At 41.1% G+C, this 144,179-nt stretch overlaps 1 protein-coding gene across 3 annotated transcripts; it reads right to left on the bottom strand.

The window, feature by feature from the left end:
- Positions 1-59,297: 59,297 nt before the first annotated feature.
- Positions 59,298-116,587, bottom strand: CHL1 (cell adhesion molecule L1 like). 3 transcript variants are annotated; one of them, XM_086755408.1, is made up of 26 exons: positions 116,457-116,587; positions 114,493-114,598; positions 112,756-112,946; positions 105,720-105,842; positions 104,460-104,630; positions 102,156-102,203; positions 100,097-100,217; positions 96,814-96,998; positions 91,006-91,137; positions 90,249-90,386; positions 89,475-89,586; positions 88,826-88,992; positions 87,180-87,345; positions 85,878-86,002; positions 83,034-83,135; positions 82,631-82,828; positions 81,712-81,782; positions 79,044-79,266; positions 76,778-76,893; positions 76,406-76,610; positions 76,054-76,176; positions 74,602-74,781; positions 67,777-67,938; positions 66,948-67,079; positions 66,028-66,100; positions 59,298-64,158 (listed from the first exon to the last, which is right to left on the bottom strand). In XM_086755408.1, exons 1-26 carry the CDS (start codon positions 116,545-116,547, stop codon positions 63,942-63,944), a joined length of 3,678 nt encoding a protein of 1,225 aa, XP_086611534.1. In that variant the 5' UTR covers positions 116,548-116,587; the 3' UTR covers positions 59,298-63,941. The 3 variants fall into 3 exon arrangements, with proteins under 3 accessions (XP_086611534.1, XP_086611536.1, XP_086611535.1); XM_086755410.1 differs by lacking the exon at positions 67,777-67,938; XM_086755409.1 differs by lacking the exon at positions 102,156-102,203.
- Positions 116,588-144,179: the final 27,592 nt, after the last annotated feature.

The raw sequence follows: 144,179 nt of genomic DNA, 5'->3' as shown, positions 1-144,179 counted from the left end.
GCATAGAACCTGCCACCTGTTCACCCAGGATACAATTGAATCCAGCACTGGGGAATTTTGGGTAACTAGTGAGTCAAAGGCTGGGTTAATCATACCACAGAGGGCTAAGAAGAGCGTACTGGTATCATGTGGATAGTTTCAAAGGGTGGGTGAGCATATGTGAGACAGAGCAAGGATGGGCTTTTAGTTGGTGATGGTAAAATGAGGTTGTTTTGGAGCAGTGTGCGGTTGAGGGAGATAGGCATTTATCCCAAATGATGGATTATACTAAAACTAGTCTTTACCTCTGTATATGAGCACAGGCAAAAAGCAAGATTTAATGCTCCACACTGAGCGTGGCCATGGTGACAACAGGTTAAAGCACCCCCCTAGGAAAAAAAAAAAAATCTCCTTTCCACCTCTACTCCATTGAGTTTGTGAAGACTTTATAGCAGTTAAATTTGTGCAAGTTGAGTAAGTTCAAAAGAAACACCAAGCAGTCATCCCTGATGGTGAAGTGGTGCCCTGTTGCAGGAATTCAACCCTCCTCAAGCAGAGCACAGAGCTCAACCTCAGCCTCCCACTTCCCAGGTCAGTGATGCAATTAACGGCTTTCTAGGTGGGAAAGACACAAGGGGCTGTGTTTTGCATGAAGTCCAGGTTGGATCCTTCAGGCATCACAGCTGGGGAATGCCTGCTCTGACACAAGCTGAACTGCATAGCCAGCACAGCAGCCAACAACAACAGGGCTTGGTGGCATCTGAGTTGAGGTTTTGAGGACATTCATTTAAACATTTGCATAAAAAAATAAGTTACAGAGACTGAAATACTCTAGTGGGTCTAGCCTATGCACTTAAAAAGTATGAAAATTTAGCTTTTTGATCATGCAAGTAATGTACGATAAGAAACAATCCAACATAAACTACTGATAGGAAGTCTGACTACGTTAATACAGTTATTATCTAAGTCGTGCTGCAAGTTACAGATGAATATTTCCCACAACCCATTTATTGTTAATGAACATCCAAGCTAGCAAATTAAAATAAACTCATTTTATCATTCAGATTTAATGATTTCCTGCTGGGCCTTTTTAATGTTCAGAACTGGCCTTCTTGAAATACTTAGTTCATCAGCAATTTGCCGTCAGTCTTTCATTTCTTCTCCACTGAAGGTTACTCTGAAATTTTCACCTTTTCCCTTCAGTTGTTTAAAGACAACCACTGCCAACGTGAACAACTTTTACTTCTCCTTGAGCTCGGAGTTCATAACGCTGTTTGAACATCGAAAGCCCTTGAGTACTGAAATAAGGCGAACATTCAGCTCAAGGAATTTCAAATCCAGGTGAAGTGAACTTGCTGATTAGCTCTGTGAATGAAATGAGTATTTTAGTAGAGTGCCAGGATGACAGCAAATGAAAATCTGTCCTAAAATATAGTAAAACCTGCAGGAAATACAAGGTGCCTGCTGAGAAACCAGCTTTCTCCTTAGCTATTATGTTTAATCTTTTTGACTCTTGCCTAGTTCTTCTGGGGTAGAGGGAGCATGGATACAGACTTCACAGTGCTGTCATCGCCACTGAAATGCTGGTATTAATCTAGATTTGTATGCTGTGTGACTGTTGGCAATAAGGACAGTTAACCTTCCAATATCACTTTCCCTTCAAGGACAGTGAAGAGCATTGGAAACATTAAGCTCTGAGGTTGGTAATTTGCTAATGAGAAAACTGATTCAAGAGAAATTAGGACCTTAATCTCTCATCCATTGAAGCCAATAGAAATCATATTGTGATTTCCTTGAGCAGACTGTGTGTGGCTTGTAAAATGTCGCAGAAGAAATCACTGAAAAATTAGACCAAAAGTCTAATAACTTTTTGCTGGTTCAGTAGAAGAATAACTGCCCTTATCCTGTGCCTGAATCCATTACATCTGATACTCTTTTCCTTAATACAGTTTAGAAATATTCCAGCAAATTTAGATTTGCTAAGATTACATTTTCATACCACCACCAGCTCTGTGCTGCAGCAGAGACGTGGGACAACTGATAAATTTGGAGCGCTGCTGTTTTTCCCTTCAGGCCTAACGTCATGGGTCTCCTCCCTGAGACCTGTGCTGGAGCCTTCAATGGTAGTGGAGGATGAAGCTCCAAACAGATTCTGGAAGCAAAAAATCTCTTGAGAAAGTTTCCTACAGAAGAAGCACAAGCCAGTCCTACGGAGCTGAAGAACCAAACTTTTTGTATCCTATTTGCAGGCTCACAGTTATTTTTAACTGAAAGCCATACCTCATTTCATAGAAATGCAATTTTTCAAATTCTTTGAAGCGGCTAAACTTTAACAAAAAAGCTGCTCTGTATTGCTGAGACCTTTCATTGAATTAAAGCATCCGGTTTTCAGAGGGACATGATGACATTGAAGGCGTCACAATTAAATTCTTCAAACTTGTTATTTTAGAGGTAGTATTCTCCCAGGACCTGACTCAACACACTCTGTACTCAGTAGGAATCTTTGTGCCTCGGGGCTCCCTTGATGTTTTGCAAGATCCTCTATCTCTGGTAATACTTCAAGCAGTTTATTACAAAATTCCATAATGCATTACGCATTGCTTGTGTGGCTAGAAAGCTTTATATCAATACTCTAGATAAATGCCGGCACTGCTATCATAATACTCTTCAACAGAGGTAAGAAATATAGAGCCGTATTTACAAATTTGATCCATTCAGGGCCTAGGGCTGTAGTAACTTAGATATAGGGGTGTTTATGCACAAAATCACTGGAGCATACATGATTATTTATCAAGATGGCCAGTGTATAGCGCTAGTATTATGCATTAGCACCTACTTGATATAACAGGAATAAACACCTCATGAAAGAACACAAAGGACACTGGAAAGGTATATCACAAGCACAGTTTTATAATGAACCCATGGAATATTTGTGTTGTACATGCCACATAAAATATGTGAGAGCGAGCCAAGTAAAGATCTCCCAAAACTAGGTAAGCAGGATTCTTTTATAATGGTGATATAACTGAAAGAACCTTCCTGGGCTTTTATGAACCTTATGTTTTCTGTTGGTGTTCCTTCAACTTACATATCAGTTAAAGGTCATTCCACAGCACGACTGAAATAATAGGTGTATTTTCATGATATGCAGAGCAGACTTAAATATTTGCATGAACCTGGGCTTGGCAAACTGTCGTGTGCAGTGGGTGCCAAATGTATTATTCTACTGTGTCATATAAAGGATTATTTCAGATGTTTGAAGTAATGCATATAGTTAAAGGTTATGGTAGAATAATGTTAAAGAAATTCATTGTTTCTGGGCCTGATGGTAATATGAATGATAAAAAGGTGATGACTATTATAGCCTTGAAGCATTACGGTCATTTTGCTATGATAATAGTCCTAAGATTTGGTTATAGCCGTAATATGTTACCCGAAAGTTAAAATCAAATGCTCAGGTCTGTTGGCACATAATGATTACTTATTGTCTAGAGTGTAATTTCTGAAAGGAAATGAGATTTGATCTTGAGGATAAATCCTGGTTTCTTTTATGTTTTCCCTTTTTCTCTTTTTTTTTTTTTTTTTTTTTTTTTAGGAAGAGCTAAACATTGAGTTTGTATTTCAGAGGAAGAATCAATCTAGGATCATTTCCAGCTTGAAATATCCCAAGATAAAGATCTATCTTGCTCCATGCTTTTATCACTTTTTTGTACCGAATTATTATGGACTACAGGTCGGTAATGTTTCTGGTGCCAGAAGCAATACACCAAAGCTGTCAAGTGACTGAGAGCTTCAAACTGGACCCTCCAGATTGTTTTGGTTTTACTTTAGAGATACTTTAACCAAGCACATGCAAAGGAGCAGCCCACAGAAACTGGTCCTGGCTCTTGACCTCGCCTGGGGGGTTACAGCACTGTCTGTCTGAAGGGCAGAGGCTCTAAGATGACTTTTCTCAAAGCCAATTCCAGCCTTCGACTTCCCTACAGAAGCAGATAGCTGGAGAATGAAGTCATTAATGAATTTGCTCCTTCCCCACCACACCAGGCAGTTGTTCCAGCTCTGTTTCAAACAGTGCCCATTATTACAATTTTAGCATTTCTTAATCCTTAGGGCTTGTTTCATCCATAATTTCTAGGACTCTCAAATTAAAAACTCACTGTCCGTGGTCACCACTACCAATGCAAACTGAAAGATGCAATCTTACCCATAACCAGGTCACATATCAGAAGAAAGTCTAATAGTAATTTTACTTGTGTATAATAAATACACAATAAAATTTAGTAGTAGACAGTAGAAGAGCTGGGAAAGTAAAGGCCTTTCTTTTCTATTTCTGATTCTACCTCTGCAGAGAAATGCACACACACACAACAACAACAACAAAAGACAAGAAAAAAGTTGGAAAAGGATGAGCATAATGTTCCAGCTAAAGCCACGCTGGTTCCAGACAAGCTGAAAAAGAAATGAAATGGTGTCACAACAATAACAATGCAGAATAGAAATTCAGTATTTTTCTGTAGTTTGTGCTCTGCTTTACTTTAGAGGATTAGGAAATATTTGATTAAAAAGAGAGTAGTCTTCACAGGATACATTATTCATTTCAGATTTCACTTTTGTAGCTCAGGATCATCAAATACATTTCTTACCCCAGAATCTGTCTGATGTGTCTGTATTTCTGGAGCTTCATACAGGTGACTGGAAATCAAAAATTCAGGGGAGATACTGCAGTTAAGTATTAAACCTGACAGCTTTTATGTGTCTGGTACAATAATTGATTTCATGTTATGCTAACCTACTCTGTGGGTTAAAGCAGTGAGGAGAGTTCTATTTCATAGAGTAGTCACTGAATTATTATTTTTAAGATTTTTAAAAGCACTGAGGCAATTTATGTTTCTATTTTCTTTTTTAAACATTTATATAGATGAAGAATACAATGAATACTTGCACAGGCAAGAAGACAAATTCAGCCCTGAAATGTAAAATATTAAAAATCTAGTAAAATATTAAAAATAAGTTAACTTCTTGAAGGGAGGGGTTATATGTTTATTTTCTCTTTCTTTGTTCTGGTCCATTTATGACATGCTTGTGGCAGTGTCAACAGTCTGAGAAATTTCTGACATTTCAGAGTTTAAAGGCAAACAAACTAACACTCTTTTAAGCAATATGGTACCAAAAATTCATTGGCATAATGTCACTGCAGACAAATTTTGGATTCACCCACTTTCTTCTTGATCAGAAAGGTTCCAGAGAGGAACCCATACTTCTCCAATGTCCTTGGTAGAAGGAGTTTTTTTACAGAATCACAGAATGGTTTGGGTAGGAAGGGACCTGTAAAGCCCATCTAGTCCAACCCCCCTGCAAGGAGCAGGCACATCTCCAACTAGATCAGGTTGCTCAGAGCCCCGTCCAACCTCACCTTGAATGTTTTCAGGGATGGAGCATCCACCACCTCTCCAGGCAACCTGTACCAGTGTTCCAGTGCTTCACCACCTTCATCGTAAGGTTTTTTTTTTTTTTCCTTATGTCTAGTCTAAATCTATCCTCTTTTAGTTAAAAAACATTACCCCTTGTCCTCAGAATGGAGTAAACAGTTTGTTTACCCAAATCAATCTTTATTTCAAAATACTTTTTTTTTTTTTTTTAGGCACATATATTAATATAAGTAACAGTATTGTTGCACACACAGTTGTTCAGCTTTCCCTTCCAGAGTATGTAGCCCTTTCGCTCTGCTTCAGATTCATCTCAACCAGTCAGCAGAGCAATTTAAATGTGAGTTTCTTACTTTTCAGGAAGCTCCCTAAACTGAAAAATAAGATGGTCCAGGTTGAACTGCCTTCAGTCTGCCCAGGTATTACTGTGTCGCGTAAGTACACATCATACCTGGAAAGGAGAGGCTGCTTCTGTGGGCGGCTGCTCCCAGCACCTGATTCACATCCCAGTCTCACTTAACAGCCATACATGTTATGCCAAGTGGAAAACCATTAACTTCACAATTAATTCAGGAAAAAAAAATGTCTTTTTACCTACTGTTACAGGTAGTTGCTATGACCCAGTGCCTGTTAAAGTAACAAAATTTCTACTTCAGTAAGGAACAAATCAGGCTCTGTGGTCAGAGACCACCTCTTTTTCAAAGTAGTTTTCACTGTGTATTTATGGTGAGAAACGAGTGTCACTTCTTTGGCACATTAGGACCGCTGAGCTGAAGAAAATGGGTATAACTTTTCTTTTAATTCTATAATCTTATTATCCTAGCTCCAATAAAAACTGATAATGAAATCTGAGGATATTGAGAACTTGGATTTTTTCCATTAAGTTTAACTTGATATTTTTTTTCAAGCAATGTGGTACTTACTATAGTCCAACTCTTTTTAAGACCATCCAGGGAAACATAAACCCTTGCAGCAAGCCATTTTCTGTCAAAATTACATCTGACCTGCATATTTTTGCAATTTTCTGACGCATTATACAGTCAGATCAGGTTGTTCCTTGACCAGTTGCTCACCCCTATCAATTGCATTAGCATTTAACCTGTCAGTTTAAATTACAAAGGTAACAAAGGTTTAGGAAGGTTACAATAGAGCCAATCTCACATCGAAGTGCAGAAGAATAATCTTAAATCATCCTTCAATGCGAGTGTTATTTTTTCTCCTGACACACATATACTCACCTTCTAGAAGCATCACTAGGTCTGGGCAACTTTTTATGGTGAAGGCTGCATGAGATCAGCAGAGAACACGAAATAAGAGCAGTACTGGCAATAAGATGAGCATGTATATTTTATTTGAATTTAGATTGCATCTCCTGTATCTTTACTCATTTTCTCTTCTATTCTCTATCCTTTTTCAGTGCTAAATTTCCTCTTTTTCTCTCTCTGGAGATTCTGTTCTTCTCTGTGTCTGATTAGTAAATTAGGTCCTATTCTATAGTCTTTTAAATCATTAATCCTTTAGACTTGAAGATACCATGTCTACGAGAGGGACAACCCAGCCTCCCTTAGAACCATCCATCATTCTGTGCTGTGCAGTTACAATTCTACTACATCAGTTTTGGTTTTTTGGGTGGTGTATTAATAAAATACCAACATATGATGCCAGCATGCAAAGACAAAAATCTGTTGCCTTTTAAACAAATGCTTGGAAAAAAATCTAGAAATCATATTCATTTTGTCTCGGAACTTTCATATTTCTAGATTTATTTTACAACACATGAATGAATGGCATCCTACCACTGGTCCTGTAGGGATGTACAGATGTATAAGGAAGATCTGCAAAATGCCTCCCTCAGAGCTGCAGCTCCAGCCCTGCATGAACCCCAGCACATCAGGAGAGAGTGGGAAACCACATTCCAGCTTCCTCGTAGGGAAAGGGTCAGCACAGCGCGTCTGTGAACAATGATGTCCGAATTCCAACTGCAGGTGGCCTGAACACAAAATATGACATCATTCCTACCACATCTACCTGTACCAACTTCTCTGTGCCCCTCCCAGCACCAACACGATGCCTTTATAGCCTTTTGCAAAGCTAAGTCAACACATGATGAGCCAAAAATGCCACTGACTGAAGCATTAGGAAAGAAAAAACAAATCACCAAACACAAAAGCAAAATCCTGATTCTGTTAACCTCTAAATGCCATTATATTTTCTACATATTTTCTTCCCTTTCTTACTAAAGGTGAAACAAAGGGCTTCTGCCAATTATATTCATATGCACAAAGCTCACATCAAAGCTTGCCTTCATGGAAACTCTATCATGATGATAGTAAAGAAGCACCGTTAAAGGTAAAGCCAGCTTGTGGCTGTTACCAAGTTCAGGAAACAGAGCTGAATATTTCTTTTAATATATGTAGATACCTTTAAAATATTGTTTTCAGTGTGTCCAGAGTGCATGTTAAAAAGGCTCTAAAAATAGCAACACCTGCCTGTGCATTAAGTTTAAGCAATAGAGAAATGCTAAAAATAATGATGCTGGAAAAATAGTTTAGGCATATATCTTTGCACGCTTACACAAACACCAACTTTACCACATGCAGCTGTGCCGCATTAGCTGCGCCATGATGGATGTTGTTTAATAAGCAGAGTGGAGGCTGACTCATGCTTGGCTCAAGCACGTTCGCTGCTGGAATTGGGATGTGCTGGTTTCGTCTCCCCAGATGGGAAGCGGCTGCTCTGCCCCTCGTGTAGAAAAGGGCTGAGGTAGGGTTTGCTTGCTAGACTCTGGGCACTTGAGTGCTATAATTATCTATATGTGCAGATATATTTAAATAACTGATGGAAGATTGTCCTGAGAATCTATTGAATATCCAAACAGGAAATACAACTCCATACCTGTCAATACGAATTTCCACTGGGTCTTTGGAGCCATATAGATGTCAAAAAAGACAGTCTTTACAGGGACAAGGCTGATCCAGACCTTATTGATGTAACCCACAATATTGGTGCTCTTGAGGAAAGACAGGTAGATTACTCTGTGGTTGCATGCCAGGTTTTATTAAAGAGTGCACTGGGAATTGTCGAACTTCTGAGACTGCTGTGACTTCTGTGTGCTCAGAAGGCTCTTGTGGCCTTTTCCCAGCAACTCATATTCTGTTTTCAGTACATATGGAATAATGTTAAAGAAAGAAACAAAAGGTGAAGTGATTTTCATCTTCAGTGCAACATTCACTGCTCTGCTACACAGCTGCGGATTTTCCTATTCCTTGCACAGAGACGGAGCTTGGATTTAGATTTTTGGCCCTATCACATCTTCAGTTTGGAATAAGACAAATCTCAAACCTATCATCTTAGCTGGTCAGCTGAGACTATTTCTCCAGAGGGGATTCCTCCACCAGACTCATTCTTCGCTGGCGGGGGAGAAGGGCCCCTACAGCTGAGGTGGGGGGAGCTGGATGGAGCTGGTGAGCTGCTTCCCTCAAAGAGCATGCAGATATCAGAACAGATATTCCAGTGCAAAATGCTTCAAGGAAAAAACAGATTTTGTCTGAGGGTTCTGCTTTATAATTCCACCTCCCTTGCAATAAGTTTCTTCAGTGGATACATTTGAGTATCCTTTTCATTTTTGAAGAGTAGAACACTAAAACCATATGAAGTGAACGGGCTCCAGATTAATTTTTTTGTTGCTTCTCTGTAATTTCCTCTTTTCTCAAAATAAGCAGTTCATTGTGGAACAGACTATCCAGTGCCCTCAAGTGTTCTCAGGAACACAAGAGAGTCATAAAGTTCAAGCAGGGAGGCAAAAATATGAACAAATAACAGAGATCCACAGTCTTTCCATCAGCACTAGTATTCATCTCCCTGCAGACAAAACTAAAGTTAACTAAACTTTGACCCTAATCTTTACATTCCTAAGAAAAATAAAATAAAATAATAACTGACAAAAAACAAATACAAAAGTATTTAAAAGCTGTGATGTGATATATTTTGACTGTGTAAATATTACTGCTTTGAACAAACAAGAACTGCTGCCCCCAATCAGGAAACTCTTAAGAAAGAACGAAATACTTCTCTTATCTCAGATAATATCCTGGGATATTCCAAAGGAAAAAAAAAAAGCATTTAAATACAGGATATGCTCTGTAAAAATAACTCCTCAAGACTTCATAATATACTTCATAACTTCTTGAGTGAGGCGAGCACTAGTGAACCACAGTTCATTTTCAGCTTTTTTAAATGTCTCCAGCAAATACATGCAGAAACGCTCCCATATCTGCTTTTGTAATTCTAGGTTAAACTACTGTTTCTAATATTATATATTCATAAATAAAATCCTAAATTGTTTAGTTTCTTGTGGCGTAAACCCAAATACAGCCCTTAGTCCTACCAAAAATAAACGTTAACACCATTTGGTATGTTTTTCCAATGAACATTTATACCGCTGCAGGTGTCAGAGACTCTTCTCAATGGAAAAAAAACCAACCTTATTCAGGTTTTATTGATATAACTCACGATATTACTGCTCTTGTACAAAACAAGGTCACACTGAAGTTATATGTCAGACTTCATTAAAGCGCCTATTGGGAATCATCAGCTTGCGATGCTCGCTGACCCGAGCACCTTGCAGTTCATGAACATTAGCAAGGCTTTCTCACGGCACACGTTCACACCATTTACATAGCCGTAATCAATACTGGTAAGAAAATGAACCAAAAGTTACCTGACTCTTATTATCATTGCAATATTGCAAACCTGATGATGCTGTCAACTGTGGATATAACTTGCACCACCACTTCATAGTTTCAAGTCTTTCTTCTGCTTGATTCACAGCAAGAATTTGAAAATAAATCTTTCTTACCTTTTCCAGAAAAACGATCCCATTTGGAGGATGCTATCTTTTAAGCAGAAACCATCACGGACCAGAGAGCTAGTCTTTGAAACTTCTAGCAAAGCTGAGAAATTTGCATTAAAAAAAAAAGATTTTGTTTCAACTACACCCCCTCCGTTCCCCCAGAAAGCTTCAGAAAGATAGAAAAGAAAAAAAGGGTTCTCAGTTTCCTCTATCTCCTCTTCTAGATGTATTCTCAATATAAATGAAATTAGGTCATGTATTCGCTATGGTACACATGCACTATTTATGGTCTGCAATCAAACTGCCGGCTGTGGAGTTCAGTGCCACTACCTATCATGAAGTCAAGCTCTGAGGCTAAACAACTTAATATCTTTACATTTTGTATCCACCATATATTCATGCTTTGGAGAGGAACCGCCTCAGCTGAAGGCTCCAATGTAATTTGATTGGAGTGCTGACCTTCCTTTGAAGTATTACTAGTATTTGTCACTGCTATATTCGTGATAGCAGATGAGATTTCCCAGTCCTTGTTGCCTGCATTATCAAATTGCTTAACTTAAATATTTAAATGGAAAATGGCTTTGCATTTTTACTGACATACAGAGTAAGTCAAGCACTGGGGCTTTGTCGTACAGCAGAGGGAAATACTTATGAAGCTGATGACTCACTGAGAGTCCTTGTGTGGTCTTGGTGTGTTAACGTACAATGGGAGAATCCCAACCAGATACTGCACTGAATCCCCATTTGAAAACAGGGAGAGAAAGAGAGATCATTCTCACTTATCACCTGGAGAGCTAGAGGGCTGAGGAACTCCACTGGACCAAAACCCCGTCCTAGTTTTCTCCATGTATTTCACATCACACATTTTTACACCCATGGCATTACTTTTTTGTGGGTTTGGGGATTTTTTGGTTGGTTGGTTGGGTTTTTCTCCCAATGGGTACACTTGATAACTACCAGGAATACCAAGAAGGTAAGGAAAATAATGAACATTATGCTTAATCACAGTGAGACTATCAGAATCCAGTAACTAGATGAGTGTTTCCCATGCTTGCCTCTTAATCCTAAAACTAATGTAATCTGATTATTTTCCTAATACTGCTTGAAACCTGAGCTTCCTGTAGGCTTTAGAGAGCCTCCCTCATACTAAAGATCACTGGGAGCTGGTAAATTTCTTTAGATGCCTCTAAAGAGTCCAACTGTAAAATTAGATAAAAATATTAAATATTTTTAAAGTGATTTGGGATGTCTCTTTTGACAGGTGCCTATCAAGTAATCCAAAAAGTTTCCAACCCTTATCCCCCCTCAAAAAAAAACTGTGGCAAAGAAAATTTTGTTTAAAAAACATGGACACAATCATGTTTGATCAATATTTTTAAAAGTAATCATGTTTCAGAACATTCAGAAAACCACAACTCACGTAACAGAGACACATTGCTTGCTGTATACAAAATAAAGAAGCTTCAAATTAACACATATTTTCATGGCTTTAAGTGATTAGGTGAATTTTATACCTATTAAATTAACCAATACAAAACACTATGTGAACCACCTTAATTCAATTCCAATCTGGTTTTATTTGCTTTGGGAAATGTACAAGTGGAAACTCAATCAAGGGAAAACACCTCTGCTACTCCAATATATGTCTGCAGCTGACGGCTTTCACAAACATAAGTAACTGGGGAGGGGGATTTAAATAAATAAAACTCTGTATTTAGACAAAGACACTGACTTTTCTGTTAATATCTCTCAGGAAAACAATAACAAGATTGGGGATACAGAACTGATCAATATTCCCCTCAAAGTAGACTGGTTAAGTCCACTAATTGAACTAAAATGTTTGAAGATTAGAATCTCCATAGCAAAGCAGATGTTTTGTACTCACCAGCCTCCTAAGGTGGGATATTTCCATTCACTGTATTGGCCTCTGTTAGAGACCGAAATTCCTGGGAGGGTCATGCCCAGCACAAATGAGAGGCCTCACCAGCTTATCATCTGTCCAGGTATTTGCAAAGCACAAATTTCACTTTCAAACATCTTTACCCTTAGGAGCTGTAGCTCAAACCAATAGCTTCTGGCACACATTCCCAATGTTCGAGGTCACAGTAATCCTCATTTCAGTAATGATCTTGCAGTCCTCAAGATCTGCTGTGCTGTGTTTGCAATATAAGGAAGGAAGTGGGCAGAGATCACAGAAGTGCATGTGTGCGTGCAAGTTTGTGCATTGCCTCATCATTTACCATTCAGCAGATTCCTGTTTATTAGAGACAATTGCCTCAAACAACAACAATTAGCCACAACACTGTCTTGTCACATGCTGTCAAATATTTCTTTATTGCCTCATGCCAAGTCTGTTTGTGTATTATCAATCCAACAACTGCTCCAGAAACATGAGGAAGGGTCTTTGCAAAAAGCTCTCTCCAAGCAGGGTGTTTGGACGAGCGTACAAGGCATGTGCTTGGCATGAACCTTGCAAGCTGGCTTGGAGGTGGATGGAGGAGCTAAGCAGCTACCCCATCACCTTCAACTAAATAGCAGGTTGCACGGCTTCCAGTTGTGCGTCGGGATTTCAAAACAGGCTGTCCAGAGGATGCTGATGTCACAGCGACACCAGGGAGGGTCTCTGTGGGCTGCAGAAGCGATTGCACATCCCAGAAAATGTCACGTGTCCAGCTCCAGAAAGCCAAGAGGACATGATGCTGAATACGACCTGGAGCATCCCAAAAGCCTACTGACTGTATGTTTTCTTTTTATAGAAAATATATTTACAAAAAATAAGTAAGCATCAGAAATACCATGCCGTACAATCTGTACTAAAAATACCCCTCTTATTTGCATCAGAAGAAATGTTTACATTATCAACTACAAAGAGGTTATAGGAAACTCTTGGCTTTCTTGTCGGCAGACAAAGCTTAGAAATAATATTTTGCTGAGCTAAATGTCTTTTGTATTTGCTTTAAAAACAGTTGCTACTTTGTATTTTAACTATGACCTTTCCATCTGTTGGTTCAAGGATATCAGCTGACCATGAAGTTCAAAGTAAAATAATTCCCAACAAACACTCCATTTTATTTTTTCTAAAAGACAGCTTTAGCTTTTGGTTCCTAGTCAATACAAAGAATTACTATGATTCTTAAGTTTTGCTGAAGAAAAATGAATAATGTATTTTCCCCGAACTTTAAGTCTCTTTCTATCTATCTCTGCATTACTGCAAATACTCAGTCCAACCTAAATCAGTGTGCCTCTCAGTCTAACCTAAATGCAATCACTCTGTTAACAACACAGGCTTTAGAATCATCATAAGCACAAAATTCTTCAATGATTTTCCTGTGGAGTGTAACAGTAATGTAAAAGGAAAAACAGTAGCTCAGATTACTCAGTGTATCATTAACATCATGGCTTTACTGAGGAATGTAATGGCACTACCACAATGAGGTGCTGACATACACGTCACAGTAACACCATCATACCTGCTGCATGTACAAAGTGCAACTTCTAGTAGCAGCCATGTGGAGTACTGGAGTTTTCTTTTTTGCTATAATCTATCATAAAGACAGAGCAGAGACATGATAACAGGTTTCAAGTGCTTAAAAGGTAATGGTAAAGTTGAAGGAAAGACCAACTTCTTTTTGGCCATGGGGAGTTAGGAAATAAATATTGCAAGGGAGGTTCAAGAGAGCCTGGCTGCAGTGCCAGCTCAGACCATGGCAGCTCCATCACTGGCATCTAAGAAAAGGGTGGACAAACGGGCATAAAAAAATGTTGCAAATGTGTCTGACCCTGGCCTGGAGTAGAGGACTGGTGAGGTGTGCCAACCTTACTCTCTGTGACTCACGGATAGGACAAGATCCTAGCTACAACTAGAAAAATGTCTTATAATTCTGAACCAAGTTTTTCTCCCCAGTACCTGTCCAATAGCCCCAGGCAGAGAGGGCAGCATGGGGCAGGGGCAGCTGGGATGCCCACAGACTTGGGTGTTCACCCCTGCAGAAGAGGATGAGGTTATAGATTTGCTGAGGCAACATCTTGTAAGACCTCTTTGTGTTGTTTATCAACAAACACCTAGCTGTAGATCTTTAAGAAGTGTTCAGATACCTCTAGGTTCTATACATGTTTTAGAGGAACATAAAAACCCAACTACACTTACAGAACATCACCCTTAAAAATATTCCCCTTCGTCTGGCAGACCTAGGGCTCTGCAGTACTTGATGGCATTGATTTCTGCGTAACCTTAGAGAGCAGATGCTTTACTCTCTTGTGGAAGGTAAACTACAAAGAAACTAAGGAAAAACAGAAAAACTTGTAAGAAGAGGCAGAAAAGGGAAAGCAATAACTTCCACGAAGGTGAAACTGTTCTGCTGATTCCAGTTCTCTCAGGCAGACCTGAAGTCGATGAGACACATGTTGGCATCTTAATGTTTAGTTTTTCTTTCTTCCCTTTTCTTTAGCATACAATGAAGGAAAGTGTTTCCTCTCCTGCCTTAGATTTATCCATCAGACAACAGATCAGTAAAGCTGGTTGAAAAAAGAATGTTTCCAAAGCAATAGAAATTCATGAAGTATCTATATTTTTGCTTGATAAATTATTTCTTCATTTCTAGGTTTATACAAAGCACATGTATTTTCACGCACTATTGAACAGAGAAATACTGCGAATTTCCATAGAAAGCTGCTATTAGGTTACTTTTCTTTTACTGAAGAAGTTATTTGCTGTGTCTTTTCAAAGCGTGGTAAAAAGCCTTGCTATCCTTCCTGCATCCTATCGAGTGCAATGCAAATTATTTTTTTTTTAAAGTTATTAATTGAGACAGTTTCAGATTTTACTTAAATTCAATTTTTTTTTTTCTTCAAACTATGCTGTATTTTCAAACTAACTTGACAGGATCCTGTGATATTACAGTAACACAAATCTCAAGCAAAGTCATTATTAGAAATGGATCAATATCAGTTTATCACAAAAATGTGATGTTCAATAGGACTGAGGCAAAGAGGAGAAGCTTACGAAGATCCCAGCAAAGCTAAGTAGGACCTCGGGTGGGCTGGCAGATGCTAAGGAAGAGCTGCAAGGCAAGCAGGACCCCAAGCTTGACTCCATGGCACAGGGTGATGGAAGCCAGGTTCTCTCAGGAAAGCAGAAGACACCAAGAAGGAAGAAAAAAGGCTGTTACTGCCTTCTAGATTTAGATTCTGATTTTGCCCCCAAGTTTCCCAAGTTTTCTATAAGTAGGGGTGGGGAGGATAGCAGCAACCTGGCAGCGTGGCAAAGCCGCTCCCTGCAGAACATGGATTGTGTTTCTTTGTCCCACAAGTTTTCAACAGTTTGCAGAGAAATTGCATACGAGACATGGTGTAAATCTGTGATCTCACATTTCCACCCACCAACACCCTCCCCCTTTTTTTTGTCAGGTCGGTCAAATTAATTGGTTTCAACTTATTTTTAAGTAGAAGTTCATTAAAATTTTGAAAAATTGCCATCACCAGAAAAGCACAATCTTCTGTTAACAGTGTCAACTCGCTATTGCACTGACTTCTTTTTCTTCTTAATTGGATATGCAGAATCAAACTCTGCTTAGCAAACAGTTTTGATTTTGGCAAATCAGCATTTTTTTTTTCCAGTAGGAAAAAATTGTCAAGAAATTCCCAACCATCTCAAATAATTTCCCTGTTGTGGTGGTAGCTTAATAAAGTTGTAGTCTGTTTAAAACTACGTTCTTGTATCAAGGGACAATCAGTCACCGCTTGTACTGAATAAACTAGGAGATAATACTACAGGAATCGATCCAGCTCTGTAGAGATTTGAAAGATATGCATATATTGGAGAAAGCAGTAAATAAAAATAAAGCCTCACTGGAATTTAAGTATCTAATGGGTGAGTTTGTACTTGTGTGCATGTATAAATAACTTAGTCGAAGGAAAGGGAAAACTGTAAACTTAGCAAGTATTGAGTAATATACAAAAAATAAGGCAAATGTCATCAAGTTTTACACTGTTATTCTAATTCTGCATTAATTTACATGAAGGTCCTTGCTGATTGGATGCATAAAATTTCTGGATCTCCACTCCATCAAGAAAAAAAAAAAAAATCAATTTGGGGATGTTACAGACTAAACCAACATTTTCCCATTATATTACCAGTGTTTGTTGCAGACACCAAGCTCCACCACTCATACAGGTAATTTTGTGTTTCCAAAAGTAACAGGGGTCATGACTGGTACTGCAAGTATGCAAAAAGTATTAGGAATAATATTGTCTCAATATTGAGCTGATACTATTAGTGGTTACATTTTAAAAGGACTTCTTGAACAACTCAAAATTAACATTTCTTCAGTCTCCCTAAATTATCAAGCACTATGAAAATAGACAAGGTCACTGTTTTATCTGCAATAAAGTCAAAGGAATTGCTGGAGATACGGCAAGAATATTACACATATAATTACCACTGTGGTAATTTATTCAATAAAGCTCTCATTTAATTACAGGAACCTATTACACTGAGCAATGCTCTAAGCGTGATTTATATCTCAGACGTAAATATTCAAAGCAGCTTCTCGCTGATCTCCATCTGCATTTCACTCCAGAATGCCAATACAAGAGGAAGGCGCACAGGTCGGTCACAGCACTGTTGGATAATGCATGCCCAGGGATTTATCGGCAGAAAACAGGTGGCCCAAGCAGCGTGGTATGAAACCGTGCCGTGCACCTTCATGAGTTGAACCAGGGCTCGCAACTGGGACAGCACCTTACAATCAGCAGTGATTGTCTTGGCAACATTTGGTGTCACCTCTTGGAAGGATGACTGATGCTTCCTTGCTCTTCAGGAGAGTGGCCCTCAGCCACCAGTTGCAGAGACAGGCCGGTGGTGAGCAGTGACATATGATCTCCGTTATGTCCTCTTTCTATACTATGCTCACCAACAAACACTGAGAGAGTTGAAATGGTGTAAATTTGTCAGTAAGCCTGTCCTCTTTCTGGATCCATCAAGAGGCTGTGCATCTGAGATAATAAAGTACGAATCCATACTGGTTTGCACTACCTTAGAAATATATTTTTTTCATAATGTGAAAAAATAAACATTCTTTATACTTACAAATAAGTTGCTTCTTATTGGTATGGCATTGCACACCTGTACATGCACCGTGCTTACAGCTGTCCACCTGCCTGACTGCTCCTCTTCCTCTGCCCTTGGGTTATCCAAAAGCCGATGGAGACTTTGCAAAGATTTTCAGCCCCAGAGCTTTTAAGGGAAGAGATATTTGGAGCTGTAATAAGTCACTGCCCCTGCATGATCTGTGCCATTTTAATACCAACAGCATGGCAAATCACTATTACTTCTTTTCCTCCACAGATCTCAGAACTTTCACAAAAACCCATAGAATGAAGCAGTTTCTATTTGAACACAACACATTTTTCAAGATCCATTTATCTGAAAACGCTCACTTATCACAAATTTAAGCAACAACAAATACCTCAAACACAGTCAAAGCCAGCCGTGTCAAGCCTGACAGAAGTTGATGGCACTCATAAAAGGCACAGCTTTCTAAAGAGACATCTTTCTCCTGGAAAGTGTTAGCCAATTGATAATACAGGTAATATTCAGCACTCAACATCTACGCTGATATATAAAACTGCTGTCAAAGCTGCTGTCTTTATTGACATCGTCATGAACACTTTGCTCCCAAGGTAAAGACATTATTGTCAGAAGTAGCTGAAAACATTATATAAGATTTTTCTCAGTTTAACTATGTAAAAGTCAGCTGTTAGAAATTCTTCAGAAGTCCTTAGCATCAGAAAAAGCCTGAAAGAACCCAGTTGACAACAGCATGTTTCACTTAAAATCTTCAAAGAGCATTTTAACTGGAAGAAAGCAGTGTGTTGGTGTGACCAGTCACTCCAGGCGTGGGCAAACGTGGCTGGCCAGCACAGAGCTGACCAGGGCTCGGGCAAACTTAGGGAAACCCAACTGATGAGGAAACTACTCAACAACTGGTGTTCAAGAGGCTGAAAGAAGGTCGGTCCAGTCACATATGGCCCCTTGCAAAGCTCTGGAAGCATGTATTGTCATCGCAGACACTCTGTGTCCGTGAGAGATAGGCATCCTTGGAGGAGCAAAGCGTAAATCCTGTTGTGCCCATTGCTGCGTTCTCCTTCACCATATGCTGAAAAGAATAGGCTAAACAAAAGGAATTAAGTATTGCCTCCCTCAAGGCTGACTTTATTTAACCTTGCTATGGTTTGACAGATAAAACAAGTCACTGAACACCAAATCTACAAAGAGTTTTCAACAATTTGCCACCTAGTGAAATCAAACCGCAGAGACTTTTTGCTCAGGGGTGAGCTCATGCCTCACTCAGTCCCATTGCAGCCTCAGCCCTTTCTAACAACCCCCCTGTCCTGTTCAGGGGCTTGGAGATGAGCACGTGCCAGCACTGTCTCCCCGCTTTCCCACCCCCATGACATTTTATCCCACTCAGCTCTTACCTCTAATGTAATTTGACTGAGATGGAGAAACCTCACGCTCTCTAGAGATTGATTCTCCCCAAGCACAGCACATAAATGAATATTTTACAAGTCATATAAATGCAGCCTTTTCCATTTTTCTTTTCCTGTTCTGCTGTATGAAGGCTGATGCCAGTACCGATTCACGGCACTAAGATCCCATCTCAGGGGTAGGCAGAGATCCCCAGCATTCCAGCTGAGCCCCTCACCAACCTCCCCCTTTGGAGGATGCCCTCATAAGCTCCAAAACCGACCTATGCTGCTGTTTAGTATGTAACTTTTGATGTCACTTTAACTCCCACTCAGCTGTAACAGCTGATTACTAAAAATGTGTGGTTGCTTATTTGTTCTAGAAAAATCTTTCAGAGGTCCTGTGCATCAGTGGTCTGCAGTGACCTCTTTGGTGGTGAAAAACAATCTGCACCAAAACTACTGATGTGTGAAACCTCCTTTAATAAGAAAACACTCTTTACATGTGGTTACATTCCTTAGCACCCAGTGGTCAATAGCTAATACGATGTGCCTTAAATGTGGCTATAGGGAAATAACACGTGACACGTCAGGATCCCACTGCAACAGCCCCACACTTTTGACTTCAAAGGCAATAGAAGAGGAATTTTGAGATCAAAGACTCCCAGCACAATTACGGTTTTTGAAGTTTGCAAGCCATAGAAATTGGAGGCACTTTAGTTCATTCGCTCTTGTAGTTTTCTGAACTCTGAATACTTTGAGTCACTGCTCAAAGTTTTGATGCAAACTAATGTTTTGATGCACAAGGATCTGAAGATGCCAGGGAATTCCAGATCAAGCCGCTCTGAGAGCAAGGGCTCTCTTCAGCTTTCCCTTGATTGTGTGGATAGTTTGCAAGGTTTGGAAAACAAACCAAAACCCCAAACCTCTGCTATATGTTCTGATGAAAAGTAAGCTCTGCTGCTTGGGGCAAACACCATCTTTTCAAATAGACATATACAGAAGGCTGTATTTTTGGATGAAGCATACATAAGTGTAAAAAGTTTTTTCTACATTTCATTGCACCTTCATTTGTGCACCCTCCAATAGAAATAACAGCAGCACATCAATTAAAACTCTGGATTCCCTTGCTCACTGCTACCCTGACATTTTAGATTCTTCTTGCAGTTTTATTCCCTTGGTACCTGGTTTATGGATGCACGTAACCATTTGCTCATTGCCAGCATTGGCCGAGCAACACCTTTCCATCCATCAATGCATGGGATACAAGAATAGGTCCAATGTCACTCTTAAAACCTTAACCAAGGAACACTTCCAGTCCAACATTTGTTTACAATCAACAGATCAAACAGAAATACTAAGTCAGATACTCAGAAACAGACGATCTCCCAATGCACTGTGACAGATACACAGTTGCCTGTATCCTGGTACATATATTTCTCAAATCTCTTTATCCTTTTCTGTATTTAAGTGTTCTTTTCCTCTTGCTTATCTACTCGCTTTTATCGATATTGGTTACCTTACTTCCTTCCATGAAAATCACTCAGATTGCTACATGATGAATCATTTCAAATAGGCAATTGTGCTTACTGTGAAATTCAGTATTTTTGTTGGAAAGTATTTTTAACGTCTTGCTTGACAGTCATTTGTAACCAAACTCTAAAGCACAACGAATGCCCAGTCCCTTTTCCCAGCTCTTGAATGAAACAGCAGACACTGTTTAAGGCTCACCCACGGCACAGGCCAGATCGTACACCCCATAATTGCTCAATTACCATGACAACATGTCCATGCCTAATATTCCAAACTAACTATAAAACATCAGTGGCAAACATTTTAATCAGCCTTGCAATCCATACTGTTTAATGACCTAAAGTCATATCAGGCAGTGCTGCGAGTAAAACCTGGCCAAGTCAAATTCCACTTGAAAAAGCAAAATATGGGCAAACACCACAGCTAGCCAGAGCATCAGCCCTTCGAAGCCAGCCCATGTGGGAGAAACTCTGTTGTGCTGGAATTTCCAGAGACTATGAAACAGAAAAGCTGTCAGCACTCTTTGTGCATGGCGATTCCCGAAAGTCGCATTACATTACGTGCTTAAATGTTCAGCTTGGGAACTGAATTGCTTATCCTTTATGAGAGATAATCTTTGAATGTAGCAGTGCACTATGTTAACCCCATTTGTCCAGAAGTCTGCCCTGGGCAGGTAAAGTGATTATAAATCTCAGCAATACTCTATATATCTGGGAGGCTAAAGTAGAGTAACAGCCTCCTCCTGCACTACAGTCCTTGTAAAACAGGGTATATATAGCAATAAATCTGTTTATTTTTGTTATGGTTCTTCCATTACTCTCTGACTGCTTCTGTTTTCTCTTTGAAAGCACTAGATTGTACCATTCTCTGTCTGTTCTCAGCATCATAAAATGAAATTCACCTCATTGATCAGAAGATGACCTCTATCCAGTGCCTCTTAGATTAGAGATAACAGCAGGCTGCTGTCTAACCAAGAAATAATTTCTTTAGCTCCTCTTTATAATGATTGCCTCCTAACAGATCACTTAAAAACTGGAACGGAAAACAAATGAGAATATCTTCTCTCAGTGTTTGTATTTTGCCTTACCAACAAACACACACACAGACACTGCAGCGCACACAATTCATTTTTTCTGCAGAGGATGAAGAAAATATTTAGCTGTGGATAGACGAGCTGAAGAAAAGGGTAAAAATGGATTGACAGAAAACCTACTTTTTGCCTAAAAGACTTCATGCTTTCAAACAGGAAGAATGGTAAATGTACATTCATGTGAAACTTAAACTGTGTACTCAGGAACAGGTTTTTAAATATCAGCATTAAAGATCACGTTAGAATATATTATCACATTCTGCACTGTAGCATGTGTTACATATTTATAACAAGGCAAGCATGAAAGACTAATCATACGCTATGAATAGTGCCATGTTTTTACAGCGAGATGTGCAAAGCATTCCCCCAGACATTCACTTCTGCTGGGGGCAGGAAAAGGGAGAGGCTCCTCCACCACCCAGCTGCTCAGCATCCGCTGCGGGATGGTCCCACTTGGAGGGTGTTAATTGTACGGTGACATTTGTCTGAAAATAGGCATAAATGAATGTATTATTCCAGCTATTTCAGGCCTGTAGCTGAGCTGCAGGAGAGGTTGGCAGCAAATGTTGCACTTTGTTCCCAGGGCCCTGGCCCCTCTGCCTTGGCTAAGTGACGGGGTCTCCTGAGGGCTTGTCAGCCTCTCAGCTTCAGTCTTACCACCCTTCACTTCACCGTATTGAAGAATGTGCTCTTTAGGAATCAAATGAACTTTTCTTGTTCTTTTCTCCCAACAAAACTTTGAGTGCCTCAGACACTGGAATAGGTTTTTGACAGGTGACCTTATTTTATCAAGTAATATGTCGTCAAAGCAATATAAATCTGATAGTGTATTACATGAGGACAGATGAAATACTACATGGATATATCATCCAAGTAATGCTGGTTTTATGATCTATTTGCCCTAAAATGGGCTACCTGGCAGAAGCCCTTTCTAGTGCACCAGGCTTTTCTTGTTTTATTTAAGGAGAGGGATCTTTTAAAAGATGGAGAATAGCAAGAAAATGTGTTTCTTTCTGCGGTTTATACCACCGCTCCCTTTCACGTGGTCAACAAAAGCTGTTATTGAAGTAATTTGTGAGGCAAATAGTGCATTTGGAATTCTCTGTAAGGGTGGAAAGGCAGCATTCAGCCTCTGTGGAAAGATGCCCTCAGTCTCGGACATCTATATGCAGATTGCGCTGCAAGAAATTTAGAATGAGATCATAAGACTGAGCACAAAAAGAAATACTGATAGTTCTGCAAGAAGGGGATGTGTTCAACAGGATACAGGATCAACTACAACAGAGTTTGCCCATAAAGCACATCTGACCCTGTAGATGAAGGACAGCCTTTAAAAACTTCAATAACATATTTACCATGTTAGTAAATATTAGCATTTATTTTGTACTTCACTGCCCAGTTACAATTTCTAAACAAAATGTAACATGCCCAGGTCTCAGAACTCAGAGCTTATTCCCAGGAGAAATGAGAAGCTACCTGCTCAAGGTCAGCCTCAATCACAGAGCCATGGAATAAAGAAAGTCTGAGCATCCCCTAGCTAGGAAAATATCAGCTGGGAATAATCTCTGTTTTGTCAAGAAAAAAAAAAAATCCTTGGGATAGGAGTGTCCTTTGCTCTGGGGTTGCACTGGGACTGAGATTCTGCTGTAGACTTGTTCCATGACATCATACTGGAATAAGACAGTTCCAGTACTGGAATAAAACTTGTTCTGCACAAAGTTTTCTGCATTTTCTAATGTATCACTGAGTTTCCCTGTGTCCTCTTTTTTAAAAAAAGGGAGGAGGTGTTTTGGTTAGTAACACCCTTCAGGTGTGAGGAACCCAAATTCTCTGATGGTCAAAGTCGGTTTGAGATGGTTAGTTCCTAAGGCACGCAACACATTGCAGTGCAGAGCCTGCCATTGTTTCAAACAATTTCATCTGTTCTTTGATTTTCAAAACTCCCAAAAACACACAGCTAAGTTGACAGATACATTTGCTATGTAATATTGGCTCTGCAATGCTAATATTGGCTGTTGCCTGACATTTTATATAACAACATTTATATAACCAAAGTTCCTGTGATTTCTAAGTTATCTCATGCATCACAAAATTTAAAACCAGCTATTCAATTTTCTTCACTTATCAACTTAAAGCTTATGATGAATCAAGTAACATCAGAGAAGATACATCATGCCTCTGTTTATTTAGTTTACATCCCTGCAGTTGATGTACCTCATGCAGGAATTGACCTTTGGAAGAACTATAGCAGCACACTATTTTTGCAGCGGTAAAATTGATGGAAATTGATGATGCCTGAAAAACACACAATTATACTGTCTTGATTAAAAATGGAGCACATTTCAATGAACTTTTTCCCTTCTTCGCATGATTATGATACACAAGTACTAACATTAATGGTATTTTTTTTATATAATGAACCATAAAATTACAGTTGGCAGTCAAGAGCACTCTAGCAGATAAGTAAGGCAATTTTCCTCATCATTTTTCCCTTTGTTGTCAATCTTGTTGCATTGCCCATTGCCTTTTCAATGAGCTGTAATGTGAATATTCGAGATCTTGCTTTTCCCTGGTGTATATATCCCAGTTGAAATAATTCAGTTTCATGCCACCCATTTTAATAGGTTTTATTAAGTAAACTTAATATTTTTAGGTTTTCCACTAGTACAAGAATTTGCCTGCACATTGACAAAAAGAATAACGGCATTTAAATTGTACAGGTTTCATGCAGATCAGCAAACGTGCTTATTGAGCTTGCTATGCAAACATGCTTAAAAGTTTGGGTTTGATTTTGCACTAATACTGCCTGTCTGTACAGGAGGTTTTTATGAAGTTTAGACATGTTTGAATACTTACCCACGTAAGTATGACAATCCAATTAACTATCAGTTTAGACTGAACCCGTTTACAAGAAACATACTGTACAGCTATTAGCTCTCATATTACAGCGTTTTAGGAAGCATTTGCTTCATGCTATTTCAAATTGACCGGAAATTTACAACTCGATATAAATTACAGTTACTGTAGTACGAGAGATGAGGAAAACATCACCTGGCCTCATCCATGTCTTACACAGAATAAAATGGCAATGCAGATTAATATGTTATGCGGTTTGGAGTTAGGGAATAAAAAAAAAAGTGACGCTCTCTTGAGAGGAATTATCATTCTCACCTCCCACTCCATGTAAACAAGCAGCTACCGGATAATCACAGCTTAATCCTGCTTCAGCAGGAGGATGAAGTCTGGGCTCCACTGGAGACAAAAATTTGGTGAGTGTGACCTCCTCCACAGTTGCAGTGCTGTGTGAGAGAGATCCTTCTCTAAAGAAGTTTGAAAAGTTTATTTTTCCATCTTCTCAGCTGTAGGATTTGTCACAAAGCTTAGCAGCCAGGGAAGGAGATTATCTAGATAGCTCAAACTTGATAAAGATCAACACTTTATTATCATAGTGAGTGCAGAGTCATGAGAAACTCATCTTCTGGACATGCCATCTGAAACTCAGGCTGATTTTATGTTGTGGAAAACAGCCAATTGCTTCCTGATTCTGACTCAAATCTCTCCTGATCATCTTACTAACCTGCCTTTATTATTTGCCAAGGACAGATTTTTTTTTTTTTCTTTATCTGAACAAGATGTTTGTGGGTTTTTATGTGGCATCTAGCAATCCCTAAGAATAGCAACAGCACAAACAAAAACACGTTACGCTCTGTTCATAAATGAGAGCCACGATTACAAAAGGCTGCCCAAAAGTAGCAAGCAGTAACTCCTTACAGTTCATTGCTCAGCCCCTCTGCCAAGAAAAAGATCCTGGCTCTGTTCTGAAAGTTGTTCCTGGCTTCACACTAATTCCAGAAAAAGCTTATCATCTCATAGTTTTACTTTTTCCCCACAGACTATGAAGTAAACAGTATTAGTCACTGCCACTGAAGACAAGCAAAATCAACAGCTGTGACTTGGGTATTGGGTAACGCTACTGAAATCCTCACATTCCCAGAATCGTTGTAGCTCATTTCATGACATTTTCTTGAAGAAGACTAGGAATTTGCAAGACTGCAGGCCAAGAGGTTTTTTTTTAAAGAATTTTAAAAGTTCAAGTATTCAATCAAAAGTAATTGTTCTATTTTTGTAACTTTCAGCCAGTAAAGATAAGTTATCATTACCTCTGTTACATTTTGCCTTATCAGCCAAAACTAAGAGATGAAGGACCATAAAGTTAAACAATCTATGGAGTAGTAGTTCAAGTTAAAGGAGGTGACCCTTATTTTCATTCTGGATGTCTGCCACTCTATGAAACAATGCTTATACTAGGAGAATAAAAGGCCTCCTAAGACCTCCTGCATGGCTGAATTAAGTTTCTTACAACAAGCAACCTAATTAAATTTAGGGCTACTTTCTGTGGTATTTCAACATATTAAGTTCTCATTGACTTCAGTAGAAGTGTTGTCCAGTTAAAGGCTGTGTTACTTAAAACTACTTTATTGAGCTCTACTTGAATAGCCACACATAACTCCAGGAGCTCACAAAGATCTCTACAGTCACAGGATAGAAAAAGCAAGAACCAGCTAACTAAAACATTCTAAAGAACTGAAAAGAAAAACAATCTGTAAACTGAAAATGAGACATCAGGATTTAACAGCATAGATTTGAGTCTTACGTGCTGTATTTTCAGTGATGCAGCTGTGATTTACCCATTAAACCCAGAGCATCTGGCAGCCAGGCAGCTGCACTTGGGTCCTGTGATGAGTAAAGGGTTTCACAGACCTCCCTCTCCTCCAAGAGCTCCTCTTCATTCAGTGGCTGAGCCGACCCCGCTGATAAATCTCCCTGATGGGATGAGTTTAGCCTCCTCTCTCCCACCACTTGCAATCAGCACCTTTGTTTTTATGTTCCCTCGGTAGCTGATTCCCAAATGCTTTGGGTTTGCACAATCTACCCAAGATCTTCTCTTTGAGCAGTAATACTTTTAAAGAGATCTGTTGTGGCTTAGCCCTACTCGGCAGCTAAAATACCACATGGTTGCTTACTCACTCCCCTACTTACCCCAACACACAGTGCGATGGGAAGGAGAATCAGGAGAAAAATAAAAGTCAAATTTGTGGTTTGAGATAAAAACAGTTTAACAGAACAACAAAGGAAGAGAAAACAGAGAGGAGTGGAAATAAAGGAAAAACAATAACAGAACATACTAAAGCACATAATTTACCATACAACAGCTCACCATGAATCCTGACATCCAGCTCCCTCCCAAGCAGCCAAACCCACCCCTCAGCACCATCCCCACTTTATAGACCCAGCTGCCCTCACGTGGGATGGAGCAGCCCCGGGGCTCATTTGGGTAAGCTGGCCCAGCTGTGGGCTAATTAGTAACCTATCCCAGCTGTGTACCCAGCCATAGGGGCCACCATCTCCAGCTCCTCTCCCAGCTTAGGTGAGAGTTAACTCTGTCCTAGCCAGAATCAGGACAAGGTCCAACATTTGTGCAAAGTTTGCAAGAAACTGTTGTGAAGAAGTGAGGCCAGCTTCCCGCTGAAAAGAAGCTGATGTGACCATGCTGGCTGCCTCTCCAGGTGGCTTTGAAACAGTGGTTAGTTTTATCCAATTTAAAGCGAACATGAGATCAACTTCCAGCCCTCATGGAAGTACTTACATGCTAGCATTAGCTGCAAACTTGCAAGACTTGTTCCTCAGATTTCAGCTCCAACAACTGCAATCCTTTCCTAAAACAAAGCTTAAATATAAAGTTAACCGAAGCCAATTTTTAGAAGAAACCGTTGGTATACCCAATACAGACTGGTTCTGATCACTAAGTAGCAAGAACTCACTGCCTGTATTTTGAGCATAGGCTGGTCCATTGTGTAAAAGCTGTTATTAAGCCAGACAAAGTCTATAAAATAAATCAGAGTTAAGACGAATAGCAATTAAATTATCTTACAAGCTGTGAGCGATGAAATGTGTTTCTAATATAGAACACAAGTTAGTGAATAAGGCTCCAATGTGAAAAACAAAACACTGTATGTCAGCTTTTGATACATGTCCATATATCTTCCACATAATCAGCGGTGGCTGATCCTGGCTCAGAAAGCTCAGAAAAAAAAAAAGCCCACAGCTCAGAAATGAAGGGTGTCAGGTTTGCAATGAGCTAATGTGGCAGAAGGTCAAAGTTGACAAATCAGCACCAGCCTAATGCCTTGAATATGTCCACTGCAGCATTAGTCTACGAAAGACAAATGAAGAAACTGTCAGCCAGCTCTAGTTTAAACAATGGAACAATTTAAAGTGGAGGAAATCATAATCTGAAGCAATTTGTTTCATACTGTACAATCATGATAAGGAAAATCTCAATTTTTCTCTATCAAATTGGGGTGTAAATAGGAGTTTGAACCAAAAATCTTTCATCAGAAAAAAGTCACATTTCAAGGTATCCTTGAGGATAAGAGCCAAGCTTTAACCTCCGTGGCACAGCAGTTACGAGAAAACAATTTGGCTTGGTTGTGTAGCAGTAAATAAAATGCTGCCAGTTGTATTGTTCATTTGGAGGTAGACAAGAGCAGGTAGACAAACTATGAATTCAAGAGATGTGGTGCTCAGCAGCAAGTCAGAGGAGCATTCTGAAAAAAAATGTTAATGTTAATGTACATTACCTGATGAGGTAAATTGCGTTTGCAATTTATTTCTAGAAGAAGATGGCCATTTAGCTCCTGAGGGAGCCGAATCAGAGTACTCTCCTCTTTTGGTCTCCAAGGTAATGTATCAAAAGGAGCACACAAGAATTATTATTTCTCAGTCTTACTAATGTTGTGTCTGCTCTTCTGTGAAAGACATCATAGGGGTCTTCACCATGAGCAACACGAGTAGAATGGCAGAGGGAAGACCATGAAAAAAGAAATCTGAACAAATCAGTTGTAATGTGTATGTTCCACTACATAAAAATGGTGATAAACCCAGAAAGTGAAAGAAATTGAAACTTAAAATTCTCACTGATCTACTCTGTAACTTCACACCTCCGTTATAGATTTTATTTCAGCCCTTTCATGAGTCTCTGATCTTACGATTTTCTCTCCCATTTTCCAGATTTTAATGAGTCTATCACGACATTTGTATAGCACTGAAGAGAAGGTTATGCAAAGTCTGAAGTAAATTCAAATTGATTTTGAGTACAAGGCACTTTAACTTAGTATGCATCTCCTTCTATTCAAAATGGCTTGAAAGCCTCACGCTTCCAATCTCACATTGGTTATATTTAAATGAAACAAGTTCTTATTATTCTGTGTGGTTAATAATTCAAGGCTCAATCCTGTTCCCATTAATGCTGATGGGAGCTATTTGCTATTGACTCCAAAGGGAAGAGGTGTGAATGCAATATGTATATCGTCAGATTCACTCCATTAGACGGCTGTAGCTTTCGGAAAATCCAAAGATTTCAGAGAGCTGATAGTTTGCAGAGATCTTACTATCAGGAAAACTGAAGAACACACCAATGAATTACAATTTTGTGGATATAGTTTTCTCAAAAAGAATTATTCCTCTTACGATACTTAGTCCTGGTGACAGTGAAGAAACAATCCGTTGTGTGTATTGGAGACATGAATAGTTCATCAGTGGTGATGCCTTCGTGCAATGTTGCTATTGCTTCTTTTGGATATCCAGCTCAGGTCTTGTCCTTCTGGTACTCTAATACTAATCTTGAATGTACTGGTTTTTATTGGGTGGATTCCCTAGGATAGCACCTATGCGCCCACAGTACAGATAGTCGGCTGTTGAAGTCATCCCAGTCCTTTCCATCCAGCTGGGTTTTTCTGGGATCGCTTTCCTTGGAGAAAGGGCTGCTCTGGAGTTGTCTCTGCTGATGCCAAAATGGCAGCTCAACAACAGAGTGACCACAGACAGTGGCAGACAGTGAAACACTTGCATTCTCCACTGATTTTCCATACTTCCGTAAGCCATTATGGTCCGTTGTTCTTGTAGTTGTCCTTTTTAAAAATAATAATCCAAACTGGACCATAACAGCCTCCTGGGTGTTACAATTTTAAAATAGTTAAAATACTTTAAATAATAACACAGTCGTCATAGAATCCTTTTTACTACATATTTGTTATTTTTACAGCTCGTGTAAAGGTTCTGGAGAGTGTATAAGCAATCTTAGTAAGACTGTAGACTTGGAAGATAACAAAATCTGAAGCAAGAATATTTTATATTTCTTTTTAGTATTAATTTCTTTTCAGCTTCCACTGTACATTTGAGAATGGCAAAAACAGTCCCTGAAAATCCTTTAAATGATTATCAATGTTTATGGTATGGTTGTATTCAGTAGTACTAGTGAAATCTATGAAATTACTTACATGTTTGATGAGATGCATATAATTACACCATATCTTGGCTTGGGGGAGCCCAGGTATAACGGAGAGAAGCACTGCAGGCAATTTTAAAACACTTGAGAAGGAACTTCCTATCCCCAGCTCACAAAGACCACTCATCCTTAGGCTCTGACCCTTATTGACTAACTGGCAGGTTTTCAGGAGCAATATCCATGCAGATTTTATAATTAATTATGTTTTCCTACAATTCTTCAAGGAAGTTGCACAAAGGGAGAAAAAATCAGTAACAAAATAGTATGATCTGAAGCAAAAAAAAAAAAAATAAAAGAAAGCAAAATAAAAGGAGGAAGATAAAGGAGACTCCTCTAAAATTAGTCTGTTTTTTTAAGACGTGTCTCACAAAAATATTTTTAGGCTGTAGTGGTGTAAACCAACCAACACTATTGACAGAACGATGACAGGCTATTGACTCAGGTGGAGAAGGATCCAGCCCTTGTGCATCACATCTCTCACTGGAATTTGAGCCCTTGAAGGCTACTGAGAATGGATTCTATAAAACTAAACCTAAAAAGTGTATTATTTCTCAGAGGACACAATTGTAACAAGCTGTTCCTGATGGCAAAAATCCAATTATTGTAGTAAAGGTTGTGCTCAGTTATTTCTCACTTCACGTCCAAGTAAATTGTAATATGAGGTGCACGGGAACCCTGCTACTCTACCTTTACTGATACATAAGATACACTCTATCTTTTTCCAGTTGTTAGTAAGACAACAGAGGGAAAAACTGAAGGGTAACGTCATAAAGTACTCGCCAAGAGTGTGATATATAGATTTTTTTGTATTTCTCAAGAACTGTGAAGAAAGTTTAGTATAGATTGGATTAAATATATATTTTTCTTTGGTGTCAGAAATAAAGTTATCTTCATCTCTATTGAATTTTTCTTCTTCTCAGATTGTAGCGTATGTTAAAGTAGTACAAGTGCTTTTTCTATTTGCTTGGCAGAGGAGAAGAAAAAACTCTACTCAAAACTAAAGGCTAAAGCAATTATTCCTAGCAGTATCTTTGCTTTCTGTGAAATGGCAGTTCGGCTTGCGAGGAAAGCTAACTTATTTTTTAAGGAAACCAAGAGCAGTAAGAATGAAGGCCTTGGTGAATTTTCTGCACTGGTCATTGCAAATGATCGACGCCATACTCCTCCCCCTGAGCTCATGGCAGCGTAGTCCCAGAGCAAAAACCTCTTCAGGCTGCCCAAGGAAGTGGTGGAGTCACCATCCCTGGAGGTGTTCAAAGAATGTGTAGACATGGCACTCCAGGACATGGTTTATTGGACAGGGTGGTGTTGGGTTGATGATCTTGAAGGTCTCTTCCAACATTTTCTTTCTTTTCTAGATTTCCTTCCAGGTCATAATAAGGTATGGAAGAAGGGCACTTCAAACAATGCTCGATTGGCCTTGCTTTCCTTCCCATCTGGTCCTTCCACTGGGATGTCCTCCAGCCCCTGAGACACCTAGTTCTCTCCTCTTTGGATCATGGGTAAAGTTACGTATTTAATTTGCTGCAGCTGCCAGGCTCAATCATACAAAACTGTTTCTCTTTGCTGTGAATAAGCTAAAAGACAGCTGAAAATCAGGGATTTTTCTGGGCAGCACGCTTTGCCTGACCTCACTTGAGATGACCTAATGCAGTTTATGAAATTCTTTTTAGGTATTTACTAAACAAGATTAAATCAAACAAATAAAACAGAAAGCCTCCACAGAATAAGTCTGACCTGTTACATCCCAGATTGAACTGAGACCAAATTCTGCTTCACATTCACAGCTAAAAATAAGGTTTCTCTATCAAATGGGCACTGCTAGGCAGGGTGCAAAATATAATTAAGCACAAAATCCAGCCTTCCTCGTATCAATGAGATAAAGCAGCACACAGTGAGGAAAAGGACAGCAGAACTGGGCCCAAAACTTAAATTTAAACCAGTTTACTTTAAAAAGATATTTGAAAGAATGACCGTGCAATATGAATACTGTACTTTAAAAAGTGCTTAGCGCTCACAAAGGTGCACTAACCCTCAGTTGGGAAGATGCTACATCCATATTTGAAAATAACATCTACTGGATGGATCAGTTTGAACACAACAGGTGGGCAGCTGCCTTCTGTTGAGATAGCACTAATTTGGTATTGTTCTGTTGAAGCTGACTACAGAGTTGGGTAGATGAATCCTTAATTGATCATTTTTTTGCTGACTCCTAACAGGACGAGATGTATTTAGACAGGAATTGCCCAAAACAAATACTAAACATGCTGCTTTTAGGATACATTGGAGGGGAGGGGGTAACCCCTTTCCAGGCATTCAAGAGATGTGCTCATTTTAATTGTTATATGACAGTAACTAGGAAACAGAAAGAAGAGCTGTCTTAGTGGTTCCACTTAAGTGTCTCCATTCGGGTTTAATTTTGAGTTTTCATTCCAAATAGTGAAGACTGAGATCCCTCTTCTGTTTTGGGCCATGATGTTCAGTAAACACCTGAATTGTACCTTCAGCAATAGTTGTTTGGGTTTTTTTTTCACTCAAAACTCTTCTAAAAACAGCGAGCGTGCCAAATTTCAGAAAATTCTGCGGGATATAATTATGTTTGCTATAATGGTTTTAGTAAGACCAACACATAAAAGGCAATAGAAATCCAATTTGTAAGAAACCAACACTTCTGAGACTAACATTACAAAACTGCCCTTTGCTCAACCTGAAATGTTTTTAATAACACTGTGACACTCAAGACATGCTTCAATCAAACTGATATTTACTTATTGACCCCAATCTTGTCACACAGGTCGGAGCTACCAAGGGTTATTTGCCAGACACAAGACAGGGCCTTGCCCACTGGCTACTGTCAGAGTCCTTACGTCTGTTTTCATTTATCTTAGCAAAAATCTCCCCAAGTAAAAGCTGCAAGGCTTGACTCTCAAAGTTTAGAAAAGGTTCATTTCTCAAATTAAAATTTTATAGGACCCTGTCTGTCAGAGCAATTTCCAGACACGCCAGCCTTCGTCACTCCTGTTGACACTGGATTGCCTACAACCCCACCTGCAGCCGCCATGATCCCTCAGAACCGCTCCGGAGGTTTGTCCTGCCTGAGGAGCTGGGGAAACACCATCGCAGGCAGTTATGGCCCTGTTCACCACCTCCTTCACCCCAACACAATGGTGCCAGCCTTTTCCTTTTGATCTCGTTCAGTTTACAGGGGTGTTTTATACGGCCAGGTTTATGATTGCCGTTTCTGCCACGTCTCAGTCATGACTGCATTTAGCCAACAACAGATGTAAACCAATTCTTAAATATGGTTGTGAATGCATAGGTTAAAAATACTGTAATCCTGAAGGAAGGCCTATTTTGGAGGAAAATAAAACCCTCAAAGGAAGCAGACAAGTTTATCTGGAAGCAAACTATGATAAATAAAATTATTCCTGTGGAATATTCCAATAATCTCTTTTTAATACTTAGACTGCTTTAAATAGTATGCAGATTAAATTTGATACAGATGAAATTGCAGCCTCTATTTATTTGTATTCATACATACAGCAGCAACATAAAAACCTCCGGAGTTTGTGGAGGAGTCTGCTGCAAATAACCGTATCTACAGCGGTGGTGTAAAACGTACCAGTGTAATATACTGGAGAAAGCTGTCACTTGTTTGGCAATTAACACTGATATAGGAGGGAAAAGGAATGAGAGGATATTAACAGATTAATCTTGAGTCCTTTTAGTCTGCGCTGAAGTAAAATGACAATCGAGTTTACCCCGACTCCCGTTAAATCAGTGCCCTCTGCTGATCGCTGCCTGGATTAAAATGGCCGTGCCCCAGCAAAACAGACACAACCACCCCAAATAGAGTCCAAGTCTCTGTCAGGAAGAAACCATATATGGATTTAACCCTCAACACCATTTTTCTAAGTGAAGCTCCACACAACAGGGAAATTTAGCAAAAACAACATATACTGACAATACTGTCTAGAAATAAAAAAATCTCTACATATCTTAATTCCTGTCGTTCAGGCCAGAAATAAAAACTCCTCTGCTTGCTGCCTTGCTGCTAAACTTTGTCTTTTTCTCCTTTTTGATCAACTGAAACACTTTTAATGTATTACAAACAAAAAATGGTTGAGAGTTTCATAGTGCAGCTGCATATTGAGATAAATTGTCTCACTTTGCAACAGCCCTGTTAGTTTAAAAAGCTGAAAGGTGGCTACAAGAAAGCAGAGCAGTTACAAAAAGACAAAAAAATCCAATAGTGCGCTGGGAAACTTGACAGCAGTCTAAGTTTAAATGCCTGGAGGAAGGAACACATTGTTCCATGAAGAATAGAAAGAAATGCACATAGCAATTTTTGGAGTCTATTGATACTATTTATATTTAATTCTTTCTTTTTAACTTGAACCTTCAGCTTATATGCACCAATAGGATTCAGCCAAATTTGAAAAAAAGGACCAACAACTTTTTCTTCTGGGAGTCTTTTTCCCAGAGAAATGTTGTAGGCTGCTGTACTGATATATAACCTCAGCTCTGGTGTTCGCTATTGATATTTTTCACAGAAATTAAAATAGAAAAACATTTTGGTAATGGTTCTGCTACCACATATTCCCTGCATGAGTACATGGCTCTGTGCACGTGTGCTGTCTTCTCCAACAGCCAGTGAATTTGCGCGCTGATGTTGTTTCGATGGGCGTATCTTCTCCTCTGGTACATCACTTTGTTCAGCAACTTCACGAAGCTGCACAGCACATCGCTCCCCGATACCAGTAATGTATTCCAGTGGTCAAAGTGAAGTCCATTCGATATTGCCTGCTGAATATCCGTGGCTATCCCCAGAGGTACTTCATCTCAAAACAGACCTAGAAGACAGAGAAGGTCAGCATTGGTGTTATTCACGGACATTCCCACTCCCTAGCTCACCACTCCCGTGCAGTGTTTTTCGCACTGTTCTTCTTTCTGCGCTTTGAAGAAGCGTTGCACACATTACAACAGGGCGTTGAATCTGCTCAGGAAGCAATCAGAAAAAAATCACTAACCATTAGAGTGAGGAGTGGAAATGAATAGTTGACAACTTCTTTATCTATTTGTAATCATTCTAAATAGAGTGGAAACACGCAGAAAGGATGCTAGGATGCTGCAGACAAGGATTCTTCTCAGCGTGTGATTGTAAACCATGTATGCAGCCCTTGACCCACCTGGAGCATCTCACCCCAGCATCAACGCTACAATGACAGCTCGCAAAAACACAGCTGAACGGACAAAGGTCTGGGAACAGTAGGAGATTTTGTGCTTCTGGAAGCAACTGGAACCCCTACGCTGGGGCTCTGTGCCCTGGTTTGTCACAGGCAGGTAGGGACACCAGTACAGGACCACAGCCTGGAACCGAGCCACCGGTTCCCAGGTAACACCTCCAGAGCAGATGTTGGGAAATCTCAGGAAAACACAGGAAATAACCTCTTACCGTGCTCTTTTGTAGGACACGCTATTTTTTTTTCCTGCACTTCCATGCTAATTGAGCTCCTGGAGGTGCCACTTCCTCACAAAGCTTTCTCCTTCCCTCAGTGAAATGTCGGTATTAGTGCTGATTCAGTGGCACCAATGTCTGCAAGCATCACCTCCAGGAGCTAACATTTAAGCACAACGGTATTGCTGGCAAGATACCACTTGGCAGAAACAGAGTGAAAAGTTTGGCAACTATGGGCCAACATGGGTAGCAGATGTTTTTAATGCCAGCTTCTCTCTAATTGTAAGGCAGCAACAACAGCACAGCATGAAAGGAGAATACCATAAATCTCCAACGTAGGGATGAGTCCATGAGCACATAAATTCTGCCACTTGTTAGCAGAATTTGCTGACAGTCTCCATGCTCCACTTAAAAATGCATGGTGTGCAGTCCCATTTGGCTCCCTAATAATAGACACAGGGAGCTCAGGCTGGGCTTGCAGACACAGGTTGCCATGACACAGTTCCCCGCGCCATGAAAATTGCAGGGGCCAATTTCGGAGTACACAGATGAATCTCGCATACGGCGAAGCCTTGGTGCCAGGCATCTTTGCTCAGCAGCGGAGGATTAGCACATACAATCACGGCTTCTCCACTTCTGAGGATGTACCAGCAGGAACAGGCTTTTCCCCTCACTTGGAGCACCCAGCGCTTCCACAAGCTACAAGGGTTGAGTTGTTGGAAAAGTGTTGACCCTACAAACGTAATTTTGGCTTTATGCCCTTCACTTCCTCAATGTAGTCATCTGCCACCTACTTTCCACTACCACACTGTAAAAACACAAGTTTTTTTTGTGTGAAGGGAGCTGGGCTGGACCTCACAGAGGGCTCGTTTGGCTCCCATAGGACCAGCAGTGGCTGAGTCAGCAGGCACTGCTGTCTGCTGTTGCCCCAGGGTGCTAAACCTGCTGTGATGTGCTCTCACAGGGTTTGGAGACGATTTCTACAGATTTTTCTACAGAGAAAACCCATTTGATATTATTCCTCATCATCAAGACTGAGGTACCAGTCCTGCACATTTTTTTTCCTGGCTGGAGACATTAGTGATGCGACTACTCCCTGGAAGAGGGATGTCCAGGATCACATCCCTGCTCCTTGTCCAATCTCACCATGTTCCTTCCACTAAACAATAAGGGTTAAACCACAAACATAAAATCGTGGTTTGGAGCTGACCTGGAAAGCAAAGTTCATGAAACATTCATTCACTGCTCTGACATCTGGAGGGAGATGCTTCACTTAGGTCATGAATTTTTCTGTTTGGATCCAGGCTGATTGCTCATGCTGCCATACTCCACCCTCTCTTCCCCTGCACCTTCTAGCCCACAACTAGTTTTCAAACAGAGGACATTGAACCTTAAGAAGGCTTGGAAAGTAGGTTGTTTCTCTTTCATTTTAAGCAGCAGGAAGCAAGACCATTCACAAGAAGATAAAATGTAAGAAATAAATGTTCGGAGAGTGAGAAGCTAATACAGATGGAAGAAAATCTTGTATATTTATAAGTGTAAAATGAGAATTTGTCCTCTTGAACCTTGCAGTCAGAGGAATCTGAACTGAATTAATCAATCACCAGACTATTGAGAGAAAAAAAAAAAATTACTTGTTGGCAAGCAGCTTGCAAAGGATGTAGATGGAGAGCTAGACACACCAGTCTGCTTTCTCTAAACAATTAAGGACAGACTCAGCTAACTTTAATCCATACAGCAACATCCTAATCAATACAGCTAAGCTGAGTTTATCAGGCTAAAGATATTGTTTGTTAAACTTTTATTGTCCTTCGTTATAAAACCAGAGACTATGAACTTGACATGTTGTGGTCAATGTCATTCCGAGAAGTTTGCTCTCCCTTCTTCAGCAGGCAATGCACTTCTCAGCCCCCATAAACGTTATCAGAAAATTGGAAGGGCATTTGCAAAGGAAGGGGTGAAAACTGCCAAAGAAGTCAAAACGCATACACTTCTCCCTATTATAGTACTTCCCAAGACAGAATCCCCTGAAGGAAGAGACTGTGTGAAAATGGGAGCTGCTTCTCTCTGACAGAGAACGGATTGACAGATTCCGTACTTATTTTTTAAAAATGCCTGACTAAGCAGCATTAGTCACACATCATCCGTATTTCTCTTCATAAATGAGAGTGCATGAAGCTATAGAGTCTCCAGAGAAAGCAATTACAATATTAATTTCAACTTAAATGACAACTAGGAAAAGGAAAAAAAAAATCAGCTAGCTTAAGGAGTTCAGTTGTCTTAGATCCCAGTTATGAAAACTACTTCACAGACACTGAAAACCACCGATCACCAATACAATCTTTAAACGAGCTCCCTGGAAGGCACTACGAAGAGCAATATCTGTGTAGGAAGACATTTCAGCTGTAATGAATGTGCAAGTCTTCAAGTCTGTCAAGCCGCAAGTTTGACCATGAAATAGACTGGATCCCCAAGGTGAGGGAACCAGACGCACACGCGCACACAGACAGGCTGTTGGTCCAGCCAGCTTTATTGGCATCTTTGCACTGAAATTCAAGGAGTTAGACTTTATGACTTAGTCTATGGGCTATGATCCGTCCAATGCAACTGGGTGTTGCTCAAAGCCTCACTGAAGCCCAAAGTGGCTCCTGCCTTGAAGATTTCATAGACTCATAGAAATCTTGGTTGGAGGGGACCACAAGAGATTGTAGTTTCCCCACTCAAAGTGGAGCTCTTCCTGTTGGATCAAGTCAGCTGTGTCTTTTTCCCAGCTAAATCTTTAATATCTCCAAGGATGGAGATTGTGCAGCTCCCTGGGCAGTGGGCTCCGGCACTGCCAGAGGAAAATGCAGGAGAAAGTGCTTTCCATCCTTTCTTAAATGCCTGACTTGAAAAAAATCTTGTAACTCACTCCAGCTTTCAAATGATGTAGAAGGCAAAGTCACAGTGTGAAAGTCAACGTACCCCTAGGTGCTCTGGCTGTCTCCTCATCTTTACTCACCGCTGACAAGGTCAGACTCATAACCTTGACACTCAGCTCAAGTGTATTGTGTCACCACACCAATGAGAGCCTTTGCTCTAATTTAGATTTGAGCCAAATTCCTCTGCTGAAATGGCTTGAAATGACAACAACATAATGATTGTCTAGTTAATTCACTTAATAATGAGAAACAATTATATAACAAGAACATTTCCCTTGTGAGTTGTTTTCCTTCTCAACAAACAGTCCTGTTGGAAACATGATGGTCTCCCATCCTCACAGCAACACAACATATTTTATCCCAATTGTACAGCTGCCAAATACACACTGAAATGTGTTCCTGTAAACACAAACGAGATTGATGTGATGTTGTATTCTAAGTACATTGGCTGATTCTTGACTTGGGCTTTGTTTTTATTGTTTTTGGCAAAATGTTGCCCATTAAAAACTGTAATAATTCTAAATTAACAACAAATTAAAAAGTGGAAATGGTTCTTTTGAAAAGATTTCAAGGGACTTCCCATTTCAACCCTGCCTCTTAGATCACCACAGCCCTTTTAAAAGTTGTCTTCTAAAAGAAAAACAATTAAAGAAAAAATACCTTCCACTTTAATAAGCTTCACTAGCTTCTAAACATCCATCATTTGTCATGGAACTCACTCTTTCTTCAGAGGACTGTGAACACCTGTGTGCCTCTGTCTGATGCGCTAAACAATGCCTTGTTTAACAAAACGTCTGGGATGTCATGCAGCTGGGAGTCTTTCAGAGTGACAGAATTCTGCAGGAGCTGTGTGAGATTTTCTGTTGGCTTGGAAAATGAGTGGAAGTGCTGCTTTGTTCTCCGTCTTTATCATACAGTGTCACCCAAATTAAGATACAAATATAAGGACCCAAACAGGAGTTGTATCCTATTTCTTGAACTTCTGCCCGTGCCTTCACATCCAAGAGATTCAAGTTTCTGACCCCAATTAAGCAGCTTCGGCTCTGTACTTCAACCTACAAAACAAACAGGTAGAAGGGACTACCATATGTTTTGGTTTTCAGTTCATTAAATCCTTGATTGTGCAAAACCTTTTAAGAGATATTACCCCATAAATTTCATACAAAGCTATATTTTGTGTTATTTGGAAGAATCTTATTAAACACTTTCTCCAAAGAAATATCCCAACCTTTTGAGAATCAGCATGACACTTAAATGAATTATTCATGCAAGGCGCCGCAAGATGGGCAAGTTTCCTGCCAAGACTCGCACAGTGAGGGGTGTTATAAAACTGAAATTGGAATGTGGAGAGAACTGATGGAAAAGATTTCAAAGATCATCTTGAAAAAAAAATCTTGCACAACTTCAGACCTTTAAACTTGCCGCTTCACAGTAGAGAGCCTTCTAGATGTCCCACTTCACATCCACTCCCAAATTCTTCAGTTTTAAAATGTGCTCCCAAACAGATACATGCTTTTAAACGAAGCCACTGAGTGATCTAAATGCAATTTGTGAGAACCACTGACAGATAATTCGTTCCAGTGATTCTTAAGTGAGTCTTCCTCTCAGGAAACTGGTAAGACTTCCCTTGCCATCTTCACGAAAGTGCTGCCCGCTGACACCACAGAGCTCTTCCTAAATTACGTAGGACAAACCAAGAGTTGCCCTGTGCATACAGAAAAACCTGAGAATCAATCAGGCCTAAGAAACAAATTTGCATAATTTCTGAAAATGTGTCGAGCCTAACTCAAAAGCTGACATCCGGCAACAACCAAAGGAAAATTAAGAGTTCAGAAATGTAAGTCATGGCGTTTTTTACCTATATTTGCAGGTTTAGATGCTGATGAAAATGAATAAGTCTTACTTTGTCCCCCCGCAAATGCACTCTACTGAATAACTAATGAAATTCACATTTTAAATAATACAACAGACACGAGAAGGGACTGCTATCATTAATGCAGAGCAACTTGGTACCACCAAACATTGTTTTGGTGGCATTTGCACGAGGAAAAAAATGCCCTGTAAGCAGAGAGGGTTGACATGAGTGACTGCTGAGCACATTTTAATAATTAATTCCACAAATAAGCGGAAGTCTATTTTAATTTCACCTTAGACAGCATTGCTCTCAGTGAAGTAAATTGCAAGCCTTCTTCTGTTACTATACCCAAGACTGACACTTTGGAAACATTACAAAAGCAGCAGGGATGTAATGAAAAATATATACAGTGCTGAGACTTCTGAGCTATCCAAAGTGCTCTTTAAGATCCTGCAGATAATCTTTAGGGAATAATGCAAACAGCTCTGTTGTATAACGTTACATTAAATGACTGTACATCATGCTGTGATTGAAAAGTCAGGACCAAAAATGCTGATCAGTTTGATTGGACATGGATTCAGTTCCAGCTCTTTAAAAGGCCTGTAAAGAACAGCTTAGTAAAGAAAAATAAAATGACTAAAACCACCAAAGTGATCATGTTTGCATGTTTCAAACTGAAACATAGTAGAATTACTTATTTGTGAAGGAACTGCTGAGAAGATTGGGAAAAAAACCAAAGTATTTGGAAACATCTTTTCCCAAACTAAGCTAAAAAGCTGTTTTGTCCTGTATTTTGACTTCTCAAAAGTTTCTATAGAGCACTTTTACATCAGCAGCCCCATGGATAATGCCACGAGACTACTTTGCAATGTCCTAATACAGATCCATATTTTGGCCAAGAAGAATTTCATGTATACAGAGCAGATGAGGTGGATACCTTTGACAAGGCAATGTTCCTATGTTTTCTCGACTGCCTCCCAAAAAAATAAGGGTTTGAAAGTGACTCACAATTTGCAAACATAGGCCTTCTTAAAATTTTTAAGTGGCATGATTTTTGTCCCACTCCTTTCTTCCAAAGGGAGTGGATTTTGTCTCAAGAAATTGTGTTTCTCTGACCTCACACGTGACTTTCCCACAGCGAGGAATCTGTTCTCCCTGGGGCTACGCCCGCATCTGGGGGAGCAACTTCTTCACCTTACACTTTACCAGAGGAAGTCCTGCTTCCAGAGCAGAGGGAATACACTTTTGGAAGAAAGTTAAGACTTCTCATCAGTATTAGGTCTCTTAACATATTTCTCTGGTACCTGAAAATTCATGGCCCTATTCCAGTTTCAAAAGAAGAATCTATGGATGCAGTATCTATCATGTATGCTTTCTCTTATAAGAAAAAAATACATTTCCTTACGATTTCTTTGCATTTTGAGCAAAAAGATCTTAGAAACAGTATAGCCCCAGAGACTGACTTACTGTATTGCATCAGCTACACATTCTATTCCTGCTACTCTGAAATGCTGCGATTTAAAATTATATTCAGATTGTACTGGGGACCCACATACTTTTCCTGAGATAAGACCTTTGGGATTTTTTCCAAGATCAAGTCACGTAAGAAGAAGAGATTATGAACACGTGTTACAGAGTTGTTCCAGCCTAAAATACATTCTGCAAATACATCTTAAGGTTCTGTAAATAAGGTTACTATACATAATCCCACAGGTACCAGTATTATATGTACATAATAAAGCTTAAGATCTTATTCAATTTTCAGGTATTTTATGAGGAGAGATACAGCCAGATTCTCAAGGGCCAAGTATTTAATTCAAAGGCAAGGAGATATTCTCATACTCTGAATAGACATAGCAGTTAGTTTGTACAGCATTTCATAAAAGTGTAATTTGCAGACTTCAGGAGAAAAAGGAATGCTTTGAGGAACACAGGGAATATTTATGTAGCTACACAAATTACTTGGTTGATTGGGATTGTCTTTTCAGAATTATTTTAGAAAATTAAATTACTCCTTACAATATAACTTTTGCCGTTATTATCATCTCTTGCACTTAAAGATATTAAATCCTTGTCTTGAAATTTGGCTCATGAACATGCAATTCTGACCAAAGCACTTCATCTTCCTAGCCCGTTAATTCATCACAGTAACTAGCCAAATTGCACCGCACACAAGGTTGAGAATTGGCTCCGCAATCTCAGCACAACATAGCAAACACAACCACAGAGCGAGCACATCCTCATTTTCTTCCAGTGACAACATCATCTCTGCTTAAATATGCATTTTTAGATCTCAAGTAACATATAGCAAAGAGCAGATGAATCAGGTTATCTGGAAAATGAAGCACTTTTCACATTTTCAAGCCAAATGTGAAAATAAACTTAGATTATTAGTGTGAAAGAAACAGTTTTTTCTCATGCTTAGTCAAAATTGTCCTGGCAAGTAGTTTCATACCTTCTCTGCTCTATTTCCCTGAATGAGTTGTCTCTCAGAAGAGCATGAAACATGTAATACTGAAGATTATATTGGTGGAAAACTTCAATCAGATATCAGTAAACTATCAGATTCAAAAGCTGATCACCCAGGTGTGCCGAAGGGCTCTAGGTCTTGAGTGTTAATATGCTCACTAATAATAAAGTTAATGACAGCCATTGCTTCAGACAGTAAGATATGCCTATCACAGTTATATCTTATCTGTCTTTAATACATTTAGTCAATAAACAATGATGCTGAACATACCTGAGCAAACATACCTAATTTTTTTACCCTGAAAGCTAATCAAAATACTCCTGTTGGCATACTTCAGCTTAACTATTGAAAACAAGTAACTGGTATTTCTTCCTTGTCTGATATTTGTGGGTACTAAGTCCGTATTAAGATAACTGCTGAGCCTTGTAATGACATCTCTATATCACGAAAAAAAAAGAGTTATTCTGAAAAATGGTATTAACTTAAAGACATTTTCTCTGCACTAGATATTTTAGAAGACTGAGGATAACCCAAAAAGGTTTGGATCAGCTTCAAACGTCTCATGACCCAGGAGACAAGAATGCAGAGTATGTCCAACCACATAGGTGCACAGGTATTGAAGACAACCCACACACACACACCTCTGCCTCCCTGGTCAGGCAGGAGGGGGGTCTCCACAAAATGTCCACCCTTTTCATGGGAGCACAGATGGAGAATCTGCCCCCAGATGTCCCAGGCTGTAAAGTTTCTCTTAATGCACAGGTGAAACAAAGCTACGCATACTCAAAAATCAGGCTGTGTCATTATTTTTCCTGTGCAACAGTAGTCATGAGATGCTTGAGAGCACAATCCAGATAAGCCACTGGACAGTAAACCAAAAAACTAAACATGCATCTACACATGATACCTCTCATCGCAGTTACGTTGGCCACAAATAGGTATTGTACAACAGAGACGTCCCAACTGGAAATTTCCTGTAGTATTCAAAGCTACAGAACATGAAATGACCCCATCAATTGATAATGACTGAAGCATGAATATAAAATAATTACCACCTTCAAGGGAAAAATGGAACGACAAAAATACTAACTAGCAGAGAATAAAATATAAGGAATATATTAACGTTAAATGAGAGACATAGCTAGAGCCTTTGAATCTGAGCTGCACACCCGCTGTGTGTGCTTTGATCACCAGCACAGTGCTCACCAGGAAATGTCACCTGCACAAGGAACAAGAGATGAAGGTGATACTGACCTTGCACAACTCATCCAGAGTCCAAGTCCAGATCCCGGGGCTGGGACTCTTCTCTTTGCTCTCCTCTTCTTAATGCCAAGTATGTTTCTTGGCTTGTTTTTCACTGAAGGAAACCACAAACTTCATCAATTTAGCACAACAGAGAAGACCCACAGCTCATCCTAGCAAGGAGCAGAGGACCCCATGGTACATGCTGATGGAGGCTGGTACACTACCAACCCGCTGCTCCATTCTCATTACCCTAATCTTTCATTTATAGTAAAAATATCATGGTTTCAGAGGCCACAACACAGAGATGCTGCAGGGGTTCTCTTTGACTGACACTCCTTTAAAAATCATTTACTGATGGTCAATACATTCTATCAAGTAATCTGTTTTATTTGTTTCTCTTAGCTTTAGTTCCTCATAATCTTAAGAAAAGGAATAAATGAGGTTTAAAAAAAAGGAACAAATTATGTTGTGTGATCAAAATTTCATATGAAATTTCTGATAATTTGCTCCCGAGTGATTCAAGCAGGAACCAGAACTCCTAAATGAAATTACAGCTCCATGTGATTCATAGCCATTTGCCAATTAATGTATGTTAGCATTAACACCAATGAAAAACAGCCTGACAACACTGAAAATACGTGCATATTACAATAATGAAGGCTTCATTAGAAACCCTATAAAAAGTGTCTTCCATATGTTTCACAAAAATTGCGTGTTAGCTGCTCATTGATTTTGCTCAATTATGGAAAGCATATTTGCAAACATAAAATGTACTCTTTAACTATTTTAATCTTTTTAGGACTTGGAAGCTGAGGACAATGTGTCATCTGATCCGAGAACAAATTTTTGTCCACAATAACTCAAATTAACTACTATTTGTCAAAATTGTGTCAATAAATAATAGTCTGAACATTGCTACTCTCACTGGACAACACTGCAGTTGTGAAGACACTACCTTTTGTCAGTAGTTTCTTTAGTTATAAAAACAAAGAACCGCTTATTAAAATAATCAAACCAACAAACCACCAAACCACTGTTAGACAAAATAATGCTTATATTTTTATTTTAAACACTCATAATACACAGGACATTATGAAAATCATTAAATTAAGATCTGTAGAAAGAGTGAGTACTCAAAAATAAAAAGGTTTTTGTTAATTGTTCTGGGTTTAAAGTGATGCTTATCCTACTAGTTATATTCCATTGAGTTAGATTCTGTCGATGGAAAGTTAACTTCTACATATGGCATGGTTCCACCCAAATCAATAGAATTCCATTTGCTTGCTAGAGGAACATTGATAATCAGGCTCATCAGCTCCAAGTGAGAAGAAATTGATCTGCCAGTCATGAGGAAGAGCCAAACCAGACTACCAAATACATGGTGATTCTAGTAGCCATCCACAAAGATATTTCGTACATGAAGCTATCCAGTATGTATTTTAATAATCTTACAAATACTACCAATAAACAGACAAAGCTTCAAAGAGTTACTTCCCTAAAGAAAGAGGAAAACAATGGAATTCTGAGGAAAGGGAAAGAGAAAGTCAAAGGAAAGTCTGTGAAAGCGAATTTCTGGAAACAAATACAATCTAGAGGCTGCAGCAAAATGTAACCTCAGCACAGCAGGGGCGAGACGAATGGGTTGTCAAAGCCGTTAGGAGCCATTCATACTTTCCGAACAGCCGTGTAGCAGCATGATTGTCTGCCGCACGGAGGGACTTCAGCCTCCTGAAGTGTTTTTAACTAGTAGCTAGGTCTAGGAAACAAATAATGGCCTATTTTGCGAGAACTATCAATATTAAGTTTTACCTTCCTAGGAATTAAATGAAAGGTAAAAAGCTGTACCTGGGGCACAATGGTAAAAAGGAGAGAGGAATTGTACTACAAAAACTGAAACCTGGAATTTTCCCCTAGTGAACGATTTGATGGACTTCAAACTCTTTCAAAAATACAGGATCTTTATTTAAATTCCAAACCAAAATGTCATTTAAACCCTCCAACCGCAACTCTTCACTTAAAAAAAAAAAAGTCAAACAATACTTAAATATGTATAGATTCTTAACAGGGAATTTGTCAAAAAGCATATTTACTCCCACAACACCATTTTATTTCTCCTTCTCCTTAGCTCCTGATGGAAAATCAGGGTAGTAGTACTCAAGATGAGCTACCCGCTCTGGAATCTCCAGAAGCCCTTCCAAACTAAGTTCCTCTAGGACTCTAGGATTTTTATAATTTTTTATTTTTTCCCATAATGACATAGGCTTTTTTTTTTTAGCATACATCACTTACAAACCCAATATGAATGTACAAATTGTATTGATAATGTATAATCCAAGCTATTTCCAAAAATAAAACAGTATTCTAATACAGAAGATCCAACAAATAACTAAAGAGGAAACCAGGGCAGGTACTGTTGCTAATTTTGTCAATTAATTAAGAGGTGAAAGGAAGTTAGAAAAGAATCTGGACAGCACAAGATTTCAGCAAAGATCATGAGTTTCTGAAGAAAATTTTTAAAATGCTTTATCTGGAAAATATTTTTAGATTTTGCAGAGTCCACAGACACCTGTGCTGATCCTGACCTCCAGGAGAGGTGCTAAAAATAGGCTTCAATTTAGATTTACACTGCACCTTCAAAAAAAAAAAAATTGCCTTGTAGCCTGCATGGCTACTTAGACAGCTATAAATAATAGAGCAGCTTATGTAGGAATCGTCTCTGGGCTCAGTGGTCAAACACATTTTGGCAACCTGAAGGGTCGATTATCAATTTTACATTTTATTGCAGATGTCCGTATCTCATTCCTCCAGGGTGGCTGCTCCAGCTCTGGAGTCCCTGCTGAAGGCTGTGGCCACAGAGACATCCCGCCGTGCCCCCAGTCCGCTCTGCACGTCCGCAAAGTCAACAGCAAAACTCTTCTGACCCACAATGGCCACTAGCAGCAATCCTGAACACCACGCAAAGCCTGCTGGGTAGGAAGACCAACTCAAGTCTCTTCCAGTTCAAAGGCCACCAACAACGATTGGACAAATCAACATTACTGTAAAGAAATCAAGGGGTGGAAATTTGCCACAGTCCTAATTCATCCAGTCAGTAGTTAACGAGCACTGCACACATCATTTGTAGCCTGAGCTTTCTGGCTTTGAGCTGCAGCCGCTACGTTTTCTGGCAGTGTTATCCCAGCACGGATCATTAGAGACTGATCGGGGAAGTCCTTCCCCTTCTCTCTGTGGCTTAAACAAACTTGGTTTTATATGGCTGGACAGCAAAGTCTTTAATCATTCTGGTGACTTTTCCCTCAACTCCCTCTGAGTTTCCAAGTGGCTTCACGAATTGTGGACACCAAAACAGGACAGAAGCTTTGCCGTGTGGAGTTCTCCCATGACAGAGAGAAAGGGAGAGCTTCTCACCAGACCTACTCAGTATTCTCCTGTTGTACGCTGCTTCTCAGGATAAAATCTCCCATCCTGCAAGTATCAGCTGCACTCATTATTCTTAGATATATGACCTTACATTCGGTGGTATGAAACACATATTGATTGAATGCTCATCTGACAGGCTTGTAATTACTCAGGTCATCCCATTTACCCTTTTTAAATAATGGCAGAGCACGAGCTTTCTTCCAGCCTACTGAAACTTCCCTAGTGATCCAGTACTTATTAAAAATAAACATTAATGATCCAAAGAGTAACTCAGACAGCTCTTAAAAATGTTAGGTGCCAGTTACTCAGACTTACTGATTTAACAGAGCTCAATGATCGTAGCTGCTGTTTAACTGCCTTTTAATCACTGCTGGGACATAAATTATTCCCTCCTGTGAGGCAGCAGCATCGTCATCTTCCCTCCCCGCCAGGGAGAGGACCAACGCACTGACAATGCCATCTCCATCTGCAAATGGACTTGAGCAACTTGTTAAACTTCTTTCCACTCCTGTCATATTCAAAGGACGTTATGAAATAGGTTTAAACTTGCTGGCCATACATTTTCCCATTCTCTTTTTCTTGTCAATCTTACCGTGTTCAACTCCTCATTTGTATTCTCTGCTATATGGTCCTAACTGCCCTGCTCACCATTTGTTAGAGAGTATTTTGCCAGGGGCGAGGAGGGGGGAGGAATTAGAATTTTATTGTTTTCATCTTTAAGAAATTGGATCTTTTGGAGAATAGTAAATAAATTATCGAGACTTTTTTCCTATTAGCACATACGAGACGTAATCAAACCATGCTTCCCTGCACCAAGCAACCACTAACTTCTCATTCAATGACCAATTACTCTTTTGCTATCGAGATGGGATCTCATACAGAGCTCCCTTCTGTCAGATGCAATGCATCTGGAGTTTGGGAAATGTCAACCACAGTTTTTACAGAACACCAAGGGCAATCTCATAACCTCTTGAGACCTTCTCCATTGGCTTCTCAGAGGAAAGGATCCTGCCATACTGCAGTTCTGCTCCTCCCGTAAGCCATCCTCCTCCTACCCTGCAAACACATATCATGAAACAGAGAGTGATAAAGATCCTGTGGGATTTGTTTTCCTATCAGACATGACCGAGTGCCCCATCTTGTATTTTAGCTGTTAGAAAACTGAACTTGGACACTGATGGCTCATTTGTATTAATTGCCTGTGACTGACAAGTGTAGTGCACTCTGGTCTAAGTGCCATTTCCCTGTGGCTTCTGCCTGCTTGCTTCTTCCAAAAAAGCAGAAACAGCCACTAATTGTTATATTCAATACTCTGTTTCCTGTAAGCAATACCAATTTAATTAAATTTATATTGTTTTAGGTGACCAGCAATAACTCCTTTCATCTGTTTATAAAGGTCACTGGAACTGATAAATCTCCATTTCATTGCTGACATCTTCATTTTAAGTGCTCCCTCAATCCCCTACTGACTTTATATATATATAATTTTTTTTTTTTAGGCTGATTTTACCCTTCCCACTTAGCTATTCATGCTGTCCTAGCTGAAGCTGGTTAAAACAAAGGTCGTCTTCCAGAGGAGGCAGGACAGCAATCCGTAAAACCCAAACCCTCATTTTGTGCTATCACTGCCAGAGTATTTTCCCTCACGCTTAGAGCAGGAAGGGTCTTTGAGAAGAAAATCCAGACATTTTTCTTCTTTCACACCTTTAAATTCTCTAAACTCATTCACAGGTGAAACCAGAGGCTGCAACATCATTACCCTCAAGAGAGATCCTCATCATCACCGTGGTGGGTATCTGAAGCCTGCTGAGACAGACGCTGCTGGTGATGCCCCAGCACTGCAAAGGCACTGCAGCATTCTCCAAAGCACAAACAAACAGCGAAACATCCCGCTACTTTAAGCACAAAATCAGAGAGGATTGACCCATGGGTGGCTGCTCCCGCCCACACCTCTGAGAGCCCTCTGGCTCAGCTCCTCCAGCCCCATGGTTAAAACTCACCCTGATCCCATGCTCTTTTCCCAGGGCAGCCCTTCTGCTGCAATTCAGAAACTTGAAAACCTGAATAAAGTAGCTGAAAAAAACCCCCTCTCCTCTTTTGTATCTTCTCAGTATCTCTCTGTTAGGTTAGCCTAGCTCTCTGCCGAAGCCCAGAGGAAAAGCCCAAACACTTTGTCCTTCTCCCAGGCTCTGATTCCCTTCTGAACCTGCCTTTTCTTTGGGTTGGCAGGAGAGTTCCCACAGCCTTCATGTCCTCCAGTTAGTTCTCAAAGTGGGGTTACGCTAATGCGGGCGAGGTTACTGCTTCCAGCCACAACCGCTTCAAAGCGGTGGAGGTTGTCTTTGAAGGCTTGGAAGGAATAAAAATAAGACAAGATTTTTCAACTGCATGAGCATGAAGGAGGGAGGAAGGAACAAGCCGCCAGGGCTGAGCGTCACAGGTCCATCCTCAGAAGTCAGTTGGTGTTCGCCGTGCTGTCAGATGGCTCCAGTGCAGATACTGGGCAGTAAGAGAGCAGCTTAGCCTCTCTGAAAGAGCAGAGAACCACTTTGAAGGTGCCACATGCTACGGATGCTCATTGCCCTGCTCCTTCCCATCTCACCATGGGCTACCTTCGCTGCACAGCGCTCCTGGTGAAGACAGCAGCAGCCAATGGGGACTTCAAAAACTGGTTCTCTTGCAATTAACGGGAATAAAATTTTCTTGGGTTGTTTTGACTTATTTTTCTTAAGATTATGTTTTATGGTTTGTTTTTTTTTTTTTCCTTCTGAGAAAAAATAGTAGTGGCAGCATTTCTTACAAATCACTTTTGTCCAAATTTTTGAGTATGATAGTTAACAAAAAAGAAGTGTAAACATTAGCGTTTGTAAGCGTATTGAGTATGAAGGCAGTCTGACTGGACTTCTGTCTTCAGAGAGAAGGGGGCAAGGAAGAGAAAAATATTTTCTGAAGAAACAATAGTAAACTTAAGGAAAAAAAATCCCAATAAACACACGCTCTTGAGCTGAGAGATATACAATCTGACAATGAAAGTGCAGCTCAAATTAAGTATATTGCAGACATTCCTTTAGAGTTTGTGCCATGTCTAATTCACCTTGGAATTGAAGTCATCACGTTCTACTTTTCATGAGACGTGTTAAGAAAAATAAAGGAAGTTCGGGTCCCTACGAAAATAGGCAAATCTTTAGCACAATGGTAAATTACTTCTAATTAATTGCAAGGGAGTCATAATATAAATGACATGGAGCTGTCAAGTAAAATTCATCTAAACAGCTCTAAAAAAATCTCACAGGGAAACTTCCTTCTGCAAAATACAGTTACAAGGAAGTGGGTCAACTGTCTAAATCTAAATGTAAATTTGTCAGTATACCATGACTAAATGAAACTGCGAGGAAATCTCAGTTTAAAACTGTGACTTGATTCGCCTTTGATGCGGGCAGCACACTTGCAAGATTTGCATGAGAAGCAGACTGCTTCAGTGTAAGAACTTCTTAACAGGAAGCGGAAACACGATTTCAGACCCAGCTGCAGAAATCTGACATCCTCACATCTCGATCGACCTGACTTCAGACCAGCAGATGGGAATTTGATTTGCAGTGCTTAGTCCTCCTGCAGCCTTACCTGCTAGCCAGACCCCGAGGTATGGCTGTAACACAAAAAAAACCACGAAGGAAGATAGACTTTTTTTTAATTTTTTTTTTTCCCCTCCTTTTAATTGCCTTGGTCTTGTTGCAGCTCTGCTCATACCCGACCTCCGTCGGAGCATCCCTCAGGCTGTTCTCACTGCTACCTGCCGCAGGAGGACCGCAAAGGTAAAGCGCAACTGGGGCTCTGGCCACTTTCTTCTCATCAGCCCATACCTGTAGCAGGGAAATTGCCTTCAGAGTCCCACATTAGCTGTGAAGATACATTTGATATGGAGTTGAAGCTGAGCAGACTGATTATACCACTGCTGCCGTGTGTGTTAAGTCAGAGACAGAGCACAAAGCAGCCAAAAGGCAAATCTGGCCCAGATTCTCCTCTTTCCCTCTGGGGAGAATTCAATAAAGGATTGATTAATGCTTGAATTCTCATCAAGAATTAATAAGTTCCTGATGTTGTGAAAATGAATAGTCTCAGAGAAGCAGCTAAGCTTGTTGTTTTGTACAGTGGAAAAAAAAAATATATGTATTTGGCAATTCTGATGCAATGGCTAAGTTAGAGAGGGGGAATTCTGAATTCCCTGCCTGTTTATGCTTTTTTAATAAGGTGATGAACGGATTGACTGAAAGCCAGTTCTCAAAGACTAATTGGAAGAGACTGTGCTCCACTGCTGTTTTCTCAAGCTTAGGTACAATGGGTACGATGCGTTGCCTCCTTACAATGGTGTCAGGAGAGATCTGGGCACATCCCTTCACAGCCTTGTAGGAGCCAGGTCCCAGCAAACAGGGACCACTCCAGCTCAGGATGCCTTTCGAATGTTTAAATCTTGTGCCTCTCTGGAGCTTTTGGCATTTTACCCCTAGGCAAGAGCAGCAACTAATGCTGAAATAAGACTAGAGGATGTTTTTTTGCTATGGGATGGATTTAATTAAAGCATCCCATTCTTCCTGCCCACTTGCACTGGTTGGAGCACCCGTTCGGAACAGGATCCTCCAGCCTCAGGTAGGTCAGGTCTCCATGTCCTCACTCCCAAGCCACTGCTGGAGGCCCAGTCCCACCAGCACAGGTACACCGGAGAAAGGTATATACCATTGTCCATCTGCCTTCAGTATCCAGAAAGGTCTGCCCTGGTCATACCCGCAGAAGCAAAGCCATGAGGAGAGGAGCAAACTGCTGGAAACCCTTCCCCCAGCTCATGCACGAGATGCTTCGCGTTGTTGAGAGCTTTGGGGTACGCACACCCAGGGAAGGAGCTGCAGTGAGATGGTAAAATTTAGTGTTAAAATAAATCTGTTCCTATGTACCCACTGATGTCAGGCACTTGTGGGTTAGGCAGCAGCTCAGCACGGGACTTAGCTGCTCCGAAGGTCTCGTCTTAAATCCTTGAGCAGCTAAAGTTTAAAGAATAAAAAAAAAAAATAAAAATAAAAAAAGAGGTGCTGAAATACAGTTAAAGCTCAAGAACTGGAGGCAAGAGAGTTAGAGCACGCATTATTGAGGTGCAGGGAAGACTGGCTTTCAGCACAGGATGGAGAAGACACAAGGAAATAATAATCTCAGGTGATTTCTTACAATCACTCTGTCCTCAAATCCTTCCAGAAGACACAGCCAAGGAGGTTATAAAAGTTATTATCTGAAGAGACACAGGAACAAGCAATATCCCTGGTGCAATCACCATTTGTAATTATCTCGAAGCATTTCCTGGAAGAGCCATCACGCATGTTGCAGCGTCTGCCTATTTCCCCGGTGTAACCACAGCAACACTTGCTTTTCTGCTCCGGCTGGCAAAGAACAGAAGGGATTTGGGATAACAGCAGGGAGCGGAAACGCCAGGTGAATACTGCAGAATACGAGATGCCGGGCTGCATTTGTTTATATTTAGCAATCGCTTGCTTTTATGAAGAAAAAGTTATCAAGCGGTGATCATCTGGAGTTAAAAAGCCAAGCGTGACTTTTGTCCGCATCACCAGCAGATGTTGGGATCTGCAGAAGATGCCTGCGTGACAGATAGCTGTGCTCCACTGCTCTCGCTACCCGCCCAGAGGGACGGGGATTGCCAAATGTAACCCAGGGATGCCTCCCAAAGATGGTTAAAATTAAGGTAGAACTGACAAAAATATCACTGTAAGGAAATAATTTAATTTTAAAAGTCTATATGAAGTATCTGTTACATATAGGGGAAGGGTTTTTAATTTTCTTTTACTGCCTACTGTTCAGGGTGGAAGCCTAAAAACCATTTTCTACTTTATTTCATTCATTTTCTTCCACTGGTGCGTGAACATTCATTCCCATACACACAACAAAAGCTTTAAAATATATTCCTAGAGAAACTGATGGAATATGCAGAATTTCCATGGGAAAAACGTGCAAGGGGAAAACAACAACAACAACAGAGTGCTAATGCTGAGGAAAGGAGCGTGGGGAAGGAAGAGAAGGGTAGGTTTAAGAGCACTAGAGTATTTTTGTTGCTTCCTCCATGATAAGATCAGGTCCAATACTGATTTAATTCCACCTCAAATCTCCTTGCCCTTTCAGCTGCCTATCAAGCATGGCTTTGTCCAAAATCCATCTTTACACATGCAGCTTAAAACAAAGTCAGTGATTAACTCGGCTGGAAAGTCTAAGCTGGACTTGCGTGGTGTTTGCATGGACTCTTCACCTGGACACGAGTTTTATCCTCCTCATCCTTATTCTTTTCTCCCTCCTCCTCTCCCAGCTACAAAACAAGCACTGCCACACAAGACAGCACGCTCCCTGGTCAGGAAATCAAAAAAGAACTTTTCCTTCTTTATAAAAATGGAATTAATAAATCACAAGAGAGAAACAACCACACTTATTTTTGACCCTTGTTGACATGCATTTTCTTTCATTTACACAAGCAAAATCAGACCAGAAACTCTCGCTTAAGTCCATGGCACTACTCTTGTTTTACAAAGATAAAAAATAAAGCTGCCCACGTTTCTCCAACTCCATGAGGTTGTGGATGTCAAAAACAAGATATTTCTTTTCTTCCCCTCCCCCAAACGAAGCACCGGTCGTTTTGTGTGGAAAGCCTGACTTACATAACGATCCTAGAAAATACAGGTTCTTCAAGGAAGGAAACCAAAAGCCTGCTCAGAGCAGGGCCCCAGCCCCAATGGGAACAGCTGGGTTGGGGAGTGCTGGGGATGTAGCAGCTCAACCACACTGCTCAGAAATGGCCAATGTGCTGTCTTCTGTCAGAAAAAAAGCCATGGGCTATGCCAGTGCTGTAAAACCCAGTCCCTTGCCGAAGAAATGTGTCAGCAAAGATTGAAACTAAGAAGAAGCACAAACCCGATCAATACTTTCTCATCAGAAACATCATCAATGCATCTGCTTAAAATAAGACGCAGCAAGAGCCAATAGAAAGTGATAAAGATAAATATTTAGCAACGTTCTTGGCACTTTCTTCAACTGGCTGGATATCTAAAATATCTTTAAAAAAATAAAAAAGAGGAAGAGACACATGATACTTTAAGACTAATTGAACCAATAATCAAAGGCTGTCTCTAATTCCTGGACTAGGAGGTCAATTACTGAAATAAATTTGACAGTAGATAGATGTTAACAGTCTGCAATTACCATTTAAATACTTGAGAATTATGGCAAGAATTAGTCTGTATTTTCTGTTGCAGCAAAATCCATCAATTTTTCGTAGTCATTATCTTGATTATAAGAAGAAACGGATTCAGCTATGTCTTGTCAAACTGACAGAAACCTGGAAATACAATGGGCACTGATCACAGGCTGATGAAATGCGGCGGCTGAGTTTAAAGTTTCCTTTCCTTAAGTGGAAAGTTAAATTGCAGATGTGAGAAAATTTTAATGCTCAGAACATGCAGCAAGGAGAGGTGGAGACAAATTTAAACTCATAAATAACAGGACTGAGAAATGCATATTTTTATGAGGTTTGCCAAAATTAGTCAAAACACGAGATGCTCCTTCAGACATTTAAACTCTCAGTTTTGAAAGTCAGAGTCACAATCCTGCACATTTAAAGAATTACTGTGCTATTCCACCCCCCACAAACTTTTGAACCTTTTGGTTCATGAGTTCATGCTTTCAGAGGTCCACAAGTTTGGCATGTAGGGGTTTGGTTGGTTTTTTTGGTAACTATCTTTTTTTTAAAAAAAAAAAAAATCTGAAATGTAATATTCTCAATAAATCATAAACTGAGCTTGATGACCTTTTTTTTCCCTGCAGTAGACTGTTTCAATAGGGGAAAAAAATACAATCTGAAAACAGAACAGTTAAGTTCTCTCAGTTATTTATAATTCTGAACTGTTGGTACTCCAGGAGCTGGGAGGTTCAGAGAAGTCAGACCAGGTAAACACACAGAGACTCTGCTGCCCTGAGAGAACGAACAAATACCCACACAGGAGAGCAGCAGCACTGCTGAGCCCAGAACTAACCGCATGCAGAAAAAGCCAGAAAAATGTGGAAAACACAGCAGCTAAGAGGCATTGTGACATCAAGCATGACATCACTAAGAATTATCTCATCTGCATACGTGGAGTTGTTGAAAAAAAATTTATTAACTTAATGGCCTCTCAGTTCCATGCTGAGTTTGGAAAAAAAAAAAAAAGTACTTTTTTTTTTTAAAGTTATAAATAATTAAGCAGAACTCCTGCTCCATTGGAAGTTGCTACTCCACTGTCAGTCTAAACAGCTCAGTATTTTTTTTGTATGCATGTTTTGTATAAATTGCCACTTAAAAGAAAATAAATGCTCACAATGATGACTGCCTGAAGCCAGAAAGGATAACATCTCTCTTGCATGGTAAGCCTACTTTTATTAGGAATTGCATTTCTGCTTTTAATTGTTTAATATATAATCATAAAAAGAGCTCACTTGAAAACATAAGTAATCTCCATTGCCGTGTGTCCAGCCATCTGCAGAAGCTCACAGGAGTGTGACACCAGTCATTCCCAGGTTGAATCCTGCACCAGGACCAGGCAAAAGTGGTTTTGAACAAACTGTTGTGTCCTCAGCTAAATACTCAGCATCAGCCCTCTGCTTCCCAACAAGAATCACATTTCCCTGGGGCGCCGGTCCGAGTGCTCCCCAGGTTCATGTGCCCCACGTCAGGGATGCAGCACAGCTTACGCCCCCTTGGAGTCTTCATTTCCAAGGAAAAGAGAATTTGTTACATGAAATCTTAAAACTTGCTGATTAATTGCATCTTCCTTTCCTTTTTTTTTTTTTTTAACTTAGACTCAATACACCAAAACATTAAAAAAAAAAAAGTCTGAAACAGTTCAGGTGTTTTCATTGATGGCACTTTTGTAATCCTGAGCGCATCCGTAAGCGGGACACATCTTCTCCCCTGAAGAGCTAGGGGAGGTTACAGGCAGTGGGAAAAAAATGCACTGTGAGGAAGGATGACCACCACCACCAGTATGGCACTAATGCAAACAGGATGGAAGTTGTCCAAGCCCAGGGAATCAATATAGCCAAATCCTGAGAGAGAGTCAGAAGGAAAAAAAGAGAAAAAAAAACCACAAGAAAACCCACTTTTGTGCAGGTGAGGCAGCTGTAGTGCCTCAAGGATAACAACAGACTGGTTTAAGAAGAAACCCAGAAGACCAGCCACATCACCCAGTGAGGAGAAAGGGGAGACCCCACAGCATCACTGTAGACCAGCCCCACTGCAGCAAAGCACTTTGGCAGGGATCGCACCCCCATAAGTCCCCCCAGCAATGTCTCCTGACCTGCCCACATTGCTCTTTAGGGTAAAAGCAGTAACAGACCCATCTTCCCAGTGCTCTCACTTGGGTGTCTGGCTTCCTGCAGCTCCAGCTCCAGTTCCAGTTCCATTCCCACAAACAGTTGGGAGATGTGGCCTCACCTCCCAGTTCTGCTCTGGTGCAGCGAGCTGTGACGCCACTTGCAGCACTTGCTCATCCATCAAGAGGCAATGGGAAAACTTCACAGCATTAAAAGTGACTGCATCCCAGATCAGAAGGAGAGGCTACTTATTTGTTACCTGGATAATTAGTAAAGAAGCACCAGCTGTGTGTCATTTCCTTCAGGAGGAGCAATTGAAAACGAGTCAGGAATGTAACCTCCAGCTCACGTAAGCAGAGGCTGCGGTTCCCTCCTCGCCCTGTGCCAGCCCCAGCCGCCCATCGCTGTGCGCCCTCCCACTCCTCCTCACACCCACTGCTGCTCCCCTCTACCCCAGGTGAAGAGCAGCAATCAAAGCCACCCGTTTCCAGAGGTTTCAGTCAATAACACTGCAAACATGGTGATAAAAGCACAGCAATGCAAAACTGTGGAACTCCAAACCACCACCATTTTATCGAAGTTAAAAACAAAACAAAACAAAACAAAACAAACAAACCATACTGCTGCATGTATTCTGTTTGGAAACGTTCCTATTCTGATGTCCCAAGCAAACGGGGAAGTTCATCCTGCGACCCCCAGCCTCAACTGGATGTACAGAATAGCAGCAGAAATATTTTTTTTTTTTCCTTAAACACAAAGAGCCTTGCAGTCCTGCCTATAGAGATGCCCTGTAAAAGGAAGCAGAGCAGGAATTGCCAGCTGGGCACTACCCAGCCAGGCAGTGGGGCAGGGTTTTTTTTACAGAAATACCTGTGTCTACAGGCAGTGATGGGGTGGGAGAGCTCTTCTGCGCAGATTTAGCCACATCAAACACGGATGTGGCCTCAGTGATGCCATCAGGGCCTCGAGCATGGCAAAAACAATGCACAGCTCTTGGTAAATAAGGCTCATAAATCTGCAAAGCTTGCATATTTCCAAGGAGGGAGACTGCTGGAATTTCCTACTGGGTGACTGGCTGCACCCTCTGCTTTTTAACAGAGGGTAAAAGTCCCAAAGCGATGACATTTCATTGTAATATTAAAGAATAGAATGAAATGTGTGAACATTAGAAATAGCATTCTGCCCCCAAAATAGTGCCAATGTTGCCAGCTTGGTATTAAAAGCAAAATATCAAATGAAAGTATACTGGTCCCAGACTTTCTCCTTAAACTTTTGCTCAGGGCTTTGTTGGCGGCGTGTCAGCAGAGGTTGTGGGATGCGGCGAGCTGGGAGCGGCAGCCTGTGCACCTGACAGCGGCAGCAGCATCTTTATTCTCACTCCAGTGAAGCACATGATTGTAAGACTTTCTCCTCTCCATTACCTTATTGAGAAAAGTGTAAATCTCATTATTCCAGAATATGAATAATAATAATAAAAACTTGGAATGTCCTTGGTGCCTTCCTGAAAGGTGAACGCTAGTTAGCACAGTCCTACTTGTTTCTGCATTTGCCCTGAATGTATTCAAGAATTTTGCAAGTGAAGAATGCATTTGAAAAGTCCTGTAACCTTCCTGCTAAAGTAAAGCAGCTGAAAAAATCAGGAAATAAAATGTACAGGAGCATTTCTTTCCCTGAGTGAAATATTCTTACAATAGCGCAGAAAACACACCAGGGTTGGTAGCCAGGGTCTCTGCGTGAGCTCACACTTGAGCACTACCTAGATCTTTCAAATTTCTGTTAAATACCTTTTTTTTATTAAAAAAAAACAAACAAACAAAAAAGATTTTGCAGCAATATCAGCTGCCATGGATTTGCCTGCTGACTTTTAACGAGTGCTCAGTAGCAGCAGTTTTGCCGTTCGGGGTGTGCCTGTGCACACGGCCCAGGTCCTGCCGCGTTGACCTTCCTCCATGGACAGGCAGAGCAGAATTAAAGAAATCACATAACGCTGGATATTAGGCAGAAAGGGGGAAACGGGGTACTCATTTTAACACTCTAACAAAAGAACTAAGATATTTTGGTCCTTTTCTATTTTCCTTGGCAAGCAAAGCCCATTTGTTATATTTCTAAATAACGAATACGTATAGATGTCAGACTTTTAGCATAAGTGGAGCTTTCCCTAACTAAGGGATAAGAAGAAAAGAATGGGCATTACTGGGTTTCTAGGTGCTTGGATATTTATAAAATTGCCATTAGTCTGGTGATCTTTAATGAAAAGGAGCAGAAATGCACCCTGCTCCTCTTTATAGCTGTATTCTCCCACGTATAACCAGATCAGCTCCTTTCACCTCTCCTCGTGCCTGGTATGTTGAGCTTTTGTCTTCCATTTCATGGCCAAGTGTATTTTAATAGTGGATAATGTTATTTTTGCAGGTATTTGACATTCCACTTCTCTTAAAGCTCTGTGTGCTTGGGAGTTATGTGATGTTAACCGGCACAATGGGAGTGTATAAAGCATGCTGTAGACGCTAACGTTCTATAGGATGATAGTTTGATCCAGGAGATGGTCATACCATGAAATAAATTAGGCATTTGAATTCAGGGTGTTTGCTGTTCGACTCGATCCCTGCTTCGGTGTAGATCACATCTGGCCAGTTGTTTGTCGGCAGCGTCCGACAGCCCAAGTGAAAACCAAGGGCGGCTTGACCATGGTGTGGGGCTAAGAAAACCCACCACCAACCACGAGCTAGAGAGGGCTATGAATGAGGATTAAAACAGATTCTCAACAAAGAAACGGTACCAGGAGGGAAAAAAAAAACAAACAAATCAAACCAAAAGAAAAACTTGCCCATCACAGCTAAGGCTGTTGAAGTTTACATCAAGTCAAATTTTTATTAGCAAAGTTGTATTTCATGTAAAATGAAAATATCCTTTAAAACCATACGTGCACATATGCAGGATACAAACAGCAACTACAGTACAACACGTTTCTCTAAACTTTCGTAAAAGCACACTAACATTGAGCCCGAAAAGTAACATTGTAACGGTGACACCACATTTGCTTTGATCTTTTCTCATGAAATTACAAAGTATCTTGTTTAAAGTAATAACAATAATAAAAAAACCGAAACAGACAATGTGCTTTGGCTCAAACCCACCGAACTGGTTCCTGCCTGAAACCCAAACAAATCAGTGCAGATCACTTGAGACTTTTACACAACAGATACGAAGCTGCGATGTAAACATGTACGGGTACTCCAACACGGTTTCTGTGCCTTACTGTGAAATACTAAACATCAACGGATACGCAGCTGAGGGCTTGATCCATCGCCAAGGAAAGGAAATTCTCTTGCCATGAAGAATTTCCTTTCTTTATAGCCATTCTTACAGGTATGTAAAATAATCTAGGTTTACCACTCATCTGTAAAATAACAACCGTAAAAAATTATCATGAGATTTCCTTTCAGGAGTGCGCAAGGACCAGTGAATGTTATTCTAACTTTAGTTTACAAAACTGCATGTGTAATAACATTAAAAAAACCCACCTTTTTACATAGAAAGATTGTGCTAGTATTTCTTTTAATCTCAAAAATAGTATTAGCCTGAAAACTGTTATTTAAAACCTCTCATGCCTTGGATCTGACCCATTCAGTCAATGGAAGCAGATATCAGAAAAATATTACACTCATTAAAATTTGTGTAATAAGAACACAACAGAACAAATATCATAAATCATTAAATGGTATGCTAATTAGATCCATTTAAAACTTGAGTTACAAGGGTTTTTTAATTCATTATACATACACACACATTTTTATCCAGAGGGAAAAGTCGTTTTCTGATTTGGTTCCTAACGCTGCTTTTCCTAAAGATCCAGCCCCAGAAGGGCTTTGATACCCGGTCCCATACCGTTATCCTTGCTGAAAAGCAAAGTCAAGCACAAGAGAGGATTTACTGAGACTGGGTCCTCAGATTTTGCCAGAAAATGAAGCTGGGGCCATTCGTACAAGTTTGTGATTGTGCAGCTACATTATATATATATATATTTTTTTTTTTTTAAACAAAATCTTAGATCTGAGATTGGATGAAACTGCATCCCGAGTCGGCTGAGATATCAAATCTGAAAGTGTCATTTCTCCTCTGACACTCGTACTGCTGGCAAAATGTAAAGGTGTATCGTAACCAAATGCAACCGAACGCAACCGAACTAACAGCCATGGCATGGGCAATCAGTAACTCCCATCCAGCACGGTCCGCACACTCACACAGCCGGCCCTGACTCCCTCATCCCAGCAGGCAGGCAGAAATTCCCTGCTAGGGAGTAATTAATGAAATCACCACAGATTGCCATCAACTAATTTTAATAAACACTCCTAGCCATATTAAAAAAAAAAAAAAAAAAAAAAAAAGCATTGGATTTAATGTCCTGTTTCAGAACTGCAGTAGAGTTGGTGATACTTTTTATTCAGCCCACATGGTCACCCTTCCTCTCACCTGTAACAGACTGCCCTAGGAAAAGCCACAGCCCAATGACAAAAAAAAAAATCTCCTCAGGAAAAGCTAAGCTTGCTCTGCCAGTTTAATTTTGAAAGCAAATCTCTAAAAAAAATGTTAATGACTGCACTTTCTAAGGCACACTGGATGAATGGTACTCTTGCAAAAGAAAATAAAACCCCAACGGGCAAAAAAAAAAAAAGGAAAATAAATGATTGGGAAAGAGAAAAAAGCTCAGGTGAGTGAGATTCCCTGGGAGTTTTAGCCATTTGGTTGGTATTTATGGGGCATATTCCTCAAAAGTCAGCATGCAGTGACAAAATTCCATTGCACATCTTTTTGTCACTGCATGATTTTTAGGCCCTGAGGCATTATGAAACACTAACATTAAGATTTAAGGATCTGAATTAAAATTTTAATAGAAAAAGCACTCATACCTGCACAGACGAGCAGCACATCACAAGAATGCCATAAACATCTCTGAGCAGCAACAGAGCAAGTGATAGCACAGGGGATTTATATCCATTATTTGATAATTTGACACTTGCTAATATGATTTGAAATTTGTGTCTGTTTAACATAGGCACTTTCTGGGACAACGCGTAGCTCTGCGGGCCCAGCCACCGCCCTTCCCCACCCACCTCACAGGGAGGCAAGCGAGGCTTTGGGGGAGCCCACCCCAATTTTGTTCCTGTTTCAAAGACCCTTGATCATGCTCTGATGCGGATGATTCCCAAGGGAAACACATTAAAAACATCCCAAAGTTTGCAACAAAGTTTATCACAAGCCTAATCAGTTCTTAGAATTTATCTGGTTTGGGCCACGCCAGACAAGAGTCAGCAGACAAAGATCCTGGTGGGAAATGTCTCTGTTGATGAGACGGCAATTTTCATATTTCTCGAATTCCACACTCCCTTCTATCTACAATGGAGATTTTTTTTTTTCAAATTAAAATGGCTTTGAACTTCTCCAGCATTTGTATTGAGTGAAATACAAAAAATATAACTTTATAAACAATAAAAAGTGAAAGACTTGGTCAAGCCCTTCACACCTGGGGGTCACTGACATGGATCAGGGTGATTTTTGGCTCAGGGCAGATTCCCACTCATCCTTTTAGACTCACACACACAACATCGCGGGGAGTTTTGGGCTGGCTGTTCCAAACCTCTGGTGTTTCTAAGGGAGTTTACTTTTCCCAAACAGAGGCTAGCTGAAAGGCCTTAACATGCTAAAATTAAAAAAAAAAACAAAACAAAAAAAAACAAAAACCAACCTAACAATAAATCAGATACTCAGAAGGATCAAGCACCAAAGGCCACTTAGAGCTTCCAGAAATCAATGGGCTCTGGGGAGGAGCCCAGGCGTGAGGGGAGCCCCGTACAAACCACGTACACGGTTTCTGCCAGTTACAACCTGCATTTCTGTGGGCAACTAACGGGTCTTAATTGTAGGCATTACTGGAAACTCATAAACATGTGAGCAATCCTTGCTTCCTCTCTTTCTTCCAGTGAAGTAATGGAGACCATGAAGGAGCCATTGGGGATATTTGCCTCATTACTATCATGATGCAAAATGGCTTTTAGGATCAATTCCTCCTGCAATAACTATTTTTAAAATATTGTCATTGAGGTGACAGTCATTTGTAAGTGCAAGAAAAAATGAAGCCATATTGATACTCTACTCAAATAAGCATATCCAAAAATGCAAATGCTTTTAAAGAAATCCAGGAGATTCCAATAAAAAAAGACAAAAAAAATGTGCTGTACAGCTTTGCTGAGTTAGCGTTGGAGAGGCAAAGAAAAGCAGCAGATTTACACCAGCGCTCAGTAAACAAAATATAACGGAAACTGTACCATAATATTTTTCTCTTTGCTTTCACTTTTGTTTATTCAACAATGAACAGCTAGAAAATAAATGATCTCTCGAAAGTCAGGTATAGGTCTATTTTACGTGATGCTAGAAAGATGTGAGATTTATACGACTGGTATACACAGAACTCCTTCTGAAAACTACTTTTGCTGGTCCAAACTGATACTGAGAAGCAATTCTATTCATTCCTACACAGCGATACAGACTCATGCTAGCAACGTCTCGTTTCAAAATAAAACAAGGCTGATTTTCACTTGTGTCAATATTAATATCATATGTACAACGTCTCCATGAAATGTATGCTAGCGCACAAATATACAGATATGAGACAGACAACAAGCATTTTGCTTCGCAATGCAGCTTGCAGAGACTCGGGAAAACAAATGGAAATATTTTCTAGTGATGGTGGATGGGAACCCTGTCTGCCTTGCCACAGGAAAGATACTGCAGCTTAACTTATTTAAGGAAATAGTGCCAGCTACTGGACAGAGGATTCATCCACAGGGCCAGAGCTTTGTCTTTTAAAAGAATTTTACCGTACTGGTAATTGCAGTCAGCTGTAACCACTAAAATATTTTTCAGGTATCATGAGCAAAGGAGTTTATTTCTTTATGAAAAATTACACAATATCTAGAATACATTTCTCCAGTATTTTAAATTATCGCTTTTCTCAGTAGGATGCATCGTGTCACTGCGCAGAGCAACCTGTTGGTTTCGTTGGGTTTTCTTGTTGCGTTACAACATCTATAATGCTGTAGAGGTTTCTCCACGGTGCATGAGGAAATACTACGTATAAATGTATGTACAAAGTGACACAGCCACACAAGGGAAAAAAATACTGTACAGAGAAACATATTCCAAACTTAAAGGTAGCAGTTAACTGAGAAACGGAGAAATTCCGTTTTGGTGAGACTGAGTAAGATATTTTGTATAGTAAAGAATTATTTGTTGTTTTAATTAGAAGAAAACACCTGGAAACCAGGATGGAAAAATCATCTTGTAGTGGCAGTGACTTATTTTTATATTACCTGGATGTCAGGTTCCTGACTGGTTCAATTGGCAACCTGCTTCCAATCACATGTGGTAGCTGTGGAGCACTAATCAAGATAAATACGACAATTAAACACCAATCATTCTTGCAAATATTTCAGGCGTGGAGAGGAAAGGTTGCCGTAGAACTCCCAGTGCTTTCCACTGATCCTTTTTCCTTAGATCCAGAATAAGCTCCAATAAATGAACCATCTTCATTGAACATCCCATGCTCCCCTTCTCCATAATCTACCAGACTATCAGCACTTTCGGTGGCTTTAATGTCCCCGTTAATTGACTGGAGGCTGCCTTTCAGCGGCTTTTCATCGCTGTCACTACAAAAACAAAGAAATGCCTTTCCAAAAATCTATCTTTTAATTGCAAGCATGGAAACTGCTTTTATTGGGAAAGAAAGCAGCAGGAGGGAAGAGCAAGGGAAATGTTTCTACATGGGTTGTACATCAAAAATGATCTGACCACGTGAGTCCTTCTTGGTCCAGTGCACCTCAGACAGGTCATCTACACCAACCTGAATTCCCTATATATATGATTTTGTGATTATTACAACAATGGAATTGGTTAAAAAAAAAAAAAAAAAAAAAGAAAAATCAATGAAAACTACAGGTGTTTTGTTTTTTCCCCTTTTTGCCTTGGGCAGACAGGAGAATGGACAGAAAGTAAAGGGGAAAGAAAAGTCAATGCTGGAAAGGATTTGAGGGACCTGTTCCAGCGATTGGTGCTGGTGTCAAGTCTTTGGTACCTTACAGAAAGAGACATTTTCATTTTAAGAAATAGTGGGCAATATTCAGAGCCTATTTATTTGATTTCTCTTTTAAGGTGAGTGGATGAATTGATGAAAAGTTGTTGGCTCAGGCCTCAGCTGTAGGTTTGTAAGCAATTGTTTGATTTTAGATGAATAACAAAAGGGCTTTTTTTCACTTTTTTCATTTCTTCTGCTGTTTTCTTACTGAAACTGATAGAGTTTCTCTCTGCTAAAGGGGAGGAACAGGGAAAAACAAAAGCAGATTCAGTGAATCAGTGTCTGTATCTGCTCATGTGCAGTCTGTGTTCACTGGCAATTTCATGAAGGAGGACAGACCCACCATTAAAATTCAGGAAAAAGAGGAAATTCCATTGGCCATTCCTTCTAACAGTACAGAACAAGAACTAAAGCAGCATGGCTTCTCTTGACTTAACAGGACATTTGGGGGGGATTTGGAATATAGATTAAAAGTTTACAAAAAAAAAAACCCAACAAATTAAGCTTCTGAACTATGTTTGTAATTACTCAACTATGCCCTTGGCTAATGTCAATTCAGTGTCAAAGCTTTGCTAATGTCATCTAAGGAAGGACAGCAAAACACACCTGAGCTTTACCTCTTCAGCATATAATCAGTAATGCATATAATCAATGCAGTAAAAATATTTGCTACTTTTCTGTACATGGAATCTCTATTTATATAAAAAAAAAAAAAAGACAAGTTTGGAGTTTGAGGGGAAAGGAGGGGGTCAAAATTATTAACCTCAGGACTTTCTTACCTTTCTAAATATTTGTCCCATTAGAAAGCATTAAAATTTAAATAAAGATGAAATTATGCAGAAAAAAAAAAACTAGTCCAGTACAAATAATGTAGTATATATAAGTAGGATTTCAACAGAAATTATCTCTTTTTTCTTCACACCATGGTTACATAATATTGTAAGCTTTAGTTATTTTAAAGCAGCCAAAGTAACTATTTCAGTTCTCCAACAAAAACTTCTGTAGTGAAGGGCTGCTGGGGGGTTCTTTTTGCCATCTCTTACTGTATTTCAAAGTTTTATTTTCTTCCACAAATTTAACATTTCCCATATTAGACGATTTGGGCCTGACTAGGTTTCAGAAACCCACTAAAGACATAAATGTCTTTCTTTAAACTTCAATGGACATTACAGTAGGAACACAAATTATCATATATATTTACATTATTCATACAATGCTAATTAAAAACAAAAAAACCAAACAAGTGAAAAATAACCAGTGACATATCGACATTTACTTATATCCCAACTTGGATGGATTTAAGTATACTAGATAAACCTTTGTTTTCCTACTATTATCCACTGCTGTGAAGTTTCCTTTGAAAATGAAAAAGAGCGTTAATTGCACCCGGAAACAAACAAAACCTCAGCAAACACAAATGCTCGTTAAAGCAAGTCCTATTTACCTATATTCCCCAAAGATTTCATCTTTTATTGATTGAGCTTCAGGATCTGGATGCAAATCTTCTTTTTCTTTCACTGTACAAATAAAATAAAGCACAAATCTGTATGCCATGTTCTGCCGTGGACTTTTCTTTTTGCAGGTGCAACGGGGAAACTGCCTGTCATCACCTACAGCCTAACCTGGAAGGCAGCAGCTCGCACTGCATGTCTGGCTGGACACAACCAGCACACTTCCACCAAGGATCCGGTGCCATTCCCTAATTTTTAAGAAACCTAGCAAGAGTTTATAGAATCACAGAAGGGTTTCAGTGGGAAGGGACCTTCAAAGGCCAACCAGTCCAACCCCCCTGCAAGGAGCAGGGACATCTCCAACCAGATCAGGTTGCTCAGAGCCCCATCCAACCTGGCCTGGAATGTTTCCAGGGATGGGGCATCCACCACCAATCTGAGCAATCAGATTTATACTTAAACATTCATACTTAAATCCTTACTCCTTGCTTTGAAAAATTACAGAATTACCTTTGGCAAAACATTCTACTGTTAAGCGGTTTGGCTACTCGTGGAATTACATCAGTTCGCACGTCAACTATGGAAAGTAGAAAATGAGGAGGCAGCCATGCCAACAGAGGCTCAGGGGTGCAGCTGGTGAAGGACCTTGGCTCTATGGGTGGATTTAACTGGAAGACTCAATGAGCACTACCAAAGGCCTTAGCAAGATTTCTGGCCAGCAAACAGCACTATCTCACCCAGGGGGCACAGTTTCACTTACATTCATTAGAACCCATTCTGCGGATATTTATCAAAAGCTACAAATCCTAATTGGATATTTCTGCTTGCGGCTCTGCAGCCTCCAGAGATAAAAGTCTGAAGGATGCTTGTTATTAACATCTGAACATAACGAAAGGACAATAAATCCATTTACCTGAATATTTTCCTCCTTTATTTCTTCTGACAAAGCAAATAGTTAGCAGCAGCAGGGTGAGCAAAGCGATGGCACACATCAGCCCAATAAACCAACCCTGGGTGGAAATTCCATCATAAATGCCAGCATAGGCTTTGTGAAACAGGAGAGGAGTTTAAAAAAAAAAAAAAAAAAAAAAAGAAAAGATAAAATTAATCAGAGGAAAAGGACATCACCCTGCTATAACATGAATATATAAAGTTTTCCTTAGTGAATTTTAATTGAATCACATTATCACTAATTATTGTGTTCAGCTTAAAGAAATGCAAGACAGAAATGTGTCCAGAAATGACATTTTTAGACTTAAGGGGCATGTGCAGTCTACAAGGCACAATACAGACATTTTGGAAAGGTAATTCTGAAAGAGTAGTTGACTCAAAGGATTAATGCCAACTAGGAAAGCTGAGCAGAGAATTGTTAAGCCTCTCATGCAAAAGCAGTTTTGCGAAAGAAATAGAGTTAAACAGTGCACCTGATACATGCAGCCCGCCAGAGTGGCACGCTCCGCACAGATTATATCACAGCACTACCCTTTCAAAAATCACACAGGAGGGAAAACTCTTCTGCAAAGATTTGTAATTGTTCCAGGCTTTGGTGCATCAAGTAAAGCTCAGCTGAGAACCACGGACACTTTCATGCTCCCATGGGATTCAACGGCAAGGGTCAACTTAAAAATCACCAAACAAAATTACAATTTCAGTGCACTTCCACTGCATAACACAAGATGTAACCTCAACATTTATTGACATTCAAAAGAAATCGTTATCACCTTGAAGGGTTTGTGTCTCACCTCTCCCCCTCGTCTCAATTACATCTTCAAAAATGCTATTGTTATCAACCCAATTCTTAGTCACTAGACGAACTGTATATTCAGTTCCAGGCTCAAGTGCCTCAATGGGGTGAAACTTTTGGGTGGGCTTTACTGCTTCTGAAATCTTGCCGATCCCTTTACCTACGGAACGTACATATTCAAGTCATATTCGTTAATGGTAGTCATTGAACAAAAGGCCTGTGAAATGCACAGTTACAAATAAAGTAAATAACACACAAATATGATACACGAGGATTTTTAACATTTGTCATCAGATAATCTGATTTTCAAAAGCAGGCAGTAAAAAACATTCCCCCGATTTGATTTTTAATATTCCATCAGATAAAATAAACAGCAGACTGAAGTAATCCTGATGTTTATGAAGGGGTTTGTACATTTCCCAGGATGAAAGTTAATATTGATGGGGGATTATGGATCTGCTTCCACTAATGCGTGCTTAAAAAATTACAACTTGAAAATGGGCTTGCTTTGTATAGATAATCTGGGGTTTGATGCTTGTCCCATTGAACTGAACTCAGCAGGGAAGCCCAGACAGCTTGTTATCTGGAAATGGATTCTTGTGTGTCTCATGGAAAAAAATAACACTGGGATTTGTACTCATTTCTCTCCTGACAGTGATTTTCCATGTCCTTTTAAATTCCACAACGCCTGCGCAAAGCACTGGTTTAGGTACAGCCGAAGTTTGCTTTTAAATTGGTATTTAGGCATTTAAATGTTCGTGACGAGTCGAGTATTTGATTAAGAGGTAGAAGGCAATTTCCAGCAGCCCTGGTTTCAGAGCCCTGCTACTTGCAAAACTCCTGCTGTCATTTTTGTCTGTATTAAGATTGCAGGCTATTAAATAAGCTTTTTTAAAATAGGATTCGTGGATAACAGAGAACAGGACATCCACCGAGGTCAGCAATCACTGCCGGAACATGAAAAGCCTGTCTGTACAAGCAAATTCAGAGCTGCATGGGGATCTCTTTAGTCAACCAAGGGGTACAACATGGGACTGCGTCTGCCCTCAATGGCAGGACAGAGATTTTGGTGGGCTGCCCTTAACAAATATAACTCTTTCATTGAGTTCAGTTCCCTAATTTGCCTGCTTTAACCAAAGTCCTCTAAACTAAGGATGGAGCGCACAGTATAATTTGAAAACTACTTGACCAACTAGCACTGACAGTAAAATAATGCTCATTAATACTTCAACTAGCTAACAGGCAAAGCAAGAAGCTTTCAGAGATTAAGGCTTAGTTGACAGCTGAAGGAAAAGAAAAAAAAAAAAAAAAAGGAGATTAACATGAATCCAAGCACAATCAAAGCAGCAGTTTAGGACGAGTTTTCCAAGGCAACTATACATGTATTACAACAAGCAGTTAAATTAGTAGACCATTGGGACCCAGAGAGAACAGCCACAGCTGAAATACTGCTGATAATACAGCTTATTAGCATAAATTAATCCATCTATCGGTAATTTTGGCTAAGTGAAGTATGTGAAACAGAGCTATAATTTTTAATCAAACTGCAAATTAAACAACAGGATACCACAGGTATATTTTAATTACATGTTCTAAAATCAAGACATCAGAAAAATGTATTTAATGGAAATACTATCCATAAAGTAACAGGAATGAATGTGAACCTTCAACCCATTGTGTATTAAATACCCTGTAACACTTATGCATGACACGACAACCACACGGTCCTGTTGGTACACAACATGGGTCTCCTTTGGAAGCATTTCTTCTGAACTCCCAGTAAGCAAAATGCTTAACCCTGAGCTCAGCGGTAGCCCACAGCTGTGGGACATAACCAGCCCATATCTGCGGAAAAATAACTCCCTTTTTCTTCCAGGTTGTTCCTCAGCTGGATCAGCCCTTCTGGACCCGGCACACCAACGCCCACACTGAAATGATGGTTTGAGCCCACCCTGATCTGGGACTGGGGATCTACCATTGGCTCTTTAGGCTCTTTAACATCACCTATCCCAAACCACTAAACAAAATTATTTCTTTAAAACTCAGTACAGGTGTCCGGTGATGGGTGATTATGAGGTTTCTTTCCACGCGATTTCTTTCAGGTCTGTGTTACACACTCAATATAGTACCTACAGAGGAGAAAGCATTGCTAATTGGGGCAAGTTGGGTGGCTGGAATAGAAAAAGCAGTGTAGCACCCTGAAAAATAAAAGCAAAGATATACAGATAAGGAAAAGCTCAATATACTGAAAGGTCAGTAAGCTGCAGAAATTAGCTTCAGAAATTGAAAGCAGTTGGGTTAGGTTTTTAATCTACAATAAGGGAGAAGAAGCATTAGTAATAAAGGCATATCACCGGCACTTCTCATCTTCCCCCACTATTTATCAGCCACACCATGGGATTCGCGTGAACGTTAAAAACTGAACTGCAATTTTACAATATTCCTACCGGGCTTTAAGATTTATGAGAACAACAGAATACACATTTTTTATAGAAGCTTATGGTATAAAGGAAAAAACAATATAAACTGCCCCCAAAGACTTACAAGAGTGCTAGTTCTCCAAAAGTTAGCACATCTGTTATAAAACATACTTTATATAAAAAGCTGGCAGTCTAATAGCCAAGTACTAATTGTGGGCAACATCTTAATTTATAACCATACCTGTCTAAATACATCTGCTGCAATAAATGGAGAGTTGAACTTTCATCAGTTTTCCCCTACTGCCTGGCTATTAAAAGTCTATAATTATGCATCACAAGTACGCTGCAACTTCTGGGCTTTTTCAGTGCAGCAGGTAATTAATGCTAAACTGGGAATACTTTAAGCTATATAGCGATTAGTGAACCTGGTGTACATGAAATGTACTGGGAAGAATTTAGAGGTGAGTTAGTGATCATTTATTTGTACTGATTGCCATTTGTAGGAGAAATCTGAGCTCAGACAGGAAGACAGGCTATAGCTTGTTCATCTCTTGCTGCTTCTCTTTAGCTGCGTTGGCTATGCTAGGGCAGGCTGATAGAACAGGAAAAAGCAAAAAAAAAAAAAAAAAAAAAAAACCACCAAAAAAGCAAAGACAAACTCAATCACAAATTCACTTCAAGTGCTCCAAGAATGATATATCTAGTATATCATATTTAATATGCCTGGGGTTTTTTTTTGCTCAGAATGAATGGTAGGGGTTTGGAACAGCTAGTAGGAACCACCTACTCCTTTCCCCAGTCCAGCCTGCGTGCAGCACCCGGACTGGTGGGATGGCTCGTTGCCTGTGATGGACAACAGGGCTTGATGGGCTACAGGTCCTCCAGATGAAGAAGAGGCAGCAAAGTGGAGTGACGTAAATGACAGAAAAAAGAAACTTTTCACCAAGATTTAATCAATTGTGAGCAAACAGAGCTTCTTTTGGGGGTTTGCTGGTAACAACACCAGAGGTAACATATGGCTCAGGCAGTTGTATTTTTCCTTTTTAACTGTGCCCGTGGCAAAGAGAACTAGAACCATACGTTTTGTAACAAATCGTTACTTTCCTCATCTCACATTGTGTCATGAAGGTTAGTACCCTCCGGCTAAGATTTTCTAAAAGCCTGTGGGAGTTATGTGCCAATTGCTATTGAAATATAATGAAACTGGTGAACTTCCATTCTCTGGCTTCTCTGAAAAATAAAACCACGGTTGTACGGCTTCCTCTGGATGAATTTTTCATTAAGGTTTGAATTTCTGGACACACAGTAATCTTTCTCAACATGTAATATGTGTTTAGTAATCCTCCAGAAACATTGGTAGCTCTGGATGAAAAGAAGCTTTGTGTTAAAGAAGGACTGCTATATTAAATTAATTTTTTTTCACTTATGTAAGAACATTATTTTGTGTTATGTTTCTGAGGGCTAATGGCCATTTGGAAATTGACATTTTCAAGGGGAAAATTAATTAGTTTGTAGGTCATTTAAGAAATGCTGCCTGAAAATGGAAAGTTAGAGATACAACTAATTTTCTAAAGACAGTGTATCTTCTTCTGTGGAACGAAAGCAAGAGAAAGTCACAAAAATTAAACTATTATTGATTTTGTAGTACAATGCAAATATCCTTTACCCAGATTCTTCATGATTCTCCACAGTATTTTATCAACAACTAATAAAGACCTTTAGTTGTATATCGGTGCTTCATATCTGAGTTGTTTTGGCTCTGCTTAAGATCTTTCATAAGAAAGAAGCCTTTTATTTCATTGACTTTGTATTTGCTGCCAATGCCAGTGGTGTTGGGTCATGCAACAAGGATGCTATAAATGAAAGCTTTCATGTTGTCTGCTTCTATTTCTCACTGATTCCAGTGTGCCCGCGTTCTATCTTAGAGACTAGGATTAAAGTGTGGTTTTCCTCTATTAAGGAATTACACAGAACATGGCACTGCTCCACCGGAGAATGAAGAAACAGAGATGCGAGAGCGAGATGCTCTTTTCCTATCAGTATCCACTCATTGACCTTCTGGCAAAGTATTGCTAGCCCAAAGGAATGCATTACTCTTGATTAAAAAAAAAAAAAAAAAAAGTGAGTTTAAATGGTTCATTCACAGAGAAAGTTGCTGCTGTTGTAGAGAAAGGGTATAATCTATGCATTTATCTATAGAGGGAGTTATATTTCTTTAACTGAGATAAACATTTTTTACTAAATTCCGTCATTCATGCCACTGCAAACCTATCATCGGGAGCTGGGTTGTGCATAAATTACAGGCTGGCAAAATTATCATTTAGAGTACAACAACTTTCCCTACACAGACTTTTTTTTTTTTTTTTTAGTGGTGATATAGACATACTCGTATACGTACATATTAAAAAAAGATTGACTTTTCTTTCTGATTCCAGACTATTCCAGATAACTGCAAATAAATGAAAGGAACAGCAGTGATGCAGATCAGGTATATTAATGATAAAATGTGAATGAATCCATAGCTTCCACCTCAATATTTCCACTTTCCTGGCAGAATGCATCATGAAATTCTGAAATAACCATGGCACACCCTGCAAAGGGTGTATTACAGCACAGGAAGCTGTTCAAGGCCTTAAAATGAACAATGAGTGCTTTGTGTTTTTATTACTAAAACTTAACAGAAGTACTAATACTGGATATGGAATCACTGAATCAAAACCCGAAGAAACTTGGAGTGCTCTATCATGGAGTTTCATTTCAGAGGGCATAACGTTTTATCTCTGTTATTTATGTGGGTCATTTTAAATTACAAACTTTGACTTTCAAAATCACTGCCTTTCTTCAAAAAGAGAGATTGCTTTAATTTTGACCAATCGCCTTTCTTCCCATACCACAGCTTAAAACCCCAGGAAGATCACTGAAAAGAGTGATATTTTTTCTTCAGCCTATCACGTTTAGTTGAAAAATGCCCAAACAATTTAGCCAGCAAATAATGACACAAAACTCTAATGGCATCTCAGCGACAGATGCAGTGTTCTAATTTAGGGTGGCTTGAGAACCAGCAAGGAGCACACATTAATCTCAGAACTAGACCCTTGCGGCTTTTATTAATTACACTACTCTATTCTACAAGCTTTTCACCAGAATCAGTTCTTGCCACCGCTGAAACACAGTCTTCAGAAATAAGAGACTGAGAAAAAAATGAATGGCAACATTACTGTCCTTTTAAGCATATTGTAAAACCTGACAAGGTTATTCAAAGAAGTTACAGACTTAAAAGTGGCCAAAACACATCATTCTGGCTGCTCAATCAAGGCCAGAAAAGGTAACTAATGAGGGGAAATTGTATATTTTTACCTTGAAAAAAAGAAAAAAAGATCTTTTCATTTCCTTAATGAAGGATACATTTTAAACCATGCTGAAGGATTAATAGTTACAACCTTGTGAGTACCTGCATACTAGAGTGAGTTTGGAGGCTACAAGTCCATTGCAAGGGAGCTTCACTACTTGGGAAAATGGATGATAGTTCATGACTGGATCCTGACCCATGACGTGATGAGTTTAAAATACTTTTCACTTGCTTTGCCAGTCACTGAAGACTACAACTGCAACTTAGAAGTCCAACAGGATGTGGTACAACAAGGATCATTTGTCTATTTTATATCCACATTGCTCCAGACTGTTATTATTGCTAAAAATGATGAAGCCAGGACTCTTCCTTATCACATTCTCTTTCTCCTTCACCATGGTAAGTGGACAGCAATGGTTTCTAATTAATAGTAAGGACTTTTTCCTCGGTATTGCAGAGTTTTCAGACTTGCTGAGCACAGTGCATTTTATTTCATTTCAGCGGAAAGTGAAAGATCCATCATATCATCTAGTGCTCGTGATTTCCCTTTAAATCCCTGAACATCAGTGTTTTAGGACAGGGTATAAGTGGCACACACATGCTCGCTTCCAGTGTTGGATAAACTAGTAATAAAACAATGGATCAAATGCACTGCAGTCAACTTGATGTTTATTTGGATTTTCCCCAACGCTGCTAGCAGTCCCCTGCCTTCATACAAGGGGTAGAATTTGTTTTTACATTACTGAGAACAGATTATTTAGATCTTCAATTTTCTGCTTGTGCCTAAATGCAATTCACTTATTCTAGTACGGCTTAAAGAGTTGATCGGTGGGAACAGAAACACAGTACTGTAAAGCAAAATGAAACAGATAAGCTCTAATTTTCTGAAGGCTGCATGGCTACATTAAAAAGTTCATTGATTGTTCTCATGGAAAGAAAAACAAATTTATTTCCTCTAATTACAAAGGAAATGTCAAGCTTAGAATATTCTCAATAGATTTTTCCATTATCGTTAGAGCTTCTCCACATAAAAACATATTGCCTATTAACTTACTCCCTTGCGCCATCGTTAGTCCTTCTTCTGTGACTGGCTTCCCGCAGCCTTTGACTGTACAAGCCCTTACATAGAATTTGTACTTGGTACTGGCGCTGAGACCTGAAAGCCTCCAGCTGAGTGTGGAGCGGTTGGTTACGCTGACATCGTTCAGAGGTCCGATTTCATGTGTTTCGTTGACTGGAAGGGAAAAGGCAGTTGAGTTGGATCCAGCAGCTAAAGGCTACAAACACAAAACATGTCATGAACGCTCCTGCAAGGAAGGCACTCTGCAGTAAGTAGGAAGGATGAAGCCTGAATAAGCATATCTCACCTTCCTGTCAAGTACCTAAATGGGATTTCTCTCGTCCATGTCAATCTCCCAACTTCTTGGTGAGCTATTACTGTTCTTAAAAAGCTCTCTCATTCTAGATATGCACATATGAGTGGGAGGTAAAAATTACTGTCTCCTAGATCATTAAATATATATGAATTGCTTCTTGCTCTGCTTCCAAACATCTGGAAACTTTTGCAAGCAAGCTAACAGATGGCTGTTCTGCTTTGTTCCCTCTGCTTCGGCACAGTTGGCAGCTGAAGGAGCAGTTGCCATTCCCAAACTGCCTAAAAAGATGGATCCACTCACTGCCTATAGTCATCAAAACCAAAGGGAAGATCCAGCCTCCAGCCTCTGCTTGCAAAGGCAACAGGGCAGTTCTGTTATCAGCAGAGATAAGTGAAAAGTGCATGGGCTGCACTTTGTAAACAGGACACAGTCATGTTCCATCCTCGAAGAACATAGAAAATACTCTGCATTGTCACCACACCTCACAGCCGGTGTCGTGGAAGTCTGGGACCAATACTCGATCCTGCCTGAGGTTGTCTGCTCAAAGTCTCTTCCCAGCTACCCAATTCTTTCACAAGCAAGCAAGAAAGAAATACTCCTTGTATTTAGTCTTTTCTAAATGTGATTAATCAATAACGTGACTCAGGTGGTAGTTGTCTGCATTTCTGCTGAGGCATTGTACAGGGAGGAGGTGCCCACTGGCATAATGTGAACATCCAAATAAATGTGAGCGAAGTGCTCTCATTATAGATTATTTTGCATTGAGTGACTTCAGTAAAACACACCCAAAACGTATGGATCTTCCTAACTAGTACATTAGATATAATTTGCAAATATGAAATAATTGGATTAGTCTATAAATGAGGAATAGGGCACGGTAGCAATGTGAGCTTACATCGAAAATGTGTACGGGAAGCTTTTGCTCTGGAAGATGACTTTGGCCTGCCCTCTAGCAGGCTGTGTGCACATCGCAGTCCAAAACACGCTGTTCAGATGCTATGGCTGTTACAGGGATCTCAGATACAGTCCTTCTCTTTTAAACAACTGTGCATATATAAACTTTTCTGTTTTTTTTTTTAAAAAAACTAATAATGCTTAAATTCTAAAACCAAAATAAAACAAGCACATACTTATCTGGTATTGCAAAATGTAGCCAGTAAGGTGGCCATTTGCTTTCTTGGGAAGTCCCCATGACAGAGTGATGGAGTCCTTGTCAAAGTTCAGGATCCTCAGAAAGCGTGGCTGTTCAGGGACTGGAAGATACAGGGATTAGCTTTCAGAGAAGAAGATTGAGCAAGTCTCTACACACACTTGTTAAATGAGGATATGATTTAGCTCAACCGCTACAGTTCCCCTTTCCAGTGAAGGGTTTTGTGGATATTGAAGATACTACAATCACTTTATAAAAGGAAATCAACTTGCCTTGTTATATGGACAATTTCTATTTGTGTCCCTCCATCCCATATTCTCATTTTACCTTACCTCCTTCTGGAGTTTCAAACACAATGGGGGAGCTTTCCGGGCCATCTCCTTTGGTGTTGTAAGCCAAAACAGTTAAGCGGAATTCACTGAAGGGCTCTAGACCAGGAATCATCCCATAGTTTCTGTCTCCTACAAACATTAGGAAGTGTTTCTCTGGGTGATGCCTTTTTCCATCCAGCATGCTTTTTGTTTTCCACCAACTGACCTGCATTGAGATGGGTATTTCTATTACAAATTATGTTGTATGGGGCTGAACACAATATTAATTTCTCTCATCTTCCCAGAAATGAGAGATTGCAATTTATCTTTGATCTGGGATTCACTTAGTAGTTTATTCAACTATATACAAATATTTAAAGAGAAAGGTGTAACCTTATAGCCTCTTAAATGTCCACGAACTCTGTCCCGGGGTATTCCAAACCAGAAGACTTTGACCAACGTGCTGTTCACAATATCCACCGACACGCCGGAAGGAGCGGCATCTGGAACTGTAAAAACAAAAGTGCCGCGTATTAAAGATTCTTACGAGGGCTGAGCTTCACACTGCTCACAGCTACGGGCCCAGCTTTCCAGCTCAAACTGTGGCAGTTCATGCAGTCTTACTGCAGGCGAGAAAAAAGCCATTCCACCTGCATCCAGTGTGTGAAATGGGACAATAAACATTATTTTGCCATATTGGGGCTTTCTGCTGAGGGCTGGAACACAGGTGCACTGGGACATATGAATTTTTACACCAGTATTTATGATTTCCTGTTTCAAGTAATGCTTACAGCAGTGAGATGAATGAAAAAAAAAAGCACTCAGGAAGGCAATCATAAAGGCTTTTTTTTTTTATAATCAATTTCATTTTACAACTAAGCTCATTAAACAGTAGGATTTTAATCACTACACAACACAGAGAGCTATTATAGTCACTAAAAAAAGAGGCCTTGATCCACTGACAACTGAATTGCGAGGAAGATTTTCAACTGATAGATATAAAATTAGATCCATCACAGACACACAAAGAAAATAAAGATGCTGTGGGGTTATTTTCTGTCTGTTCTCCCTATTCACCACCTCTTCTGCCATGCACTCAACAGAGGAGAGAAGTTGCACCACCAAACCTTTCTGTTGCCCACCTCTGGGCGTGCAGTGGGGATGCTCCTGTCTGAGCAGCACCGAGACCATTTTTGGCAGCAAAATCTTATGCTGGTGAAACACCAGGAAGCACTGGGCAGGTTCCAAACATCAGACTGGTCTGTGCTGAGGTTGGTAACACAGATCTCAGTGCACCCACTCAACAAGTGCTCCAGAGAGCCAGCCTGAGGATTTGCTTCCCACTGCGAAGCTGGTAACGTGGGGTTTTTTTATGTATTTGTGGTTATCACAGTAACTGTGTTGACGGTGTCATATCACCTGCCATGGATCTTTATACTTCATCACGGCTTCTGGGAGAAGCTGCAGCAAGTGGAGCAGTGGGAGCAGCAGCATCTGCCTTACCACTACGGGACGTGGTGGGCTACAAAAAGGACATGGCAGTCTCGTCTTTTCACTCAGCAGCAAACTACACGCTTGTCTTAGTTGGCGAATCCACTGTAGACTTTTCAAAGGCCATTCAAACCATTAGGTGATTTCATTCTTATGAAAACAACTTAAAGACTTTAGATTCTGTGTGGGATGAAAACTGTCTGACTTTAACCAATAAAATCTATCTGCAGATCTGAAACACAGACACCCCGTACCCCTCCTGGCCCCTCTTGGCCAAGAGGTCCCGTTCCCTGCTACTAAGCCTTTGCAAACGCAATGAGCATCTGTGTTTGGGACCAGGGAAGCCTCACACCCCACGCTAGCTGGCCACCACACTGTTTACTCCCTTGCTGATTTAAATCCTTAAATCCTACCAAAAAAGATTCTCTTCTTCTGCTGGTGTTAATGCTTAACTGGGATGCTTCTTACAGTGAGGCTTGGCATTTCTTTCCTGCAGTTGGATACATTTCCAGCCCTCCAAATTCCTTCTCTACTCATGCAGTGAACACCAAAGGGGACAGGCTGTTGTTCAGAGATGTCGGGGTGGCCTCAGCAGTGACATTAGCCAGCATCCCATGGACATAGCAGGGCTGTGGAGCCATGGAAAGTGACTGGAGAGAAACCCAGGCTGGAGAAGAGGACTCATTCTTCAAGGACTCAATGGACAAGGAAACACCCAGCATACACAGCAATCTGGCATCATCTATAAATTCACTTACAACACCCAGTAGCTAACTGTTCATGCTTAATCGCCAGAGTATTTAACTTCTGACAGTGTTAAACTGTTGAATCAGGCCCCGGACAGGCTAAAGATTTATTTCCTTACCCAGTACAACCTGACTGCTACACTTCATAGACTTCCTATGAACTGTGGCCTTCAAACAATTATCCAGATTAAGTCAGCAACTGCGATTAATGAAAGCACAAATGACCTTTCCAAAAAACCCCTCAAACTCCAGCAAGTTGGCATCCACAGCGCCCAGCATCAGTCACATCTATGTCACATGTAGCCCATCACGCTGATCACTGGCATTTAAGCAGTTTTGGCCATGGGCTGCCTAATCCATCACTTTATATCCCATCATTTTGCATCACAGTGTGTTTTTACACAAAAGTTTCTGCTACTTACCGTCTTCTCCTGAATATCCAATGGTAACATTAGGTTCAGGACCAGATCCTAAATTATTTACGGCTTGGACTTTGATCTCATAAGGCACGAAGGTGGGGGTGTTTCGCAGGGTCAGAGAATGCTTCTTCACCGTCTCCTCGTTCCAGTCCGCCTCGACTCCCTGCTGCCGCCAGCTGACTTTGTACTCCAGCCCCGGCCCGTTCCTCTCCACAGGTTTCAACGGCTGCGGAAGAAGTTAGAAGAGATCCTGTCTGCTTTTGTTGCAGTAATCATGAAACAGCAGCTGAGGGGAGGGGGAGGGGGGGTAATTTTGGAGAGCACGTTACAACACTGGGAGAGAAAAGGAGGAAAAAAAGAAAGCTTTAACTTTTCACTGTCATGTTAATTTTAAGACATCTGGAAGAAAAATGTCATGATTTCAAGAGAACAGTGGGTGAAAACCAGAGAAACAGTTGGCTTAAAATCAGATTAATTGCTAGTAGACATATTTCTGCAGACCACTTACATCAGTTTTTATTTTGCCACGGGTTTTCTTTGTTTTCTCATGTGATGTAAAACTGCATGCCTTTTAGCACAACTGAAACACATATTTTGGCATGAGGCAGTGTATGTCTTTTAGTACAACTAAAATCTGTGTTTTATCTTAGAATTTTATGTAGCACAGCAGGTTGGGTCATTAAAATTTAGATTTGTTCTAAATATATACCAAATGCTTGAAACTATGCCTGGACATTTAATGTGCAACTGCTGTGCTACTCTTTTTAGTGATCAGCTGAAGAATTCATCGCAGCATGGTTTATAAAATATTAGAAGACATATAGCAATGGCTTGTCATGAGACATTCTCCAATTGAGTTTATTTCTCTGAAAATGTACCTCTTTAACTAATAAAGTTGACTGGTCACCTGTGCTACCAAAAATGATGGGGATTTTTTCAGTCTACTGAAACAGCTGTGGGTATTTCCCACCACATCATCTACTTTTAATACTTAAATTATATGTTGTACATATCAAATATATAATAACTTATATGTATCCAAGCTGCACACAGAGGTATGTAATGAAATGTCTTAAACTTGCAAGCACCAGTAGAAAGTGATGCCCCATTGACCCGCCTGACTGCCACTCCTCATGCACGGGGTGACTTAGGTCTGGAGGATTTGCAAAAAATTCCCATTTGTCCACTCTGAGGGTATGAGGACCTTTGGCATGACTGTGGCCAAGGAGCTGGTAGACTGGGAAGCTTTCGAACAGGTACCGCTGGGACAATCACCTCCATGGCAAAGATCCCGGGGAATGGGATTTGCAAGAGAAGCTGAAAAAGTAAAAAATTCCTTCTCAAAAATAACTTCTCGTTTAGAGTTAAATTGCAGCATTGCTTGACTCTTATTTTGAGAGTCCCTTAAAGCTGCAAATCCTTGGCTGAAAAGCTAGTCAGTAATGCTCATCTGGTCTCTTAATCCAAAGTAGGCAGATTAACATCGTTTTGCTGCCTTTGTCTGCCAATAATAGCATGTTCAGTGCCTAGCATTTCCTCTGAAAAGCACACTGCAAACACCATAAATAAATGAATATCCTGTTTACGACATTTAAATGATTCAACAAGATTTAACAAAGCCTGTCCATCCCATTCTCTCCTTTCAGTCTCAGTTTTCACTTCAACTTTCGCTCTGTCTGAGCAGTGGATTATGGGCTTCCCAGCGAGGAAGAACGCTCATTCTCTGTTCAACAAAGCATTGGTCATACTAGCTTTTCCCACACATGCTGTTTATTATTGCTCTGCATTTGTTCCAAGAGGCAGGATTGTCTTCCCTGACCTTGGGCCATGTCATACAGCAAAAATTCCCATCCAAATACAAGTCAACGGACCTACAGGGCCATCTCCTTTTGGCCTAATTATAGCCTAGACCATGAATTCACACTAGGGGAACATTAATTGTTCTTTGCTGTGAGCAGTAGATTAAGAAGTAAATCTCATGTAAATTATGTTTAATTCCAGCCACCAAAAAGATGCTTCTTTCCAGAGCTGTTTAAATTTTTGAAGACTAAAAACCATCCTCAAGACTTTGACACAATTCCTTTGACACACATGCTTAGGAACTTTACCTACACTCCCTAAGTTCTTGACACAAAAATCCAAGCTCACATTCTCTTGGCCAAGTGATCTGCATAATTTTTAAACCTCCAGGCTGGAAGGGCAGAAGCTACTTGTAAACCATCCCCTCCCTGGGTCAGAGGAGGGTGAGATCACAATTATTTTAAGCACTTTGTTGTATGCAAGATGCGCAGAAGACTACCATACTCCGGAGGATTCTCACTGTGCTTTATAGGACTTTCATATTTCTTAATAACCTGCAAAGTTAGATGTAAAAAATTGACTTTTGAATCAAAATGAAACTAGGGGAGGAAATCCAGAACACATTCAAGTCAATAACAACGTTGCCTTTGACTTCAGGAGCATCAAGGGTCCTACCTATGGAATTTGCAAATATTTCCTAAAAAAAACCAGAGGTAGGGGAAGGGGGGATAAAGTCAAGGGAACCAGTATTTTTAAAAATGTATTTATATTAAAACAACATCCTGATAAATTCCATGCTGCTTTAGACACTGCTGCTTGAAGGAAGACATTTTTTCTGATATTGTAACATTGGCAGACACGTTTGCCTTACCTCCCATTTCATCACCATTTCGTTTGGTTCAGAGGCTTCAACCCGGATGTTTTCTGGGTTCTTATCTGGAGCTGGAACCACACAGGTGATAAGGTTAGTTTGCATATCCTGGGTTTTATTTGCATTTATTGTTTAAATGCAAAAAAAAAAGGAATGCAAGAAAAACTTTTCTTATTTCCATATTCCTGAGAATGAAAGTCATCTAAACAAAAAACGTTCACGAGATTAATTACTTGGATCAGCAAAGCTGCTGTGACCGAAATACATTGTTTATGCAGTTTTGATTCCTAAGTGCCCTTTTGGTTGGAGCCACCAGTTAACATGAAACTGTGACTTTTGGATTTCAAAGCACCAGATGTAGGGGGATTACGAGGAAGAGATTTTTCTCCCTGTGGGGATAGTAAACAGAAGGTGTGTCATTAGTGGGACATACACAGCTTGAAAAGCTGAAGAAGGACCTGAAATTGAAGTAAGCGGGGGGGTGGGAAGAAAGAGGAATGCAAATGCTGTGCTGAACAGTTGGCCTCTAAAATGGCTTTCAGAGACACAATATTTTCTCTCACAGTGAGAAATGCACTGTGAATGAAGAATCTGACAAGCTGAGTGCTGCTGAAAGGCTCCCTGTAGCCCTCAGAGATCCTCTCCATCCACTGCTTGTCCATGAAGGGCTGCAAAGGGCTTCAAAGGCGTGAAATCAGCAGAGCTCCGGGTACGCTACCAGTACCCTGGTTGGGAACTGCCTGCTAACCATGGCAGCGAAGCCTCCTCGCTTTGGCATCCCTGGGCTGCCACTGAGCAGGGAAAGCAACAGAAGCATGCCTGACTTCTTTACACCCAGCCGAAGCGCAGAGCAGCACCATTATTCCCAGTGAACCACTAAAAATAACAAATATTCAGAAAACTAGATGGCAGTGTTTACCAGCTGGAGGGGTTGCATAGCGCGGTGATGGTTTGCTAGGCTGGCTCCTTCCCACCGCGTTCACGGACATGACACGGAACTGGTAATTCATGTAGGGGGCCAGCAACAAAAGGGCTGTGGTGTCATTGCCCGGGGCGCGGGTTAGCTCCTGCCACCTCCCCGGCTCCCACCGGTTCTCTTCAAACTCTATAATCGTCTCTGGGGAGGAAAAGAAACGAAACAAAAGAGAAAAGGCAGGGCCCGTATAAATGGCTTATAAATAGCAAGGGTGGAAATGAACTTACAACAAATTAACTGTCAGAGTAAAACCGATTAAGTATGGCTGTGAGCATGGTTTGTTCCTTCTAACAGCCATGCCATAATGCTGAGCAGAGCAAGATGATTCTACTGAAATCCTTCATACCGCTAATGGGGCTGTTATGAGTGGCCCCGGCTTTCCAGGACAGTCGAACACTTCGGTTCTGATTTTCTGAGAGCTGAAGATCTTCTGGCGGATCAGGAACATCTGAGAAACAACAAAGAAGTGTCAGGAACAGGGCAAGCTACTTCTGTTCGTCTTGGCGTTTTCCAAAGGACTGGAACAGCAAGCTCAGTGATGACGGTGGTAAAACATCTTCTGATTTCAAAGTGAACAAAATTAGGAAAGTGAGAATTGCATTTAAAGATCCTTTTTATCACAAAAAAAACCCCAAGCGGTACCTTCTGGTCCCGCTTTCTCCCTTGTAAATGCAATATCCCTTCTCCACTTCATTTCCATCTACTCTCACTACTGCGCTTGCAGCAGCAGATTTTTCTTTGCAAATCAACACTAAGATCTATTTAATCATTAATAGATATTGACACTGCTCTTCGCAGAAAGTTGTATTAGCATCACTTGGATTTTCTTTGGTGTAAACCAGAGCAGTAGAAGGTGACTCAGCTCCGACAGTTAATGAACTTGGCCTTTTAGAGTAGGAGTGAAAGGGTGACATTTATTATCCCAGCCATGGGGATCTATATTAAAAGGAAACACGAAAATTCATTACCTGCCAGCTGAACCGATGCTGTCCAGAGAATACACCAGAGTCAGTTGTTCAGGGTTGGTATAACCGCACTGCCCATCCTGGGGACAAGCGCAGGGCTACACAAACCCTGAGCATAGGACAACCCTGTTGCTGTCAGAGCGCATTTTTCAGCGATGTGGTCTTAACCAGGGCTGAGGTTACCGGCACCACCAAAACAGGCTGCTGCCCCCCACCCAGTCCTGGGAGGTGGCCAGGGGGATACACATCTGCAACAAGACCTGGTTTCCTACCAGCATCAGGGGTGGAAGAGGTGATCTACGGTATGGCTCGCTTGCCAAATCGCCTTTCAGATTTAGTGGTTTCAGACTGATAGATATTATCTTTCTTGAGCTTGGCTTGCTTCGAGAGTTTGCAGTCTGACTGTATTGGATTAGTTTGGTAACTGAAATGTATGAGGCCTGATCTAAGAGCAATGGTCACCCCTCACCCTGCCAAAATCACACACACACACTCTCCCTCCTTAAATACAGGGCTGGCATTTCAAAATCTAAAAAATGTACAGACCACAGAAATGAGATTGCACAACTTTGAGACTTTGGCATCCTCCTGCCCCAATGTCCCAACTACAATTTTGGCTGACAATGTCATTTCTTACAGAAAAAGCACCAAGACTGTCTGTGTCATTGTGAAAGAAATTAACTGTGTCTGTACAGAATTTTTAAAATAACAATACCGAGTTTTCTTGTTTATCTCAGGGTACATCAAAAAGTTTAAAAGGTTATTTTTAGGTTGGGCTTTTTTATTTTTGTTTATTTGTATTTCTTTCCTCTGTTTGCTTTGTACTTGAGAAAAATCAGGAAAGCCCAGTTTCACCTACAGGCATTTTGCTGTTTCATTCTCGGAGCATTCCTGGTGTTAAAATTCCATATATTAATTTAAAGACAGCAACAGTATATCATAAAGATACTCACCCCTCTATCTGTTCATTAATCATAGAACAAATACTTAGAAGCATTCTAACTGCATATTTATTTTGCTCTCAGTTGCCCGTATTCTGATGTCTCCATCTGTGCACTACTTAGTTCTTTAGTCATCTCAAGTCTTTCATTGCAAAAGAAGCCTGGATTTCTCTTTTGGAAAACAACACTTATTGTTAATCCACCAAGACCTTTCTTATATACAATAAATAAGAGGAGGAAAAAAAAAAAAGTACAAGACTGTTTTTCCTCTTCTGCAAATCACCTTTTTAAAAGGGAACAAAATGCTTCATGAAATTTTCATAAGTAATGTAACGAATAGTCTACAAACACTTTGAATTATACAGCACTAAAGAACACAGCACCATAAATAATGTGCATAGCATCTTCTTAATTTACTATTTACTGAAAAACACCATTCAGTTAAAGTGTGGAAACATCTTGAAGGTCAGATTGTCTTAGTTCATGTTGGAAACACTGACAGAAGTAAAGAAAAATGTAAAATGAAGAAAAATTTAATGAAATTGAAATGATGCAAAACTCTCCACAAAATAGCATTTTAGCTATGGGATGGTGCCCTCCGGTACACGTGCAAAGGACTGCACATCACTCCACCAGTTCACCCCCTTCATTTCAAGTGGTCCTTCAGGAAGGGAGGCAGGTTGTAAGGATACTCACGAGCTTTAGACTCTGGGTCAAGGCTTTTCTCTGCTGTAAACTTGCTGTTTGCCACTGGACAATAATTTATGCTCAGATTCACAGTGGTAATTAATCCTTTTAGGTGCTTAATTTTTACTATTCTTCAGAGGAACGGACATTTAAACACTGGCCTTGTGTCTTTCTTCTTCAAAACATAGTGCAAGTGGTAATTCATGTGCAAATCTGTAGTAAAGTGGGGTGAAGGACTGATCAAGGGACTTCAAAGCAGAAGCAGAGCCATTCTTAACACGCTATTGCATCTTCCAACCTGGGCAAGCTCCTACAGCCACTGCGGGTGACTCCTGAAGGGAGAAAAAAGGCCACCTCCTCTCTAGGTGTAATAATGAGCTGATTAAATATAAATTAACTGCTTGCATCAGCATCCCCATTCCAGGAGACACAAGGAGAGCACAACTGAGGTTAACGGGTGAGAGGTACATTGCACCTCCACCAAACTGGGTTATTGAGGTTCTGTGGCTGAACTGGGCAAAAGAAAGCAAATTAGTCAAAGTGCTGCAATGGTGCTACGTACTGCGCGGAGCCATTCCCAGGAAAATATCCTCTTACCCAGAACAATTAACTGCGATTCGGCTGTGACGCTGTCCAGAGAAGTGCTGGCCACACACGTGTAAATTCCTTGGTCCTCCAGTGTCACGCTTGATATGAAGAGTGTATCCCTGTCCAGAATTATCCTAGAGGAAAAAAAAAAAGAAAAAAAAAGGAAGAAAAAAAAAAAGGTGCATGGAAATAAGGAAAAGCAAAATCTGAGAGATAAGCATATGACAGACAGACACCATTGCTCTCCGAAAAACTGTTCATAAAATAACTTGGTAACAGGACATTTTGAATAACATAATTGCACGTTAGGCCTATTATTTTAAAATGTAATTGTAGTTGTACTATAGACTGTGCTGTAGACTATTATTTGTATTTTGTAGCAATTTAGCCTCCACGGCTGGAAGTTGGCACGTCTCTCTTGGTCTGAAAAGAGCCGCATCGGTACGCATCAGCTGAGTGTCTGGAACATAGGATTTCAGCACGCCATTAATGAGGCAAATACATGGGCTTTTTGTCTGAATTTTTGAAAGGACTGAGTACAACTGAGTGTTCCCAGCCCACTTGTGTAATGGCCAATGCACCAGGGGAAGCTGGCGTTAACCCAGGCACATGGGCTCTGTTGCAGACATGGTATTTGCTTGGTGCTATCTCTACACGGCCTCAGCAGGGTCTTCAACCTCTCCAGCACTGCGGTATTTGGGAAACCACCTCTCTTCTGCGGTAATTAATAAAGACATCTGATTCCCCTCTGTGGGACCCTTCATATGAAACAAAGGCTGAGATCCGTCTCCTTAAGGTCAATGGGAACAGAAGAGTAGGGCAAAATTCAGCCTGCCCTTGCAAGTCCTGAACTCATACAGAGAAAAATCTCATTGTTTTTAATGTGTACAATTTTAGACAGAATCCCAGAAACCTGTTTTCCATTCACTTCAACATTACAAGGACTTTGGTTTGGCCAAAAACACAGGAAAATCCTAGTTTCATTGAGGTGAAGAAACAAACCCCCAGTTGACTGCACTGTGGCTAGGGTTGTATTTTGGGGTTGAACAAACATTAATGTCATATTTCACCGTGATGGTGAGAGAGATAATGAAAAAAAAAACCAAATAATTTGCCAGCCGTGGCTCAAAACTCACATAGATGCATTTATATTTACATGTATACAAAATGCAGATCTATTCGCATATCGCATGAAGAATTCTTGCAGAAATAAATTTGCATTTCAAACTATTAAGTCTCATGTTTATTGAAACTCATATTCCAGCATTATTCAGCTGAGATCAAGAAGACTCTTCTTTCTTCCCCGCTTACCTGCTATCTTCCGTGCTGTTGATTGGCAGCTCATCTCCATCTTTCCTCCAGGATAATTTAAAACTGTGTTTCAAGTGTGAATCATACTCAGAATGACATTTCAATAAAACCGAATGTGATTTCAACACTCGGGGGTTCTTCGGAGTAACAACAAGTTTTGTAGCATCTGATTGATCACAGAAAAACATTTTGATTAGGAGAGAGAGACTATTACATCAAATTTTCACCAAGCAGTTCATATAGAAAAATCAACCTTAGGAGCAATGATCATGTCTTTTTTGCTATATATAAAAACATTTCAAGTGAAGGATGCTTGTTTTCGAAATAGATATTTCCCAAAATTTTCTATTTTGAAAATTTATTTTTTAGTTTACTCCAAAGCAAAGAGGTGTAGGGAAAGAAAAACCAAAAACCAAAAACCAAAAAACACAAAAAGTCACAGGTGTGATTTTTATGTCCAATTGCCATTTGAAATAGGCTTTGGCAACAATCCAAGAAAAATTACAAGCTGATTAAAGTCAAGTGAGAAAAAAATTATTGCAATCAAGTTTGTTCTTTTAATTGACTCTAATCTGAACGCAGAAACAGATGAATAAGTAAAAAGAAAGCACTTGGCTGAATTTCTTTTTAGAGTGAAATGTTGCGCTGTGAGAATTATATTGTACATTTTCATGTTTATTATCACTGTAAAATTTACAAAGAAAGGGAGTAGGTGGAAATAGAACACAAAAATAATCAATTTTTTTTTCTCAAGTTTGTCATATCGAACCTTCATCTGAGAGTTCTTTTGAGGAGTTTGCTAATTAAGTATTTAAGGGTTTTTTTATTGGCAAGACCTAAATCCTAAGTAAATTTGTACGCAACCCACTGACTTTAACCTGCATGCTCCGCAGAAGCTGCCCACTGCCACCACTCTGCCAGGGGAAACCCCTCCTGCCCAACCAACCAAATAAATCCCTTAACACAGAACCAGAGCACAAGGTATGTATCTGAAATTTGTAATTACAAGCATTTCAGTAGCTTTTTTTTTTGCTCTATTTACAAATAGTTGTCAAGTTGATAATCAGACAAAGGCCCAATGCAAAGCCATTAAACCAGCAACATCCCCTAACCCATTGCTCCGGATGTTGATCCGGTTTGGGATGTAGTTTCTGATCAAGAGATGGGAAGTAGCTTCAGGGAAGGAGGAGTCTCACAGCCGTGGGAGATTCAGGGACCCTGCTTGGCTCAGCGAGGACCCCAGCGAGGCCACGAGCACAGGGAGGGCTCTGGGCTCCCACCAGCCACCCAAGAACCTGCTCGGAATGTAACAGGGCTGATGGCTCGGAGGGAAAATACTCTCAAAATAAGCTCTGGGAAGTAAACAACAAGGTTTCGTTGGCTTATGCAGCTTCTGCAAGTGGCAAGAAGAAAGTGAACTTCATGTATGAACATGGAGAAATCACACAGAAAAATGGAGACAATACTGCTCCACATATAGGAGACTTGTGGCAATTTTAGATCTTAGTATACAGAAAATTTATAGCCTCATGGAACAAATCTTTACCTTGGGCTGAATATTTACTCATTGCTTATTTACTAAGAGTTTTTAAATATAAAACTTTAGCAGATGTGAAAGGTCTTTCTATTTGTAAGTGAGACGTTACCTCTGATATCCAAATTCGCAGTGATTGCCCTTTTTCCAACAGAGTTTGCAGCCCAGCAAGCGTACGATCCTGAGTCTTCTTTCTTTGTTTCTTTGATCTCCAGGGTGCCATTCTTATTTAACTCATAGCGCAATGATGAAAGTGGCTCTATGCTGTCATCCTTTGTCCTAAAGACGATAACAATAGTTATGGGTTATTTCTAGGGCTGCGGGAACTGGATAGCAGATATTGCAGGGGACACAGGAATTTTGGGAGCTCTGCCCCTGGGCAGCCAAGTCAAGATTAGCAAGTCACTTTACCCACATGAAGGCAAATCATAAGGGGACATAAGCTTCCTGCAAACTAAAAGCACACCAACAGCGTCTGTCAAGGTCTTCAAACCAGTCTGGCTGAGTCTTTCACCCATAGCTGTCATCCACACTTTTATAGCACTTGTCAAGTGCTACGATAATCCTGTGATTTTAACCTTTTTTTAATAAACCAGTGTTTTAGGGTTCTTGAAAGTGCATTTAAACACAGAATACTTCTATAGATTTGTTACAAATTTGTAATTTTAATTCCATAAAAATAACAACTAGCACATTTTTCAGTTTTGGGGAAGCCTGGATGAGCTTGTTTCACATTAAAACCTCAGTTCTCCGTGGCTTACCATCTAATATCTGCTGCAGGCGAGGCAAAAATTTCACAGTGCAGGAAGGCACTGTAACCCACAACTGCGGCATAGTTTTCACCATCGGAGGTCAGTATTAAGGGAGCAATATCTGCAAAAGAGAATGCAAAATGAGCAGCACTGCATATGAGAACTGGGAATACAAATCCAGTCCCTGCTTCATTCCGTTTTCCAGCAAAGGTCAAAGGCTTAGCCACTTAATGGGAATTTCACTGCCTTTTGGAAAGAGTTGCACCGAGCAACTGAGCTCTCCTAGGCTTCACTGACAAAGATAACAGTGGTAGACTGCTGGACATGTCAGAACGTGAAACCTCAATGAGCTCCAGGAGAGAAAACAGACCCAGTTCTGCTTCCTTTAGAGACCTCTGCTATTAGATAATTTCCCATCACCCTCTTTCTTCAAAGAACAGGCTGAGCATTGCAACTGAAATTAAAGATTAACAATACACTTAATAATTCAAAAACCGTTGTGGTCACAATTTAGCCCCCAGTGGTTTTAGTGCATTTGAATTCAAAAGGTTTTGAGCCAAAGCACAACCACGTTTTTAAAATAAAGAATATACCAAAGCTCATGATGCAATATTGCCCATGATAAGGCTTGTTGCATTAGTTTGGACAACGTATTTCTTAAAATCCGGGGCCAATGCCAAAGAACAACGACATGGTTACAATCCCCAAGCTGTTCCGTCAGCAGAATGGGACACTTGAGTTAGGTCTTTTCTCCCGAAGAGGAAAGGCCAGGAGAGTACTCACTGAGGACATTCACATTGGCGCTAGCAAGGATGGTGCCGTGCTTGTTGCTGGCCTCGCACTGGTACACACCACTGTCCTGGAGCTGGAGGTTGGTAAGGCTGATCTCTCTGGTAGAGATTCTCCCTCTGAAGGTCCTACCTGGAAAGACCCAAACTGTGTCAGGAGATGGAGAAAACACCATGACTGCGGAGTTCACAGTCTCTCCTTGCTGCTTTAAAGTCAAAGGCAAAGCGCATCTTCAGGATCAAACCAGGACCTTGCTCAACAGTCAGAGACCAAGTTGAAGAGCACTGCCTTTGCCAGCAGTCCTGTGGCCTAAAGAAAGTGCTCTAGACCACCAGTTTCCAGTAAAATCTCCACACAGACTTTTAAAAATGGTAGTAACAATATTGTTACACCAGGGAGCAGACCCTGTGCTCCCCAGCCACGCAGTCACTTGTGTTTATTCAGGAGCACAAAGAAAGACCAAGAGCCCTCAACAAGCATATGCCATCCCAGATCTCCAGAAGATGGGGGCATTATGGGGTGAGGCAGAGGCAGTAACCCAGGGGTACCACCACTCCACAGCCCTGCAGCTTTCACCCCTACTCTCTTCAAAACCACTTTTAAGTAAATAAATATTAACTCATGTCTAAATAGATGTCAAACCAGACATCACCCCATGCATTAGGGTTTGTGTGTTCCCTCTACCCAGGCACAACACAGGCACTTCCCACCCGGCCACCACCTAAAAGACGATGCTGGACCTTGCACTTACTATCGATGGGCATCCCGTTAAGTTTCCACTGGGTGGTTGGCTCTGGGTTGCCAATCGCTTCGCAGAGCAGCACAAGATTCATTCCTATGCTGTAAACAGCACCTTCAGGCCGCTTTATCCACCGAGGAGGCTCTGTAAAGAGGGGACACAGCAGGTATCAGGTGCCACAGTGAGACAAGTCTAACCCTGCTATTGCTATGGTCCTCCAGGAGATGGCAAACGCTGCCAACACTTCCCAGTCATCTCCTAGCAGCCTATTGTGCAGCTGTGTTGTGTTTCTTGCAAACCGACATTACAGAAGGTAAAATTAGCATCAGCACACATCAATTTCTGTCCTTCAGACTTTGTGAAATGCACCAGGGAGAGAGTGTAGGGAACGGGCAGTGTCTATCCAAGCGGAAAACAAATGCAAATGCGAGGTGAGAGGCTGGGGAAGGAAGTAAAGCTGAACGGGTCAGCATTTTCACAAGGACCCTCAGACACGAGATTGTGGTCTGTGAAATGAAGTGAGACTATTTCACCCACTCAACCAAGATGTAGATTTCCCTCTAGCTCAAATCCCTCTCACTAGGCAAGAGTGAGCATCTTCCACCAACTTGCCCAGGAGTGGCTGGAGGGCAGAGTACGGCGATGCCTCAAAGCTCCACAACAGCACGGAGCACCTCCACCTCATCTGCGTTTGCCAAGGAAATACATTGTGTTTTTTGATATTCTGCTTTTCCATCACGTATTCAGACAAGAGGTCGATACGTAACATAGTGAGGAACGATTAATGTTCTGTCGCCACTGGGGATGAGAACCATCATCGTGGAGAGTGGTCCAGAGAGGTTGCCCACACGGTGGTGGCAGAGGAGCAGCAGTGGCTGCTCCATCCCCTGCTCTCCTCTTTCCCAGCACTGCCAGCTAAACTGGGGTCGGTCTGGGAAAACCCTCTCCTCTGCAGAGCAGCCCCTGAGCATCAGGTACCCAAACCTCCTTGGAAAACCGTAAGGGAGGGAAGGGAACCCAGGGGAGGAGGAAAAGCATTAATCTGATGAATGCTCTGTTCTCTTCAGACTGAACGCAGGTCCCTGAGCCTGTCTGCCCTTCAGTCAACAGCCTCAATCCAAAAGACAGCCTTGAATTCATCATTATCTCTCCCTGAGAAGCAAGAAACTTCCAAATTGTAATTCCATACCTGACACTACCTCATCTGCCTGTGCTGGGCAGATCACTGGCCCTGTTCCCCTATTTGAAAAACATGAGTTAATATATTGGAAACATGAGGATTCATTAGTTAATGCTAATAAAATGCTTTGAAGATTAACAGAGCTGTTGCCTGGTAATACATCTTCAGATGTTATCAGTGTGATATGCTAAAACAAGGCATCATTGCGCATATTCACACAGATATATTAAAAAACCACCCCTGAAGTATGATACACAACAGCTTCTACACAAAGGCCATCATTTTCACAGTAAAGCACTTGTGGAGAGGCATTGTTAAGTAACAGCCAAAGACTGAAGTCAAATTCGAGACGCTGAAGATTACCTAGAATTATAGCACCTTTGCATTTTCCTCACACAGCACAGATTCCTTCTACTGCTTTCCTCACACAGTGCTGGTTGCCCTCCCATAGTGCCACGTGCGACGCGACCGCACTTCTTATGCTTCCTTGTATTTGTGTTCAGGAAAAAAAAACTCTGCAAGCAGCAGAACATTTTGGTTTTGCAGATCTTTTTCCTTCTTTCCCTGTCAGAAACACTATGCTTTCATCAGGAAAAGACAGGTCAAAGGCATGGAGGTGAAAAGGTTTGTAACAGTCCTGATTAATTTGTTTGGGGCTGTTTTGGTTTATTTTCCCACTAGGTCTGCCACAACTACAGTACTTGAGACAGAATATTTCCTTCTTTTGGAGGAGGTAAGACACCAAGCACAGACTGAAGAGATGGATCCCTTCCTATTTCCACCCATACATATGCTCTGGAAGGGAGCTGCAGATACATTATACCACTGCTTCCCTTTCTCAGAGCAGGAATTGCTGTGGTCACCCCAAGCCGCGAAGTCACTGGCAACGAAATTTTGTCAAGTATGAAATGTAATTTCACAGAAAGGCTGAGGAACCTCTTTTCTGTGTGGCAGACAGGCCATACTACTTATCAGTCTATGAAATACAAGAATAACAAAATATACACATACTTTTTAGCAACTGTGAAACAGTGGTTGGACAGTCAGTAGTTCATCTGCACGAGCAATAAGGTATGGCAAATATTTCAGAGCATAATATATTCTTCTTGGTAAACGTTACAAATGTGGGGCTCCTGCTTAAGAGATTTATGTCTTTATGGGAATATAATGAAAGGTCCAAAAACTAGAAGGGATCTAGTTCATCCTGCAACAAAGCAGGATCATCTACACCTAAACTGCCCCTAACGGACCCAAACCTTCACAGCCTCCTGTGCTGTCTAGAACTAGAACAATTTTTTAATGTCTAACTTCTTCCCTGCTGCAATTTCAGTCTATTTTATCTTACATTATCCCCTGGGAACTAAGAGAACAATTTGTTACAATCTTTTTCTTCTATTGAGAAGAAACTTCAGTGCATCTGAAGGCTGCTATGCGCTCCCCACATGGATTCTTTCCTGAATTAAATATGCCTATCAACTTTTTTCTCAAATGCCATGTTTTTGAGCTCTGTGACTACCCTCACTGCCTTCTGCTGAACTGTCCCGAGTTACTCCCAGCCTTGAAGTGCACAATGTAAAACTGGCTATGTCACATGAGGTCATATCAGCTCTCAATAGTCTCTCTTACAACAACACTTTTCTCCATACTTTCCAGGATGATTTTTTTCTTTTTCTGCAAGACTAGTATTTCCAAGTCGCGTTCCGCTTGTGACCCAGTATATCCTCCAGACTTGTCTAACCAGACGTTTTCCATCCTGTGCTTATGAAGCCAATTAGTGCCGCCTGATGAGAACTGCTTGGCGCTTGAGCTCGCTGAAGCCCATCCTTTTTATCCCAGACCATTTTCCCAATTTGTCAAGATGGTTTCAAATTCTCCTCACGTCTTCCCAAGGGCTGGCAATCCATCCCACTTTGGGGGCAGCTTTGGATGCAGTTACCACCTTGGGGTCTGCATCCCAGTGGAAGCAGTTTTCCATTGCAATGCAGAACGACAGTTTGAGCCTGATTAAAACAACCAGCCATGTTTCTGCCTCACATGAGCTTCGTCTATTTTATTTTTCTAGCTGAGTAGTGAAAATATTATGAGACATAAACACAAAGGCCCTTAGCTATTATATCTTACTACAATTAATCATTATATTGTAATAATTATTTCTATTAAACACAGTCTAGGAGCATCAGTCAAGATCTAGGTTCCGTTAGATCAGGCGCTGTGATAGCCACAAGATTTTGGGGTTGTATGTACGTAACAATACATAGTAACCAAATAAACAATCATTTGAAGTCAAGGCAATTTATGGACTTGCTTCACTTTTCTTTTTTTTTAATAAGTCTCTTTCATTCTAATAACAATAATGGGGTTTTTGTGCCTGTTCCAATGTTCCAGGCTACATCTTTCCTTGCAAAGACAGATTAAAATGCTCAAACAGTCAAGCAATTTGCTAGCTGAATATTTTCATATGCTTGGTAATAATTGCCTGAATCTTTGCCCTCAGACTACTGTAGGATTAGCAAGTGGGCTGCATGCAAATATCATTAATTAAGATGATTGTTATTTAGAAGGTTGGGATATTGATTTGAGATCCTCAAATACCAGAAAGAACAAAAGAAAATGTGACATAGCGCAGAAACGATAGCAAAATCCTGATTTATACACCAGCACTAGATTGAGAATGGTTGGCGGTTAATAACTGAGATAATTTTTCTTCCATGTTTAATTTTCTTCTCCCTGCATGCATCCCTCGAGAAGAGCCTGTCAGGCGCGAGGATGCCCTACGTCAGCACAACCTCCCTGAAACTGGCTGAAATTAATGCTCCCTTCCACCAACTCAAGATCTGCCCTTGAGTGTGTGCACGGGAGCTTTTGCAAGAATGATGAACATGCCCACCTCTGATTAATGGCAGTGACATTTTCAGGTTGGAAATTCTAGAAGAAAACAGTGTTTGGGCTCAATTTTACCTCGATACCTTGCATGTCAGGTGACTCCTAATAGGAAGAATTCCCGCTAGTGACAGCAGCCAACATTAGTTACACATACAGAAAATGAATTTAATAGCAATACAAAAGCATTTTTTACATTGCAATGGGTAAAGTGGGATTGTTTCCTTTTTTTTTTTTTTTTTTTTTTTAGTTCTTGTTTGTTAATGAGCAGGAACAACAACTTGCCGGAAAGCTTTCTTCCTTCTAGAGACCAGGCGAGAAGGGCGTCAATATTCTGTTGACTGTTTAATTAATGTTGTTTCTCTGGTATTTTAGTTTTTGCAGCTCCTGCAGTTTCTTTGAAGGATTCAGTTTTTACAGCCAAGAAAATCATAGCCAGATTGTTAAAATATTCAGCTACAGCAGAGCTGCTCCAAACCATCTGGAATGATTTCTAGGAGTCAGCACTTCCCCTCCACTGTAGCTGAAAACTTGCCATGCCCTGGTCGCCCCCTCTGCCACACTTCCAGGAAGGGAAAGAAGACTGTAAGACACAAGGTTGTGTCAAGTGAATGGGGATGATTCATCACATCCTGGGAGAAAAGCCTTTCCTTCGCTGACGAGTAAATACAGAGCAGGTAGCTGAAAACGCCTTTCCTCCCGTCAGGGCTCCGTGTGACCGTGGCGTGAGAAGCGGCACAGATTAAAATGAAGCAGTTGGCAGTCTCTGACAGTTTAATACTGCCTGTAATTTTTTTTTTCTTCCACTCTGCAGAGCGGAGGCTGGAGCATTTTTCATCAGTAAAGAGAAAATGTTTTCAGCCAGTTTTTCAGCTGTGCTTCGGGATTCTCATTTTGTAGCTATTTATGAGCAGCCTTGCTGAAAGAGTTGCAGTGACACTTCTGCGGGGCCTGCTTAGCTCTGCCAAGTCTCACTGGAGCTCTGCTTTGCTCCTGGAAAAGAGCATGTGCACTTGTGAAGGGCTCACACCTTCAGGGTTTGGGGAGCAGGAGAAGGGAGCAAGGAGGATGGAGGGAGAGCCAGGTGCCTCTATCCACACTCTGCAAAACGCCTGCCATGAAGGTATCTTGGCTTGTTCCATTCTTCTGCCCTCTTTTAGCAACCACACAAACAAATGATGACCAAACGGATGTACAAACATACCAGGTTCTCCACTTTGCTTGCCACAAGCAGCCAGCACTCACCCTGTCCAGCCACCAGACCTGTGTACACGCTTACGCACAGGGATGCACCACCCTACTCACAAGTATATGATATGCACGAATGTCACCTTAGACTATCTACAAATGCTGCTAATAAGGTAGTAGTCATCATTCACATTCTTTAAGAGCAAGTAGAATAATTAGATCTTTTGATCTGACATTCAGATTAACACAAGACATTTCATCAATATCTCTGCTTGACTAACTCACATCCTGAGAGTGTTGGATCTGCTCACATATTTGTACTCCTGTTCATCACTTTGTAGAGCCTTCGTGGGAAAATAAAAGCATTGTATCTTTTTTTTTTTAAAAAAAAAAAAGGTACTACTTTTTGCAAGCTTCCCAAAACCATAAGGCGAGTCCTTGGCTAGCATAAATTGATACAGCTGGTTGAACTTACACATTACAATGAGTTATATTAGCAAAGGTCCTTATTCACTTCCCTTTGACCACCTCTCTGTTCAAAATCAATAAGGTTAGTAAAGTGTACTCAGCACCTTCGACATGAACGTGGAACTCGTGCTTCGCTCTGCCCATGGGGTTGCTTGCCGTGCACTGGTATGTTCCCTCATCGGCTGCAGTCACTTGGTCTATCTTCAAGATCTTCCCAAAATTTTCTGTTTCCGGTTCATCCTTGGGCAAGTTTCCAGTGACCTTGACCCAGCTTAAATGAGGAGTTGGACTAATTGCAAAGGAGAAAGAAAAAAAAAAAAAAAAAAAAAGAAGAAAAGAAGATTTTGAGTTGAATACTAGGGTGCTGTAATGCTTCATGTTAGCAGAGCTGCTGGACTTCATTAATACGGTTTGCAAGGTGACTTTTTCAGTCTTTTGGGCCTTTTAAAACACTGGGGCCATACTAAGGGTAATATTATAGTCTACGACTAGTCTATACCGCTTCTTGATTTGCAGGACCCCTATGAATAAATCCTTCACAGCCAACACCAGGCCAAGGCACAAGGCTGCATTCCTTGTAAGTGTATTGGCACAGATGGCGGGAGAGGGAAGGGAGCTCATTTCATCCTACACCAAAAGGGCACTTAAGGACAGACAAGGAGGTAAAGACTTCATTACAGTGACTTCACTCGGTGCCCTGCCTGGTTAGAAAGGTGGCCAGCCATTGGAGAAGGCTGCAAATGCTCCTTCCGTTTTTAGAAAGCAAATGGTAGCGACACAGAAATTTGGGACAGACTGTTGTCTGCACATTCCCAGCTGGGCTTCGCAACCCCGACACCATACGCGACGCATATACACAGTGTCATATCTGCTTACTCTTGTGTCCATCTGTTATTGTGGCAAAATGCCCAGGCACAAGCTACTCAAAGCCCCAGGTATGAAGAAATCATGGTTTTCCACGAGCAGTGAGCACAACCACGCAAATATCCTATTGTTTCCTGCAAGAATCCTTGTCCTACTCTCATACCAAAATCTTGCCCTGGTGTTGTATTGAGGCAATGCACTCCTGACACTGTCATAACACGGATTATAAGTCTTCAAAAATGACAGATTGGAAATGTACTTAATTTGTTATTTTGCAGTTGGCTGCGCCTGATCTCAGTTACTTGAAATCTGGCTCAGTCTGTCTGCTTCTGTGGTTTGTGGACATTTGGTGGGATGGATTGGAAGAGATATAGATAAAGCTGATCATTTTTCTGCTGAAAATGGGAATTCTAACAGGTAAAAATATTGTTTTATTTTCATCTAAAGGTTGCAATTTTGAAGGGTTTCAATTAAAAAAAAATTGTTTGGTGATCAGACAAAGTAGTACTTCATCTTTTTTCAAAAGTGACTACTTAAAAAAAAAAAAAACCTTTTTGAAAAACAATTTTGAAATGTTTTCCTGGAAAATTTTGAGTTAAACAATATATTTTTTTTTTTTTTTTTTTTACTTTTCTCAAAATAAAAAGAAAGCCTTTTCTGGCCTTCTCTTCTTGTACAATATTAATTCTCACACATGAAAATTCCTCTTTGTGTATTTCCAAGGTGATTTGCCTATTAAGTACCTTGAAAGCTCTAGAAACTCATATCTGTGGACTTGTGGAGGTTGCTGAGCCTGCGGATTAGCTTGATGGGTAGTGAATTAGACAAGGAAGTGTTGCAACAGGGAACTAAAACTCACTGTAGATACTTGGAGTGAATCCAACAGAGACAAGTAATTCACCTTCTCTCAGAAATGGCAACCAACTGCAGCGGCATAATCTTGCCAGCTCAAATGAGCAATGCCCTTTCAAGCCCACATGGAAAAACAAAATACCCTAAACGTGTTTGTTCAGGCAGATAAAGATCCTGATTTTGGAATTTTACAGAAGCGACATAATTACACAGCCCTTAATGTGAGTTGTCTATCTGCTCACCACAGTCTGCGTTCACAGACCTGCAGCTCTACCATACAGCATGAGGAGACGATGATTTAAGTCTCCATTCAACGAAAAGCTCTATCACAGATAAATCAGAAGCGACTGCGCTTTCATTGCGGGTTTAGCGGTTGAAGAGATTTTCACTTTACCTACATCTCTGGTGGCAACTCTTCTAGGGCAGACTATTGCATCTAGGAGCACACAGTAAAAATTGGAGAACTGGACTGAGGGCAAAGCAGAGCTTACATCTGGCTGAGTTACTGCAGCAGGAACAACGTCTGAGAGAGGAATTCATGGCTTCGTTTTGAGGACTGCACTCAACATTAATCTAGCCATTCCTTTTCCCTACTTAGCCTTATTTTGTCCTGTGTTATTTACAAAAAGGAACAAAATCGTCCTGATTTCCCATCACACACTATCTACTTTAAACATTCCCTATATTACTGCAGTGAGCATCTCCCCACTGAGCTACTCTGCCATGCTTGGTACAGCCAGATCCATGACTAGAGCTTAAGTAGTCCTCCAATGTAAATGCTAACAGCAATAACAAGCTTGAGACATCCACGCAACACAAAGCACCAGAGGCATTCATAGGAATAGGTCCAAGTAGAAAACACAGGACTGGAGTTACATTCGGGGTTAGCCCATTGCTGTTAGTTTTAGCAGGATCAAACCACTATGGCTGACTCCAGCTCGATGTATTTTTACACGGCCATGCTCTTGGTTATTTGACATACTGTCATCTGTGGGAACATGATGGAAAGAACATCCTTTGTATGGAAATTCTGGATGCTGGTGAACGGACCATAGAAAGCGGCCAGGTTCACATGTGCTCCCAAGCCAGCATTTCGCACTGCAGCTGAGCTAGGTGGGCCACCAGATTCACTCAACAGGGCATTTCCTTAATGGATGTCTTGTATTACATCACTCAAGAAATTTGCTTTTAAAAACTTGAGATCTGACACCTGGAAAAACGCTGAAAAAATGTTTCAGCATTGAACCAAAGCTGAATTGGCAAAGCTAGAAAAGGAACATTGCCAGTTGTAAGCCAAACTACAGAAGCTGAATTCTGATGTTATTTAGTTTCTCAACATCTCAAAAGTAGTACTACTGAAAAAAAAGTTCCATAAACTTTTTTTTCTAATGTAACAATAAAAAAAAAATCAATATGTACCACAATATGATTTTCATTACTGGTTTATAAGCTACAGCAATAACAAACGCATGAACGCTGCACGCTAGCTCTGCGCTGCTTTACAAGGAGTGTGCCATACTCTAGAAAAACTCTGCATAGATGTTCAATTTAAAACTGTTTGGGTAGGTAGGTACATTCATTTGTAGTTGTATAATTTTTAACATGCCTTTTTCTTTCCTCAATTCTGTTTCAAGAGGTGATTAAGTTTGTGCAGTACTGCGCATTACTCACAGCCCTTCAGCGATACATTCGAGGAGCAGGACACCTCCCTTGATGACAGTGACGGATGAGCTACTGCCAGCGGATTCAGGAGGGATCAGCAGTTTGGGTTTTCTTTCCTTGATAAAATTTGCTAAAAAATAAAATAAAATAAAATAAAAGTTAGATATGAAATCTTCAAGCCTTTGCCCATCCTTCAATAATGTCACAAACATTACTTCTGTCAGGAGGTTTTGGACATCGATTTGTAAATTTTCTTTTTTATTTATACGTTCTGAGACTAATCCAGAACTCTCCTGTTTCTCCTGGCAACAGTTAGAAGATGGGTACAGTAATAACAACAGGCAGCAGTACTGGTGAAGCCCGTTTTCCTACAGTTTCATGTCCTGACTGGCCTTTTCTATCGTACACCTCGGCCAGTCTTGGTACACTGGTCTTCTCAATTGCTGATCTTCTGGTCCACACCATTTTTCTTAGCACCTTTCTCCTGCATTGACCCTCTGCCACCCTTTAAATCTCAGGTGAAACCCCATCTTTCCTGACCTGACTATCCGACAGAATTATCCTTCTTCCTACAATTATTAAATCTACAGAAAAATCTACAATTTCCAAGGAAGACTGTTAAAATAATAAAACAAGATTGACCTGCATTTGATTTAAACAGACCATTTGTTCCAGCCTGCCAAACAACAGTTTCATGATGAAATATGCAGAGAGTTAAATGGCTGTCCAGTTATCGCTATAATAGCAATTAGCACAGTAATGAATAAGTCCCCAAATGGCACTAGTTCTTAAAAAAATAGTCAGTTACGGATGATTTGGTAAAAGACCCCATGCATCTCTCTGAACAACTTTCTGATTTTTTTTCCTTCCTTTGGCGTTGTATGTCTACATATCTGTGCCACAAGTGCTCAGAGGTGCAGTGAGCCTTTGGTGCCTCTGGATCTGCTTGCGCATTCTCCATCTGCCCTCTGCCTCCCGCTGCCAAGGGCGGGCAGCAGCCCTTCCCGAGTGGTGAAAGGAGTTCAGACATCTCTCTGAGGGAAAAACTGGGGTTCGAGTGTCTGTCACTCTGCATAAACTCTGCCTTTTCTGCTCACAGTGCTTAGTTTTTGTGGGCCAAGACTTGAGGACTGATCAGTGCTTTGCGTTATCCATCCCGAAAAGCTCGAGGAGAACCCCCTCTCAAAAACTTCAGTGCTCGTCCAGCAAAATGAGGTCTTTTGGGAGTTTAAAAATGGGCATTTCAAAAACCAGAGGGTCTTGAAAGCAATTTCAGCAAATAAATCACTGTCAAGAGCTCCATACAAAACCCAAGACTATAATTTTTACATATTTCAAACAAAATTAACTGGGTGGAGAATTGCAGGGAATAGCCGCTCGCTGCCTTCTGACTTACCCGCATTGTCTGCATAAACCTTAGCAGAATATTTGCAGGATGCTGCTCCACAAAGAGGGGAACACAAAGAGAGTGAAGATGGGAAGTGCTCCATTGCAGTGCTTACCTGTGGTGAGCATCAGACAGGGCGATGCTGAGCCAGGGAGAACCAGCTCCCATCTACTGCCAGCTATGGCTGTAGATGGGGACAACTGCTCCAGAGCACCTAAAGCTCTGTAAATCCCCACCCTAAGCTCACCCTGGAGTGATGAGCCCCAGGGTGATCATTTAGACGTGAATTCACGTTTTCAAACCGTGGGTACCCAATACCAATGGGTACTTCCCTCTGAAGTGTCAGAGGGAGATTCGAAGCATCCAGCTCTGGCTTCTGCTCTGAACTGATAACACACGGAGCCCAGGACATCAGCCTCCTTCCTTACCTCCCATTATGAAATGTGAATGTGCTTTTCTTGAGTAAGAAAACTACCTCTTTGTTAAAAAATCCTTCAGATTTCTGTCAAAAAGTACAAGACGAGCAAATTGTACTCCAAGGACCACTTAAATCCATCCCATCCTAATAAAAAAGCTTTTGTGATTTTTTTTTTTTCCCTTTTTCCTGAGCAGCAGCTTACATTTCATCTCAGCTGGTAGATTCTCAGTTTAAAGGCTAAATAACAGATGCATTCAACTCACCCTTGGTAACCGCAGCATTAGGTGAGCCTGAGTCATTAGCATGCTTAACTGAAATAAATAAAAGTGACAACCAAACACAAACATGCATAGTTGATATATAATCAAAACAAACAATAAATCAACCAAAACAAAAACATGCCCCCCTCAATTTCTGCCATAAAGGAAAGAAACAAAGAAAAAGATAATGAAACAGATGAACAACAAATTTCAGAAAATAGAAAGAAAATTCTTCAAAGATATGTATTATTCTGCAAAATACCTCATGGGTGATATAATCATCACTTCATCCTAGCCACCTTCTATAACAAAAAAAATCGCTAAGCCCTAAGTATCTGCTATAAAGAAATTTTATAAAATGTATCCTGACACTTTTTTCTTATTGCCTACATTTTTCTATGTATTTTTTTATCACAGTCCCTCAACAGGGACTTGGCACAGGGAAGACTGGGCAGTCTCAAGCTGAGTTTACAAAACCCGCTCAGTACGTGCCTCACTTTTTTGCCTGCACCCAGTCCCGTGGCCTCTATGGCGCAGTGCACGCACCGAAGTGTTTTGCTGGGCCGCTGCCAGGACTATCAGCAACCCCACAGCCAAATCCCATCTCATTTTTCTGCAATCTCTGTGTGCGCGTGTGTGGGACTGGACCCATTAAAAAGCTACAGAGAGCAAGATTTCATTTTGATATTTTTCTCACAATTATTATCCCAAGATATGGCTTAAGCAAGTATTAAGAGACACAGACCCACTGCTAATCCTTTATCTTTTTATCCCAACAAGAAAAATCTCAAAATCATACATCAAATATTAGGATTTCATTCATGAAGAAAAAATCTCCTCGGCTTTCTGGGCTGCATAAGCCTGAAAGGTCAGAAGTATTATCGGGACAGAAGACTGACATTAAGGGCGCAGGCAGCCTCAGCGAGTGATACAAGCGATAGCAGAAACTACTACAGCCAAAAGAGATCCCAGCAAGGCGGGATGGATCTGCAGCTGCTCTAAGCCACCTTACTTCCTCCGGCTTCTGTTGGGCTTTAACGCAGCTGAGAATATGCCCTAAAAGGCTGCTATTTTTTTTTGGCTTGGATATTTGTACTCTTTTTCTCTGTTTCTGACACTGATACCCGTACACCTCATGTATTTAGCAGCTTCACACGGCTTGAATCAGTGGTTTGATACCCCGATGGGTAGGTATACACACAAACAAATGCATGTGTATGATGATGGGACAGCAAATCCCACATCCCCCAGTGAGACTCAGGGGCAGGGGCAGTACCTGAAACCATCTTTTGTATAAGAACCTCAGAGCTTACAGGAATATAGAGATGATTAAATAAATAAATAAATAAATAAAATCTTATGTTCTCTACTCAACATTTCATTATAGAAATGTAAAATGCTTCAAGACAGCCCGCAAAGACCTGGAAAACACTGGCTGCTGGACCTGCTGTCTTGGACCATCACAGAAGTCACTGCTGGCGAGGTCCAAAAATTGGGTCTACAGGGCTTGTTGCTAAAGAGAAGTCCATTTTCTCCTCAAATAGGGGAGGGACAGCTGTGCCTCCTTTCTCTTAACACACGGTGAAGGCAAAGGCCAAGAGGAACACTGGCCCAGGTTGCCCAGAGGGGTGGTGGATGCCCCATCCCTGGAAACATTCAAGGCTAGGTTGGACAGTGCTCTGAGCAACCTGGTCTGGTTGGAGATGTCACTGCTTTTTGCATGGGGGTTGGACTGGATGGCCTTGAAAGGTCCCCTCCAACCCAAACCATTCTACGATTCTACAATTCTAGGTCTCCACAGCAGAGCCAGCTGGCAGGGTCAAGCCCCGCAGCCAAGGGCACACCTCCCTCCCAGCATCCCAGCAGGCAGGCAGGGAGTGAGAAGCTCTGAGCAGGTCCCTAACCCCGTCCTTCCAAATCACATTGCTGCACCTGGACCAAACCAGGCCTGCATCCAGGGAGGAGGTGGCCACATAAAGTCCTCAAGTCTCAGTGAGTCCCATCCACCAGTGACCCACTGGACTGCATGAGAAGCAGATTTCCCTAATGCACCATTGGTTTTCACTGAGGGGAGAACAGGAGGAAGAATGGGGTGCTTTTAGGGCTTAACAGCTGCAAAAAGCTTTTATCGGTTGAATTTAGCCCTTAGAGTAAGGTGAATAATGCAGGAATAAGCACAGTGACAGGCATTTTCTTCAGAGAGAATCGTGTCAGAGACACAGGGCACACATCTGCATTTGCTGATGCCTGGTGAGTTAAGAAAGGAAAAACAACAGAAAACAAGAAACTACTCATCCCCAGACTTACAACGGGAAACCTTCAGCGTCATTGGCATTTTCTGTACAATCGTCCTCAGTCTTGGAAATGCTGCAAAGCAGCAATAATCACTTCGACTGTCATTTTCTTCCACATTTGCGAAGTAGAGATCTCCCTTAAGGCTCATGGAGACCCTTTCATCTTGCGGAATGTGCTGCAGATCTAGCAAGAAAAAATAATTATGATATGGTAATGACACTGAGCTGTTTCAACGTGACAACTAAGGCTCTGCTGTCATATGTTTGCTTCTAGATAGAGAATATAACTTCAATGCGAAAGGAGCAGAAGACCAAGCATAACCAATGGGTTATTGACCAATATTCAACATACAATTGATAATTGATAATAGATTTTAAATATAATTATATATTTATATATGAAATATATGAAAAAATAATTTATATTGGAAAATTTATAATAAAAAAATACTCGGTATAAAGTTTCTGCTCAGGTCAAAGGAAATTTCCAGCACCTCTCCCCTATACAAAGGTTCTAATGATGACATGGAGGTCACCATTTCCAGATGTCCCCCATGGCCAGTCTCCCAAGCACTTTGCTCTTCTGTACCTACTGGTTACAGCAGGGGAGTGTTAACAGGAGCTAAGGTTGCTGTAGTGTCTCATTGTTCATCCAGCCAAACGAGGGCCTGTGCTAAATACACATGTCAGGAGTAGAGAGGCTGCCTTATAAGATCAGAGGTTTAATCTGGCACCCTGTCTCTGCAAGAACTTGGTCAGCATCAGAAACAAACCCTTCATGTCATGGAGGCACTCTGAGTTACTATGCTTCCCAAGAGCCAGAAATTCCTGCAGAACACAAATGCTGAAGAATAACGTGGCAGAAACACACAAGGAACTAATTATACATACCTGGCAGATTTTCTTTTTCTTAGTATCATAATAAAAAGAGGAAAATAGTAATGATAGGAATAATATATTGACACACTTTATCCTCTCTGCTGTAAACGCAGTAGTCCTCATTTCTGGTAGACTCATTTACTGATATGTAAGCTTTCCGATATCTCAGATTTAATAATACATTGTGTCAACACATTCTACAATTTAACACAGTGTTATATAAAAACATACCTCCATTCTCCATTTTTCAATTTTGTTTTTCAATATCCAGATCTTTTTCCTAAGCAGTTGCACAATTACCATTCCCATCAATTACCGATCTGTAATGAAACTGCTCTGGAAGACCAATGTTTTGAGTCTCCTCATACGAATCGTGTAACAATTGTTTACTTACCAATATTCATCCAATAGATGTGCAAAGGCGGGATGCCTTTTGGGGGGTTACAGTGCAAAATCACAGAATCACCGTGCTCCACATCAAGGGGCTCGATTTTTTCCTTTGGGAATTTTGGTACACCTGTACAAAAGCAAAGAAGTTCCTCTTTCATTGTTGCTTTTTGAAATTTTGCCCTTTGCTTCCCCCTTAATATAGTTCTTAATAAAATATTTATCTTAACACCATCCTTTGCATTCTCTGCCTTTAGTTACTGCTATTATTTGCAAAGCTGTACAGAGTAACAATACATTTTACTGAGAGTAAGAAATCTCTGCTAGCATTCTTCATTCACAGAGTGCACAGACCGCAGTATTGAAAGTCAGGGAACTGAACGGCGATGTTTAACACTTGTGTGTGAGCTTTGCTTAGGCTTTATTTTAACGCATTTATTTTCAAATGCTTTCTATCGCTCCTTTATTTGTACTGTCTGGAAGGGACGCCTCTAAGCCACCCAGAATCAAAGCCTGAGGCAAAGATTGGCTTAGAGTGCCGTGCGCCGACGGGTCTCAGGCTGCTCCTGGGAGATTAGAAACCAGTCTGGGAGTGCGGTGTGTTCTCCGAAGTCTTGGCTAAAAAGCGATTCCCAAGAAGCAAGTCAACGCATGTGAGGTCAGACACCAGGGAACTATTCCGCCTTGCGCCTGGAGCTGTCCCGATTCTTATCCGTCTCCAGAATCAGCTGAGGCAGAAGCCTGGTTTAAAGAATTCCTTGCCTCCTCATTCCCTCAGGTGTAACACCTCTGCTGTGGAGATGTGCAGACCTTCTCAGCAGGCTTGGCCTTTGGGATGCAGAGACGGGATTTGCACAAAAGAATACACAAGGTTGCACAATGGCAGCACTATTTGGGCTTAAATATAGATTAAATAATTAATGGATCAAGGACGCGTTTAATCACCTAGAGCATCCGCCCTGATGCCAGCAGACTGTTCAAAGCCTGAACCACTCTTGGCAAACCTGGGCAACCTGGCCAGTCTTGGCAGCCCAAAATGCAACCGGAGTGCATCCAAGCAGAGGGGAAGCAGAGCTGGGCCAGACCCCACAGCAAACCAAGCACCAGGAGGCTGCAGCTCAGAGATTACTGCAAATAAATTAGTCTGCAGAATGTAACCACTCCTTAAACAAATTCAGCTAAGACAGTTTCAGGGCAGACGTTGTCTTCTGTTTTCATTCCAGGCAAGTTCAAACTAGAAAAAGTTTCAGTTCAGGCAACTGCGTTAAACAGCAAAATTAACAGCAATTAAACAGCAAAGGAATGAAAGTATCGGTTGTGCAGAATAAACTGGCACCGCAATATTGCCATCCCGGTGTTCAAGTCATGACAGGGAGCCCTGATAGCGGATAAACAACTTGAAATGTCAGTGGCCCAGCGGCTTCATAGGATATCTGCGTTGTCACACCACCAGAGTCAAACCAAAGGAAGAGGGTGAGAAATGCAGGGCCAGGACCCTGAGGAGACTTTAACATTGTAGGATTAGCAAACATAAAAAGAAGCAATCACTGTAACACTGATTGCTTGAATGTAGATGGTGCATAGATTTTATCTCCAGGAGGATTATTAATACGTTATGAATTCTTAGGAGAGGCAAAATGGAACTAATGAGCACTACCCACTCCATAGGTGAAATTTCAGATAATGCAGGGAGCTATATATTAAAATTCAATATTTTCAATAACCTACACTCTTCAAGCCCTGAAAAATACATATACCAATTGCTGGAGAGGTGGAACGTTTTCCAGTAGGAAAAAGTCGATTTGTTAATTTAAAACTTATTTATTCCCAAAAGCACATCACTCCCAACAAAACTTTAAGACAGCTGGATCAGGTAGAGGATAAGGAATTTCTGACTAAGAAAATCAAAGATACCAGCAAAGAAACAAACAGTGAGATCACTCATCTAAGACATTGGAAACTCTGGTTCAAACCCATTTTCTGCCTCATTTGACACAACTAAATCTGGGTCTCCAGTATCCCAGTTGAGTGCCATAACCACTGGTCTTCTCAGTCAATTTCTGTAGCCAATAATTAGGGAATTATACAAAAATATAACAATTTTTACTAGGAGAAAGTGAAAAACTGTGGTCTTGGTGTCATTAGCTGGAGGCACGGGCACTCATCACCAACACAAGGCCCAGATGTTTGCCTTGGTCCCCAGTGGCAGAAGCAGCAACCTGAACCCCAGTGTCCTCCACCTCTAACAAATACTTGAACCACAGGTGGTCAGGGCTTCTGGGTTCTTCCGTACTGGTTTGTTTCACTTTGTACATTGTGAAAAACATTTAAAAACATTTATTTTCCCCACAGTACACAACTTTGAGTGTTTTTTGAAACCTTGAAGCTTTGCAAAGGAGGAATACTCAACTTTCACAACAAATTCCTGAACCAAACTTTCTGACAAGAATATTTTCTTCCTGGGGTCCCATACATCTCAAAGACTAGAAAAATAACTACTTCTGAATTCTTCATGAGGAGATTTACTAAAACTAAGAGGCTAATAACACATTAGACTTTGGCTCTTGCACATTTGTCTTCAGTAAGTATACATAGGCAATTTTTTTTTTTGGTAGTGTTCCTCTATTTTAATTAGTGAGTATTCCAGAATCAATCACTACTGATTTGTGGCTGATCACAGAAACTATCACAGCTGAATTAGGCTCGGAAGTATCATACAAGATTAATTGTGTCATGAAAGTGTTTAATACTGTATGGAGTTATCAATGCAGCACATGGACACTGTAAAATTTAGAACCAATTGATCTCTTTGCAGCGATACCATTAAAACTGTCATGTCAATCTTTCATGCAATTCCCCACACACAGATATAAGGAGAGGGGAAAGAGAATCCAGCGTAGCTCCAAGTGCTACCTCTCACTCATCCATAACACAGAGGAGAACAACATTATTTAATGACCCTGCGAAAAGCTTGCTGGAGTGCCAGCAGGATGGCTCTCACGACACAAGCAATAAAGTGGCATGTATGAAACAGTCATAGGGAAGATGAAAAACTACACACCTGACTTCTGTTATGAAGACATCTTCTAAAAGCCCACCGTGACATATAAAGCTCTCAAAACAGTCTTGGGCAAGGCTTCGCTGCCCAAGTATTATTTCCTGACAATGTTGTACTGTGAATGCTGTACAGCACTCAAAAATCAGAATCACAGTGCTTTGGCAGTGTGTAAATCATGGAAACGGGAGATTATCAGTGTCCAGAGTCATTTGTGCAAGGAAGCAGGCTCTGATTAATCCCTGGGGTGACTCAAAGTTTAATGCCTGAACTGTACTTGAGATTTGGCTGCAATACCACTGGCACATTAGGTTGGCTGAGAGAAATTTCAGAAAGGGTCACTCCCTCCTACTTCTTATCTGTTCAGAAAACACAGTATCTCAGTGAAAAGCAAACAGGAGGGAGACCAATACAGTGCAATAGAAAAATCTAAATTTGAGTTTTGCAGTATAAATTCTGAAATACAGCAACCAGAGTTGGAGTACTCCAGTCCCCAGTGGGATTACTTCAGATTTATTCAGGTACCTATCATCACGCTCTGTTCTACAGCTTAGGTTTTTTCCTACTGCTGGCTAGAGTGACTTCAGACAACTACAACTGTACCAAGTATGGGAATTTATACCAGTTTACATGAGAATGGAGTCCGTTCAATCTGATATTTTACATGTTTCTGGGTAATGTGTCGAGAAACTGAACTGGAGGAAAATTATTTCTCTAGGCAACTCTAGAATTCCTTGAGATCCCTGTTTCTGGTTTCTACCAGTATCTGGTGTAAAATGGCAGTCAACTAATTGTGTTAAATCAGCAATTGGCAAACGTTTTTTGAAAGAATTGTAGGGAAACATCACTATACACTAGATCTGTTTTTATAGCCTTCTCTGTGGATGCTGTTGGAGATGTGTCCCGGGCTGGATGGATACTTAGCCTGACCCATTGTGGATATTCTTAAGTTCTTCCATGCAAATAAATCCTTAAAGCATTTAAGAGTTAGAGAAAGAGTAAGAGTAAGAGTTAGAGAAAGTGGAAAGAGTAAAGAAGTTTCTATAGCCTGGAAGATCCCAGCTCCTCAGACACTTTAATTAGTAGCTGACTGATTTGTTATACGGATCTATATCTTGTGCAGTGAACAGCCCAACATATCAAAGACTCATAAACATGACTTACAGTCACCGACCATGAGTTGTACTGAATACAGCTTGGGCAGCTTCCAGCACTCATATCAGTACGTCAATTGATATTCTGATCCACATAGTATATGCAGTAGTTAAAACTGTAATTTTCATTACGGCCTTTGAACTGTTTGAGAGATATGATCCTGCTTATTTATGAATTTTTTTAATTGCTGCATTAAATTGAAAAAGTTGGGAAAGTCTAGCTGTCAGGAGGATTGCTCTCAAAGAAGCTTTTATGATGGAACCAGTGACGGTCTTTTTTTTCTATGAAAATCTCTCTCTATTGCCCTTTCCAAAATGATGGTCACTGGCAACAGTCAGAGTGATCCCAATGATTTAGATGGCCAGAAAAGTTGTCAAAGTTATAGGACACTGGCTTAGGAGGCAAGAGGTTTAAATTTTATTCCTACTGTCTGCAAAGTCTCAGTGAGTTCCTCTCCTTTGTTTTCTCTTCCAAAAAGGCTATACTGAACGACTTCACAAAGCGTGTTACTGAGACCTCCTATTTTAGTATCAACTCAATATCTTTTAACCATCTCACAATATTCACATCTCTTATTTTGAATATTAGTACAGGTTTTGCTTTCTTTGGCAATGCTAGAACTAACATTGTTGGCATAGCAGTCTGCTACTGGACGATTTTATGTTTCAACTACATTTCTATCATCAGATCTTCAGTCTTTCCGAGCAACAGCTTTAGAAATACTGAGCATAAATCTCAATGCAGTCTGCCATGAAGAGCCTTTTACACCACAGTTAATTAAAGAAGTTTAAACCGTACTACTTCTTCCGCTGGCATTCAGCCTACTCAGTGATTCAAGCAACAGATTCCCCAAGTAGAGGAGGAGGGTAGCTGAGGTCTGTGTTCTCACCATTTAAACTCATTTTCATGCTGCATCTATCTTGTAGCAATTTGGATTCTGTAAACAATGCGAACATATAGAGATCTTCAGACCCCATTCTTCCCCACTCTCCTTAACGTCATCACATACAGGGGAGGTGTGGTATTTTCATTATGGAGGTGACATTTAATAATCATTTCTGCTGACATTTCAATTGCTTTCTTGGAATGACTACTGTGAGTAAACAGTCTTTTGTTCTCCTTTTCAGCAGCAACCTTCCTTTCCTTACAGACTCAGTATTCTCCTTCTGCAGAGTAAATGTAATTTATGAAAAAAACCTGGCCTAGTCTGACTTGCTGGGTTTTTCTTCCCTTCATCGGCATGGTGACTCGCCAAGTAGCTTACATTTTACTTGAATACAGCTGGCAAAGCGCTGCCACCTCTGCATCATTATCATGAATGCATGCAGTGATCTCACATGTACCAGTCTCTGCCTCAAAACTTGTGGGTGAATAGAGGTAATTTATCCCAAACTCTTCTGTGTCAGTGATTGCCTAATTTACAGCGGATCTGTGCACCAGCAGCTCTCTTTCACTTGAACACAGTTGTAGACTATCCAGCACTTTAGAAAATCAAAGGTGTCTTCTAGTACTCTCTGAATCCTGATTCAATTTGCAGCACCTACATTGCACCACTAAATGAAATAAATGATGGCAGAAGAGTATGAATAAAAGTAAATGTGCCTTAAAAGGTGTGGGAGTTGGGTAAATCCCTCTATTATCTGTACCACTTATTTATCTTCTGGATTTAGGACTTCGCATGTATTGGCGCTAAAATTCCTCTTACATTTGATAATAACCGTGTTTGTAACTTCCCAATTAACTTGTTGCTAAGGACCCCTAGTATATTTAATGTCTACTCAAGCTAGTATAGACAATTTATCATTAAAAGCAAACTTTATCTACTCCGAGTACAGATTCAATTATCCCAGATACAGACATCAACTCGTTCTTGTTTTCCATCTTAAGCATCTTTTCTAGTTTAGTAGCAATGGGGTATCAGAGTATTCTGCTGCTGGAGGTGACGTACCTTCACTGAAACATGACACTGATTTTTTCTGCTGTTTGTTTTATCTCTCCAAATATTTTAATTTCTGTATTTTCACGATGTGCTGGCATCAGCTGACAAATCGTCTCTGACCAGATTTGGGAGAGAATTTCCCAGACTATAACTCTCACCAATATTTATGTTTTCTTCTTTACAGAAAAAGAAAAGTATTAGAAGTGGAAGCATCACAAGCTCTAAGCAAATACAAGTCAGAAAAGAATTCTTAAGGGTTTTATGGCACAGGCAAAGCAAGTGCTTCATAAAGGCATTTGAATAGTCAAATCAAAGCAAATAATGATTTTCTGTTATTGAACATTCAGCTCTCTTGAGACATCTATTTAAAAGTTTATACTAATTTACCTGCTAACCCCACCTCTAGAGGCAGAGTGGGGCAGAAAACACTCAGAAAGCAAAAGTGAGAAAGAAATGTTTTCCAAATAAATACACACAGGAAAAAAATATAGGAAAAAATCTACCCAGTTGCATTTGCATTAATTAAAGTTGGTAAGGAGTGTCAGTATCGGCACTTCGAAACCTGTAAGGAGTTGGTTGTATTTGCATTAATTAAAGTTTGTAAGGAGTGTCAGTATCGGCACTTGGAAACCTGTAAGGAGTTGGTAGTCCAGTGGTATTGTCTGAAATCCTGCATTCAGATTTGGTTTCTGTCCTCAAAACCAGGAATGAAATAGTCATTCCAGCGAGCACAGAGAATTTTTCCTTCCAACATTCCCTGAACAACAAACAGTGCATGTGTTGCCATACACTACCTTAGTAACGATTTATTTCCCATTTAATTTGAGGAAACACAGCTTTCACCTTAAAAAAAAAAAAAAAAAAAAAAAAAAAAAGCAAAGTAAAAACCCTTACTTGGAACAATTAGCTCAATTTCTTCTGACATGGCAGTTCCCAGCACATTGGATGCAAAGCAACGGTATTTCCCTTGAAAATTGGTGATGATTCCACGGTTGTGAATCACAAATGTTCCAGAGTTGTTGGATGCAACTATCCTTGGGTCAGACAATAAATCGAAAGGTTTTCCATCCTTAGTCCAGTTAAAGCTGAAAAATAATACAAGCGTTACAAAGGACGGGTCACAGAACAGAGCACTATGGTACAAAACCAGTGGTAAATATGGGTCCAATAATGTACTAGTAAAATAAAAGTAAAAACTTGATGAAAGAAGAGCGAGTTGAACGGTAAAATGACCACTAGGCTATTACAACTTGTGTTAGCTACGGGGCATGTCTCTCCTGCTGGACACTTTACATTTGGATAACTGACTGTGACATGAAATAAGAGTACAAAGCTTTAGGCAAGGACAATAAATGAGAGCGGCCATCCATGAAAGCAAGAGCCACACAGCAAAATGAACCACAGGTCTGCGAAAAAGCTGTGTCTGCAGGAGAGTTGGTACGTTTGACCGGCAAGGACTGGCAGGACCTCTTCCCATCATCTATAGGAGATACCATGGCTGAACACAGGAGAAACTGAGGCGACTTGACTGAGTTTTCTCTTCACCATAGAATCACTCATAGTTTCGATGCTACTGCAGTGTGATTTTGATGAATGCTGAAGTTTTGGTCATTGATTATGTATCTGGAAGCCTCAGATGTCTTGAAATTGGGCTAAACCGATTCAAAAGCAGAGACAGTTGGAAATTACAGTATAATATGCATTTGGTGGAACACATACCTTTTTCAACATTTTGCAATATTTTAAGAGAATAAATTAACGTTAAAAGAAATGTATGTTTTGGCACTTCGCTGAGGCAAACTGCCTTGTGTTTGAAATACGGGTTCCCATCACCTAACCAGCTCTATCACATACATTTAAATATACCAGAAAACTTTTCATTGATCTGCTGACAGACAGTGAAACAAAGGAAAACTACAGAGCCCAATTAAAAATGATCAAATCATCTTGATATGAAAATAACCATTGCTTTTTTGAAGGAAGTTTAAATTGTGTTGTAGAGAAAAAATAAAGAGTAAAAAAGACATGCACATCAGCTATTAATTTAGCCCATACACCACCCAATAGCATAAGTCTCAGGAGGAGCTTTTACTATGTTATTATTACATGTTTGTTAATCACATTTTCATCAAAAGTCTTTCTTCTTTTTACATTGGTATAAAATACATGAAGCTTCTATTTGGATATTTATTTGAATAACTCCTTTTGTGTACATTTGTAATGTCACCACAGCCATGGTAATGTCAGGTACAGACAAGGTGTCTGACAAAATGCAAATGGGATCTCTGAATATGTGGTTTAACATGCTTGGTAATTTTAGAGTTGCTGTGGAAAAGGCAGAAGACCAGCTGGGTCCCTTGGATTACCATTACACATGGGGTGAACTTAGCACATGCTAGAGAAATGGATATATCTCCCAACAAGAAAAAGGCACATTGATATCCTATTCACAGAGTGAGTGGAAACGGTCGTGCCACAAAAGCTGAATGGCCTAAATGGAAACCCAAACCTTAACCTCGCCGTACGATGATGAGCAGGTTACTGGAGATCACCTATCCCTCCCCTCTTCAAAACCAGAACAGCAAGCAAACTCAATTTCTGCTTGCTTCTCCAGGTGGAAGCGGTACTCACGTGGGCTGCGGGTTTCCTTTAGCTTCACATTTAATGGTAAAGTCCTCATCAAAAGGGTAGGCAACCTGGGTGTGAGATTGCTCCGTGATTGTTGGAAGCTGCGCAACTGAACACAAAAAGACACCGGGTTAAAATGCCATTTAAGCAGAACTGTGCCCTGCTCAGGTCCTTTCTTCAAAAGGGACAATGTCAGGATTGCCTTACTCTTGCAAAGAGTATTGCCTCAGCAGCCAGAGGAAGGCTTGACAGCACTGGATGTGTTCATCCAGACACCCATGGGTATCACCTGCACTTGCTTCCACCTATGACCACCGCATCCAGGGCAGAGGAGAGTGGGGGCCATGCTAAAGGCAAAGCATGGTTGTGCGGACTGGTAGATTTATTTAGCAGCAAAGTCAATAACTGGCTTTTGAATCCAGACACAGATACACACACATGAAGTAGCAAACCACTATCTCCATCCTGGATAAAATTTCCAGGAAATCCATGGACTGCAAGGATGACCTAATACCCCCTCCAGGGTACAGCACGGGAAGAGCCGTTACCAGTCGCACAGTCACACATGATGTTTCTTTTTTTTTCTTCCTAAGGGAATTAAAGTGTTGTGAATGCCTGTGTAACAGACCTGCATGAGGGAGAATGTTCCCTGCAGTGGAGCTGGGGATAATAGGATCATCACATTGTTACAAACAGCTAGGAAGAAAATTAACGTTTTCTTTGGTTTCTCTTTTAAGTTCAGGAAGCTCAAAGCTGGAGCAAAACATGATGTCTTGCCATACTACGTGGTCTCAAAGCCAAACACTTCCAAGCCCACCAGCCTCACTGATTAGACATAATTCATTTTTATTAAAATATAAAACACTTCATTAAAGCAAATTAAGGGCTAGGTGGTTCCCCCGTGTAGGTACATAAAAGCAGTGGATGGACAGGCAGTTTGTCCTGCACTTTACAGTCAGAGTCCCACTTTTGCTTTATTTAAACACAAGGAGCCACTGCAGTAACCTTCCTCCAAAAGAAAAAAAAAATCCACTTCCAAATGCTGTTAAACAACTTTAGATAGCTTTAGAAAAATATCCTACAAACCTCCTTTGCAGCCAGGGCTATTGCAGACTGAAGAGTGCTGACAGCTCACGGTCCACTGCAACCGGCCCACGTCCTACTGTGAGGCTACAGCACTCAAAGCCCCGCAAAGAGTCTCCGTTTCTTTTTCCTTAGGTTTATTTATTTATTCATCCCCAACATAATTCATTCAAAAACCAACATTGTTGAGTATTGCTTTGTTGTGTTTTCCCTCCCCCCAAAAAAATGTTGTTTGCAATCCTCCTGGTCCATTTATGTTTGAAAAAATCAACGCTTGGGAGGTCTGGGCTGCTGGGGTCCACTGCCTTTTGTTGGATCATCCCCTGTGAGCCTCATCCCGTATTTTACAGGTGTCCTGAAAGCACACCAAACGTGTAAAACAGGCAGTTTGAATGCATCACAGCCAGAGGGATAAAGGAGGCGCTCCCCAGGCTAGGACGCGAGGCGTAGGAAATACTTCTCTGGAGACTGATGTATGCCCCGAGACGTACACCTGCACCTGTTCCAGACTGAAACGGCAGGTTGCAAGACAAGTAGGGAAGGGTGTACGTACATCAAACAAGCTTCAGGGAGATCCAGCGCCAAAATGAGGAATTTATCTGAAGGACAAAACCAAACCCTCGGAGCTAAGCAGTGTGTTGGATCACAAACACTAGATATATGTTATTAGACAAGTTTACTGCTATACTTAAATGGGTCCAGACAAAGCAGCTTACATTTTTATCACATCTGAATTTCCCTAAGGTGATGTTCCGGCAGAATGAAACAACTGAAAAGTGGAATTTAATATTTTTTTCTTCAGGGAAAGGTTAGGGAAAAAAAAAAAGGAGGGGGGGGATACCAAAACAAAACCACAACTTACTCAGTAAATAGCGACAACTCACCTGATAATGGTATTTCAATAGCTGCTGCCAAACTCAATACCAAGAAAAACAGGCATATGGTGATCCCTTTTGTGCTTAATAGCATCTCCATCACTCTTCTGTACACAAGGAGTCCAAACAGAATGAGCGATACCTTATGCTTCCTCTCACCGTCACTTCAAATCAGACGTAAGGATGTGAAATTGAAAGTCTAGGGAGGAGAAGAAACAGCCACATTAGCTTGCAGTATGAACTTGGCTCTAACAAGGTTACTAAATTAAAGCAATGCTTCAGGATTTGCAGCTAAATTGCAAATTGCAGCAAATGGTACAATTTCCTCTCCTCTCTCTCCACCCCCTCGCCTCAGGAAGGTCCTCTATTAAATTTCTAACAAAAAATACATGCACAAAAGTACAAACCCATTACAGCACAGAAGCATAATTAATTTTTGGTTTGCAATTAAAAGTAGGGGTGGTTTAAAAGACGATATATTTGTAATCATTCCAGTTCATAAATTTCTCTAATGAGAGTTGTGTAAGTTGGAAAGTAATGTCACAGATCTAATGAGAGAAATTTGGTACACTAATGACCTCGCTGGTGAATCTCATGTCTTTTATCTTTCATTTATGTTTAAAACAGGAGGCAGTCTGGTTCAGTTCATTAATAAGGACCAGAAGATGAAACCTTTGCTTTTTCTTCCATAATCCCAGAGCTACTATACGCAGGTTTTACACAATCCATTACACATCCTTAGGTTCTGCATTACAAGGCAAAAATGTCAGGCGGCTGCCAAAAGGAGACATATTCAGCTCTAACGAGCTCCACAGAGGAGGAAAGGGGAGAGAATTCTGCAAACGTGGGTGTACAGAGGATTTCAGTAGTCGGCATCGTTCACAACATCCCAGTGAAATATTAACCAGTACGAGATAAGTTTTGTACCTGTGCACCTTCTAACACATAGCACTTAGGGGACATGAGTCACAAGAGATTTTAGACCTCAGTTGTCAAGATAATTTTGCAAGATGAATTTTCAAGACAAGGTTACTATGCGGGAGGTAAGGACGAACTCACCAGCAGCCCAGCCCTGCATGGCATGGCAAGCTCCAATTCAAGCCCCTGCATCCACGAGCAGAGCTGTACGACTACAGTGACATATTTCCAGACTAAGCCTGGTTCACACACAGCTCTCGTATCTTTGCACACATCACCCGGTTAATCCACGGATCAGAAAAGCAATCCCAGGATGACCGAGAGCAGTTGGCATGCGGGGGGCAGGCAGGAGGTGGGAGCCGGGCAGTGGGCTGGGGATGCTCACCTCTGCCCAGCACATCTGGCTGCAGCTGGAGCAGTGATAGCACCGAGCCACGCAGCCAGCACACTCTGCTCCACAATGCTCTGCTCCTGACAGTTGGTTCGCTGGACCATTAGCAGGATAATTCCCATTCACTCGGTCATAGAATCATAGAACGGTTTGGGTTGGAAGTGACCTTTAAAGGTAATCCAGTCCAACCAGTCACCAATTCACAAAAACTTTCTGGAAGTTGATGCGTTTTGAGACCAACATCCCTGGCTGAAGATTTAAATTGGCCAACGAGGGGACAAGTGACAGACACTATAATCACATAAGCCTCATTTGTGTAGAAATGAGGCTAAAAACCAGATGTCTTATAAGTATCTTAGGCACTGAGTGTTGGTTGATGGAAGAAGCTGACTAATCTTCTTAACGCCTCACCCCGCAGTGGGGGATGGTGTAGAAGGGCACTGGAGGGGACAGACACCCACTGGCTGAGTTGCCACCCCCAGGCTGTGTCTGGGTGCAAATCAGGCAGAATCGGTCAACATCTCTACGTTCTGCTTTGTCATAATTGATACTTCTCTTGGTTTGATTTCTCCTAGCTCTAACAGAAATAGACCTTTCCAAACCTCAGCCCAATGGAATCTGGGCTGTACTGTGGCGTGGGGTGGGGGGCGGGGAGCAGACATGACCCACAGCCGCCCAGCAGGTACCTGATGGCTGCACAACTTCTGTCACTGCAGCACTTGGGCTCTCCTACCCTGCCTCACCTTCTCCTGGCAGATGCTCTGCTCCAGATCGATCTGCGTAAAACAGATGCTCTGACAGCAAACCCTCCAGCCACGCAATTGCAATTCAGGCTCACGAAAACCTGCGCAGCACTGCTGCCTGCGGATGGCACATTGGTGGCACTGAAGCTCCCTTCCCCCCGCGTCGGCTGGCAGCTCTGGGGACCAAAGCAGCCTGTGTCAGGATGCCGAGCAAGAGGAAGCGGAGCAAAGATTACAGGAGGTGCACAGCTTGCATTATAGGAATGTTACAAAGCATTGTATAGATTCAGATTAAATTCAAGAAGAAGCAGGAAAACAGCTTGATTCCTTAACCACGCCCATTAGCTCACATTTTCTTCTTTTTTTTTTTTAATAAAGTGACATAGAGGAAAGACAAAACGCACTAAACAAATGGCGATCCTTTATCCCGTGGTACTGCCGGTGGCTGTCGTTAGTCAGTATATCTAGTGCCTTGCTCTTTCCCCTCTGTTGAATACTAATGGAGGGGGCCGATGGCACCAGCGTTTGGAAGCGGTGGTGGGGGACCGATGGCGCTGGACCTGGGCACAGCGGTCAGATGCTTCCAAAGGCCGCTTGGAAATCTCCCTGCAGCTGCATTTAACCTCTGCCATTTTACTCCGGGGCGGTTTCCACAAGGCACAAGCCCAGGGTGACGTGAATTAGGCAATGGTACCCTTGCATAAGTGTGTACCTAGTGATAACTATCCAGCAAGATAATCCTCCTGTACACGTGTTATAGATGTATTTTAACTCTAATGGAGCAGCAGAGGCATTATCCCAGCCGCGTTGGTTGCGACAGTGGTTATTGTGGGTGGCTGACACATAATGCACATTTTCCCCGATGTGCCCTGCTCAACCGGTCACTCATCGGTGCCCTGCTCTGGACAGTGATGGTCCTCACAGACAAACAGGTCGAGACATACGTCCTCCCCGCAAGGCGACCTGTGTCAAGCCATTAACCATATTTAAGGTGATGTATAGACAGGGCTGCCAAGCGTTAGGCGTTTTGTATGGCTGTCACGCATTTGGCTGTGCTACCAAGCCTCAGGCCCACAGTTCAGCTGGAGCCGCAGAGTCCCTGATCAAATCACTGACCTTCCCTCTCATCCCCAGCACCCCAACAACCCCGAGCCCCTTCCTAAACGAGCAATATCAGACGTCCTCCAGACACCCCATCCTTAACGCAGCCACTAACCCAAACTTCACGCAGGACAATGTTTCACATCCTATGAGGATTAAACTCCAACCCAAAATTTCTCATCTTGTGCCAGATCCTAGCAAACCAACAATTTAACCACTTAAGTTGTGTGAAGAAATGAATGATGTAGCTGCGCAAGCACTTGGCAGCTCCGGGCAGGTTTCGGTCTTGCTGGTGCCAAAGCACAACGCTTTCCTGAGGTCCTGGGAGTGCCAGAGAGCAACTTGCAAAACCTTGACCTTAGTAAAAACACCAGCCCTGATCTCTGAGCCAGAGCTTGCTGCGGGTCCCTGCTTTTTCCCAGGAATCCTTTGTTCCCAGGAGGAGTCGGCTACAGCATCCCTTGCACTGGGGAGGGGGGCAAAAGATTACAAAGAAAATGTTTCCTCAGCACAGTGAATGAATCCGTACACACACACACAAAAAAGTTACGTTTACAATCCCTCCTCTTTTTTCTTTGCCCCCCTCCTCCCTCCATTTCTATCCTTACGTTCACTTTTCTCCACCTCAGGCTTAAGTTAAGTAATTTGAATTTGCTGCAAACGCTGATCTGTAGTTCCTTACCTGCAATTCATTATTTACTGTGCTGTTCAGTTAATAGTAAATACTGATTGTACTAAGGGCAGCTCATTTGTTTGTTTAATGAGCTGCCTTTAACTTACAGTGAGCAAATCTTTCAAAATATCAGCATTTCTAAGGAGCAATGCAGTTCCAGATCCTTTTATTGTACGCTGTTACTTCCAGAGGCATGGAATAAAAACATTGGACAATTAAACAAGAAAAAAAAAATTCCATTTATCTCATAAACCTAGTGAACAATTTTTCCTACATGTAATTACTACATTAAGATTGCTCATAAATAGTAGCAGAATGACAGCCAAAATTGCCAGATTACTGGTCTACTGCTTCCAAGAGAAATTATATCGCACTGCTAAATATGGCATCAATCTCAGCTATTCGGTTCCCTCTTAAAATACGTAAGGTTTGGTCCCTGTACAAGCCTTGTACAGCACCGATATTCATGAAAGTAGTGGATTCCCACAGCTTAATACTGGTACACTTCTGGGCTGACCTTTTCATTAGCTGGAATCAGATATAATTTCTCAGTGACATATACGTTACAAGATTGTTAAATAAAAGCCATTGGTAATTAGAAATTACAGCCTTCGGGGTGGCCCCAGTTACAGAGCAACAGAACAAAACTCTGGAAAAAAATTCCTTCCTGGCATGAGAAATAAAAATTTGGTTATTTAATTATAGCATATGTTGCAAGTTAAGCAACTATGTAGCACAGGAATTTAATTAAATACTCTCACTTTTTCTTGGGTACAACCACAGCAGAAAAAAAATCCCTGACACAGTCAAAACGTCCCCCGTCCCAAACCAGAAGCAGTCCCCGGCCAGCCAAGGGCCATGGCTGGATTGTACCCACAGCTAACAGTCGCAATGGGAAGCACATCACCCCTGCCCGCGTCCTGGTGAGCCCCAGACAGCACGGTTGCTCTTTAGCTTGATGAGGACCAATGCTCCAGAACTGATGTCTCTGCCTCCATCACTGCTCAGCTCACAGCCCAAGGCCAGTTCAGACCAGGCAGTTGGGGAGGTGGGTCCCACCCACATAACCCTCTGAAGGGAAGCATCCTGAAGCCCTACCACCTTTGAAGGCATCTTTAGTGAGGCTGGTGGTGTGAAAGCTGGAGAAGGTGGGACTCGATCAAAGATCATAGTGAGTGACTTCAGATGCTAAGGAACGTGAGAGTGGAGGGCAACAGGGATGCTCCACCTGCCTCTTTCCACTCTGTGCTGCACACTTGGGTTGAGGGGACACCATAGGTGACAGCTCTCGTGGTAAGGACTTAGAATCACAGGATGGTTTGGGCAGGAAGGGACATTCCAAGGCCATCCAGTCCAACCCCCCTGCAAGGAGCAGGGACATCTCCAACCAGATCAGGTTGCTCAGAGCCCCGTCCAACCTGGCCTCATATGTTTCTGGGGATGGGGCATCCACCACCTCTCTGGGCAACATGGGCCAGTGTTCCACCACTCTCAGTATAAAAAAAAAAATTCCTTATATCTAGTCTAAATCTACCCTCTTTTAGTTGAAAACCATTACCCCTCATCCTATGACAACAAGCCCTGCTGAAGAGTTTCTCCCCATCTTTCCTGTAGGCCCCCTTTAGGCACTGGAAGGCTGCCTTAAGGTCCCCTGAAGCCTTCTCCTTCTCTTCTCCAGACTGAACAGCCCCAGCTCTCAGCCTGACTTCTACTCAGAAAGTATTCATCCCCACCCCAATGAGCCCCCATGCCTATTTCTCCCCTCTGCTGCAGAGCCTTCCAGAAAACGAGTGACAGAGAACTCACAAGGTGAGGAAATACGTTCGGTGTGGGACAAAGTGGTGGCCTAGCAGCTTGCAAACAGGGGCTATGGATCCCTGGGACACAGACAGAGCCCCAGGGAGCACACAGGATTAATCACCTCTGCACTTTTCCATGCTACAAGTAGGAATATCTCCCTCCTTCACTAATTAGCTAAGAAAGATTGAGACTCATGCTAGTGAAACTTTAACTGTAATGCTACAGCATTATTTATGCAGCTATAGTTCTTTTTTTTTCCTTCCCCCTGAAAAAAAGCCCACAAGCAGAGTCACTCCTGTGTTTGGAAGAGATGAGAAAGGATATTCATAAGGACCTATTGTTTTACCTGAATTGTCAATGCTTTTCCTCTAAAAGCTTTTTGACATCCTACCAGGGAGAAGATAACCTTCACTTGACTCCATCCCAACCACCTATTTTTGGATGGTGTCAGTTCTCAGAATAGCTGCCCATGATGCATATGCTGGAAGTGATTAAAGTAATCATCCAAATCAGAAAGATGTTCTTCCTTCCGCAGTAAAATATTTCCAAATAGACTGCAGCACACAGGCACGAAGATTTTTTTTTTTAGATGCAATTCGACTCTCAGGAGGTTTAGCGACAGAAGGCTATGCATTATTTATCTTGCCAAGGACTTTATAAACATTATTGGACAGCACGTGTGAAGTAAAAGTTTTCACTGCAGCTAAACAGCTTCAACATTATTTCACAAAATTTATGTTTCAAATATGATTGCAACTATTTTGCCTTCCCAATTTTGTAATCCATCAGACTTTCAGTTTCTCAAACCACAAAAAGACTCAAAAAATGTGATAGAATGAGTATAAATAATAAAGAAATGTGTACACAAGGCTGTGAAATGTTTTACTGTAGCACAAGCAGCAGTAAAACATTCAATTCAATAACCAGTGTAAGTGTTAGAATTAATTTCCCTGGGACAAGGTCTTAAGAAATAACTAGGGATTTGGGGAGCCCAGCTCATCAGGTTCTGGTTTTCTGGAAGAAAAGTCAGACATAGGGCAGGCAGGGCATCTCTCCAGCCAGGTAGACACAGCACATGATGGCTGGTGCCCGTCCCCACACTGGCGCTCTGCTATCGCCTACCTGCGACCAACGGCTCGGTTTGATAGCTTGTGCTGACTGTATGGAACCTCAATTTATGCTGTTTCTGTCTGAGATCTACCCTGAGCCAACTAGAAACTGAAAAGGAGTACAAGCATCTTCCCTTCCAAGTGCCTGACCCTGGGAGAAGGCAGCCGGCACCAGCTATCCATTTTAGCAAATATTCCCGATCCACTCCCAGGTGTTCCCAACAAAATCCTAAAATGCAATCCCCCTAAAGTCTCAGCAGGACACATCCTGGGCTCTCTAAGCCATTCAAAAGCTGGCTGCAAATGGTTAATGCTTTCCCTTGGGCATCACTCTGCCCTGGCACTGCACCTGGCAGATTTCATTTGTTTCATACATCCAGTAGCTGAAGCGCTGTGCTACTAAATCACAGAGTCCATATTTCTCAAAGCCTTGCACGTCTTTTAGCTTTCAGTCATTGTGTGTGTGTGTAAAGAAATGTGGTTTCTAATTCGTACAAATGGCCTGCTTGTCAGTAGCTGTCTGCTGACATTTGCCAATGTGAAGCCCCCTTCCTAGGATCTAGAGATACTTGCTGTCAAAGAACATGAGGTCTTCAGGTTTTCCTGAAAAAAATAAATTGATTCCTTATTGTAATTTCATTAACATTAGTCATATAAAATAGATTATCTGATCTTTTTTTAACTAACTTTTTTTTTTTGCTTACACCTTCCAACATGCTCCACTGGATGGCTCCTTTCAAGTCAGCAAGAGTTTGGTTTTTAAAAACAGTGTGGAACTGAGAAACGTTTCCGGCAACACATGATATTTAAACTTAATAAATGGCTTTTCAGTACCCATTTTGGTCTATCTGCTCAACCTAGTTAGTGTTAACTGGACTTGACTTAGCCCTGAAGAAGATAATTTGTAAACTTCATGTCAAGTAATCTTAATTCAAACTCCCCACTTTTGCCTCCTGTGAAAATTTGTGTGAGCAAGTTTAAGACCTGGAACATTCAATAAAACAATCAATTTAATACAAATTACACAACTGTTGAAAATGAAGCTCATTTTTGCCGCCGTGGATATTCATCATGGAAGCATACTCCAAAAGCATCAGCCCTGCAAAGACGGTCAAGAGACCAAGTTTGCCAGCCTCTCAAAATGCCTCTGAGCAGCACTTGCAATAAAGACTCAAAAGAAGACCTAGTGTGGAAATCAATACCTGGTTTAGCTTTTTCGTAACCAAACAAATAAATGTTAACCGTAAACAGTACATTATTTATGATGAATAAGTCATTACACTTTAGTTATAACTTTATTGACACGGCACTCACGAGTAAATCGAGATAAGCATTGATGTGGTTCTTCCTACCACTAGGAGCACATAAACCTGAATAGCCTGCAGCCAAATTCCACCGTTATGGATGTTCTTAAATATGTGAATACACACACACATCTGTATTGATTGAAGGAGAACGACAGCGCGTAATGACAAGCGGGACACCAGCTCACACCAGTGGCTCCTGACAGGACTGGCACAGGTAGAGGGAGTGCGGAGGATCCTCTCCCGGTACATAAATGCTCCCCACCTCCTATAGCTGTTTGGGGACTTTTTGAGCCAGATGCTGCATCTAGCCTTTTGCCCACAACAGCTACCAATGGGCCTTTCTTCCATAAATTTAAATACATTTTCTTTTTTACTTAATTGATGATATACTTTGACCTCCATCACCTGAAATAATGAGTTCCTCAACATCTGTGGTGTTAAACTTGCTGCTTAACAGCCTCATTGCCTCTCCTTGACTTCCTACAGGTCCTCCCCTCTGCATCACTTGCAATTGTGAAATTCCCTATATCCCTGCTTTGCAACCCCACCAAAGCACCAGCTTAATTAGCAAGTTTTTAAGGTATTTAAAGTTAAAGTGGAATTAAAAATACCATGACAAAATTTTAGATAATACTTCTTTGTTGCACTACAAAGTGTACTTTGCATAATACTTGTACAAATCACCACTAAATTAGGTTCCTGGGTTTATACACATGCACATTTACAGGTGTAAGAGCAGTCTAATCCCCTACATGTATCTGTTCTGTCTCCTTTTCTTAAAGGTATGGCCATATATGCATTCATTTTTTAACCAATGAAATCTAAGAAATTATTCCAGGACAAGCAGATAATGCTGTAGTAGAGGAATGTTGTGAGGACGGCTTTTTCACAGACCTACAAACACACAACGACAACCAGTTCCCCTCGCTGGTAACCAAGCAGCACAGATTTGAGCTTTGCAAATACATCTGAAAGCACACCAGCTGGTTAGAAATTAAACTATTGTCTGAGGCTTTTGCCATTATACGTTTCCTTGAGATACTACATCTCCTAAATGAGCTTACCACGTTTCTGGCTGAAATTAGTTTTATATTAATTGAAATTTTCATCAGCGATTAGCATTTCAGCTCATAGGTCAAGCGTGAGGCATAAAACAGTACAGTAGCAACTGGGCTGGTTGACTGGGGATGACGGCGCGTTGGCCACGCGCAAAGGAAATAAAAGCAGGTTGCAGTTTGTTTTCAGATGAGGCTGCTCATGACAGCCTCCTTCAACACAGGCAATGCAAATTCTCCTGAATTCCGAAATAAAATTGTGGCAAAGGAGCCTTCTTCTTTTGTATACTCATTCTCCCTCTTCCAGAACACAAAAGAATAGCAAAATCATGAGCTTTCTCATGTTAATAACAACAAACAGATGTGTTCCAGTAAAGCCACATCTCCTAAGAGAAATCCTGCCTCACCTGAAAACCTCTCCCGCAAACCAGCTCATGCCTCAGTTCGTTTATCCATTCCAGCTCCCCAGCAGCCCCAAAGCCAGGCAGAGCCCTCTTGAATTGGAAATGTGGGCAGGGGATCTGCCAGGCAGAGCTCCTTGCAGGCCTGGAGTCCAACGGGATCGTTCATTCAGCACAAAGCTCCGAGAACACAGCATATCCCCCTGCCAAAAGCGTGGGTGCCAGCTCCTCCAAATCTGCCACGGGAAAAACGCTGTGCTCTATTCAGTAGGAAAAGAGGGGGCAAAAATTTACAGGACCCAGCACCTAATGGTCTCCATTTGAGAGCACGGCATGCTCGCGGTGTGGGAGCAACGCAAAATCATCTGACAACGACGGAAACCATTGCAGAGCAATGAGGGTTCCACTTTGCGTCAGTGATTTTCACAGCATGAGTTTGTGTTTACTTGAGAGTTCCCTGTGCTAGTAGTGAGGTGACAATATGAACAGAGAGGTAAAAAAAAAAAAACCGAAGAACTGTGGATGAATTTAACTGCAGATGAATTGCCTCTATAAACAGCAGAAAACAGCTATTATTCCCACTTGACCCATTAGGGATCAATTTTTTCCTGATGTATCCCAGAGAGGTGAACTCGTTCACAATGGACATCACTGGCAAACACTGTCAAATACCAAACATTCTACATCCGAGCCCACTGCTCCATCCATGCCGTGCAAGACGCTCGCTCACAGCACTTCTCTCCCTCGCACACTCGGGGGAGGCTCAGCGTGTTCCCAAGATCCCGAGAGGAAAATCCTGGCAGGCTTCACACATCACATTTTAAATTTAAAAAAAAAAAAAAAATCAAACCTAACATCAAAACTGAAGTAAATCTCCTTCTATATCAATGTTATTCTTCTATCTCAGCACAATAGCACTACAAGACGGTGAAAGTCATTGGGACGCTGTGTGTTTCTAATTTAAATTGCAGTCAGCGACTCATGACAACGGAGAGTTTCACGGCAAGCAATCTTGTGTACTTTCTGCCTTCCTCTTGATTTTTCCTCCTGTGCAATAAAAGAGATTAGCTCTTCCAGCCTCGTGGAGTATCTCACGATGCTTGCTTTTCCTGATAAGTCAAGGCCATTAAGCTTCCAACATTTTCCACATTACAAGGGATTACTCAAAAAAAAAAAAAAAAAAAAAGAAAGAAAAAAGGCGAAATGTAATGATTTAACCACGGACACTGCATGAAAGCATTTAAGGATACAAGTTAAACCCCATCCATGGCCCTGCAGGACAAAATCTGAAATCCTGGCACACCTTGCCTGGACAGGGAGCATCTCCACCTAAGGGACTGGGACAAATCTCAGTTTGGGTTTGCTTCTACAGAAGGATCAGCCACACTTCCCAGTGGGATTCGCAGTTTACCAAAGTACCACCAGAATTTATTTAGAGTAATAGATGGAGGATTTGGCCCAGTTTCTGTGCTAGGAATTCTAATCACTAGAGCAAACATGGTAAGAGAAGAATGGATATTTCATCCCGATTCCACATTTCCTACTTTCCTCGTGTTTACCTTAGATGCTGGAGTCTAATTTCCTTTTTCCCATGAACAACTTTACAGCTGAAAAATAAACACTAAGCTTAAAGAAAAATACACTTGCAAAAGCCCAGCCCACATACATGATACGCTCCTGCTTCACCCATGTTCTTCAGGAGCTGTTACGATCCCAGCGCAGGCACGAGAGAAACTGATGGGACGTGTTTTTGGCTGGGGCCTCCAGGGAATGAAGAGTTTATAATCTTAATAGAAGTGCCTGAGACATCCTCCTAAGTAGCATAATGCTCCAATTTAACTGATCATCATTTTGTTTCAACAGCTTCTGTTAATGGAACGGTTTTGTACCAAGGCTTTCAGGGGGACTGACTTGTTGACAAGGTGAAGATTACTTCTGAGCATGGGCAGCAGTTTTCTGCACTCACTCATGCAGTTCTGCCTTTGTAAGAGAAAAGCATCCCTCAAAACGTGCCAGATCCCAATGATTTTTTAGCTGCAACAGTTGCTTCTCTCCATTAATCCCTTTTTTTTTTCAGAGCATTGAATCAAAGCATCAATCAACTAAACTGAAGGCAGATAGCTGACAATATATTGAATATATCTACTGCAGCTGTGAAAGGAAGGGAAAAGACTTTGTAATTCTGTTTCTCTCTCCCCTGGATCCACGTTCATCATCCCTTTCACGACTGGCAAGATGCAGAAAAGCAGCTGTCAGTGACGGCATAATTTTCAGGTGATATTTCAGAAGGTGTTTCATTAGAAAGATCACATACACACGTGCTATATTTTAAGGAATAGTGGATGTCTAGAGATACAATTTGACTCCAACCAGGTGCTTGAGTTGAGAAGAATGAGGAAGCAAAACGCACAGCACACACACTATCCAAACTGCCTAAAAGCCTGGAAACACGCAAGATTATTTATCTATTTACTGAGTGCCAGGAGAAGAGAGTACTGAAGGAAATTAGGTAAAACTAAGCCCATTCCTTCAGCTAGCTGGTGTCTACCAGACAGAAATGCAAGTTGTTCAGAAACAACCTGGAGGTAGTGCCCACTATCAACGGGAGTGTAGTCACATAATTACTTTTCCTTTGCCTTTACTCTTGGTGTTTTGCTCTCCATGGGAAGTAAAACACATGAACCTAAACAATGCTGCCAAATGTCCAGTCCTTGGTCCAAAAGCTGGAGCTGCTACAGTTCCCTGTGATGTGACTGTACGAACACCGAGCACAAACATATCGTATTTTCGCCTACCCCAGCTTTGCAAAAGCCTGAACTCCACCTTGCTAGAAATGGAAGTAAATATCAATAAACTAGAAGTACATTAGGAGTGCAAAATTCTGCTTGAACAATTAAAATGAGGTAAAGTTACATAAAACTGTAAGGAGAAATCTAATGTCAAATGTCAAACACACAGAACCGCAGTCTTCATTACCCATTCTGCCTATGACACAACGTTCTTCAGAGCAAGTGTGACTTTGGCACGCCAGCCCGTCTGTAGATGGTTTGTACTAATCAATTACATGCACGTTGGGAAAAAGCGTTCTCCATGTCACACACGTGAAAACAGTATTATACACTTCGTACAGAGCTTCTACAGCATCACACATGTTGTTCTACCTTTTTCTTAAACAAAAAAAAAAAATTAGAAATTTCAAATACTGCTCTTCATATTGGTTTTTATCTCATTTGTACCACATCACATTGATAGATCCACTTAATTGCCCTCTGATTGTTATCCCACATAACTGACTATGCAACCTTAGGAAGACTCACCAGAAAATGGCTAAGTAAACCACAGAGAGGAGACAATTATTAAAAAGACAAGAACTGCAAAATACCTTTCATGCACTTTACTCTCAAATATCTCTGACTTAACTTCTACTTCTTCACGCATCCCTGCAGCCAGCGGTGAGGCTACAAAGGTCCCCAGAGCATGGGAAAGACCAGCTGCACAGCTTCACTCCTTACAAATCTAAGCATTTCAAACAGCTCTCCCCAACACATACAAACGCACATACACCTCACACCTTTCTTGCTTGTCCAGCCCAATTGGTGTGCCCGTTAGGTTCATCCCCTTGGGGCAAAGAACATCACTTCTCACACTGCTGAACTGCATCTGGAAGCCTGATGGATGCTTTTAGGTTTTATCTGAAAAATGTGGCTGTATTATTATAAATAATATTTTGTGTTAAATGAATAGCATAGAATCATAGAATAGTTAGCACTGGAAAGATGGGGAAAAAAAAACTCTTCAGCACAGCCTGTTGTGATAGGACAAGGGGTAATGGTTTTAAAATAGAGGGAGGTAGATTCAGGCTGGATATAAGGAAGACATTTTTAAGAGTGAGGGTGGTGGAGCACTGGCCCAGGTTGCCTGGAGAGGTGGTGGACACCCCATTCCTGGAAACATTTCAGGCCAGGTTGGACAGGGCTCTGAGCAACCTGATCTGGTTAGAGATGACCCTGTTCCTTGCAAGGGGATTGGACTGGATGGGCTTTAAAGGTCCCTTCCTACCTAAACCATTCTATCCATTAGAGGTCCAGGTCAGAGGATGACAGATCAAGAAGGCACAAAGGGAACTCATGGAGAGCCTGGTACTAAACACAGACAACTGCCCAAAGCCGGGGCAGCTCCCTGGCACCAGGGCTGAGGCCAAACCTGCTGCAGTGGGAAGCCACACATATCTCTATAATTCGGTCAGTGAATACTAGGAGAAGAACTCATCCTGTACCCTCCAAATTCTGTTTATTCTGCAAGGCAGAAAAGCCAACAGGAGCCTTCCTCATTAGACCTCATACACCTAACCACGGGTAACCGGAGCTGGCACGTGATGGATTGAGATCCTTGACACTCCCCTCTCTACTTTTTGGCAACTGTGTAAAACTCCCAGAGCTTAAAGCATCCTGGTTTTGCAAACAGGCAGAGAAGGAGCTAACGGCTACTCAAGACACGGCAATGTAAAAATGAAAACCACTTCTGCGATTACAGCACATGCCCTTTGAGCTTTTCCCTCCGCTCTCCTTCTTCTCCCTTTATTTAGCTGAAGTTATTTGAAGGACAGATCTCTGTTTAAGCAGCTGCTGCCACGACTACTTGGCCCAAGCAGCTCTTTTAATTAAATGTTTGCTGCTGTGTGAGTTTTCTCTCCCCTCCCTGCTATCCTTGTGGACGGCATTTGTTCGTACAGAGATAACAGGTCTGCCGAGCCGCCTTCGCCTGTATGGCGTCCTGCGCTACAAGCCCCCAGAATGACGTGAAGTCTCCACAAAAGTTAATTTTATGATATGAACCATGACATTTGCTATCAAGAATAACCATCAACAATAAGGAAAAGAAACAAAACTTGCCGGGATTTAATAATCATTATTAAATTATGTCATTTACATAATTAGACCAGTAATAACTATGGCACATCTCTTTTTATGGCATGGTAAATCAGCAGAGCACTTCACAAAGCAATTACTTTTTTCCCTTATCTTCCTTGTCTCCCATCAATAACTGAAAAATAGATCAGGTAAATGATATCACAGCCCACACTAAGGAGGGGCTGGATGAAAATGGAGATGAGTATCACAAGGTGAATAAGAAAATTCTGGAAAACTATGGATTTCAAGCTGATTTCTTAGAAATTTCCTTCTCTTAGAATTTCTTCCTAGTCAGCAGCCAGGTACAGTTATGCCTCTGTAATGCTTTACACTAATTCCCAGTCAGGAATTGGATTTACTCTGCCATATGCGTTAACAGTAGCTAACCCTGGGAACCGCATTAAGGGCAACTGGGTTGACCAAATATCAGTAAAAAGCTTGACCTGCTTGGGGAAAAGCTGCTTTCTTTTGTGACATCTCACAAAACAGATGTGTGTCTCGACTCATCTTCACCCAGTCCACGCATGACTCAGAAAGTCTCACCTATTTCCCTACTGGAAATGACAGAGCCAACTGGTCCATCAGACCCAGTTTGACACTGGAGGAAGAAAGGGTAAAGGGAAAAAAATATGAATTGAAGGCTTTTTGAGCCAAGATGTTTCAATAGCGGGCACGGACACTTGTGGTGCCCCTGCATACCGAAGTGAGAAAGCAGCACGGGATGAGGCGAATCGGGCAAAGTGCTGCGGAGCCGCACAGAGGAGCACAGGGCTTGGGGTGCAAAAAGGAGATGGAGAGAGAAAGGTGTCAGGAAAAAAAAAAAAGACACAGCAGGAGGAGTAAATGAGGAAATTAGACCAGGCACCAAGAAGCCCAGTACAGCTACGTGGTACAGCTGCCATCAGATGTAGATGAGCGAGTCACGGATCCTGGGAGAAGGCCAACACTGTCACAATCGGAGGGAGGGATCAGTGCTGTGCGGAGACAGGCAGGGCAGGGGCTTGCGAGAATTTGTGAGGCTGGAGTGGTAACTCTCCAGGGAAGAAAGGAAAGAAAGGTTGGGTCTCAAAGCACCGAGGAGGGAACTGGAGCTCCTGCGCTGGCGATGGCAGTCTGTGGGGATCGGAAAGAAACACAGCTCAGCGAGGTGAAGCACAGCAGCGAGTTCTTCATTTGACAGAGAACTTCAAACCTCCTGAACTCTCCAAGCTGACAGACACAGGGGGAATTTATTTCAAAAAGAAAGATTAATAGCACCAAGCAAATTTTATTTACCTATATACAAATGAGAAATATTAAGATTGCACAAGCTATTCAGTTGCATCAGGACACTGGCAGAACAGGACTCAGCCCTCACTTATTCTAATCTGCACCAGACTGTATCCTCTGAGGTCAGGACAGATGATCCTGACCAACAACGTCTTCACTGGCAAAAAAAAAAAAAAAAAAAAAAACAAAAAAAAACCAACTGATCTTCAGTTTCCATTGGAAACCTACCAAATTCCATTCACGCACCAGATCTCTTCCTTGTTGTTCCAGCCAGCAGAAGCAACCAGTAACACAAAGCAGGGCTGGGGCTGGGGCCGCTTTCTGTTACCTATCTTGGGAAATCTTTCTTGTGAGGATTTATTAACGTGATTTATATGGCTCATAAACATTACCAAATAACTGCAATTTAGTTGCCTCTCCTGGGCATCAGGCAGGTAAATACAAGCTGACATCACACACAGGTCCTCTAAATCAGCAGAGAAATCTGGGACAGTCCAAGAGCTGTTATAAAATGCCTCTGATATTTAAGAGTAGCCAGAAATTAAAAAAAAAAAAAAAAAAAAAAAAAGTGAAATCTCCAGGTAGAGTCCCACCTCTAATAGACTTCATCAAAATCTGAGCACTATCAGGTTGGAAGCACCGAAATAAGGACAAACAAGTTTCTTCATTAGGACATAAGACCTTTGGCAGCTACTAATCCAGGTTTAGGTTTCTGTTTCCTAATTTTGTTTGCTTTTCTTTTGTAACAGCATTCCTAATTTTGCAACTTTTTCTTTATTAGAGCAAAAAGTCGCTTTCATTCTCAACTTGTCTAATGTTTGAATGGACTCACACCAACTTGTTGGGCATGAGGAGCACCGCTTTTGCACTCAAAGAAAACAACATTTTCAACAAATACTTTAAGCCTCTATAATCCCGGACGAGTCTGGGCATCCCGAGCGTTTGGGAGTGGCTCGTTCTTTCTGCAAAACCAGCTCTGGGGCTGCTGCAGGCCAGAAGGAACCATCCCAGGAGCTGGCTGTTACCTCTAGCACCGCGTCTCCTTCTCAAGAGGGACAATCCAGGACTCGCAGAACGTGTGCCAGTGCAAAGCTAAGCCTAACCCAACGTCTACTTAACATGACAGCTCAGCACTCCATAAAACAGCTGAAGGTGAAGTGTGCACCCCAAAATACTTGGCCCAAACCCATGCCTTTGCTCTGGGGCTAACCAGCGTCCTTGGGAAGCCCCTCAGCAGCAATTTAGCAACGAACAGTCAGGAGGGCGGCTTTAAGTTTCAGCAGAAAGCCAGCACTGCCTTTGCTCCAGGCTTTGCAGAGATCAGGAGCTGAAACACAACCTGCAGGGAGGAACGACACTGACCCTATCCCAAAGTCATCCCAGTTTCCCTACAGGCAACCGAGCCTCCCGTGGGTGCCACGATCCCAGCCTGGCCGCCAGCCCACTTATCACCGACTCGAACAGGTCTGCCTGTAAAGGTTTCGCTAATCCTGAACCACAAAAAGGCTTAAAATATCTGTCAATCACGCTGCCTCCCCGCCGTCCTCCCCGCAGCCCTTGCAGCCTTGCTGGGAAGATCGCTATTGAGAGCACTGGCGTTGCCAGCATGCTGCAGAAAATTAAACCCCAGCGCGGAAACAATAGCTATTACAAAGTGTGTAATCGGAGGGAGACAGGATGAATGTTTGTAATTCCAAGCTGTAGAAAGCGTTTTTTAAATGCTTTCAGTCTCATCCATACGTCTTTAATATTTTGCTGCTTAATAGTTGCATTTTATGACTAGGCCGTAATTTTCTTGAGTCACGAGTTTTTACAGTATAATATCAAGCTAAGTACAAACTTCTCACTATAATGTCAAGCTATGTGGTAAAGTCAAGTAAACGTTTGTACCCATTACATGCCCAGGAGATTCCATAACATCACAGAATTAACAAGCAGCTCAGTAAATTATGTATCACTTGATCTGCAATCGCTACACCTCCAGAGCAAAGAGCTTGGCTTCATCCACAGCAACCCTGACATGACGTGTCAGTGCGTGGTGCAAACCTGCCAGGCCGTTATTGTGCACTAATATTAGTCACCACCTTGTCTAGTAGTGTTTCTTTTCAAAGAACTAAAGAGCAATTTTCCTCCACTTTCTTTTAAGGAGAAAACACAAACCCAACTAGTCAAAAAAGGCAGTTTTCTCACACCTTGCAATTTGTGCTAAACACCTTTTCCACTTTCCTTCACTACAGAGCAACTGTTCAAAGGGACTAGCTTGGCACAAAGGCGATTAAAAGTCCTAATTGCAAATAGGTGTCTTGAAACATTCCGGTTATCGCGTGTTTAAGTCAAGCAGGGCGATGCAGGCTGCCTGCTGAGGGGAGCGGCGTGCCCAGCCAGCGGGAGCGAGGATTCTTGCTGGAGACATATGTTACCAGAGCGGTTGGTCTGGCACAAAGCTCATTCAGCGCCCTGACAATCACTTTGATAAAGCATAAGCCAAAAGCTAACTGCCTCTCCTGTTGAAAAGTTAAGGCACGAGAATGGTTCCAAAGCTTTCCAATGAAGGAAATGCATATTTTTATAAAATATCTCTTTATACACTACTTCAGTGATGGCAAGGTCAAAGCGATTACAAACATCGACTCGATGAGGTATTTGAGCACGGCAATAAGTTGTCAAAGCAGCTGCTGCGTTTCCGGCTAAGAGGTGAGCGCCCTTCAGTGCTTGCTGAAGTGATTTCCGACAAAACCCCTAGGATTCATCAGGCCACAACTCAAAACACATAATACGCTTAAAGAACTCGCAGATCCATCACCCGCTACTTCTGTTTTCTGAGCAGCACCAAAGAAAAAGGAGATAACGCTCAGGCATCAGCTCCTTTTGCACCTCACATCAGCTTTCAGGCAGACTCTTTACCACCTCGCACGTGTCCAAGTGAGGCAGCCCGAGCCACCCAAACCGCGCAGCCGCGGGGCTCCAGGCTGGAGACGCTGCCCACTGCGACCCTTCCAGGGGTGAGCTGAGCCGCAGCCTTGGTGTTGTACCTCTAAAAAGACAGAGACACAGCCTGAGACATCAACAAGTTGTAACAACAGTTGACTCCTTTCTGACCTAAGATTTTATATTTTTATTTATTTAATTTTGCTGGCAAATTTGATCCTCCTTGTAATCCTTTCGGTTGCACTGGAACTGCAGCTCTGAACGGAATTGACCGTATCGCTCGTGTGTTGTTTTCTTTTACTAAATAACTAATTTATACCATGGAAACTCTACAGCCATCTGCCAAAAGGTGCACAAACCATCCATATTGTAATAGAGTCTATTAATATGTATTAAAAGTCACATTGCAGTTGGCATAAGCCATTCCTGTACATGAATATGAAAAATATGACTATTATATTTAAAACTTGCAACTAATCATGCATCACTGATTTTCTCACTCTGAGTTTTTAATTTAAACCTTTGAATGTTTCGTAGCAGCCTCATCAAGCCAAGATTTCTGACGGCTGTAGAGCTGAAACAGCCCATTACAGTAACAACAAGAAAACGAAAAAAGAAAACAAATAGGAACTTGTCCTTGGAGGAAAAAAAAAAAAATAAATAAAAAGGAAAGAGTAAAAATGAAATTAGTTTTACATCAAAATAAAATTAAAACCACAACAGTGAGAAATCGTGTGCACGCCCTTCCTTTCTTGCTTCATATTATACTGGTCATAGTGCAAGCGGGGTATGTAACACAAATCTGTCCAAAAGGGCACTGATGCCCAGCAGACAGAGCAGCTTTGACAGATGACGTACACAGGACAGATTGGAGGTGACTTCTGAATCAGCCTGTGTCCATAACGGAGCTGGTCCTGGTGAAAGCTGTCCAGATATCAGGTCCAATCCAGTTCACTAGGACAGCTTTGCCTTCTGCAGAGTGCAGGAAACATTCCCGAATAGCGTTTCACTTGCAGTTTCAGGCGTTTTACTCAGCATTGCTTATTTAAAATCTTGGGACTCACCAGCCTGAAACCTCTGAGCTGCTGAAGCCCAGAGCAGGAGCACAAACTCCCAACTCTCTGCAGAAACGGTTCCCTGCAGGACACCAAGTCCTCCAGGCATCTAACCTGATTGAAATCAATATTTTGAGGGATTTGGATGCTCTGTTCACATTAATACCATGAGCAATCTGTGTGCCCAATCTCTAGTGGTAATTTGAAAATCCCAGAGTGGGGATCTGAGGAAGCAGATCCACTTACGAAAGCATCTATTAGACTTGCCGAGCTGTCTTTTCCCTTCTCTACGTTACTTTGCCTGAATGTTAATCATAGTCATTACATAGTTCATCGTCTACCAAATGCTTACCTTCATTCTGACACACCTCCACCAAGAAAAAAAAAATAGAAACAGGTCAGGAGACAAAATGAACAGAAGTCACAAAATGGGAACCTGTTTGATAAATATTTTTTTTCCAGAATTTCATCTCTCTTCCCCACTTGGCCACATTCCTCATTTCCAAGCTATTCTAACCACCCCTAACCACCTCTTCATATAATTGCTTTCAAAAGTAATGCTAAGAGAAGCTCAGTGCTCTTCTCTATTAGGTAGATAGGAAACCGACAGACAGATTTTTTTTTTTTTTAAGCAAATACAGAGCTTGGTATGGGTATGGAGATTTGAGGTAGATGTAAAATCTCAAGTTGTTCTGTGTTCTTCCTAAGTGTGTGTGTTGACTCCTGGAGCTCTCCACCACATCAAACATGCACGTGTAGGTAGATGTGTATGAACGTATGTAGGTATTGGTGCCTGAATGCAAAAAAGAGACTGAGGTGCACAGCAACAAACTCCTCCTCTTGTCCTCACCAGAAACATTGATTTCAGATGTCAAAAGCAGTGAGGCAAGAGCCCTGCTATGAATTGCTGCCTGGTCTCAACCCCATCGCAATCAGCAACTCTTCCAAGGTAAGGTGACAGCACCTAAAATGAGGAAATTCAGTCTATTTATGCTGGAAGAGCTGCCATAAGCATCTTTTGATTTACACAGGTCATAGCATGCTCAAAGGGGAACATGGCTCTCACAGAAATGCACCTTTTCCATTAGCATCCCTTCCCAAGGAAGACTTCCTAGAAAAGTGATGTGCGGGAGAGATTCTGCTTTGTCCAAGTTTACTTTCCTACCTCCTTCCAGGCCCTTCTGTGATGAGCAACACCCTCTGCAGCACGAGCACAGACCTTTTAAACGGCTTGTCCTGATAATAATATTTCACTGATCTCATCTCATCCCAAAGGATCCATGGGATGTCGGGGATTTTGGTAAAACTAGAAAGAATCAAGTGCACTTCAGTGAAAATCATAACCCATTAAAAAGAAAAAAAAAAAAAAAAAAAAAAAAAAAAGACATACACACAAACAAACAGGGAACATCCCCCAAAGTAATTCTGTATCGATGAGAAATACAGAAACCCTCTGTATGTGATTGTGCGCTCTGGAGAAGAAAAACCACTCATTTTCCCACCCGGGGAGTGCTGGGGCCACGGGCTGGCACCAGACCCAGCAAGCACCGGAATACAAATCTGAGCCACTCCTGATAAAACGACTTCCACATTTGAATTTTGCAGCATGCACAGAAACAGCCTTCGGGGCCTGAAACTGCTCTCCAGCCAAGCATCTTAAAAGCAGGAGAAATAAGCACCTTGACCTCAAAGGAGACATTCTGTGTTTCTCTCCTTTTTTTTTTATGTTAACTGTGATAAATATGTCTCTTGTTTTAATTATCTGAACAAGATCTTCTAGGAGGACTTGCTTCCTGGTTTAGAGATGCTTCAAAATCTAATGTAGATGATTAAGTAAATGATACAAGTCATTAAAAAGAGCCTATTAATCTAATTACCATTTAAATCTTATTCTTCATATTATATATCCAAATCTCTGTATCTTATTCTGTACTATTCAACTGATATTTCTAGCATGTAATCCCATGACAGGTTAAATATATTAAAAAAACCACTTATCTCTATCTGGCATTTACATATCTGCAAGTCTGTAATTTTTACAATAAATCAGGTTGAACGACAGTCACTTACACTACTGCATCACGAGCAATCTGCCTCTCGTGGGGTTTACCCTTCCCAAGATCTGAACTTTCTTCTAACGCCAGTTTGAAATGAAGATGACTAACTCCAGATGATGGAGCTTCAGAGGTCAGAGCATTTAGAAATAGAGTGACCATGCGTTTCACAAACAACATACAGTTGTGGTGTGGGCTATAGCAAACAAAGTCACAGGAGCAAACTACAGCAAAAACCCAGATGACGTAAAACACAAAGTCTCTTGTGCCTCAAAGCAGAATTTCAATGAAAGCAAAAAACCTGCGAGTCTCTGGATCCTCTCATGAGTCCTAATTTTATCCCAGCCTTTCTTCAGGTGTCCCTGAATAAAGCACTATTGGCATCCAAAATGCTGCAAATGAAATATTGCATTTAGTGCTGAAAGGTGAGCTGGGAAAAGGGACGAGGACAACAGAAACAAGTTTTTCTAAGGACTTGGAGAACTGCCGTGATTTCAAGACTGCAATATATTCATTGCTATGAATCTTTGAGGTTAAAATTACCTGCAAAACTAACGTACGTGTAAGAGTCCAGACTACAAAATAAAGATGTTTCCTTCCAATTTATTCTCTATTCCAAGACAATCTTGTGCAGTTTGTGCCCTGCTTCCTTCGGTGACCTAGCACCTACCAAATTTTCCAAACTGGCACGCAGCCAACGCAATCTGCCGTTTTCTACCCAGGCCACTTCGGTCTAGGCTAACGTTACACCCGGCTTAGTAAAACCAAAGTTCCTCAGCTTTCTTCAGGCTCCCTGACCCCTCAACTCTTGCCATTTCAGATGGGCAACGACCATTTTGATCTGTAATGCCAGAGATAATTTGGGAGGATTCACTTGCATCTCAAAATAATCTAAACCAAAATAAAAATATCTGCAGCGGTAGCTATGATACGGAAAGGGCAGAGGGCTGGAAAGGGAAAGATCAAGAAAGATGAAGCAGGAGATTTCCTCTTGTAATATAACAGACATTGCTCTTAGTGAAAAATACAGGCCAGTAAGGAACTCAAACGTTATATTACCAGACTCGGGATTTATGAATAAAATTCATGAAAAAAATTGTAACCATCCAGCTTTTTGCAGTGTTAGTTGAAGCAATCCATAGGGCTGATACACTGCAAAAAAACTAATTTAAAATGGACATGTGCTGGAGAACCTCTGGAGAAATGGATGGACTAATCACGAGACATCACTATGAATTCAGCATGAGCGTGAAGTATGCTTTTTCAAGTATTCTGTTCATACAGCTGAAGAAGCACCTTTGTGTAGGCTTGCTTTTCTTTTATTTAAGACTTCAGATGTTGCAGCCAGCCTGGGTAACCCTGGCACAAACAGCATATCAGCAGCAAAACCAGAACTGCACCAGAGGCAGCTGGCATTGCACTACTAGAGTTGGGGCATCGGTCACACACCCCAACATCGCCTGTGCTTGCTGCCAGGGTGCTCTGTTGCTTTGTCACATAAGCAGCAGTAGCAAAGCAATACCCTCTCAATTCTCAAAAAAAAAAAAAAAAAAATCAATTCCTTCTGACTGTATTTCATTGCAGATATTGACGTTCTTTTCCCTGAATGATTGTAAAAATGTAGGCAACACATAGGAAATACGTTAAACGTCTTTTGAATCACAAAACATGAACTGATGTTGCGGTGGGTTACAGAAATCCATTGTATTGAGATGTAGACTTGAATTCATCGCTAGGATGCCTCCAGATAGATAGGTAACACTGTGATTAATTTTAATCTACCAGAATAATGTTTAATTATTAACAACATTCATCTCCAAGTTCATTTATATTATTAACTCTTGATTATCTATTAATTGATTGTATTATTTTTTCATCAAGTGCTGGAGTTTCTCTCCGGGACTCCTGCTACTCCAGCTCCTCCTACCACGCCGCAATCACCCACAGCCCTACTCATGGTGGTAAACACAACACCTAGGCACGAGAAATTAGCATTTGTATCTCATCCGTGTCAGAAACCTGGACTTTTTAGGAAGTCTGTTTGTATGAAAATAAAATATCTTTCATTCTAAGGTTGTATCACTGGTGACAAGTTAATTTTGCTGCTTGATGTACTACTGCGTACAGACAAAACCCAGGCCATCAGAGAACGGCAATCACCTCACCAGGTGTCTGCTGTATCGCAGATCTGTCGTTGTACAAACTGAACAGACAATTTGCTTTTCTTGGTAACAAAATATTTAATTCTACAGAAAGCAAAATGTGCAGTTTCTTTCAGGGGAGATCGTGTGTCTAATAAAGTATTCTCTTTAACCTGGATGTGAGGAACTTATTACTTGAAAATGCCCAGATGCAATGTAGTGTAGAACCATAACATCACCCTCTACGTGTCATGATAGCTCCAGTGCAATGAGCTCCGTTCAGATTATCAAAATGAAACAGCTATTTTCCCAGGATCTTGCCATCATTGCATTCAGCAATCCAAAGCAGATGGACCAAAAAGGGCGATGTGGAATTCCGTGGTATTACGGACAGCGACAGCAGGGCAGCAGCCTGCTCACTTGGCATCAAGGACTGTGCTGATGCCAGGCAGACACCCCACAGCAGGACCTGCACTGAGCACTCACTGCCAGCTCCAGTTTTAGGAAAATGGCAAAGGTGCCGTTGCGCTCTAGCAACTGCAAATTCAGTCCTGAGATCCACAGGGAGCAACTTGTATGACATGAAGCTTGAATTATAGGCCAATTTATCCCATTATTCAAAATTACTGGTTATTCATAATAAAAAATCCAACTTTTGTACCTTATTCCCCTATCTTAAAACCCCCTGTTTTCAACACCGATGTTCACATTGTTGCTTATCTTCACCAGCAGAACTAAGACCCCACTTACAGGGACATACACTTATCTACAAAAACCAACAATCATGGCATTTCAGTGTTAACTAGCCGGATTTGGTTATGACTGGGTTCTGAGTAAGACTAAGACACAAAGAAGACTTTATATATGTGTATGCAGATTCTGCTCCTGTTCCATGGAAACACACCACAAAAATGCATTCATATGCAATTTTAATGTCAAATGCTTGGTATTAAAGGACAATGGGCAGTCAATGTTTTCAGCATACTCACTTCGAAACAAATACGAACACCACATCAGAACAAAATAAAATCTGAAGTAAGAATTTGAGACAGAAGTTTGCATGAAAAGTGGCTTGGAAGGATGAAGGAATGACATAACCATCCAAACACAAAAGAAAAAGGGCTGTGAAGGTGAAAGGGAGGACACAAATATGTTCAAGTAAGAACCTGCAAAGCTGATCCCTCTCACCTTGGCTACTGTTGTCATATTACAAGCATGGCATTCTCCTTACAGCTCCCCGGCCACCACAATCCTGTACAGAAAATGCCTCTGGGACACTTTGTACACATAGATGGCTCAGTGCTTCTCTTTCCCCGTCTAGCATGGCCATTCTTCTGTTCATCACATGTTTGAAATGTACTGAAAAAACAAGTTATCGAGGTCTGGGACAGCTTTAGGAAGAAGTTAGCCCAAAGCCAGAGTGCATATCAGAAGCCAAATAACGCTCATGATGAGTATCTGTCCCCCAGGACACACAGTGACATGTCACACAGCTGGGAGCTGCTGAGGAATGAAATGGGCCAGAAGCAACGCTCAGATGACCTTTACATTCGTAAATTAAAACGGTATGAGTAGAGAGCGGAGAGAGGACTTTTTGAGTTACAGCATTTTAAAAGCTTACTGACACTGAAGTCATAAGAAATAATGAATATTTAACTTCTAGTTCATATTAAAAAACCTATTAATGTTTTATTTTGTCATCCATAATGAAACAAGAAATTAGACTAGGGATTCCTAATGATCTATATGGTGCACTTGCAAAATTGCTGGACCTAAACAAAGGCTCTCCTTAGTAAGGACGGGCAGGAGCAGGCAGCTGACATCCACATGAGCCTGCGGTTGGACTCTACCAGCTCCATACACAAACCAGCGCTTCCCCTGCGCTCCATGAAGTGCTTGTGAGGGCAGAACGTGAGCTCAGAAAAGGATGATGTGGATTACAAATCTCAAATCTGACCTTGCCACTGAAGTCCTTTGCTTTCCCAAATCATTGTGGACTTTCCATTGGATACACAGATCTACTCTAGTAACAATAAATTTAGTAATGGGCTGAAAGTACTATTTAAGCCTTATTTTGAGGCGTATTTATTCCAAATTTGCCAGGAAATCCAGGCTTTTCATTACAAACAAAAGGAAGCTTAAATCAGCCCTGCACCAGTTCATAAGTGTTACACAGAGGTTGAACAGGAGAATTGACAATGTCTGTGATCCTCTAAAAATGATGAATTAAAGTGCACGAAACCCAAGTAATATGAATAAGTATCCAGGATGTTCAGCAAGGTGAAACTACTGGAATTCAACACTTTGTAAGAGTCAAGTGGGGAACGCCATCTGCTCCTGCATAGCACTGTGAGCTCGCAGCTTCCACACTCAATTGGCTTTCCAGTGCAGATGAAATTACACTAGGAAACCAGGATATAAGTGAAAGTGAACACGATGTGCGTTCCTGACAATCCCTGCTGCTATAAAAACCGAGGAACTGGAAAGACTCAAGACGTAGATTAGATCCAGTCATGGCTCCAGTCTGGACACAATTGGGAGGACCTACGTGGCACATGCAATAAAACACAACTGAGATGGAAAACCCAGGATTTTCCTTTCTGGAGGAATCAGTGACAATGACCAAAAAACCAGAAGTTCTCCAGTCATTCGTTCCTCCTATTTGCCCACACGATCTGACAGACGCGATAAGGTCACACTGGTCACACCGATACTGACTCAGTGCAACCTCCCACCTCCACAGCACAACTCCTCACCCCTACCCATCTCCTCACAACTTCAGCGAGTTCATCCTGCCAAAGGAAGCAAAAACTCTCACTATTTCTTACTTCTTTGGTGCCTTTCCCTCTTCTTATTCTACTAGGACCCAGGCAACAAAAAAAATGACATGCCACTGGAGAATGACTGACTTGCTGAAAATCCACGGCTGTGTGGAAAAGCAAGCCTGGGAGACAGGCCTGGATGTCAGATTATAACAATTTTACTAACTTGGGTTAAGCTAATAGAGGTTTTACTCCAGCATACTTCCCCGCTATACTGCACATTCATTTATTACATGACAGGTCCTACAAGTGCAGACCTACTTTGCATATACTATTACTTACCAAGAGCATTTAGTAGTAAGACCCTCTGGAGAGCGCATTATGAAAGATTATAGACTAATTTGGCCAAAGACGTCCCTGAAGAATACTAGTGCTTCGGTGCAGAGGACAGATGTGACTGCTGCTTTAGCCAAAGACAAAAGAGTCAAGAAAGACGAGTGAAAGGGTTAAAGCTTTCTGCTTTGGACTCTCTGCAGACTGAACTGGTCACTAGTTTCACTTATTTGCATTAACATACTAATGAGTCAATATTTGCTTTAGCCTCTTGCACAAAAGAATCTGAAATGTTTCTTCTAAGTCCAGTTCAATTTTGTTTCTTAATACTAAAACATCTTTATTTCATAATATACCAGTAGTCTAATTAATATTTCATGCTTATGACTTAGACTCAGTCTCACAATAATCAATTCCCAAAAACAACTTCTACAGGACTCTGGTTAGGGTGCTTAACCTTCCATTTTGATCTATGTGGTGCACCTCTGGTTTGCAATAGATTTACGTCAAGCTGATTTGTTTCCATTACCATATGTGGACCTTCACTGTAAATTAAAGAAGAAAAATAAATGTATCATTGCCTCTAAAAATGGAGTGTTTATTTCCTCTCCATCTTCTCATGTGTCTCCTCTACACTTTATGCGTACAGAGCAATTTTCAAACACAAAGTTTCTGAATTTAATCTAAATTAAGCCCAATGTCCAATTTGATAACAAATCACGGAATATAAGTATTCACACTTGCTAAATGCAGCATGATTGTAATTACATACCTAAGAATCA

The sequence above is a fragment of the Chlamydotis macqueenii genome, chromosome 10 (assembly GCF_036417535.1).
Source record: "Chlamydotis macqueenii isolate bChlMac1 chromosome 10, bChlMac1.mat, whole genome shotgun sequence".
Lineage (NCBI taxonomy): Eukaryota > Metazoa > Chordata > Aves > Otidiformes > Otididae > Chlamydotis > Chlamydotis macqueenii.
This window is presented reverse-complemented; position numbering and strand designations above follow the sequence as displayed.

Excerpts from the sequence above, each read along its gene's own strand:
- CHL1 (XM_086755408.1), bottom strand. The coding sequence starts at position 116,547 with ATGGAGATGCTATTAAGCACAAAAGGGATCACCATATGCCTGTTTTTC. Across the intron at positions 104,631-105,719 it reads CATCTATTGGATGAATATTG|ATCTGCAGCACATTCCGCAA; the intron begins GTAAGTAAACAA and ends TTTTCTTGCTAG. Across the intron at positions 81,783-82,630 it reads CTATGCAACCCCTCCAGCTG|CTCCAGATAAGAACCCAGAA; the intron begins GTAAACACTGCC and ends GTGTGGTTCCAG.